At 48.7% G+C, this 104,096-nt stretch overlaps 4 protein-coding genes and 1 long non-coding RNA gene across 9 annotated transcripts in view; 1 reads left to right on the top strand and 4 right to left on the bottom strand.

Moving 5' to 3' along the window:
* DPF2 (double PHD fingers 2) overlaps positions 1 to 7,675 on the bottom strand; it is a 13,429-nt gene extending 5,754 nt beyond the window's left edge. Inside the window, exons 1-6 of one of the 2 annotated variants that reach the window (XM_069566422.1) lie at positions 6,992 to 7,675; positions 2,492 to 2,652; positions 2,000 to 2,107; positions 1,512 to 1,675; positions 600 to 692; positions 365 to 443 (exon numbers count right to left, since the gene is read on the bottom strand). In XM_069566422.1, coding sequence (XP_069422523.1) covers positions 365 to 443; positions 600 to 692; positions 1,512 to 1,675; positions 2,000 to 2,107; positions 2,492 to 2,652; positions 6,992 to 7,023 — 637 coding nt within the window. In that variant the 5' untranslated portion in view covers positions 7,024 to 7,675. The remainder of the gene's footprint in view (positions 1 to 364; positions 444 to 599; positions 693 to 1,511; positions 1,676 to 1,999; positions 2,108 to 2,491; positions 2,653 to 6,991) is intronic. The other variant, XM_069566420.1, reaches the window with a different exon arrangement.
* An 8,770-nt stretch (positions 7,676 to 16,445) lies between these two features.
* CDC42EP2 (CDC42 effector protein 2) lies at positions 16,446 to 22,820 on the bottom strand. The gene is made up of 2 exons (XM_069566449.1): positions 22,225 to 22,820; positions 16,446 to 17,851 (listed from the first exon to the last, which is right to left on the bottom strand). The coding sequence occupies exon 2, from the start codon at positions 17,582 to 17,584 to the stop codon at positions 16,952 to 16,954; it is 633 nt and encodes a 210-aa protein (XP_069422550.1). The 5' UTR covers positions 17,585 to 17,851; positions 22,225 to 22,820; the 3' UTR covers positions 16,446 to 16,951.
* On the top strand, positions 21,930 to 51,873 carry LOC138427146 (uncharacterized). Its single transcript, XR_011251924.1, has 4 exons — positions 21,930 to 22,049; positions 37,784 to 37,918; positions 49,639 to 49,788; positions 51,663 to 51,873. It is a non-coding gene; the product is annotated as an uncharacterized lncRNA (long non-coding RNA).
* Positions 39,080 to 67,108, bottom strand: POLA2 (DNA polymerase alpha 2, accessory subunit). 4 transcript variants are annotated; one of them, XM_069566448.1, is made up of 19 exons: positions 66,357 to 67,108; positions 65,568 to 65,878; positions 62,264 to 62,388; positions 61,671 to 61,768; positions 61,229 to 61,286; positions 57,778 to 57,884; positions 55,014 to 55,207; positions 54,303 to 54,391; positions 52,712 to 52,867; positions 52,136 to 52,198; positions 51,140 to 51,182; positions 47,782 to 47,906; positions 46,938 to 46,976; positions 45,844 to 45,917; positions 42,249 to 42,357; positions 41,889 to 41,995; positions 41,005 to 41,064; positions 40,255 to 40,381; positions 39,080 to 39,536 (listed from the first exon to the last, which is right to left on the bottom strand). In XM_069566448.1, the coding sequence occupies exons 2-19, from the start codon at positions 65,644 to 65,646 to the stop codon at positions 39,387 to 39,389; spliced, it is 1,803 nt and encodes a 600-aa protein (XP_069422549.1). In that variant the 5' UTR covers positions 65,647 to 65,878; positions 66,357 to 67,108; the 3' UTR covers positions 39,080 to 39,386. The 4 variants fall into 4 exon arrangements, with proteins under 4 accessions (XP_069422549.1, XP_069422548.1, XP_069422547.1 ...); XM_069566447.1 differs by lacking the exon at positions 66,357 to 67,108 and adding an exon at positions 66,173 to 66,340; XM_069566446.1 differs by lacking the exon at positions 66,357 to 67,108 and having other exon boundaries at positions 65,568 to 66,069.
* Positions 67,109 to 93,688: 26,580 nt separating this feature from the next.
* LOC138427030 (solute carrier family 22 member 20-like) overlaps positions 93,689 to 104,096 on the bottom strand; it is a 20,962-nt gene continuing 10,554 nt past the window's right edge. The window contains exons 7-10 of the mRNA XM_069566211.1: positions 102,049 to 102,263; positions 99,908 to 100,016; positions 99,500 to 99,703; positions 93,689 to 93,785 (exon numbers count right to left, since the gene is read on the bottom strand). Of these exons, the coding sequence (XP_069422312.1) occupies positions 93,689 to 93,785; positions 99,500 to 99,703; positions 99,908 to 100,016; positions 102,049 to 102,263 (625 nt within the window). The remainder of the gene's footprint in view (positions 93,786 to 99,499; positions 99,704 to 99,907; positions 100,017 to 102,048; positions 102,264 to 104,096) is intronic.

Genomic DNA, 104,096 nt, shown 5'->3' with positions numbered 1-104,096 from the left:
AGAGAAAAGGGGAAGAGGGAACAGACATCGGAAAAGTCAGCGCTGGACTCCTGGGGCCTGACTTGATTGGGGCCAGCAGGCCCAGATGTCATCTACTGAGAGGCCAACTTTGCCTGCTGTGTGTCCCTCATGGGCACCCCCACCCCAGAGGACAGCAGAAATCTCCCCCAGAGCATGCAAGGCTCACCCATCGTGCAGCAGAGGCCGGGGCCTCTCAGGGATCTCAGAGGGAACCAGTCAGCAGGCAGGACAAGAGTCCAAGCTTGTTTTACCACTTTGAGCAAGAATACAACCTTCCCTCCTTTCATATCCCGAGGAGCTGGGTCGAAGGCAAGGACTACCCACCCACCCGTGAGGCACTCACTGTCACAGGCATAGGGTTTGTCCCGATCCTCCAGGATGGAAGCGTCCAGCTTCTTACGGGCACTGCCCACACCTTTACTCTGCAAAGAAGAAGAGCCCTTAACTACGGTGTCTGGGCCTGAAGAGTTATTCTCTTGGTAGCGGCTGCTAATCTCATTCAGGAAGGATGATGGCAACAAGCAGCAGTAAGACAGTGGGACTCTGCAGGCTCCCCAATCCCCTGGGCTGCCCCTCACCTTGGACTTCCCCTTGCCCCGACGCTTGGGAGTGTCTTCTTCATAGTCCTCATCATCAAGGTCATCCAGGAAGTCATCTGGTTCTAGGATCCGCTGAGTAGACAGGAGGATTAGGATGGGCAGAAATGAGAACATCCAACAGCTCCCCCACGTTGGGACTGGCCAAGGTTGCCAGAACCGCCTCCGTGACCCAGCGGCTCCACTCCAGCCTCACTCCTCACTGCTGTTCTTTCAAGGCTTTGGGCTCTCCTTCCTCTGGGCCTTTCTTCATGTTGTTCCCCTAGTCTGGAATGCCTTTTCCACCATCTCCAAGTAGCTAAATCAAACACCACGTTTTCATAAAACTTTCCCTGATACCCCAAGTGGCATGCCCTCTCCTGCCTCTGATCTGCCACCTGGGTGGGAGCATGTCAGCAGTGGTTCCCTTCCAACACCTAACATCCCAGAGTTAAACTGGAGCAATGCTGCTTACTTGAGGCAGGTTTTCCTTTTTCCTAATGTGCTGTAGCGCGCCACCCCTCCTTGTGAAATGGGCAATGGTACCTATTTCCTAAAATTGTAGAGACTGTAGAAAATGATGGAAAAGCGCTTAGCAGTGCCTGACATATTTTTACATACAGTTTTCGCTTCCTTGTTGGCAGAGACATCACCTAGGTAACCCTAGGCACTAAAAAAACTCGGGTGGCAGCAGAAGATGAGAGTCTATAGTTACTAGAAAAGGAGCAGGCAAGACGGGATGGTGACAGTGCAGCCCGTCAGTACGCAGTGCTCACTAAGGAATGGAGCAGGCAGAACAGCAGGGGCCCTTCCTGGCCCATAGCTCTTGCTTCTATCCTGATTACTGGGTGGCCTCGGATGAAGAGGAGACTGGTTTCCACCACAGTTTCCTTAACCATAGTGTTAATCGTGTACCTTCCGTGCTCGACTGTTCGTCACAGGAAACTCGCCCAGGCTGTCATCATCAACTCGGGGATCGGGGGCGCCTCGCTTCTCCAGGGGGTCGGTGCGTAACAGAGCCTCTAAACTACTGCCGTCCTGAGAGATCAGCCCCTCCTTCTTCAGGGTCTGGTCTGTGTCTGCGGGCAAGGTCAGGAGGAGGTGAGGCTCACAAGGGCTGAACGCAGATCTGCCTGACCTACAGTGTCAGACCAATCACAAGCCAGTCACTGTCTTCTGGTCTCTGGCTGCCCAGGAACCAAGATGCTTTCATTTACTTGGCACCATAACTTATCTGTTTACTTGTCTCTTAACTATTAGACTGAATTCTTCACAGAAAGACTCACATGTCATTCATTTTAGTATCTTCAGAATCTAGCACTGGGCCTGGTATGTAACAAGTGATTAGCAGGCCTCTGACTATGCAGCAGGGTATATCCCGCTCAGGGAGGACTGTGCTTCACCTGGTTTAATAGATGGGAAAGAAAGCCTTGGATCCTCAGGAGGGTGGGCTCGCCGCTTTTTCCGCCAGCGCCGGGCAGGGTAAGAGTACAGCTGCCCAGAGGCCAATCCTAAGGAAGGAAGGAAAAGAGAGAAATCAAACCCTAACACAGCTCTAGAAAATAGTATCAAACACTTTCTACATGAGTAGCGTTCTAGAGCAAGGGAGGAATATGGATGGTAAGCACCTGGGGCTGGAGGAGGCATGGCTTATGGACAAGAAAACAGATTAAGCTCAGGAGCCTTGGCTAACACATAGCTCTCCAGAGCCCAGCAAGACCCTGAGCAGTGTAGCCCTGTGGACAACAAAAGGTGTTTCAACCTCTCCAGGCTTCTAATCACGGGAAGACTGTATGCATCCCTGGGTGGAAAGCAACAGGGAAAACCTATTCAGCTGGCTCATCACCTAAGATGAGGAAGCTGGTTCCTCCTTGGGCTCCTGAGTGGATTCTCACCTGGACCCCGATGTCGCTTTTCCATCCAGATATAACAGTTGCTCTGGGCTACTCCCGTCTGTGAGTCCAAGAAAGGCAGGCGTACGCTGCGCTCAGCACAGAGGCGGGCGTTGTAATTGTGGCACTGCTCCATGGCATCTTTGTAATACTGCTCCCCAAGGCTTCAGGAAAGACAAAACTCAGGTGTGACTGCGCACGTGTGTGTTTACGTGCTGGGCTATCCCTTTCCCTTGCCATCTGCTTCTCTAGAAGGCTCAAGGGACTGGGAGAATGTCACTCTGCTTTTATTTGCTTCCATTTCTGCCTCATGGGACACCAAACCCCTTCACTAGGCCATTATGAGGAAAAGTACCTTACAAATAAATTACCGTCAGAGCGCATGATTGCACCCTGTGTCTAATCAGTCCTTAGTCTAACCCACAAAGAGGGGAAGAAAATAATGTTTGTTCTGTGCCTCTCATGAATCCAACACTTTGGTAACCAAAGAGCTACTTATCTTAACCCTCAGGATTCTGAGAAGCTGAAGTTACTCCTGTTTACAAATGAGAAGAGTTCAAAAGATCTGGGGGGACTTACTAAAGTTTATCAAACTCCATCTATACAAAGAAATTCAACTTAGCTATAAGAAAAAAAGGAAGCTCTTCATGTACAAACATTAAACAATCTCCAAGATAACTACAAAAAAAGGGGAGGGGGTACAGGGCTGAGCAGTGCTATGGGATGTCCCTAAGTGGTGGAAAAGAAACTGTAGGAGTCCAAGGAGAAAAACCAGGTGGCTAGGGGACTTTCTCCTTTGTGCCATTTTATATCTTTTGAGTTTTAAACTAGGTATTTGCAAAGTAGCTAATTCTATATACTAACTTTACAATCAATATAAATCATTTGGAAATATGTGAACACCCTTGAAGCCTACTTTCTACTGAGTACCATTACACTGATACAAAACCTGTTTGCAGAAAGGCCTATTCTAGACCCTTCTCCATTCTCACACCAACAAATTTTTTAAGAACCTTTTTGAACTCAAAAGACCTCCTTTGAAATGTGAATTTTTTAAGAGTGATTTCACTTTGACTTTTCACTTTTATGCATTGGAAAAGGAAATGGCAACTCACTCCAGTATTCTTGCCTAGAGAATCCCAGGGACGGGGGAGCCTGGTGGGCTGCCCTCTATGGGGTCGCATAGAGGACTGAAGCAACTTAGCAGCAGCAGCAGCAGCAGCAGCAAGAGCTTTAAAAAGCTGCAAAACTGCAGTGCCAGGAGTAATCTGGTTCTAAGAAGCATGTATACAGAACCAACCTTGTTCTCATCCTTCAGGGTTTAACAAGCACAGTAATACTAGAGCTTAAACTAACACAATTCACATTTCTATATTCGAGCAAACTTTTTCTTTCTTCGCACTACGTGGCTTGAAGGATCTTAAAGTTTGCCAACCAGGGATTGAACCTATGCCCTTAGCAGTTAAAGCGCCAAGTCCTAACCACTGGACCACCAGGGAATTTCCCTTGATTGATCAAAGTAAACAAACTGAGGGCAGATGATTTCTTTCCCACAATATCCTCAGCACCCATGAAGGTGTCTGGAATATCCTGACTCAGAAGTAAAAAGATCAGGCTTGGCTGCAAGTCACCACATATATGGACATTTAGTCAACCCACGTGGATCTCAGGTATGCTATTGACTAGGGAGGCTGAACTAGATAAGCTCTGACATATTCTACAAGAGGGAGACTCCAAGCATGAGAAGTTGAACACAGTAAATCTCTGTCGCTTATGTTCGTAACTCAAGCTGCAGCAACAAACCCTGCTCTGGAATCGAAGAGGGGCTTTCATGGGGCAGCCACTGAGGCACAGCTTAGAACATTCCCAGCAACCAACAAAGACATACACTGCACGCAGGCAGTGACATCACAAGATAGTCTGGCTTGATTCAATGTGCTGTAATGACTGTAATTTGAGGTAGGCATGAAGCCTGTGCTGGAGAATAAAGAGAAGGAATAGGCTCATATTTGCTCGCCTTTAGGAGGCAGCCATGTCCTCACTAAACAGAGGAAAAGTGGATAAACAAGGCTGAGTGCGGCAGCGCCTTTGTTTCTGCTGATGGAAATTGATACTGACACTGTAAGCCAGATGGAAAGAAGGGCTAGACAGGCTGAGAACTGCAAAGTCAGAGCAAGGAGGCTGGAAACTGTCGGGGGTGGGGTTGAGATATGACGAGAGATGTTCTATCAAAGCTCTGGTGAGTTAAATGGGATTTCAGAAGGTGGGGCAAACTGCATTGTGAGTGAGAGCTGATAACGAAATACAAGTTGGAGGAAGAGAGGATCTGATGAGGATAGAGCAAAAAAGAATGAGAGAGCTCTCTTAAGAATCTAAGGCTCCTACAAGAAATTTTAAGCTAACATTCTCCAGATCTTGTTACCTAACTCAGAGGATTTCAGCAACCACAGCTCTTTTATACTATTATTTTGCCCTGTAAGACCTCTTAAAGATTGTTTCAATTCTGACACCACCTTTGGGAGGGATGGAGAATTTACAAATAGGAAAATTCTTCTCCCAGAACAAGATGCAAGTCAGAAAAGATGAGCTAGTAGTCCTGACCTCAATGTAAAACCTCAGCAGTCAGAAGACTAGGCACACCATGGTCAAGAAAAGCGTCTCTTTACAGGATGAGAATGGTACAGGAAGACTGGAAGTCTCTTTTTAAAGAGCAGGTTCTGTACGAAAATGTATTAACTGTGGTCCACAGCTCTTTACAGCTAGAACTGAGGAGCAGAAAGTTGGTTATTTATTACTGGTACTCAGGAATCAGCAGTTGGTGACCTTCACTATCTCTACAGATCTTTAAAGAGAAATAAGAAGTCAAGCTCTATTTAAACGGGCAACCCCTCACTTCCAATACTGCATGAAAGGGTTGGTGACCTTATTTCTCAGATGAAAGTCTTCCAACATAAACAATCTCACTACATAAAACTCTTAAACCTAGGCAAGTTTTGACATTCCCCCATTACAGTAAGCTTTCCAAGGTAGAAGCTTTGATTCTTTTTTGAGAGGCATGAAACCTGTGTAAAACCTCCCTTTACAATGGGACAGGGGCAGTCAACAAAGAGAAAGACGGAAACAAAGAAAGAACATCTGAGTCAGTATGGATAACATATAAATGGTAGATCAGCAGCGTCATTTCTAAATTGAGGGAAATGTCAGCTTGGAGAGAGTGCTGGGGAAACTGAAGTGGGTAGATCAGAGAGGAAGATAATAAATAGTGCTGGGAGTAGGGGTGGCTGAAATAGGCAGCAGGATGGAGCTGAAAGCACGCTAAAAAAAAAAAAAAAAAACCCACAAGGAGAAGGCACTTAGCTTAATGGAAGTGGGAAAGCATTCTCAAAGAAAAGGCTCCAGGCAGGGGGAGGGAGAGAAGCAATGTACTCTTAGAAAAAAGGCTCTTGGGAAGAGTGGGGCTCAGCCTACTACAAAGACAGTTGAGAAGCTATGTGCCCCTTAGAAGAGTTCCCAAACCTTTACCTTCTCACCCAGTCAAAATCCAAAAGCCAAGCTGCACAACTGGTCACCTCATTTTTCCTACCCCTGCACCAAGCCAAATGTGTCCATTAAAGAGCTTGCTGTATTGGCCGACGGGGGTGGGGGTGCAAGAACCCATTGGAAAACTCATTGAGATTCTTCTTCGGGGAGGAGGCTGGATTAAATCAAGTCCCAAAGCATCTTTAACTCACAGCTAACAGGCCATTCTCAGTCTGCCAAACAACCATGAACTTTAACTTTGCTTGAAATCTGCCCAGTCCAAGAGTATTGCAGAGCGAAGACGGTCGACCCAGATGCCCCTCGGGGCGGCCAGGGCGTCCTGGACTGCGTCCGTCCAGTGCCCACTTTCCGATGGCTGGGACTGGCCGGCGCCAAGCCCCTCTTCCCTGAAGTTCTTTCCCTCTGGATCTTGCTCTTCCACAAATTCTCCCCAGGAATATTTTTGGTCTCGGGTACCTGATACTCAAGGACCACCCCACCCCCGCCCCCGCCCGCCCAGGAACGTCACGGGGCTGTTCAGAACAAAACAGCCCTGAGCGCTTAACGGCGCCAGGGCGGCCGAGCCTGCTCCTCCGGGGCCCGCTGCGGGCAGCCGACGGGGAGGGGCCGGCGGCCAGGCTTCGCGGGGGTCGGCCCCGCTCTCCCGGACGGAGGCGAAGCCGGGACCGTGTGCCGTACGCAACAAGGGCGCCATACTCTGGAAACCTTCCGCCTGAAGGAGCGCCCAGCCCCACAGGGAGGCTGCCCGTCAGGGGCTCCCGTGTGCCCCCCTCAGGGCCTCCACAAGTTTCCAAAGAAGCGCAACGTCTTTCCCGAGTCTCCTGTTGCCCTCCCCTCTAGGAGTCGCAACACGGCCTCTCTGGGCACGTCCCTCTCTCCGCCTCGTCCGTTCCCACACCGCCCCCTGCTTCCAGGTCCCCTACAAGACCTCCCAGGCTAGAAGAGAAAGAAACGGCCACTCACAGCTTCACTACATTTTCCACCACGGCCGCCATCTTCCCGGCTTCTCTCCCTCAGGCCGGGAGGCCCGGAGCCCGCAGCGCGCAGGCGCTGGGACCGCAAAGGGAACCAATTTCCTTGTCCTTCTGCGCAGGCGCCACCGGGGCGCGTGCGCCCGAGAGCGAGCGACGGAGAATGAGCTTCTGGCCGGTTCTCCCCGGCCTGGAAATCCAGGGACGAGTGCGCAGGCGCAATGGAGGCGGGCGCGCGCCCCGAGGCTTCTGCTCCAGTTTTGCCTCATCCGTTTAGTGAGAAGGTAGAAGGGAGAGGATCTGACCAGGTCCATAAATGAGAAGGTGAGAGGTTGGTGAGAACTGGCAAGCCCAGAGGTGGTCTAGATGGAGGTCATGCGTCCTGTTACCTCGCTGACCTTTAACCTCGTGGTTAATAACCCTTTGCCCTCACGTACAGACTCAGGGTTGGTGGGTAGCCGAAGGTAAGAGCAGTGCACACTCCTCTTGGGCTGGCCACTTTAGTGAGAGAAATATTAACTCCAAGAACCTGGCAGATCTTTGGCCTGAATATTTGGGTCTGACAAAAGTTCCCCCACCTTCCTGCCACCAACTTAATTGATCTCCACCTCTTCTCCCCTGCTTCCTACCCCTAAGCTCTTGTCCTCCTCTGAAGAACTTCTCTCCTGCAACTTCCTCTCCTGTACCATTCACTTCTCCTTCACTATTGAATCATGCAAATTCATCTGCAAACATGGCTTAATATCCTCTTTAAAAAATATCAGAGCCCTTCCTTAAGCCCTTTCTGCCTTTATCACCCTCTTTCTTTTCACCCTTTCAGAGCACGTATTCTTGTTTATACTTACTATCCCTGCTGATTTATTTCCAAGTGTCTCTCTGCCCAGTTTAATGGGGATTTTGTTCTCATCAGTTCATTGAAACATCTAACAAAGACACCACGATCTCCATTTCAACAGATTTCGAGATCTCCCTGTCTTTATCAGCCTATCAGCCCTCATGACAACACTGGCCAGTCACTTCTTTTTCAAACTCATCTCTGAGACACACACTGTCCTGGCTGGCTGCCTATCACACTGCCAGCTCCTTCAGCTTCTTTTACTGGCTCTCTGTCCTCACATCTACCTAGACCCGTCAGAGTCCCCAGGGCTTGGTCTTTGATCCTGGTAATATGCCGTATTTCATCAATTCTAAGATGCACATATTCTCTGCCCTCCCCCCATTTTAGTATTTCGGAATCAGGACACATCTTACCATCATTGTGCCTTAAAATCAGGTTTGGCAGATGAGAGTTGAGTGGTATTTGTCATTGTTTACCCTGCACCAAATTTGCAGAATAGATGTCAGCAGCTTGGAAGGAAAACCTAGGGACAATACTGTTGCACTCTTGTTCCCCAAATGATTGTGGGAATCAAAGGTGATACCAAAAGAATTCAAAAGTATGTGTTTCAGCATGAATGTGAAAAGTAGAAGTGTTAGTTGGTCAGTTGTGTTCGACTCTGCGACCCCATGGACTGTAGCCCATCTGGCTCCTCTGCCCATGGAATTCTCCAGACAAGGACACTGGAGTGGGTAGCCATTCCCTCCTAAAGGGATCTTCCCAACTCAGGGATCAAACCCCAGTCTCGTGCATTGCAGGCAGATTCTTTACTGTCTGAACCACCAGGGAAGCTCCCAGCCCCACATTCATATGTTTAAGTCCTACCCACTAAGTCTGATAATATTTGGAGGTGGGATCTTTCAGAGGTAATTAAGTTTAGATGCAATCTGAGGGTGGAGTTCTCATGGTGGAATTAGTGCCCTCATTAGAAGAAGCAGCTGGAGATCTATCTGTGAGGAAAGGCCATGTGAGGACCCAGCAAGAAAGCAGATGTCCACAAGCTAGGAAGTGGACTTCCACCAGGAACCAAATTTGCTGGCACCTTGATCTTGGATTTCCCAGCCTCCAGAATTGTGAGAAATAAATATCTGTTGTCTATGGTACTTTGTTACAACATCCTGAGCTAAGACAGTGTGTGAGCACTGAAGCTGAACACACACATACCCTCTGACCCAGCAATTCTATTCATGCATGCATATATGGAAAACCATGTGTAAGAATGATCACAATAGCATTAATTGTATTAGGCCCAAACTAGAACATTCCAAATGCCCATAGCACTAGAGTGGATTAAGCAACATGGTAAAGAACAAACTTGCTACACAACAACGTGAGTGAATCTCAAAAACGTAATATTTGAAAAAAAAGAAGCCAATTTCCAAAGAGGACATATTGTGTGATTCCATTTATATCAAATTAAATAATCATACATGCTAAACTATGGAGGCAGAAGTCAGGAAAGTGGTTCACTTTGGAAGATAATAATGAGGGGGCATAAGGTGGCTACAAAGGTGCTAGTAATATTCCTTGTCTGGGTTACACAAGTTTGTTCACTTTGTAAAAATTCATCGACCCACCCAAGATTTGTGCACTTCTCTGTAGGTATGTCTCATTAAAGTTTTTAAATAAAAGCTATTGATAAGGTAATGATAAGTAGCCTAGTTCTCTGTTATTGGAAAGGCAGTTTATGAGCCCAGTACCAATGGCTTTTGATTCTTTTAGGATTTTTTCTTTCTTTTATTAATTTATTTGGTTGTGCTAGGTCTGAATTGCCACACGTAGGATCTCCGATCTTTGTTGCAGCATGTGGGATCTTTAGTTGTGACATGTGAACACTTTGTTGAGGCATGTGGGGTCTAGTTCCTTGAGCAGGGATTAAACCTGGGCCCCTCTGCGTTGGGAGTGTAGTCTTAGCCACTGGACTATCAGGGAGTCTTTCTGTTAGGATTCTTTTAAGAAATGCTGCATCATTGAACAGTAGATCCTCTATATCCTCTGAACCAGTGACTGATACATATAGTGTTTTTCTTACAGACAGGAACCAAGAAGTGGAAGTGGGGGTGCAGCCTCTTGCAATCTCAGCTGATGGTTATTTTGCAAAATGTTTGTTTTCTGTTCTCGCCACTCTGGGCTCTGGCTGATCCAGAGTCTCTAGGACACAAGGGAGGAAGGCTTCCACCAGGGGGCGCAATAATGATTTCTCTGAATTATTAATAGGATCTGAGATTGCCAATGGGCTGTTTTGAGTTCTGCCTGTCACTGGGCAAGAAAGTAAAAAGGAAGTATCATTGATGGCTGGGGTGATTGATTCTAATGGTTTAAGGTAAGCAGGATTGCTGTTACCCGTTGAGGACAAAGAGAAATGTAAACAAAACCCGGGAGATCTTTCTAATATTGCATTCAGGTAGTTAATGGGAGACAGGCCTCCTGGTTGGGTATTTAATTCCAACCTTTCTACTGAATAGAAAATAAAAAAGGGAGAAATAGAAAATTAAAAAGATTTTTCCTCTTTTTAAGAGGAAAAAATCTTAAAAAAGAAAAAATCTTAAAAGCATTGACAAGCTAATAATATAGTGAAGAATTACTGATCCGACATTTAGAAAGTTGAAACCCAGAGCTGTAAGCCCAGAATTAAGACAGTTTTTGTCTTGGGGACATTTACTGATCTTGAAGATATAACTGAAACTGAGCTCTTATTTGGTGGTCTTTGGTGGGGAGGGTCAAAATCAAAACTCAGAGCCTGCGCAAGGTCAGATACCCCAAGTCAGATACCCGACTACTAATACATATATACTTTAAGATGTGCTCCCAACATCAATGGACTGGTGGTCCTGGGAACTCAAGCCTTGAATTTGGATTAAAGTGAATCCATCCTTATAAAGCTCAACATTCAGAAAATGAAGATCATGGCGTCTGGTCCCATCACTTCATGGGAAATAGATGGGGAAACAGTGGAAACAGTATCAGACTTTATTTTTGGGGGGCTCCAAAATCATTGCAGATGGTGATTGCAGCCATGAAATTAAAAGACGCTTACTCCTTGGAAGGAAAGTTATGACCAACCTAGATAGCATATTGAAAAGCAGAGACATTACTTTGCCAACTAAGGTCCATCTAGTCAAGGCTATGGTTTTTCCTGTGGTCATGTATGGATGTGAGAGTTAGACTGTGAAGAAAGCTGAGCGCCGAAGAACTGATGCTTTTGAACTATGGTGTTGGAGAAGACTCTTGAGAGTCCCTTGGACTGCAAAGAGATCCAACCAGTCCATTCTAAAGGAGATCAACCCTGGGATTTCTTTGGAAGGAATGATGCTAAAGCTGAAACTCCAATATTTTGGCCACCTCATGCGAAGAGTTGACCCATTGGAAAAGACTCTGATGCTGGGAGGGATTGGGGGCAGGAGGAGAAGGGGACGACAGAGGATGAGATGGCTGGATGGCATCACCAACTCGATGGACATGAGTTTGAGTGAACTCCGAGAGTTGGTGATGGACAGGGAGGCCTGGCATGCTGCAGTTCACGGGGTCGCAAGGAGTTGGACACGACTGAGCAACTGATCCTTATAATGCCTCTGTTCACCTAGTATAGTGAGCGTGTTTGGGATGAAGCAATATCCTTTTTGAAAGAACATGCTGTCATCCAAGGCCTTAAATTATGTCTTAAAAGTACTTTTTCATATACAATATCCAGCACTTAGTCAAAGACAACCAGGCACAGAAAAAAATGAGAAACCTTGCATAAGAACTGACTGCACCCAATAGAAAGCACAAATTGACCTAGAGATTACAGATGCTGGAATTATCTGATACCAAACATAAAAGAACACTGCTTACTGAGTTTAAAGAAGATAAAGACAAGCGTAAAAATATCTGCAGGTAACAAGTTTCTGTTAAGTGTCACAACAGAATTTTTAAAGAATCACATTGAACTCCTCCAACTGAAAAATACGATAACCAAAATTAAGAACACAATAGATTGGTTAAAAAGAAAATCAGACACAGCTGAAGACAGAACGAGTGTGCTACCAGAGTGGTCCCCAACCATTTTGTTACCAGGGACCCATTTCATGGAAGACAAGTTTTCCATGGACTGGAGGAGGGTGGGATGGTTTCAGGATGATTCAAGGGCATTACATTTATTGTGCACTTCATTATTCTTACATCAGCTCCACCTCAGATCATTAGGCATTAGATCTCAGAGGTTGGGGACCACTGAACTGTATGATACGCAGGAAGATATTATCTTGTCCTTAATACAGCATGGAAGACATATGGACAGGAAATACAGAATTAGAGTAGAAACAGAGGATAAATATAGAGATCTAAGATATATTTAATTGGAGTCCCAGAGGGTGAAGAGAAAGAAAAGGTGTAAAGGCAATATTTAAAGAGAAAATGATCAATAATTTTCCAAAAGTGATGAAACACACCAATTCACACATTGAAGATGCCAAATAAAGCCCAAGAAAGCTAAAGAAAGACTTAACAGAAAAGATACTGACAAGTTGTGATGTCTGTAACTTACTTTCAAAAGGTCAGGAAGAAAGTTTTTATATTCAAGAGAGAAAGCAAATTAGGAAAAATGGTAATAATTGGCAGATCTAGATGCAGATATGTGGGTGTACATTCTTACTGTTGTCCAGTGGCTACACCATGTCCAGCTCTTTGCGACCCCATGGACTGCAGCATGCCAGGCTTCCCTGTCCTTTCCTATCTCCCAGAATTTGCTCAAACTCATATCCATTGATTGGGTGATGCCATCCAACCATCTCATCCTCTGTTGCCCCCTTCTACTAGCCTTTCAGTATTTCTGTAGGTTTGAAATGGAAATATTAGTTCTCTACAGGGAGATCCACCAGGTGCTCAGATTCTTGAAAACAGTAGGTCTGGGATGTGTCAACCTGGTGAAGAACCCTGAACAGGCAAAATGCAGGCTGGAGACAGGGAACAGGAGCTGGGTAGCAAAGAAGGGAGGTTATTCATACCAGCTACAGCTTTGTTGTAGAAAAGTCTATAGCTTCTACATATATTACTTTTCTTGTTGTGTCAAGTATATATTTTAATTCTCCCATTCTCTGTTTTTCTCCACTGTTGTACACAGTGGTGATTAACTTTACAGTGTAGTTTATAGTTTGCAAACTATTGAGATGAGCTGGTAAAGAACTGCAGGGGTAATGGACATCATCTCAACATCCTGGACTCGAAAGTAGATGTGATCCTTTACAAGATTTTGAGTTGTCTCCCTTTGGGAAATGAGTGAATGTCTTTTTAAAATTGTTATTATAATAATTAATGAGTTAATATTTATTTGGCTGTCCCAGGTCTTAGTTGCAGCATGTGGGATCTTTAGTTGGAGCATGCAGACTCTTAGTTGTGGTACATGGGCTCTGATTCTCCACCAGGGATCGAACCCGAGCTCCCTGCATTGGAAGCACGGAGTCTTAGTCACTGGACCGCTAGAGAAGTCCCGAGTGAATGTATTTTTGACAGGGATAGACATATTATACCAGAGATGATATATATAGACTATATAAAATAATACATGTAATATTTTTAAGAGTAAATACTCCAATGAGGACATGCATGAATGTCAGCTATTTAAAACAGTGGACTGTGGGGATATTTGCTTTTTTTTGGCCATACCATGTGGCTTGGAGGATCTTAGTTCCTCAACCAGGGATTGAACCCAGGCCCACAGCAGTGAAATCACTAGTCCTAACCATCGGGAAACCAGGAAATTCCTGTGGGATATTTTTTTTGGCCATCCAACAACTTCACTTCCTATATAGGGGTATTCCTTTGTGGGAGTGGTATCTGTAGGGAGTTTGTACAGCTCTATACAAGCTGAAGGGGGAAGACGCTTCACTCCACCTCTGCCCACCTTAGTCCCAAGTTTAGATAGTCCGATGCTTCAGTTTCCCCATCCAGTTCCCTTTCTCCGCCCGGGCATGGTAGTCCTTTGAATGTGCCTGCTAGGTCGGGAGCACTTCCGGGGACCCAGGACAAGAAGGTCCGCCTTCCATGGCCACTTTATCCTCATCGCAGGTCCAAGGTGATGTGCTGTTTTCTGGCTGGGTGAAGCTATAAGGAAGGCGTTGTGTTTCCTGTCTTCCCCTCCGGGGCAGGTGGGGCCAAATCACCCAAAAACTGACAAGGAGCCTGCAGGCAAAACGGTGCTGGCCTTCAGCTCCCCACCCTTTGCCTTCATACCTTACCAGGGTCTGAAGCTGAACACCAGTGGGAGTAGAGGGTTGCAATCAAGTACGGGCTTTGGGGCCTCACAGACCTGGGTTCAAAATCCCACTACAGATACTGCAACTCCTATTCTCTAAATGATGGCCAAAATTTCAGATTAAAAACAAAAAGCTTGGTGGTGGGAATGTAAAATGGTACAGCTCCACTGGAAAATGGCTCTTCCTTAAGAAATTAAATATAGAGTAATGATAGGGTTCAGCAATCTCACTTCCATACACATAAAGAAGTGAAGGCAGAGACTCAGATATATGTACACCCACGCTCATAGAAGCATTATTCACAATTGCCAAAGGGTAGAAGCAACCCAGGTGTCCATTGATTGGATGAATGGATAAACAAAACGTGGAATACACAGACAATGGAATATTGGGTGCTAAGTCGCTAAGTGGTGTCTGACTGTTTATGACCCATGGACTGTAGCCCACCAGGTTCCTCTGTCCATGAGATTTCCCAGGCAAGAATACTGGAGTGGGTTGCCATTTCCCTCTCCAGGAGATCTTCCTGACCTAGGGGTTGAATCTGTGTCTCTTAATTCTCTTGCGTTAGCATGTGGGTTCTTTACCACTAGTGCCATGTGGAAAGCCCAATGGAATATTATTCAGCCTTTTAAAAGAATGAAATTTCAGTGCCTGGTACAGCATGGATAAACCTTGAAGTTGTCATGCTAAGTGAAATAAGGCAATCACAAAAAAGACAAATAACATGTGACTCCTTTTGTGTCAGGTCCCTGGAGAAGTCAAGGTCACGAAGAGAAAGTAGAAAGGTGGTTGCCAGTGGCTGGGGTTAGGGGATGGAAGTTGGTGTTTAATGGGTATGGAGTTTCACTTTGGGAAGATGAAAAAAATTCTGGAAATGGATAGAGGTGATGGTTGCAGAATAATCTGAAAGTATTTAATGCCACTCAACCATATGCTTAAAAATGGTTGAAATGGTAAATTGCATGTTATATATGTTTTACCACAGTTTTTTAAAAAATCACTGAAAAATAAAAAGGTAGCATGGCCAAGAAAAATGTCCCCTGCTCCAATTCTGCCTCTGCCTCTAGTATGAAATCTTGGCCTAGAAGCAGGAAAGCCTGGAGGTGAGGTGGGAGTCAGATTTGTAGGGTCAAAAGGATGGAAGACAACCAGCAGAGTGGAAGAGGGGGGGTCACTGAGGCCAGCACGTGCCTCCAGACACCAAGCCCCACCCTCTCAGTCCCCACTTGGGGCCAATTCTCTTCCTGCAACAGCTTTTTCCTCTCTAATCTGTGATCCATCTCAGCCCCTGTAGTGACCCTTCTAAAACCTGGGTCTGACCAGGTATCTCTCCTTAAAACTCTTTCAGCGGCTCCCACGGCCTCAGCTCAGTCTTGCAAGTAGAACTGTTCTAAACTGACTCTGAAACTATTTTTCCAGCTTCACAGTCCTCTTTCCTGAACCCTGGGTTCCTTTAAGTCACACATCATAACCATGTTTGAATACCTGCTATCTGCAAATAAATGTTATCCCTGATTTTCTCAGCAACCCTGCAAGGCAGGTGTCACTGACTCCCATTTTAGAGATGGGAAAACTGACTCTCAACAAGGCTAGGTTGGACTCAGAGACCTAGGCCCTTTTGGCCAAGCTTTGGATCCTCATTCACTCAGGTGCCTCAGTGCCTTTGTTCAAGAAGGTGCATAATCCCGTCCGCCCTCAGGTTTGGCTCAGAATCCTGACACCACCTCACCCTGCCCCAGGCATTCATGATCTTGGTGTCTTCTTCACAGTGTTCAACACGATTGAAAATGCACTCGATTACAGATTTGCTATCCCTCCCCCCACTAGACTGCGAGCTCCAGGAGGGCACGGGGTCATGTCCCAGCCCCTGGAGCACATGGGATGCACTGTAGACCAACAAGCAGCACTGATGAGATGGGTCCACTGAGGAACACAGTCGGATCCCTCCCAGCGCCAGGTCTAGCCTGTCCTTCTGCATGCTCCCTCAGGCCTCTGACGCCAGAGAAGCTGTTGGTCCCTTGCACTAGGCCTGTGTTTAATCCTTGGCTCTTGGGCCTCTCTTGCTAGACCTCAGTCTCCCAGGCCCAGTGCCTGGCCTACTCCAGCTAGCTCTCAGACACCCCAATCAATGTCGGAATATCCCCAATTGGCACTTGGTTCCTTCCGGCTTCTCACTAGGGGTTCAGAATGCCATACAGTTTCTTCCAGAAGGCAGGCCTTTCCCCCACCCCATCCCACCATATAAAGCCCTCTGGGCCTGGAGTGAGTGAGCCCACAGCTCCCAGAGCCTGGCCTGTCTTGAGGAGGGGCCCAGAACAGAGTACCGGGAGCACAGGTCCCAGCAGCAGCAAGTTTTATTGCAACTAGAATCCCCTGGTCATGTGGGAGGGCTGGGGCGGAGGGACAGCGGTCACTGACGGCACGTTCCCAATCCACAGCATGGAGCCAAAGGTCCAGCTGGCTGTGCCCCGCCTCTTCCCTGGCCCCCCTCCCATCAGGGTGTCATCGAGGCTGAGTTAGAGGTGGGTGAAATGTGGAGTCCATTTCAGCAGAGCCTTCGTCCGAGGGATCTGAGGAGCATTTGGCAGTGGGGGTCCAGGTGGCCCGTGACGCCCGGGGTGCTTCCGGCTGACATCAGCATGTGTCCTTGTGGGGCTTAGGGGGAAGCAAAGAGCCACTCTGTCCACGCGGAGAGGGTGGGAGAGAGGGAGACAAAGGCTCAAAGTGAGAAGTCGCTGGCCAGCAACCACACAGGAGGGACCCGGGGACCCCAAGTCCTAGACCAGGGTTGGTGTCTACCCCCTGCCTCTGTGGCATTCACCCCACTAGCTGCTCTCGGGTCCTATGTGGGGATCTGCAGGTGGCCCAGGTCTTGGTCCATGATCTGGAGGACGTCGTCCAGGATAGAAGGCCCCAGGTCCACGTGCAGGGACAGCAGGGAGCTGGCGTGGGACAGGAAGGGCTCCTCCACCCCGGACTCGGGGGTCAGCCCGCTGTGGGCGGTGCCAGCCTCTGGGATCCTCCACACGTCCACAGTCCCCGCCTCCTGCGGGGAGGGCTGCGGGGTCTCCAGGTGCAGGCGAGGGGGCTTGGGGGGGGCCTGGGCAGCGGGCAGGGTGAGGGCCTGAGGCCCGCCGATGACCGGCAGGGAGATGGCATTCTTGAGCAGAGGGGACGGCCCGTCCGGGAGCTCCCGCCCGCACAGCGTGGCCGTGCGCTTGAACTGGAAGGGCATTTCGAAGCCGCCATCCTCCTGGGTCTCGTCCACCGCCGTCCCCGGCAGGAGGTGGAACTTGCCCTGCAGGAAGGAGATGTCACCGAACGTGTCGTTGCCGCCTCCGCTGCCAATGTGGATAGTGTGGCGAAAGTCTCCCAGCGGCGGGCTGATCATGTCCGAGGACAGCAGGTCTCGCAGCTTCTCCTTCTTGCCCTTGCGGCTGCCGCGCTTCAGATAGATGGGCACCTTGGTGGACATCGCGACCTCACCCCCGGGGACCGGGACCGGCCACTCGCAGGACCGCGCCCTCCGCTGTCTCCTTTCACCCCTGTCCACCACAAACAGCCAGAGCGAGGTGTCCAGACAGCAAACACTTGCCAAAGGGCTAAGAAACGATCAGCGAAGTCAGAGGGTCGAGATAGCCAAAATCACTTTCTCCCGAGAAGGCTGGAGACGCTTCTGAAAACCGGAAGCAGGCAGGCAGCAATGCTCTCTGGGCTTGTCCTCGATTCTTTCCGGTCCGGGCTGAGGAGATGAAACACGAAGGATATGAGTAAGAGATGGAAGGACAAAAGCAGAGGCGCCTGTCTCGTTTCCAGGTGCCCTTCAGGAGCCCCAGGAGCCTACCCAGGGCCTACTCTTGTGGGGAGCCCTCCTGGAGAGCTCCTGTGTTCCTCCACAGACTTACTGCGGCCCCAAGGGCTGGATCCCAGCGCCAAGCCCCTCCCTCCATGAGTGGGGACCCTGAGTGGCAGGCCTGAAGTCACATACACAGCCCTGGTTCTGGTCTCCTGCTGAGTCCGCAGCTCTGCTCATCTTCATCATCTGCACTCAACTGTGCCCCAGACGGGACCAGTGCCAAGTCATCAGGGTTGGGGGCGTGGGGGGCAGACGGGGGCACTTGTCTCAGATTTGTCTCAGCTCCTGACTTGACCGAGGATGGAGGTCTTGTGACCTCTGTCTCACCCACCTAGGCTGGGCCCAGGACTGGATGCACAGCAGGTGTTCAGCCCACCAAGCCAAAAGAACACCGGTTTGGCCCAATCACATCCCACCTGGAAGGGAGATGCCTGCTCAGAGCTTCCCTTTTCTCCTCCTCCCAGTTAGGAGTTCCTTATGGGCAGGAACTGAGTCTGCTGTAGTTTCTGCCCCTCCTTTCTGTCCCAGCAGCTAAGGGGAGGAGGGAGTGGGGGATATAAATACTTGGGGAGTGAAGGCCCTGCTCCGTGCCTGGGATTTTGTTGGGTTCTTTGCAAACCCATCTCATTCAGTCATCACAAAGGCTCTCCTTTCATTCCCATTTAAAATTAGAGCACTCGGAACTTCATAGTGGTCCAGTGGTTAGGACTTGCAGTCACTGCTGTGGGTCCAGGTTCAGTCCCTGGTTGGGGAACTAAGATCCTGCAAGCCACATGACATGGCCAAATAAATAAATAAAATTAGAGCTATCAGACATTTTGGAGAGATTCCCATAAGGCATTGCAAAATGAGAGAAGCAAAATGCAAAAATGTAGTCTAGAAGATTCCATTTGCTGAAAGCAGTTCCGCTCCCCACTCCCCATACATGCATGTATGTGTACCTACACATACAGGTCTGCATAGGATTATATCTTATGTTGGAGCAGGCAATAATATAGAAGGCTGGCACTAGGTTGGCATAAGGGCTACCTAGATGCAGGGAGAAGCAGGGATGGAGTGTGGGGTCTGTGACATGGGAGGAAAAGTTGCCCTCAATAAAAATTATATTTAATATCTGGTCTCTTTACTAAAAAATGATATACATAAGCTAACTATGAAAGGATGGTTGCCAAATGTTGATGGTAGTTCTCTCAACATGGTAGAATTTCAGATGACTTCCCCTTTGTTGCTCATACTTCTATAAGCTCAAATGCTTAATAAGAAGCATGTATTATTTATGAGCACATATTATTCATGTAGTCAGAATAAACACAGATATTTTGAAGGTGGAAAAAATAAATACACTCTGGAGGGATGTCATACAGGTTTAACAGAAAAAGGAAGTGGAACAAGCACTGCCTCTAGTTCCCGCAGCAGGGGACTGGCCTGATGTGTAGAATCAGCACGAAAGGCAAAGAAACTTGTCCAAAGTCGCCCAATGGGTGACCACGTGAGCCCACCCTCCTGGGGCCAGGAGGGGCTGAGCAGGTGGGAAATCGCTGGGGAAGGGTCAAGAAGCCTCTGCCAGTTCCTCTGCTCCATTCTTCTTCTTTTTTTTTTTTAAATTTATCTGACTGTGTCGGGTCTTAATTGTTGCACTAGGGTCTTTAGTTACAGTAAGCAAACTCTTACTTGTGGCACATGGGATCTTCTAGTTCCCTGACCAGGGATTGAACCCAGGATGCTTGTATTGGGAGCACGGAGTCTTAGCCACTGGACCACCAGGGAAGTCCCCTCTGCAGCATTCAGCCTCAGGAGCAGGGTGAAAGAAGAAGGAGGGGGCTGGCAGGAGGGAGCAGGAAGGAGGAAGGAGGATGCAGGAGAGGCAGAATCCCAACTACAGCCCTCCCCCCAGCCAGGCCCTTACTCAGGAAACCCCACCCCAGGACCGGACAGCTCGGGTCAGTGGTGCTGAGCCAGAGACCGGACATCTTGCCCCTCCCAGAGCACCTGCAGCTTAACAGGAAACAAAGGAATGACTCTCCAGTGGCAGAATTCCAGCTAAGCTTGGAAGGAGCTGGGGGGGCAGGGGAGGGAGGCAGGACGTGCTCTGAGGTCCTGGACTCCCATCACTCATTTACCTAAAAGACATTTATCTGTGCCCACCATGCCAGGTCTGGAGGCATGCTGACATATATCCTATCTGTCCCCTTGGCAGGCGAGAAATCCTGGGATAGTTTTCCTTCCTTTTCACTCATGGAGAAGGAGGCCAACTGGTGGGATCTGCCCAGAACTTGGGCCAGACCTCCCCTCTCCTCCCACCCTCCATCATACAGGGCCGCCAAGACAGCCTGAGTGTTTCCACAACAGATCCGGCGTCCCTGACAGCTCTCGAGCTCTGAGCCAGATGTATCCACCCAATTCCAGATGTGAGGAGAACTGAGGCTGCGGGGGGAGGGTTGGGCCAGTGTCAACCACCAGGGGAGAGCTGGGAACTGCAACCATCAAGCCCCAAATATTCAGATTTGGCAACTCCAAGACCCCACGCTCCAGCTAGGCTTGCATGGTTTCCAATTTAACCTCCGAGGCACAACACAGTGTCATCACTGGCCTTTACAGAGGCAGAAGCTGAATCTCAGAGACATCAAGCAACTCTGCCCAGATAACCCAGCTAGTAAGAGGAAGAGTGGGCACGGCTACCCAGCTGAGTCCAGTGGCTCTGATACAATGGGCCATGCCAAAATATGTGCACTGCCTGGGGAGCAAGAGGGAAATGGATCCACCTGGGCTAGGGTTGCCAGGTCCCCCAAGCCTCCTCCATTTAAGTCCTACCTCTTGGCTGCTTCCATCTCTCAATGTGCAAGTGTCCAGATATATGAGAATGAGCTGTCCATCAGGACAAGGCTCTAGGGGCTGGGCTGGGCTGTGCTGCACCCTGCCGCTTTGGAAGGAGTAGATAGGAGCCATCCCAGCTCTGTGGGCCTGCTCTGGAAAGAGCCCGGGGCCTCCTTCAGAGAAAATGACTTCTTGGAGGCAGAGGCCCCTCCTCACAAGGAATACTAGGCCACTCCCCACCAGGGATGATCCAAAGGTAGGCCCCCAACCTTGAACCCATTTCTACCTGGAAAACATCTTTTCTCTCTGGTCCTCACCTTCCTCATCCATGAAATGGGATGACAACAAGGCCATTACCAGGGAGTTACTGGAAGTCAGAGAGAGTGTGGATGTAGGAGGGGGTTAGCGGGTCACTGTCAGCCTTGACATTTATTCAACAAATAGCTATAGGGACTTCCTCAAGCATTCTGGTTCTCCGGGGACAGTGCTCCAGACAAGACCGAAAAAGAGCAGCCCCTGGGCGGAGGGGTCCTCCAGTACAGGCGCCCTCGCTGGCCGCGGGGTCTCCCAACTTCCCTGTGCAGAGCAGCGCTCGGTTCCGTGGCCACCAGGTGGCGCGCGCTCTCCCTCTACCGCTCCTTGTCCCGGAGGGGTCCTGCACGCACCGGGGTCTCGAGCGAATCTACAGTTCTAGGCGGGCGCCTCCCAAGGAGACGCACGCACGTTCGCGTACCGGGTGCGGACTGTCTGCAGGATTTTCTTCCCTTGGAGGATTCTGGGCTCACAACCAGACAATAGGGGGAAGAGGGAGCGATCGGGGACCCTGCCCGGTTATCCAAGCTCAGGGAGGAGCCTCCCCTGTGCTTTCCGGCCTAGGCGATGTCCGAGTGTCCGCTCGGCGCAGGGCCAGAGTTCGGGCGTGCGGCCCCCGCCCCGTGGCTCCGGCGGGTCCTGCTACTCAGCCCCAGCTCCGGTTCCGGGGCCGACCCCCTCCCCGCCCTCTATTCGAGCGCAGCCCAGCCCAGTCCGGATCCGTTTCAGGACACTCGCGGCCACGGCTAAAGATAGGAGGACACCTCACCGTCTACTAAAAATACGACCCCGGGTCCAGGCGAGAGCGCTGAAAGGCAGGAGGGCACTCCCGGGTCCCGGGGGTGGGGCGGGGGGCCCGGCGCAGCATGGAGGACTGGACCAGGAATTTGGGTTCGGGATGCGCGGCGCCCAGCAGGCCGAGGGGAACGCGGGCGTGGCCGCCGGGACCGAGGCGCGGGTGAGAAATGCCGTGCATCTCACGGCAGAAAGGACCTACGTAGAGATGAGTTGGGGCCCGAGGCGCGATCAAGGATGAGGCGCCTTAAGGATGGGCCTCTAAAGGGACACCCCCCGCCTCACCCCGCCCCGCCCCAGGAGCCGCGGTCTGGCTGCAGAGTCGGGCCTGAACTCACCTTGACACGCCTTTAGGCGGCTGACCCGAGAGAGGCGAAAGCGCAGGAGCTGGACCGCGCGGCGGTGGGATAGACCTGAGCTGCGAACTTACAGGGAAGACCGTGGCCCCTGAGGCCCCGCCCCCTGCCCGTAGAGCCAATGCCGGGGCCGCCCCATCTAGGCCACACCCACAGCCTCGCCCCACTCGCGGGCCCGCTTCGGCTCCCTCTTCCCAGGCGCAGCGTAGAGGTCCGGCAGCCGCGGGGACCCGGGGGTCCAGTCCGAGCTCGGGAGGCTGCGGGCCGGGCCGCGTCGGGTAATGGAGCTGGACTCCGCGGACTCCGGCTATGTCCGTCAGAGCCAAAACTCTCGGTTCTACGAGGGCCGAGGGGGGAGGTAGCCGGAAGACCGAATTCTTTAGAATTCAGAAGAGAAGCGTCCCCGGAGGGTTCCCTCCCTGGAGGGCACTGGCATAAAAGTATTTAGTGACTGCTGAGGAAATGAATGAGGCCTCGGAGGCGCTTACGTCAATACATTACAGACTTCCGAGAGCTTTCAAAAGTTTGCCGTCTCCTAGAAAGGAAGGCTTTGGGGGTGTGCGCGGGATGAGTGACCCGGCCACGCCCGTATTTACCGTATTTATCTTCAGGCTAGGTGGCTTCCGGGGCGGGGGTGGCACTGGTACTCAGACTCTTTACAAGATTGGGTGGGGCTTGAGCGGCTGCAGGGTGAGGTCCTGGGGCTCACCAATGATGGTGACCACGAGGATTATTGATTGGTTGGTTGGTGGGTGCATTCATTCATTCAGTAGAAGAAACATTTACTGAAAGGCATACCCTGCAAAGGGTGGATGGTAATGAGGTAAGGGGACCTGAGAGCTGTGACAGTACAATATGACCAAGATGATAAAATCTTCCATTCTGTAAATGTGGGAGGGACTCGAGGAGAGGGGGGTCAGGAAGGCATCCTGAAGGAGGGAAGGATGCTGAGGGTGGAGGTGAAGGTCCGCTAAGCCGGGAGGGAGGGAAGGATGGGGAGAAGCAGAATCCAGTAGGCAGAGTAATGGCTCCCCCTAAAGAGGGGCAACCTGTGAATGTATTTTGTTACATGGCAAAGAACAATTAAGTTTGCCAGTGGAATTAGAGTTGCTAATCAACTGACTTTAAAACAGAGAGATTGGGACTTCCCTGGTAGTCCAGTGGTTAAGAAGCCACCCTGCAATGCAAGGGGCATGGGTTCTACCCCTGGGTAGGGAACTAAGATCCCATGTGCAGCAGAGAAACTAAACCGGTGCACCCCCAACTAGAGAGCCCTTGTGCTGCAACAAAAGAGCCCACATGAGGCAAGAAAGACCCAACACAGACAAATAAATGAGTTTTTAAAAATTGTGTTGTGCTTTTAAAAAACAAAACAAAAAACCAGAGAGATTATCGGAATTATCTGGGTGGGTCCAGCACAATAATGATTGATGGTTCTTAAAGTGGAAGAGGGAGACTGGAGCGTCAGAAAAAGAGATGTGATGATGCAGAAACTCTGTGTTGCTGCTTAGGAAGATGGAGGAAGGGGCCACAAGCAGGCCAGCCTCTAGAAGCTGGAAAAAAACAAGGAAGCGGGTCGTCCCCTCGAGCATCCAGAAGAAACACAGCCCACTGAGCTTGATTTTAGACCCATGTTGGAACTTCTCATCAATGGGACTGGAAGTTTATAAATTTGTGTTGTTTTAAGCCTCCAGCTTATGGATGTGAGAGCTGGACAATAAAAAAAGGCTGAGCACCGAAGAATTGGTACCTTTGAACTGTGGTGCTGGACAAGACTCTTGAGAGTCCCTTGGACTGCAAGGAGATCAAACCAGTCAATCCTAAAGGAAATTGGTACTGAATATTCATTGGAAGGACTGATGCTGAAGCTGAAGCTCCAGTACTTTGGCCACCCGATGTGAAGAGCCGATTCATTGAAAAAGACCCTGATGCTGGGAAAGATTGAAGGCAGGAGGAGAAGGGGATGACAGAGAGTGAGATGGTTGGATGGCATCAGCAGTTCAATGGATATGAGTTTGAGCAAGCTCTGGAAGTTGGTGAAGGATAGGGAGGCCGGCATGCTGCAGTCCATGGAGTCCCAAAGAGTTGGACAGGACTGAGCGACTGAACAACAAAGCCCCCATGTTGGTGGTGATTTGCTACAGTAGCAATAGAAAACAAATGCAGGGAAGTTTCAACTTTTAATCTAGAGCCTTCCTGGCCGCTCCTTCAACTCCCCAAGGAGCATCAGTTAGGTGGATTCTGCCAGGACTGGCCTAGTGGCTCAGAGGAAAGCTGAGACCTGGACAGTGGAGGAAGGGGGCCCTAGGCCAAGTTGTGGTGTGGGTGGGTAAGTATTGTACCTTCCCCATTCCTACCACCCAGGCTTTGTCAGCCACCAACTCACCTAGGCCGGCCTATGCTCCTTGCCCAGTGCCTTTTGCCCTTGAGCTCCTCAAATCCTCTGACAGCCAGTGAGATGGACAGAGCTAGCATCACTATCCCCCTTTATAAAAGTGAAAACGGAAACTCGGGGCACTGACAGTGATCTACTTAGCCTGAAAGGGCAAGACCTGCTGGCTCTGGGTCCTCCTCCCTGCTCAAGCTTCCCTCCCAGCCGTTGTCACCCCTGCCATCCCCTCATTCCTACAAAGCAACCAGGTTGGGGGGACAGCTCGATGCCCAGCCCTGAGCACTGTCTCTGAGCCACAGACCCAGGTTCTGAGCTGGCTGTGCTGCCGGCTTGCTCTGTGGCCACAAGAAAGGGCAATCCCTTTCTGAGCCTCCTTGCCTGTAAAAGTGGAGTTCCATAAGTCCCAAACAAGATAAGGGATTTGCGCTTGTTTTGTTGATGGAACACACAGTCCCTGCAGGCAGGAGTTTCGTAGAAACATTATAACTGGAGCTTTGGGGGATGGTGGATGGCCTTGCCACCTGACTTGGAATAAGTCTAATGATGAATAGCTGACTCTGTTAATGACTCCTCTGAGCCTGTGGGAATAAGGCTGAGACGCGGCCCCCACTCTGCCCATCAGTGAGCATCCTCCGTTGGGGGAAGGGACTTGGGAAAGGTCAGGAGCTCCATTCAGGGCTGGTGACAAAACAAAATTACAGGGACTAAAGCTTGGAGAGGCAAAGACCCTTATCCAAGGCCACTCAAAGCCAGGAAGCAACTCCGGGGCTCTTTGGAGAAGTTCTGGTGTATGGGGGAGGGCAACTGGAAAGCACTGGGGATGGCAGAGCACTTGGGCGATGATTTGTCCCCCAAGCCTGACCCAATCCTGGGCCCTTCCCTCTGCAGTCAGTCATCTGCCCAGCCTGGCTGTGCGGTCAGGGCTTCCAAGCAGGGCCCAAAGCCACAGGAAGTGCCACCTGCGCTCTGGGGCTGTTCTAAGCCCACCTGGATGTGACACTGTTCCACCCAGAGCTGGCTCCCTGGACGGTTCCTACTTCCCTTGTTATCAAATGGAGTTCCGGCCCCTGCAAAGCCCACATCCAAGGCCCACTCTGTGCCTGGCACTGGGTTCTGCGCTTTGCAAGCACTCAGGTAGGCGGTCCATTCTCCCCATTCACAGAAGCAGCTGTGTTGCTTGGCCGGGGCTTGCAGAGTCCCTGGGGAGCCTGCTGCTGGCTGCTCTCAGCTCTGCTGAATGGACAGGATCCTTGCAGACACGCCCCGTGTTGCCATGGTAGCCCTGCAGTTAATGAGCATTTATAATACAGGATTTCATTGACTAGAATTGTTTTTTTTTATGCAACGTCTCAGGCCATGTGTAAAGGCCTGAGTACGGGTGACGAGGCTGGGACCCTGGGCCAACGGAGCATCGAGGTGTTCTGCGTTTCTGACCCAGTGGACACTCAGGCCAAGTGCCTCCTGTTCAGGGCCTGGACTGGTCTTGCCGGAAGGGGTCCCGGACAGCCTAGGGCCTGAGGGGTAGGACCCTGAGGGACGTTCAGGGGAGGCGTGAGGTGAGGAAGCCTGGAGGGAGAAATGCCCCAATGGGTCATTCAAGTCCCTTCCCCTCAGCTTGGAGCCTCGCCTTGATCCTGAGCTAGGCCCGGGCGCCATAACCCTGCCCCTCAACCCCACAGCTGCTTCCCCCACCCAAGGACCTGTAATCGCCACACAGGGACTGACTCAGCCCTTCCTTCCCCTCCCGGCATCTTCTTCCTGGAAATCGCCAGTGTCAGCAGCCCCAGCCCCTGAGGGCCCTGGGGGATAGAGTTGGAGGCCCCCTTCTCCAAGGTCATCTGGGGAGAATGATGGAGGAACCGAGCCGGAGGGTAAGACTCCCAGGCTGGAGCCAGCTCTCCTCGGCCCCTCCCACTGGGGACCTAGGGAGGCAGGTGGAACGAGGGGGACCAGGAGTCTGAGGACAGGTCTGGGGACAGGGCATCACAGGGGAAGGGACATCAAGGGGGCAGAGAGAGGAGACAAGGTCCCTGAAAGGGCCTCAGCTCCCCCCACCCCCATCTCCTGCTACTGGAGGCAGGGAGTGGGACAGGCTGCATCCGCCCCTAGGAAGCCTCCTCCGTGGCGGCCTGAGGTCAGCCTGCAGGGCCCTATGGCCTGAGCCAACCCCCGGACTGGGATGGATTTTTCCTTGATTGTTTCTTGTTTCCTTCCTCCCCTGGGCTCCTGCCAACTCCAGCCCTGCCCTCCTCGATTCTCACCCGCCTTTAGGGAACTCTGACCCGACGGAGGCTGGGACTCCAGATGAGAGCTCCCCCAGAGTGCCCCCAGCGTGCCTCCAGCTCCTGCCTCTGCCTTGGTCCCCTCCGTGGGAACTGGGTGGTAGGGCACGACTCGGGGACTTCTCTGTGGGTCTGGATTTTTGGTCCCAGGCCCAGGGCCAAGGGGGTTTCCAGAGTCGTGACAGCCCTGTCCTAGAAGGGACCAGTCCAGGCACTTCCTTGGGAACCTCTGAGCCACATGGCCGTCTTTTGGTCTGGGCAACACAGAGTTAGCAGAGGTTGTGTTCAACACTTCCCACCCTTTCGAGACACTTTGTCATTATTCATTTTGAAAACTCAGTGATATCTACCTTGTGCCTAGGGCTGTGCCAACTGGAGAAGACACAGATGGCCAAGGCTGGTTCCAGCCCTCAGAAAACAGATACCCCGGGTAAAACAAATGACCAATTCTGTGCCATAATGGAGATCCTTGAAAGAAGAGGCCAGCTCTGATTTATCTCTTTTCTTCCAGGCGGCATGGATGAGGCCCAGTCAGCGACAATGGATTGCATGCATAATATTAATAAGTCGCTTCAGTTGTGTCTGACTCTTTGCGACCTTATGGACTCTAGCCCTCCCGTCTCCTCTGTTCATGGGGTTTTCCAGGCAAGAATACTGGGGTGGGTTGCCATGCCCTCCTCCAGGGGATCTTCCTGTCCCAGGGGTTGAACTCACATCCCTTAAGTCTCCTGCATTGGCAGCCAGTCTGTTTACCACTAATGCCACCTAGGAAATGGGTTGAAAGAAGAACTGAAAAGAACAGCAGTAAGACGGGTTTGTTCTGCTAGTGGCGGGGAAGCGGGTGGAAGAGCCAGGAAGGCTTCAAGGAAGAGGTGATATTCGAGCAGGATATTAATGGATAAGTAGGAATTTGCCAGTTGGAGAATGGAAAAGGTATTTCAGGGGGAGCAGGCAAGGGCAAAAGCAGAGGCCAGAAGGAGTGCCTGCAGACGCATGGTGTGATCAGGAAACAAGAGATGTCTAGCAGACCGTGGCATAGAAGAGGGGGAAAGACCAAGAGGGTAGAGGGCACCATTTGCCTTGCCCACCTCCCATCCTTCTTATTCTGGGGACCACCCATCAATTTTCCAGAGCCTCTAGTATGATTGACCCCACTGCCAAGCTCTAAAAGTGGGTCTGAGACCCTGGTCTACCCAATCTGAGTGATGGGGATGGTTTAGGGATAGGCATATATCAGCAAGGGCTTCCCTGGTGGCTCAGATGGTGAAGAATCTGCAGGCAATTCGGGAGACCTGGGTTTGATCCCTGGGTTGGGAAGATCCCTTGGAAGAGGGCATGGCAATCCACTCCAGTATTCTGGCCTGGAGAATTCCATGAACTATATAGTCCATGGGGTCCAAAGAGTCGGACACGACTGAGCGACTTTCACCACCATATATGAGCAATGAGCTTCAGCCTGTGATTGATAGGGCGACAAATGGCAAGACGTCAACTCAGGGCCCCCAGCAGCCAGCTCTGCCACTCTGAGGGAAGAGCCTATCTGAGAATAAAGCCAGCACAGAGAAAAACAGAGCCAAGAGAATGACTTTTGATGACATGGCTTGTGCTCCTGGATCCAGTCTTGCCTGAAGCAGGCATCCATTATATGAACCAACAACTTAATGACTTTTGTTTAGTCCAGTTGGAATTGGGTTTCTGTCACTTCCCACCAAGAATCTTGCCTATTAAAGAATAGTTAAAAGCAGGACTTCTTCGGTTGTGCAGCGGATAAGAATCTGCCTGCCAATGCAGTAGACATGGGTTTGATCCCTGGTCTGGGAAGATTCCACATGCTGCCGAGCAGCTCAGCCCGTGTGCCGCAACGGCTGAACCCTGGAGCCCCGGAGCCGCTCTGCAACAAGAGAAGCCGCCGTAGTGAGAAGCCCTCGCACTGCAGTGAAGAGTCGCCCACGCTTACTGCAACTAGAGGAAACCCCCTCATAGCAACGAAGACCCAGCACAGCCAAAAAGAAGAATAATTAAAAACAGACAATAGCTCGTGCTAGCTGCTGAATGAGAATCAAGGATCTGTGTGAGTGCAATTATGACCAGAATTGCATTTTTTCGTTGAAATTACTTTTTTTTTTACATGGTGGCGCTTTCATTCGGTTCACAATTTAGAAATCACAAGGGGCAAAACGTCTCCCTCTCACTCTTGTTTTCCAGGCACCAGTTCTCCTCCCCACGGACAACCAGTGCTCTTTCTCGTAAACACTTCTAGAGACACTCTGCACAAGCAAGGCCTCTCTCATCTGTTTTTTTACGCAAGTGAAAGTCGCTCAGTTGTGTCTGACTCTTTGCAACCCCGTGGACTCTACAGTCCATGGAATTCTCCAGGCCAGAATAGTGGAGTGGGTAGCCCTTCCCTTCTCCAGGGGATCTTCCCAACCCAGGGATCAAAGCAGGGTCTCCTGCATTGCAGGCGAGTTCTTTACCAGCTGAGCCACAAGGGAAGCCCTTTTTTTTTTTTTTACACAAATGGCAGTATTTAGACAAGGAGAGCCCCAAATTACAGCAGGCCATGGTGGGAGCAGGGAGAGGAGAGGCCCCATTGCCGGGGGTGGTGGGGGAGAATTTGCAGGGGCTGTGGGAAGCTGCATTTTTTTTAAACCCCTACTATTCACATTGTCCTGCACCTTCCTTTTTTCAGTTAACACTATACTCATGACCACTTCATATCTGCTCATAGAATATGTCCTCAGTGTAATTTTCTCACAGCTGCATAGTATTCCACATGGGGTGCCCCATAATTTACCTAAACTATGGCCTCTCCAGTCTCAAGCTACTTCTCTGCTCCCTCTGCTCCAGACATGGGCTTTCAGCTCATAATGGTCTCAGCTGATAGGCGTTTAGCTTGTCCCCAGGACTTTCTGTGACAAGCGGCGCTGCAGTGTATCATCTTGTATAGACGCTGTTTTATACACATGTGAGCACAGCTGCAGAGTAAGTTCATAAGAACTCAAGAGTCATATGCTTCCCAGGTGGTGCTAGTGGTAAAGAGTTCACCTGCTAATGCAGGAGACGTAAGAGACGTGGGTTTGATCCTTGGGTCTGGAAGATCCCCTGGAGGAGGAAATGGCAACCCATTCCAGTATTCTTGACAGAGGATCCTGGTGGGCTACAGCCTATGGGGTCACAAAGAGTTGGCATGACTGAAGCAACTTGGCACGCAGGCACACGAGTGTCACAGGACACTCGCAGTTGTCATTTGGTCAGCTGTGTCCACTTGTCCTTCTCAGGGGATCTACCAGGTCCAGGGTCCCCACATGGACCACAGGGCCTGTTTCTCCTCAAGCTTCATTGGTACCAGGTTCTCAGCTTTTTTTATTATTTTTAAAATTTGTATTTGTTTATTTGCCTGTGCCAGGTCTTAGATGAAGCATTCGGGATCTTTAGTTGTGGCCTGTGAGATCTAATTCCCTGACCAGGAATTGAATCTGGGCCCCCTGCTTTGGGAGTGCCGACTCTTAGCCACGGGACCACCAGGGAAGTCCCAATCTTTTTTATTGTTGTCACCGTGATTGGCAAACACTAACTAAAGACAAGGGAAGTTTGAAAAGCGAAAGCAGAAGTGTTTGTCGCTCAGTCGTGTCCAACTCTTTGCGACCCCATGGACTGCAGCATGCCAGGCTCCTCTGTTTATGGAATTCTCCAGGGAGAATACTGGAATGGGTTGCCATTTCCTTTTACAGGGGAATCTTCCCAACCCAGGAATCGAACCTGGATCTCATAGCAGGCAGATTCTTTACCATTTGAGACACCAGGGAAGCCTTGGTATGGTTTTAACCTACATTTCTCTTATGATAAATGAGGTTGGCCATTTTTCACAGTCTTCTTTCCTTTTCCATGAACTGACTGAGAAGTATGCTTCGGAGGGTCGATTCAGAGACGAGCGTAGGGCAAGAGGCCTGTTTGGAGGCAGGAGCCATTTTGGGGACAGCTGGTTCAGAGGAGAAACAGAACTTGTCTCTAAGCTATGGTGTAAAAGCTGGCGCTGGAGATAATGAGGTCGAAAGATTGGAATTTGGTGATAGATGGGCTACGGGGGCCAGGTAGGAAGAAGAAGGAGGGGTCAGGCCAGTCCAGGGTGATGACTTGGTTGATACGAGGGGGCAGGGTAGGAAGGGAGGACAGGTGAGTCATCAAAGGCAGTGGAGGATCCCAGCGGCTCCCTGCCCACTCTCCATCCCACGTCATGACTGATGCAAAACACCTAGCTGATGGCCACACACCCCTGCTCACATGCTTTGGTGGCCACAGACCCTGGGCAGTGCCCCTGCTCGCCTCTAACCCCAAGCCACTTCTTGGCTCCCTCTGCTCTGGACCCGTCCTGCACACACCCAGGCTCCAGGCGCAGGCGCCTTGCATGACTTCTCCTTTCTCTGGGCCATCTCCTTTATTCTGCAGCTCTCAGCCATGGGGTCAAGCCCAGTTGATGTCACATTGCCTCGGAGAAACTCTGGACCATTGTTCTCTTTGTGCCTTCGTCATCGATTCATGTCCACCACCCCCGCCCCCACACTGCACTGTAACCACGGTTGTCTCCCCAGAGTGGATGCCCGTGAATGTGAATGAATGAATGAATGAATGAATGAAGGGCAGGGCACTGGAGGCAGCAGACAGGGGGCAAACAGGAGACGCGGGTCTAGGAGGCCAAAGGGCCTGGCGCCGGCCACCTCTGCGTGAGGCACAGCTGCTCAGCCCGTCCCCGGTGCCTCCTCCCATGTGGCTTGCTTGGGTTTTCTGCTTAGGATTTGTGCTAGTGCTTGCTGGCTTGCAGTGTCTACCTTGGAGTGGAAACTCCAGGTGGAGCAAGGGTTCTTTTTGGTTGAGGTCTGCAGCTCGATGGTGAGACGAGATCCCAACAGGAGCTGGCGGCATGGCAGGCGTCTGAACAGGAGCGGGTGTGGAAATTGACGGGCTGAGGCCCAGAGTGGCACAATGCTGCGTCCTTCTCTCTAGGAATCTGTTTCTGTGGATGGAAGTGAGGACGTGTTATGACCCTGCATTCCTTCGGTGGGTATCTCTTGTGGGTCGACCGTGTCCCAGGCACTCTACAGGGACAGGACAAAGTCTTTGCCCTCAGGGGACAGGTTTACAGAGCTGAAGGGCGAGAGAGTTGTATGTATATCTATATGGGGCTTCCCATGTGGTGCTAGTGGTAAAGAACCCACCTGCCAGTGCAGGAGACATGAGACTCGGATTCGATCCCTGGGTCGGGAAGATCCCCTGGAGGAGGGCATGGCAATCCACTCTAGTGTTCTTGCCTGGAGAATCCCATGGGCTGAGAAGCCTGGCAGGCCTACGGATCATAGGGTCACACAGTCAGACACTACTGAAGCGACTTAGCATGCACACACATATATATACATACACATTATTTTCTTTCTTTTAAAAAAAATTCATGCACATGGCAAAAGATTTTAAACAGGATGTGAGAATGGACATGACTAATTCCCTGAGACCTCCTGCTCCTGATCCTGCTTCTTCAATCCCCAGCCCCAGAGGAAAACCACTGTGATTGGAAATATTCTTTTCTTGTTGTTTTTAAAGACCTTTTTTTTTTTTTTTGATGTGGATCATTTGAAAAATCTTCACTGAACTTGTTACAGGATGTTTCTGTTTTATGTTTTGTTTTTTTTGGGTGTGCACCATGTGGGATCTTAGCTCCCCTACCAGGGATTGAACCCGCACCCCTTTGCAGTGGAAGCCAAAGTCTTAACCACCAGACCACCAGGGAAGTCCCCGGAGCAGAACATTTGAGATTTTTTTGTTTTGCTTTTAATTTGATTTATTGAAGTATAGTTGATTTACAATGTTGTGTTAGTTTCTGGTGTAACAGAAACTATTTCTGTGTATAACAGCCCAGTGGTTCAGATATATTATATGTATAATATATACATATATAATAATCTGCATCTGCTAATCTCAAACTCCCAATCCATTCCTCCTCCACCCACCCCTACTCGGCAAGTCTGTTCTCTATGTCTGTGAGTATATTTCTAATTTGTAGATGAGTTCATTTGCGTCATATTTCATTTTACTATTATATTTTTTGGCATGCCACAGCATGCAGGATCTTAGTTTCTGGACTAAGGGATTGAACATGTGCCCCCCCGCCCCCGCCCCCGCAGTGGAAGCCCAGAATCCTAACCGCAGGATCTCTGGGGAATTTCCCATTTGTGTCATATTTTAGATTCCAAGTATAAGTGATATCATATGGTATTTGTCTTTCTCTTTCTTACTTCTCTTAGTATGATAATCTTTAAGTTGTTGCAAATGGTATATATGTATATATATATATATTACATTAAAAAAAAATATTTGGCAGCATGTGAGATCTTAGTTCCCTGACCAGGGATTGGACTCTTGCCCCCTGCTTCAGAAGTTGGGAGTCTTAACCACTGGACCACCAGGGAAATCCCTACCATATTTTTTTATCCATTCATCTATTGATGGATATTTAGATTGCTTTCATGTCTTGGGTATTATAAATAGTGCTGCTATGAACCCAGGGGTGCCTGTATATTTTTTTGTGTGCGGTTTTTTTAATTTGCATGCATCCTTTTGAATTATAGTTTTGTCCATATATATGCCCTGTAGTCAGATTGCTGGATCATATGGCAATTCTGTTTTTAGTTTTTTGAGCACTCTCTATACTGTTCTCCATAGTGGGCGCGCCGATTTACATTCCCACCAATGATGTAGCAGCACACCCTCTCCAGCATTTGTTACTTGTAGACTTTTTTTTGGTAAACTATTTAATGATGACCAGTGACTTTTTAATGATGACCACCACTGACTTTTAAATTTCTGACCACTTCCGAGAGGTGGTACCTCATCGCAGTTTTGATTTGCATTTCTCTAATAGAGTCTGGCGGGCATGATCAAGGGGTCGCAAAGAGTTGGACACGACTTAGAGACTAAACAACAGCATATAATTAGTGATGTTGAGCATCTTTTCATGTGCCTATTGGCTGTCTGTATGTCTTCTGTGGAGAAATGGCTATTTAGGTCTTCTGCCCATTTCTTTTTTTTTTTTTTTTTTGCCCATTTCTTGATTAGGTTTTGTTGTTGTTGTTGTTTTTGTTATTGAGTGTATGAGGTGTTTATATATGTGTGAAAGTGTATGTCTGACTCTTTGTGACCCCATGGACTGTAGCCCAGCAGGCTCCTCTGTTCATGGAATTCTCCAGGCAAGAATACTGGAGTGGGTTACCATGTCCTCCTCCAGGGGATCTTCCCGACCCAGGGATTGAACCCGAGTCTGTTAAGTCTCCTGCATTGACAGGCAGGTTTCTTTACCACCAGTGCCACCTGGGAAGCCTGTGTGTGTGTGTGTGTGTGTGTGTGTATTTTAGAAGTTAAGTTGGGGGCAGAACATTTGAGGAGGATTTCAGATCTCAGGGGAAGGTGGGCCCCAGGGCTCAGTCAAGGCGAGCCTTCCAGATTCTGGTTGAGGGCTCCTCCAGCTCCTCGGAGCAAAGAAGCCGGAGGGGCTGCTGCGGGGCTGCCTCTGCTGGCCTGGCTCTCCTGCGTCTCACTCCTTGGGGTGGGGCCCACTGACTTAGCCCTCCAGGCCTCCAGTTCTGTTTCTCAGCGAGAAATGCTTCAGACCCTGGGAAGATCTGGGAGCAGTGGAGCTGGCAGGAGAGATGGGGCTCTTCAGGGCCCCACCAGGCTTGGGGCGGACTCCTGGGATCTCAAGGAGCAGTGTACAGGGGCAGGGGTCAGCAGGGTCACAGCCGGCAGCTGTCCAGAGACTCCTGAGGGGCCCTGGGCAGCTGCACGATGCTCAGCTGTCAGGAGGGCTCTGGGCTGACAGGAGGAGGAGGGTGGGTCTGGGCGGGGGAGTCTGGAGCTGGCCATGGGCCTGGTGGGCCCAAGAGCAGGCCAGCCCTGAGGCCCCTAGGGCCTTGGCATTTCCAGGAAGACCCAGAGGGAGCAGAGATAGGCCTGGCTGCTCAGGGATAGAAGATCTAGAATGGTGATGTCAAGGAGCCAGAGGCATCCAAATGCCTGAGTGCAGGTGATTAAGGCCCATCCTTTTGACCTCTGGACTTTATGGACAGACAACGTGGCCTGGTGCTGACCTCTCTCTCCCCCAGCTTCTGGTTCTCTGTCCTTTGGTTTGATCCATACTCAGGAGGCGTTTCCCCTCATGGAAGCAAGATGGCTGCAGCAGCTCCACCCTCGTGGCTGTGTCTTTTCTCCTACCTCCAGCAGAAGCCTTGGAGCCATCGTGTTTACCGTGTCTTAGGTTGTGTCTATCCCTGGCCAACCACTGAAGCCAGGGAAATGCAGCGTGCAAGGGAGGAGGGGGAAGTCCCCCCCACGGAAACTGGGGTACTGTTTCTGTAGGAACAGAGGGTGCTGGTGAGGCTCTGTCCTCTGGGTTTTTTTTTTTTTCTTTCTTTTTTGGGCATGTTTGCTGCTGTGTGGGCTTCATTAGCTGCAGCATGCTGGCTCAGTAGTTACGGCGCACGGTCTCAGTGTCCTCTCTACAGCTGGAATCCTGGATCGGGGATCGAATCCATGCCCTCGGCATTGGCAGATGGAGTCATAACCACTGGCCCACCAAGGAAGTCCTGTCCTCTGACAGCTATTACAGTGTCTCCCATCTCTCTCAGCTTCACTTTGCCCTGTGTGGCCCTGCCAGCCCTTTCCTAAGTTACAGGCTGGATGTTGTCTGTCTACTGTAGAAAAGCCTTCAAAGATCCCCTGGGACACACAGAATCTGTCCAAACTCCTTCACAAGTCTAGACTGTTTGAGTCATCTGGCTCTAAAACACGGCTCCAGGTCAATCACTCAGTTCTTCTTTCTTTTCCTTTTTTCCCTTCTCCCTCCCTTCCCTTGTATTCCCTTCCTTCATAAATTTAGAGCCCGGGTGTATACACAAGAGCATTGAGAACACGTTCACACAAAAACTTGTACATGAGTGTTTATAGCAGGACTACTCATAATAGCCCCAAAGTGGAAACAACTCTAATGTCCCTCAGTTGATGAATGGATAAACAAAATACAGCCCACCTGTACAATGGGATGGGGCTTCCCAGCTGGCGCTAGTGGTGAAGAACCCACCTGCCCGTGCAGGAGACCTGAGAGACTTGGGTTTGACCTCTGGGTCGGGAAGATCCATCGGAGGAGGGGATGGCAACCTACTCCAGGATTCTTGCCTGGAGAATCCCATGGACAGAGGAGCCTGGTGGGCTACAGCCCACAGGGTTGCAAAGAGTTGGGCACAACTGAGATGACTTAGCACGCATGCACATACAACGGAATAGTATTCAGCCATAAAAAGAAATGAAGCGCTGACGATGCTACAACTTGGGTGAACATCGAGAACATTATGTTACGTGAAAGAAATCAGACACCATAGTGCACACTGGTATGATGCCATTTATTCGATATGCCTGGAAGAGGCAAACCCATGGAGACAGAAAGCAGATTGGCGTTTGCCAGGGGATGGGAGTGGGCTGGAGGTGGTGAGTAACTGCTAGTGGGTACGGGGTTTATTTTGGGTGATGAAAATATTCTAGAAGTAGTGGTGATGTTTGTACAACTTTGTGAATGTACTAAAACCCACTAAATTATATGCACTGAAGTGGTGAAGTTTGGGAATTCCCTGGCTGTCCAATGGTTAGGACTTGGTGCATCCACTTCCGTGCTGGGGCCCCTGGTTCCATCCCTGATTGATTAGAGCTAAGATTCTACAAGCCCCATGACAAAAAAAAAAAAAAGATCTGTTACAATTATAAATTATTTGAGTTTTCTGTACTGACAATCTGAACGAACTTTTTGGCCAACCAATATCTCAGTAATTTAAAAAAAAAAAGTCTTCCTCTACCCCCCACCAGTCAAGGTTTTTCTCATCTACTTACAGGGTTCTTTGGGGGAGAGGCCACGTGTGTCCCGCCAGGACTGGCTCTCAGGTGGCTCAGCCAGGAGCCCCAGGGTCAGGGGAAAGGAAGTATGTATCAAACAGAGAAGTGAAAAATCAGCCCAAATGGCTATTCCCAGCACCAGGGGAAGCAGCAAGGCTGGGCTGAGCTGGCCTGGATGGGTGACCCTGAGCCAAGGGAAAGGAAACACTGAGGTTGAAATGGCCGCAGGAGGCAGGAAGGGTGGATGGCAGAGGAGAAGTCACGGCCCTGCCCAGGTCCTCACCCCCCAGGACCTCCAACCCCCAGAACCCCCAGCTTCCTGGTTGGTATACACTTGGGGTCCCAGACACAGAGCGATGAGGGGCTTTTGTTCCCTTGGCAGCTCTCCCTTGACCTTCCTTGATACAGAGCCTGAGCCTAAAGGGTGGCTGAGCAGGGGCTAAAGGAGGCTGGGCAGGCCCCTGGGCCGGCGGGTGAGAGGGCTGGGGACCCTGCCAAGGGCAAGGCTGGGGCATCAAGGCGTGGAAGGCAAACGTGGTCCGAGTGCAGTACTTCGCTTCTTCAGAACCACCTGCTTCACCCTTGGGCTTATGTCTCAAGGGCCTGGGGCATGACCTGGACCAGGGAAGATGCCACCAAAGCAGGTTCTGGAGCAGGTAGGTCCCAGGAGTCCAGGCCCAGCTGGACTCCTCTGCTTCTCCCACCCCCGTCACCAAGGGCCCGCCACCCCTCAGAGCCTTAGAGTCATGAGTGAGAGGAATGAGGCTTAAGGAAACTGCTGAGCCAGCTAGAGGGGGCCGAGCAGTCGGCTGGCAGTCGCTGGGCACTGACTTCCTGCCGAGAGCAAGGGAAGTTTCTGGCGTGGGGGGCGCGTGTCTGCCAGACCTGTCTGAATCTGGGGTTCTCATCCTGCTTTTTCTGTTTGTTTTCAATGCCTGCCTAGGTCCTCCCAGAATGCTGCCCAGTCACACGACTTGTATCCAGGCAACGGGCTCTTGTTCCAGTTCATGCCAGCTCCAGCTTTCTCCCCCCACCTGCCCTGCACGTGCTTCCCTCCTCCACCCCCACCAGGATACAGGTATTGTCTCCCCTCTGTTAACCACCCCCATCCCACTGGGATCTCTGGACCGTCCTTGCTAAATGGGCACATTACCATTCCCCACATGGCTTCTCCAGCAGCAATGTGGAAACCATTGCCAGGGTTATGGCACCCTGGGAGCCACACGTAGCTCATATGATCAGGGTCGTTTTGTTTATTGTGGCCAAAGGCTTGTCATCTTCCCAGGGAAGGGTTTTCCAAGGTGGGGGCGGGATGGGTTTTTAGCTGACGTTTGGCTCGGTAAAATGCAAATAACATTCTTGAGCTGCAGCAATTCTATGGGGTTGTGGAAGAGGGGCCTGGGCTCCAAGAATGCCAGGTCTGGAGGCTGATAAGTCACGGTGGCCTTCTGGACCATGGTTGGGTACTTCACGTGTGGGGAACCCCGGGGAGGAGTGAAAACCAGCCTCCCCAACCCCCACAGGTGGGGCTGGTCTCTGATTGGGGTCCTCAGAGGAGGCGCCTGTAAAACGAATGCAATGGAACAGCCGCTGCTTGTTTGCAAAAGGAGACCGGTTCTGCCCAAGCCTGGTCAGATCTGTTGATTCCACTTCACCGGGGAGGCAAAAGTTGGACACAGTTAGGTTACCTATTTATCTCTGACTCAAGGCATTGGCCCTTGGCCTGGCAGCTGGGGGTTTCCAGCCGTGGCTCTGGAGTCTGAGGCAGGACGGCCACCAGCTGAGAACAGAAACCCACTCCTCACTTAGCAGCAACAGCCTCTTGCCAGGTGCTGGGACCCCCAGGGGTGGGGACGTGGCGGGGGCCCTGGAGGGCCTGGCCTTGTCCGAGCATTCTGGGCTGGAGGCGAGACCTGGGCAGCGGTGCAACTCGGCCGAGCCTGCGCAAGGGGATCTGACTCTGACGCAGCTCTGGGAGGCACCCCTCCAGATGCAGCGGTCGGGCTGGGACCACGTTGGGCCTGAGAGGACCGCGCCTGGCAGGCCCAGCATACAGCCAGCTGCACACTCCTTGGCCGAGCCCAGCGCCTCCTCAGCACAGAGGCCATGGGGGCCTCAGAGGGTCAGAGCTGGGGCTGGGCGGAAACCCAGCGTGACAGACGCTCTGCTTCTCTGGACAGAGGTCAAGGAGGCAACATTCTTTGTTCACTACCAGGAAAAAGAAGGAGCAGAAGACAGATTCAATGCAGAAGTTACAGAATTTATTCTATTTCTCCCAAAGTTGTTTTTGTGTGACTCATACACGAAATCGTAAAGCCTTGACCTTCCTGAGCATGGTGCACGCACAGCCAGTTCTCTCTGGACTCTTGAGTGTCCAGGAAGAAACAACAGTTTTCTTCCAGAGAAGCTGGACTCAGGGATGGGGACCAGCTGCCTGAGGCCTTCCTACAGGGCCCCTGCTCCTTCCACGGGTGGGATCTCATCAGAGGGCTACTCCCAGGCCCGCCTGTGAGGCCTGCGCAACAGGGCTGACGAAGGACGGCGGCTCAGATCCTGACCACCTGGGCGGCAGCACACGGACTCTGCCGCCCCCCGCTGCCCGCGGTCTGCCTCCTGAGGTAGAGTCGGCCAAAGGTGCCCCCAACCTGCCCTTTGGTGAGGCGCCCCGGGTTCACACAGACGCAGCCGAGGATGTCCTGGAGGGGAGGAAAGAGTGACTATGGGTCTGGAAAGGCTGAAACCATGGGCACGGATGTGAAGAAGCTGGACTCATCTAAGGGTTCAGCCCCAGAGGATGTTACAGAAACTGGAAACGAAGGCAAAGGAAAACCATCTTCGGTCCAATATGTTAATTTATTACTAGAAAACTCTGAGTTCCTCTTGTGTCTCCAAAACAAAATGAAGAAGGTGACTCAGCCAATTCCCAAACGTGGAGACAGACTTGCTCTATTGGTTTCACAGCGTGAAAGAAGGTTTACCCCCGGAGGTCGGACTGGCTCTGGTTTGGCAAGAGGAGGTTGATGGGGTAGATTCCCCCCCAAGGGCCCGAACCTGAATGTGCCCCAGAGCTGCTGGGAGCTCACCTCAGAATTCGGGGAGGGGACAGGCAAACCCAGGTCACCCGAGGTGGCTGTGGGTGAGAGCCATGGTTAGAGGGCCTTCCTAGCTGCCTCCGGGCCTCCCAGGCTGGGCTGCCTGAGCGCCATGCTGCAGGTGGGATGGGGTGGTTGGCGGCAGGCAGCAAGGGAGCGTCACTTACTTAAGCACTATACGAACAGATTTGTTTTCTCCTCCCCGCTCCTGCAAAGGAACGAGGCCACTGTCCCCACCAGCAGACCCGAGAGGAGTAGGTGCCGGGGGTCCAGAAAGGAACTGGTTCTGGCATTGCTGGGAAATGGCTGAGTTCAAACCCACCTTCACGAAGTATCTCAGCTCTGACGGGGCTATGAAGACGTCAGGGGTGACGGGCAGCTGAGCGTAGAGGTAGAAGTTCTCGTAGTCGATGGCCACGTCCTCCTGGGGCGGGTAGAGCGGGTAGTAGCTGCAGAGAGGAGAGAGTGTCAGCAGCAGCGGCCTCGGGAGACGTCCCCAGACGGCCTCCTTCTCTGCCGCTGGCTTCCAGGCTGTCACACCCTGCCTCTCCCTTCCCTCTGTATTTAGGGGACAGAACAGGCCTGTCATGCCAGGAGGGAGCTCTCTGGTGGGGCCTGGGGAAGGCTGCTGTTGTTGTTCAGTTGCTGAGTCGTGTCTGACTCTTTGCGACTCCATGGACTGCAGCCAGCCAGGCTTCCCTGTCCTTCACCATCTCCAGGACTTTGCTCAAACTCATGTCAACTGAGTCAGTGATGCCATCCAACCCTCTTACTCTCTGTTGCCCCTTTTCCTTCTGCCCTCAATCTCTCCCAGCATCAGGGTCTTTCCATCAGGTGGCCTGGCCAAAGGATTGGAACTTCAGCTTCAGCATTAGTCCTTCCAATGAATATTCAGGGTTGATTTCCTCTAGGATTGACTGGTTTGATCTTGCTGTCCATGGGGTTGCAAAGAGTTGGACACGACTGAGCCACTTTCACTTCCATGGGGAAGGTTCTTGAGGTCAAATCTGTCCGAGCTCTGTGACTCCAAAGCATTCCGGGCACGGGCAGATGCCCCACAGGGCGGGCTCACCTCCGCTGGGTCAGGATGTGTTTAAGAATTCGGCTGAACCGGTCTGAAGTTCCAGAAGAACTGAAGAAGGAAGAAAAGCAAGAAACGGAAAGTGGAAACTTGTTTCTCGGCACCTGCTTCTCTTCGGGGAGGATTTCTTAAACTAGAGAGAAGCGATGTGGCCAAGGTGTGTGACAGGAAGTTGCCTCTGAGGAAGTTTAAAGACGTGTCTGTAAACAGCTCAGTCTGTTGAGCAGGACACTGGGTCGAGACGGGGAAGAGCGGGAACGCCTTGTGATCAGGGCCCAGGCAGGCCGTCGCCAGCCCCACACCGTGCGAGAGCACGTGGGGTCTGCCCCTCGAGGACCCAGCTGTAGCTGGGTGACCCTTGCACCTCCAACCAGAGCCAACCTGCACACACCCATCTCGCCTAACACATGAATGGCTCCACACTCCTTCCCATCACAGGTGATGGAAGAACTGAACCGCTGAGTTTCGGCTCAACAGACCCGGTAGCGTCTGATTCCCTGCAGAGTAATACCTTGTTCTGGGAGGGGGAATACCCTCCAGGGTAAATACAGTCACCCCACGTGCACGGACAGCTTGTTTAGGTCACACAGGTGGCAAAGGAAGCAAAGTCGATGAATGTCTATGACTAGAAATTAAGGGCAAAGATAGGATGGAAGGGGCCCTGCAGGGCCTCAAACACTGTAGACAAATGGTGATAGACACGTGTGTCCCGCCGCCCCCTTTGGGTGCAGAGAAACTCAGCGGCCAAAGGGTTTAGCAGAAAGTGCTGCTCTAGGGACCGCCCATTCGAGACTGCCCAGCAGGCCTTTGGCCAAGGACAGGACCAGGGTCCAGAGGGCCAGCAACTGCCCGCGGAACTGGAACCCCCTTCTCACCTACTGATCTCCTCGGCCCCCATGTGGAACAGCAGGTCGGTGGACGTCAAACCAAAGGTCACTCCGTTTATGGAGAGGGTGCAGGGCTCGGACACGAGCCGCACTCGCTGCAACGAGACAGGCAGGGCAGGTGTTAGTGCGCCGAAGTTAGAAACTTCTCCTCTGGGCAAGTGGGGGGTCCACAGGGCTGGGGAGACCACAGGAAGTCCACCACGCAGTACATAACACATGTGCTTGTGATAAAGAGAAGCTGAGAGTCAGGTGCTCCACCTCCCCACCCTCCACTTCCAGATGGAGCTGGGTGGTCGCCGCCGGCACGCTGCATTCGGCTGCCTGCTGTTAAGGAGAGGAAGCGTGTACCTTTTTGTCCTCTCGAAGCAGGTCGGAGCAGCTGAAGGGAGGCTGTGGGTACACGGGCTCGTGGTGCACATCTCTCAGCGATGGAACGAAGATGAGGTGGGAGCCAGAGCTGGTTTGCAAAAAACAAAACAAGACAAAACAGGTCAGGAGAAGGAAAATGACACAGCTTATAGCCGGGTGACAGATTCCAAGTGTCAGGGCCTCAGACAAGGGCCTGCTTCCGAGGGGGATGCTCGGAATGGAGCTCTTCCACGAGAAGGGGGTGCTGTTCCCCATGGGGTACTGGGTGTGAGACACGGTCTGTTCTATCACACGACCATCTCGACGAGCTCAGGACATGCTTTCTCACAGCTCCGTGTCATATTCTACTGAGAGAGGAAGAGGACGACCAGTAGAAAAAGGGAAGACGAGACAGAGACCTAGAGAATCAGGAAAGACAAGGACGTGACTAGAAATCCTCAGAGCCCAGATGGCGCAGTGGTAAAGAATCTGCCTGCGATGTAGGAGACCCGGGTTCGATTCCTGGGTTGGGAAGATCCCCTGGAGAAGGGAATGGCAACCCACTCTAGTATTCTTGTCTGGAGAATTCCATGGACAGAGGAGCCTGGGGGGCTGAAGTCCATGGGTTTGGAGGGTCGGACACAGCTGACTGATACATCTTCACTTTCCTCAGACCAAGAGCTGAAGCCAAAGTTCTGACTCTTCACGCTGGGTGAACGGATGTGGCTTTTAGGTGTCCCGTTGCCTCCCTGACTGGGGGCTCTTCCCTTGGGAGGGACCAGGCAGGCAGACTGGATCCAGGAGCGGGAGAAACAGGGCATTCTCCCAGAGCCCATGCCCCCTCCCTGCCCCTCCGCCTCACACAGGGAATCAGTGCTGGTTTTCACTCCTCAGCTGAGTGTCTGACAAACATGAAAGATATATCTAACAGCAACAGTAAAAGCAGAGATGACAGATCTCCCCTCTGGCGGAGGTTATAACACAGAAGTGAAGAAAAGCCCTGTAACTCTAGGGGCCGACGCTTTATCCTCTCCAGCCACACCAGAGAAGAAAAGGGAAAGAACCCGCCTCCTTGACTCCCTCGCTGTCCTTGGCAGGGGGGCCTGTGGCGGAAGGTGTTATTTTGGAGGCATGTCTAACATCCGCTGGGCTTCTCTGGTGGCTCAGTGGTGAAGAATCCACTTGCCAAGCAGGAGATTCGGGCTCGATCCCTGTGCATGCTCAGCTGCTCAGTCGTGTCGGACTCTTTGTGACCCCACGGACTGTAGCCCGCCAGTTTCCTCTGTCTATGGGATTTCCCAGGCAAGAATACTAGAGCGGGTTGCCATTTCCTATTCCAGGGGATCTACCCTACCAGGGATTGAACCTGCCTCTCTTGCGTCTCCAGTATTCTTGCCTGGGGAATCCCATGGACACAGGAGCCCGGCAGGCTACAGTCCATGGGATCACAAGAGTCGTTAACAACTTAGCCACTAAACAACAAACAACACCCACCACTAGCTTTCACTTCTAGCGCCCTCTCTTGCTTAAGACGAGATGGCTTCCCAAAGGTGGGTATAGGCAGGTACCCACCTGTGCAGGTATACAGACACAGCTGCCTCTCACATGGGATAAAGGTGCTGGTGATGTTCATACATGTGCCACTTGTTTATTGTACCTGCTCAAAGCGTGAGCCGATACTTCTGCAGCGGAAAATCTGAACCTCGAGACCAAAGGTACTCAGCAAATTAGTTACTGTTCCTTTGCCACTGAAAAGTTCCCTGTGATTATCCAAGACTACCAATTTGGGCGCTGAAGCCTGGCAAACGAGCGGGGGGGTGGTCTGGAGGGGACAGTGTGTGTTCCAGACCCCCGGGGCTCAGTCTGTGATGGACACAAAGAACCAAGAAATGCAGCCGGCCGCTGTTATGACGCGGACTTGCTCTGTTTCCTCGCAGGAGCTGGCAGAGCAACAGTTAAGGAGGAAACGGGCCTCCTGCTCTGGGTTATACACGCGTTGTAGGGGGAGGGATCCGAGAGAAAATTCCAACTATGCTGAGCATTGCGCAACTTCACACATCGTGGTGGGCCGGGCCTCGCAGCCGCTCCCTCAAGCTCCGGGGCTCTGCTGGGCTCCCGGGAGGGAGGCAGCGCTTCCTCACAGGCTCTGGTTTTCACTGATAAATGGGCTCAATGCTCTGCGCTGCTGACCTCTCAGAGTAAAAATAAATCCCCCCAAAGAGGGCCACTTTTATACTGTTTGGGGAGGGTGGCAGCCCCTCTCCCTGAGGCGCACTCTGGCTGCAGATGAAAGTGCCTGGTGGTGCTGGGAGCTCACCCCCAGGGCAACAATGCCCGGTCTGTTCTTTGTGTGGCACTGCTGTCAATACCACATGGGGTGAGGAACCAAAAACAGAACCCCATCTCAAATGGAAAGCACCCGGCTGGCGTGCGGGGCGGTCCCCTCCTATCCCGGAGGGGACCCGAGGGCTGACAAAACAGGGACACCAGGCCTGCCCCTGTTTTTCAGGGATTTATCTCCTGAGGAGCCTCCAGGTCTGACAAACTCATTCAGGGTCCCAAACAACCCTGGGGGTGCAGAGGGAAGACACCTGCCGTGTCACTTGCAGTGGGGGAGGGAGAAGGGAGCGGCAGGCCCAGCTGTAGGCTGTCACACCGCACGATCCGAGCCCCTCGACTCTGGGGTCGGTTGGGGTTTTCCCCCAGTCTGAGAGGCCTACCCTGCTGGGACGAGAAGGTAGAATGACAGCTAATCATTGCTGGGATCAGTTCTCACCGCCAAGGGCAGAAGACTATACATCTAGTTTCAAAAACCACCCTTGTTCCAGACGCATTTTACACTTAGCCTCAGGAATGTTTGTTTTCGATGAGCTCAGCTCCTGGCAGGCAGATCCCCAGAGGAGATCCACCACCAAGAGCAGCTTCTCTCGAACCCGGGCACTGGAGGGGAGCGACAGGAAATGGGGGTGTCAGCTTCCAGAAAAACTTTCTACTTCTGGCTTAGGCTCTTCCTGGAATAGCGGCTTTTCTCTCAAATTAGAACTGCCCAGCCCTCATCACCGCTATGACCTTTCCCAGTCCCGTCACTCCAGTCCGTGGCAAGGGTTCAAAATCCCCACCCTCATGCGTCCCCACCCACGTACGAGCTGTCGCGGGGTGCCGTGCACCAGGGAAGCACTGACTCGGGAAAGGACTTGGGCTCACCCTCCAACTCTCACTCACAGGAGATGTTAGGCCCCCTGGGACTCTGCGCTGTAAGCCATCAGTCTCTGGCCCCACCCTGGGAAGATTCCCAGGGAACATGAATTTCTACAAAAGGGAGTGAGAAAAGGAAGGAAATACAGAAAGAGCCAGGGAAGAGCGAAAGTCTGGGCAGCCTTGTCCTTTCAAATGTGTTTATCTTTGTGTTTTACAAAGATGCCTCTTCACTCAGGGTCAGCGCACTTGAAGTTCAAGGGTTCTAGCTGATCTCTGCAGTTCAAAAGGATATAAGGATGGGAATTACCAGGACTTTTGAATGGTTTCAGTTTCTTAACGGGAAGCCCTGGAGAAACTCAGGAAATGTAAGGTTCTGCCCAGTATTTTGAATGCTGACCTTCGTGTTCCTTCAATAATTGTTCGGAGACATTGCTTGAAAACATCTTCAAACGAGCTTGTCAGCAGACAGCTCTGCAAGAAAAGAAAGATTTACAGGGTGAACTTTTGGTGTCTATTCACTTGTTGAGTGCTGGTTAGACAGCCCTCGGGGCAGATGCTGGGTGAGGAGCTGAAGGAGATGCAAAGATACACAAGACAAAGGTCTCTGTCCTTTCAAGAACTGAGTCTAGTTGGGAGCAGGCAAGGAGGTCAGGAAGAATCAGTCCTGATGGTGAGCCGAGGGGAGGAGTAGGAAGAAGAGAGCTTTGAAGCCTTTGCTGTGGCTGGTAAACCTCCTGAGAGGGCTTCCCTGCTGGCCCAGCAGTAAAGAATTCATCTGTCAATGCAGGAGATCCCTAGTCTGGGAAGATCCCACATGCCGAGGAGCAGCTGAGCCTGTGTGCCACAACTACTGAGCCTGTGCTTTTAGAGTCCAGGAACTGCAACGGCTGAGCCCATCTGCCACAACCACTAAAGCCTGCATGCCCGAGCGTCCGTGCTCCGCAACGAGAAGCCACTGCAATGAGACGCCTGCACACTGAAAGTGAAGAGTAGCCCCTGCTTGCCCCAACTAGAGAAAAGCTCGCACTGCAGTGAAGACCCAGCAGTTGAAAATTAAAAAAACAAAACAAAGAAACCCCTCCAGAAGGGCCATTTGTGTTTTAAGTTCAAAGGACAGTGACACTCAGGGCCCAGAGCCGTCGCAGCCAGGAGAGGGGTTTCACAGGCACAGCTCCGGGCGACCATGGGCACCTCCCCCACCTTCCTGCCCCAGAGCCACACGGGTACACGAAGGGGACCAGGACTCAGACATCTGCATCCCCTCCTCCACCCGCCCCCGCTTCCAGATGGCTCTGTATTCTGGTGAAATGAAGCCCTCACATTCAGTACCTTTATTAAACTTGCCCTGCAATAATGTTTTTCTGATCAGCCACAGGGATTCATTTAGGCTTTTACAGAAGCAGGATAAACTCCAAGAAATGAAAGTAACAGTGAGGCCTTGACTGAATGCGAGTACCCAGTTTCTCCCTGACTCCAGCCCCAGCCACTTACCTCAACCTGTTCATGCTTAGCATCCAGGAAAGGTCCAAACTGCAGATCAGCCCGAAGTGGAGAAACGAAGGTACCAAAAGAACACATCAGAACTGCACGTGCCTCTGAGTACCCTCACATACCCGATCCTAGCAGTTCTCTGCCCAGGGTCCACCTCTCCCTCCAAGGCTGCCTGTACAGCCTGGGACACTGGCAGATGGGTGGGGGTGGTGCCCAGCCAATATCACAGGCAGAAGGACACAGCCTCCTGGATGGACAGGCACACTGGGCCATCACTGGCTGCTTTGCCTCCTATAATACTGGGCTTTTGTTCCCCCTTCAACCCAGCAAGGGCAATCTACCTCCAAGGAGCAGTACTCTGAGCTTTCAAAAGAGATGAGTTCACAAATGGGAGTAATTAGACAAGAGGTGAAATACTGAAAAATCAGTGCAGGTGGCAAAACACCCTGGGCTTTTGGATTAAGACCATGCACACAGAGGGACTTCCCTGGTGGGCCAGTGGCTAAGACTCTGCTCCCAACGCAGGGGGCCCGAGTTCCATCCCTGGTCAGGGAACTAGATCTCACAGGCAGCAGCTAAAGATCCTGCATGCTGCGATGAAGATCAAAGACCCCACGCACCACAACTAAGACCTGGTGCAGCCAGATAAATAAACATTAAAACAAACAAAAACCCGCACACCTCGCCAAAGAGGGAGACCAAGAACTCAGAAATACTTTTGAGGAGGAGAGTTTGACACTCTTCCTAAAAATTTAGAACCTCATCAGACCTTTTTCTAAGATTACCCCCACCCCATTCTTCCTTCAGTGCCTCCCTAGGTGACCTGTCCCCGGAGGGGCCCTACCAGGATGCAGACGTCCGGTCGATCGCGGTTGATGATGGTGATCAGGTCGAGCAGGGGGTCAAAGGTGATGCTGTCAGATGTGGTGTATGGCCCACAGGCCACCAGGACCATGAACTGCTCAGAATCTAAGCCAGAAAGGATTGTTAAGGTGTTGATGACAAGACGCTGGGATGGTGGGAGAAAGGACAATGAGGGCAAGATGCCTTGGGACTCAATTAAGAGTCTCACACGTGCAACTCTGGGAATTGAAAGGAATAAGCCCTCACTCTACCCTCAAAGAGCCCTCCATGAGCTGCACACAGCCAAGTGCGCCAGCAAACAGGACTCCAGAGATGATGGGAGGAAAGTGGGGGTCATAAGAGAATTGATCAAAGTGACATTTGCTTACGTGCTTTTTCTCTTAACTTCTTTTTTGGTGGTAAAATTCATACAACACAAAACTCAACTTTTTTGGGGGGCGGGGGAGACGTGCTGCGTGGCTTTCAGGACCTTAGTTTCCTGACCAGGGATCGAACCTGTGCCCTCAGCAGTGAAAACTCGGAGTGTAACTGCTGGACCACCAGGGAAATTCCTCCTGATCATAGCCATGTTTAAGTCAACATTTCAGTGGTATTAGATAAATCCATAATGTGGCATAATTGTCACCACCTTCCATCTCCACAACTCTATCTTGTAAAAACGAAACTCCGTACCCGTTAAACGCTAACTCCCTGCTCCCCCTCCCCCAGTCCCTGGCAACCACCTCTATGATTCTGACGGTTCTAGGAACCTCATCTAAGGGGAATCATATGGTATTTGTCTTTTTGTGACTTTGTTTACCCTTGAAAGTAGAGTTTTTCAGGAGCCAGGGCAAGGCGGGTCCCCAGCAGCACTGAGGTTTGCAAGCTCAGTGGGAGGGACCATCAGTGGTGACAGCAGCTGGAGAATTTGGTACATCGAGGGGTCCAGGAAGACAAGCTAGGGGGCAAGGCTTGGGACGGAAGACTCTCGTGTTATGGGGTGCAGTGCCTTGTTTCAGGGTGCCCTTTTCCTCAAAGCATCTGCTTTCCTTTTAGAGAATCGCCTTGGCATCCATAAGGTCCCCTCCCCCGCACCCTCTGTCCTATGGAGATGTAAGTTAGGTGCACCGTCCTCCCCAGCCAAAGAGCAGGCATGCACCGGCTTAAGCCATTCACTCTCTCCTCTGGATTCCAGAATCTCAAGGTGAACTATCCAAGGACAGAAAAAAGACTGGCACTGACCCACCCAGCTGAGGTGCTTGGTCAGCACAGCCCAGGACTCCCTGCTACCTGGACACCTGGCGTTACTGAGCCGTGATCCGGGCTGTAAGCCTGTTCCAGCCATTTGTCTGGTCTGTGTGCTACCTGAATTTCCCCTAACAAATTCTCTTAAGTTAGTCTGAACCAAGTTCTGTAGCTTACAACAACAAATCCAATGATCCTGGACTTCTTAACAGGCAGCTTTATTAGCTTCCTATGGTTTTAGTAACAAACTACCACAAACTTGGTGGCTTAAAACAATACGCATTTGTTATCTTACAGTCCAAGAGGTCGCAGGTCCTAAAATCAAGGTGTGGGCAGGGCAGCATTCCTTCTGGAGGCTCTGGGGAGAATCCTTTCCCAGCCCTTTCTAGCTTCCAGAGGCTGCCTGCATCCTTGGCCCACAGCCCCTCCTCCATCTTCAAAGAGAGAACCTGACATGTCCGTCTCTCCCGCCTTCTCCCGCCCTTCCTTATAAGGACTCTTGTGATTACACTGAGCCCACCTAGACAATCCCCATCTCGAGAGCCTTAACTTAAGTCACACCTGCGAAGTCCCTTCTGCCATATAAAGTAATATGTTCAGGAATATATTCCAGGAATGAGGGCCACTGTTCCTCGAGCGTGGCAGTAACTGAACTGAGACGGAGAATTCAAGGAGGAGAGCAATACTGGTGCTGTGAAGAGGGGAGGAGACAAAGCTACATTCAGTTCCGAGGAGCCCAGGGGACGCCAGCCCCAGGTAGACGGTGAGTGCCCGACGGACAGGTCCATGTTGTATTCCGTGTCTCCACACCCAGGTGTTGAGCCCAACACCTCGCTCACAAAATGTCTATTAACAACTTTTTCAGGGACTTCCAGCAGTTAAGATTTTGCCCTCCCAATGCAGGAAGTCCAGGTTCGATCCCTGGTCAGGGAACTAGAGTCTGCATCCCACACTGCAGACCCAATGCAGCCGAATAAATAAATAAAAATAAATGACTATTAACAAAACCAAACCAACTTATTCAACTGCTTCCAAAGATTTCCCTGGCACAGCTCTGGCTCCGGGCAGTTCAGCCCTGTCTATTCCCTTTGTTACCTGAACTTGATTCAATACCAGCGCTCTAGCTTCCATAAACACTTACTTCCTGAGAGAATGTGCAATGTCATAAACTCCTAAATCTTGCTCCCAATTCCAGGCCGCCTCTAAGAATGACCTCACACAATATTAACGTGGAGGGGGTGTTCACAATACAGCTAGCATCAGCTATCTCCCTGCTAATCCTCAACAGCCTACTGCTCTGCTTACAAAAATGCTTGGAATTGTTATGAAGCCAAGTTTACTGAAATGTTCATCTTTTCTCATCTAGGTTAGCTAGGCTTCCTGAGAAATGTGTCTAATTTTTAAATACAGTTTTCTTTTTGGAATAACTTTAGAATTGTAGAAATGCCCCAAACAGAGTCCAGAGTTCCTGTATGTACACCTTTTACCCAGCAACCACAAATGCTAACATCTTACATAACTAGGGTACATTCATCAAAACGAAGGCATTAATACTGGTATGTTACTGTTAGCTTGTGACTTTATAAATGTCACTGGTTTTTCCACTAATGTCCCCTTTCCTTGTCCAGGATATCACATGGCATTTAAAGGAATTCTTTCTCAAATCGGTGCTCTTTACCCTGTTCTTGTTTTCTCCTTTTCTTCTCCCTCCCCTTTCATTTTTTGGCCGCACGGCACGCAAGATCTTTCCCAACCAGGAATAGAACCTGTGCCCCTGCACTGGGAGCTTGGGGTCCTAACCACTGGATGGCCAGGGAATTCCACTGTTTTCTTTTTCAAAGCAACCTTCAAACACCTGTTAAACATTAGTCTTGAAATGACAGCTCTTGTGGAATCAGAGCACAGGAGGTACGGCGACCAAGCCACAGAGGCTCAGAGCCCTGGCCGTCCACAAAGGGCCTGTGAACCCATGAATCTGCGGTCGCCCTTGGAGCTCCAGAATGGTTCTCTCAGCTTCTGAAGCTTTCCCAGGGCCAGAGGAACTGTGCTCCAGACCCTGGCCCACCCCTCTCCACCCGCACTGTTGGCAAAATACCCTTGGAAGTCTAGCTCACCTCCATCCTCTTCATTGGGCTGATGGAACGGGAGCGGCACACCCTTCAAACAGGAGAGAAAACTGTGGTGAGGTTTTGCCCCAGGCTCCGCTTCTGGTCAGGAACAGGGTGGGCACTGAACGGGGGCTTGTTTGTGGGTGTCTTGCTCCTTGGAGCTAAAAGCCCACAGAGTTGATGAAAGTGAAAGGCGCTCAGTCGTGTCTGACTCTTTGAGACCCCATGGACTACAGAGTCCGTGGAATTCTCCAGGCCTGAATACTGGAGTGGGTAACTTTCCCTTCTCTAGATCTTCCCAACCCAGGGATCGAACCCAGGTCTCCAGCATTGCAGGTGGATTCTTCACCAGCAGAGCCACCAGGCAAGTCCAAGAATACTGTGTGGGTAGCTTATCCCTTCTCCAGCTGAGCTTCCCAACCCAGGAATTGAACCGGGGTCTCCTGCATTGCAAGTGGACTCTTTAGCAGCTGAGCTACCAGGGAAGACCACAGAGTTGATGACCCTTCCCTTTTTCTTTACTGCTCAGAGTGGCCAAGACACCTGGTAGCATGAGGTCACGGCTAAACTCAAAAAACACCCAGGAAAGAGCAGGAGCAAAACGGGCGACTGCAGGATGGGTATCCTGCCTGGGAGGACACGTGCTGCTACTTCTTCCATGTCCCCTGGAAGTTGGCAGAGGATTACTGCAGGAGCAGGGGCTGCTAAGCTACGGGCGAATCTAGCTACCGCCTGTTGCTGTAAGTAAACCTTCACTGGCACACAGCCACGCTCTTTGGATAATGGGTTGTTCGTGCCTGCTTTTGTGCTATGATGGCAGAGTTGACATCGTATGAAGACCAGGTCTGTGGAGTCTGAAATATGTATTGTCTGGCCCTTTGGGGAGCAGTTTGCTAAGCCCTGACCTAGAGGTAGGTCGTACTCTACAGAGAATTGAGAAGCGAATCAACAGGCCTTTATAGAGGACGGGCTCCAAGATGGAGAAGAGCCCACACACTGTACCTCGTAGAGTCTGGTGGCAACGAGTTTTCTACCCGTGGTGTTGATTCCTTCCATGACCACCACCTGAAAGGCAGGCAGCAGACAGACATGATCAACAGGAGGTCTGGGATAAGCTATTGTCATAGAGTTACAAGTACTGTCCAGCCACTCTCATTCTGTAATTGTAAACTTGGGGGTGTTTGTCTAGAAAACAAATGAAGGGGGTTATATTAGTGTAATAATCATTATGCTTTACATGGTGATCTCATTTTTACAACATTCCTATAAGGTGAGAATTATCATTTCCATTTCACAGATCAGGACACTCTGGGTTTGGGAGGTTAAGTAACATCGCCATAGTCATCCGCCCTGCGGGGTGGAGCTGGGGTTGAAATCTGGCAGCAGATCCCAGAGCCAAGGTCGCAGCACACAGGGGATCGGAACCCCCACACTGGCGTCCACTCCGGCGCCTGAGCTCCAGTTACACCTCTTGGCATCAGAGGTCAAAAGTGTGGGGCACCTGGCCACAGTCCACTACACACACCAGGAGCACATAGCATAGCCGCACCCAGAGGGGAGACACGCCCCTGATCTCACCTGTCCAGGAAATAGAGAATATTCTTTGAGCTCAGATAGATCCACTGGAATCTGAGTGCCTGAGGAATGTTCCAGATCTCCCTCCAGAATCACCGACTTGTGGTTCAGCTTCCCGTTGCTGTCACAGCCGATCTGGCCTAGCAGGGTAACGGGCTCCTACCGAGACACACAGGAGAACAACAGTCTTTGGGACACAGGAGCTTAAAATCTGGTCTGCACGATGGAGAGCAAAACAGACATCGAACAACAGCACTCATGTTCTGGGCGGCGGATCACTTTGAGCCCGAGATGACCACAAGTATCATCACTGGCTCCCGGGGTGAAAGGACCCTTAAAGGGCATCTAGCCTGCCCACCATCTAATGCCTCAGTCCCTCTAAGTGGCTGTCTGACACAGCATCTCCAGTGAAGGGGAACTTGCCCCCAAGCCCACTGTCCCCACCAGCAGCCCACTCACCACATCTCTCTCTCTCTTTTTTTAAGTTCCAGCAGCTTATCGCTACCAACCCATCCATCTCCCTCCACCTTCCTCAGGCATGCGTGCTCAGTCATGTAAACCCATGGACTGCAGCCCGCCAGGCTCCTCCGTCCATGGACTTTTCCAGGCAAGAATACTGGAGTGGGTTGCCATTTCTTTCTTCACACATCTCCTGAATAACTGTTAATGACAGCTCTGGTTTACTGGGCTCACTAAACACCAGGCACCGTTCTAAAGGCTTACATGTATCAACTCACTTAACTCTCACAATAACCGTGAGGTGGATATTATTATTGCATCCATACTAGAGATGAGAAAAACCAGCAGCAGAAAGGTTAGATAATTTAATCAAGGTCAAACAGTGGGCAAAGTGTGGGTTTGAAGCCCAGATGTTTGGCTCCAGGGCCATATCCTTTAACCACACACCATACCGCCTTGTAACAGGAAGTTCTTCATTAAACTGAGCTGAAATTCCTCTCTCGGTGGCTTCCTCTATCCTGTTCTCACTCCCGGGGGCAAACCGAGGAAGTCTAATCTTTCCCCAAGAGATCGTACAACCCAGCCTCCCCTCCACTATTTCCTCCCAACTCCCCCAAATCTTCCTTATATGACATGGTTTTGCATATCTTCCCCAGCTGGCCATTCTCCTCTGAATGCAAATATGTGACAGAGGCCCCGTAAAGAAACTCTGAGAACACATCTCCCCTTAAAGTACACGCTAGAGAGAAAGCACTGTGCACGAGCCAGATTAAACTATGACGCAGACGCTGTTCATAGTACTTGATCCCTGATGACAGAGACCAAAGAAGGGGAAAGACCATGAGTCACTGTTTCTGGAAATCCTCACTTTGCTGCTGTTCTCATATCCTGACACTTGAATGCTTAAGGCCCTCAATCTTGTTTACATGCAAGACTCTAACTCAAGCGCAAAGAAAACGACTTAATCTGGTCACAAAACCAGGCAGCACTTACAACCCATTTTACCAAATTCATCCAAGGTAGATGTTCTAACTAGAAGGTAGACAGTTAGTGAAAAGGAAGCCAGAGGCTGACTTTTCATCATTGATTTAATAAAACAATATCCATCAGAAAAGACTATTAGAACAACTCTTACCTGTGCTGGGACTAGAATGGGAGCAAAAGCCTCAATCTTGTAATGTTCCTTGAGTTCACTGCCAAGTTCTTCTATCTTACAGGTCAGAACTGAAATCCCAGAGGGAAAAAGCATGTTTAAGACATTTTACTTGCCAAGCAGAGAAAACATAGCACCTTGTAAAACATTAAAGTCAGTCATTTTACAGAAGCAGGCAGGCAGCCGAGGACACCAGCCGGTCTGTAAGTTTCTCAAGCCCGAGCCAATTGCCCGATATTTGGTTGCTGAACCCGGCCTTCCATTTGGCCATGGTGGGGGGAGGGAGGGGGTCACGGATGAGGTCACAGTCCCAAGGTCAGCCTGGCTCCCTCCCCACCCTCCCTCTTACTCAGGTGGTCAGGGGGGTTTCAGGGAAGCCAAGAACAACCCGAAGAGCCTTCCAGTCTTTCCAAGGAAGAAGCCATAAATGTCTCCGCTTCCTTTAACACTGTAATTGGCTTCCTTTACACAGTTCAAGCGGCTGTTACTGGGAAATGGTTATGTGCTTTTTCTTAGCAAAGTGATTGTGATTCGGGAGAATTATTGAGAGTGGTCATCTTATATCTGTTTCCTAATAGGGGTGCCCAGAGGACATCTATCAATCAAAGGCAACCTTGAACTTGTTCTACCAGCCTAGCTGATACTTTGTTACTGATTCAAGCCCTTCCAGGTGTCAAAGGGAAAAACAAATACCTTCTCGAATGTCTGGGAGCTTCTGAAACATGTATTTGTAGCTCCGGGTGAGCGGCTCTGGATGTCCCAAGACCTTCAGGCTGAGGTGACTAGTTCCTCCACTCCCGGACCAAGACACGCCCTGTGCCGAGCCAAAGGAGGTAACCACTTCTCCCCGGTTACTTCTTGAGCTGTATTTCTGAGGGGGAGTAGCACTGATTGGAAGCAAAAGACATCAACGTTACCGCGTTCATATCTAAAAGGAGAGAGGAGTCTAAGATGAGGCTACCTCTTGGAAATTTGGGATTGGAGGCATGCCAGCCTGGCCTCACATTTTATAAATCTAATCAGCTTAATGGGGTTGGACATTCTGGACCTTTAAGGAATTTCAGGAATGAGGGGGGTTGAGGAATACCAAACGTGTTTAGAAAAGCTTAGACACAGAGACGCAGTTTAAAAGGTCTTCCCCTGGCTTAAAACTAACAAAGTAAAAGAAAACCCAAACTCTGAATTGATTAAAGAGCCAGTTTCGAGTACTATTTTCTTTCTTATGAATTTTTAGCACTTGTTAGAATATCATCGGAGCCTGGAACTGTGGATAAGTCAAAAGCTGCTCTGTGTACACATAACCCCTCATGATATAGTTCAAGGCAGAAACAGTAACAAAATGAAGTTAAATGAAAGGGAATCAGCTTTCCCCAGGATCTCTGGAGGTGGACAGGTAATGAATTCTGTCAGCTAGTGAACAAACACTCCCATTCTCCAAGTCTCAATCGGCAAGTTCTCGTATTTCTCCTCATTCGCTGATAAATTCCACCTCCGAGGACACACAGTGTTGCTGATCTGCTTAGAGGACAGCGAGGTCTTCTAACCCTTTGGTTGTGAACAGTGCACCAAGAGGCCTGCTTACAACAGGCTTCATTTAATGCCCTGAAACCCTGCGGGAACCAGTTCTACATAGGCACTGTTACAGTGGGTGCTGCCAGTTCCTCCTTTCCACAGAGGCTGCAGCAAACGAGCTTGACTAATGACCTCTGTCTCCAGTGCTGCCTCCACCTGAATAATTTAGAAGTTACTTTCATAAATTACGAAGCCAGTTTCTGATGTCAGCTTTACTGGCATGCGTTACAGAATGACGAGGCAGGGCATCTCAGCTGCGCCAAGCTCCTCCCTGCGAAGCTCTGTGCGGCACACATTACAGCCGGCCCTTTAACCCAGGGAGATGCTCACGCGGGGTTTGTTGCAAACAGATCTGCAAGTTTCAAAGTCTTGCTGTTGAGAGAACAGAACTGCTGCCATGGTGCTGGCACCTACGAGAACCACTCTGTAACCAGCCATCTCTGTGCATCCAAAGATGCCCTTCTAAGTCTACACAGTTCTATTCGGAAGCCAGGGTGAAAACTCCTGAAAGCAGGAGTGGGCCACACTAAAGTCAAATCCGCCCTCAGGATCCAACTACCTTTCAGGGGACTTCCCCGGTGGTCCAGGGCCTAAGACTCTGTGCTCCCAATGCAGGGGGCCCGGGGTTCAACCGCTGGTTGGGGAACTAGATCCTGTAGGCTGCAACCAAGAGTCCACATGCCACAACTAAAGATTCCATGTGCCACAGCTACGACTGCTGCTGCTGTTGCTAAGTTGCTTCAGTTGTATCCGACTCTTAGCGACCCCATGGACTGCAGCCTACCAGGCTCCTCCATCCATTGGGGTTTTCCAGGCAAGAGTACTGGAGTGGGTTGCCACTGCCTTCTCTAACAAAGACTAGGCCGAGCCAAATAAATAAATTAAAAAATTGAAGAAAAAAAGAAGAATCTGACCCCGTTCTGATCTTGAACAATGCTAGCACTCCCTTTCTTTCTTTCGTGTGTTTTGGCCCTACCAAGTGGCTTGTGGGATCTTAGTTCCCTGACAGGGATCAAACCTGGGACTACGGCAGTGAAAGTGCCGAGTTCTAACCACTGGACTCCCAGGGAGGTCCCTACCACCTCCTTTCTGATGTGACAGAAAGTCTTAGGTTGGCAAGTCTTAAGCTCTGCTTGGTCTAGAAGTGACTCCTGGCAGCCAGTCTCGCCCTAACTGGCTCACGCCACCGTTCCTTTGCCCCATCCCGATGCGGCAGCACCTAAAGCCCTTTCTTCTCCTCAGCAGAGCTCCCACTACGGAATTCTCTCATGGAACACGTGTCATTTATGGATTTCCAAAAGTCACACGTGAACCCTGTGGATTTATGTGCAGAAGTGGCAGCAGGGATAAAATACCAATGAAGTTGGGGTAGGTTCAGGGACAAGAAAACTCTCAGCAACTAGCTGTAACCTGAGTGAGGAACAAAGGACAGGTTACGCAACATTATGAACAAAGATATGTGCTTTTCTTTTTAAAAAATAAATACCTAAAAAAAAAGAAGAAAGAAAGAAACCCAACAACACATGAACTAACAGAAGCAGGTGGAAACCTATTAGCCTCCTCCTGGCAAGAGACTCGCAGGCTCCCCAACTTCTGAATAGACAGGTTGTTTTTGGTAGGAGGTATCAGGTTCTGAGCTAGGAAATGAGCCCTAGAAAAGAGGGTGGAAAGTGAGTTTCCTTAACTACCAGTAAGAAACAGTAACTTTCCACACAGGATGAGGGCGGGGAGGGGAGGGAGCAGTCGGTCTTCCAGCCAGTCGACTGCAGAGGGAAACGTCCACCTCTCTTCCTTAAGTCAGGTTGTAGTGTCAGCCTCTACCAGGTAACCAGAGAGAGGGGAGGGCGGGCCTGTTGCCTGACAGCTTAATTATCAGAATCCATACCTTGGAGAGAAACTCGATGGTGAGAGGAGCTGATGGGGGCTCCGAGCAGACACACTTCTTTTTGTGAGGGGGGTTTCTGGGGTGGTGATAGTTCGCTTCTGAGAACCCTAGAAGCAAAGCAGGAGAAGGGCGCAGTTACTCTAGACTCGGGTTGCTAAGTGAAGCACGCATATCCTTAGGAAGAAAGGGGGGACGTGCCAGGATAAAGGGCACAGACCACACAGGGCTGGGTTTCTTCTGAAGGCCCCATCTTTCAAGCAGAATCTCAGACTTTAGCAACTGTAATACAGTCCTCGGCAGTACGCTGTCTCCATTCGGGAGGCAACTGAGAAACAAATGCCAACAACATCCCCCGACAGGACTGCCAAGCAGGCGATCTGTCCTGTCAAATCGCTCGCGTGTTCATTTTCCTTCCCCACCTCTCTGCTTTAGCACAGCTGGGAGTTTGGCTACACACATAGTTTTAACCTGCACGGACACATTTTCCTGTCAAGGGATGGGACCATGTTACTATTTATCCTGGCAAAGTCTACCACACATTTTCAGAATTAAAGAAGGGAGTGACTCCAGGCAGATAACACGGGTGAGCTCATACTTGGAGAGTATTTAGCACACGCCTCACTGATGGTCAGTTTTGTTTTCTGGGTGGTTTTGCTCATCAAGAAGAATCCAAAGAGATGCCTGGAGTGGAGAGTGAAACCGGCAAATCCCGAGATCCCTTGCTCCCCAGAGTCTGGGACAACGGACTGTGGCTGAGCAAAGACAAAATCCTCAGCTGGAGGGAAACCAGGCAGCCGGCTAGTTGGCTGGCGTTCCCCTGCCCTTGGGCTCCTCCTGGCTGCGGGTTTAGGTTATGCCACCAAAGCTGCCTACGGGGTGACTAGGGACAGGCAAGGAGAGAGAAAGCAGGATTCGAAACCACCCTTAAGTGGCTGGAATGGAAACTAGATTTTAAAAGGACCCTTCCTTATGTACCACACTTATACAACAGCCATTTAAAAATACTCCTTTCTAGTATTTCAATATTTTTCCAATTGAAAAAATTCTAATAGTTATAATCTTAGTTTGAATATGATCCTTCATTGAAGTATTGTATATTCTGAGTTTTTTGCTCTATATTAATTCTGAGCATTTCTCCCAAATTGTCAGTCTTCATCCTTTCTGGTAGCTGTGTTGATGGAATTGATATATAATAGTTTACATAACTACTTCTCTGTTGTTGGGTGTATCTGTTTCTGGAGACAACAAATACTGATGTGCTCACTATCACACACGTAGCTTTTCCTGGAATTTGGATAATTTCTTACGAGAGATTCTTACTAGGAGCGATTACTGGGCCAAACGATGGCAAAGATTTTATGGTTTCAATAGGTTTTTCTCAAACTATTTTTCCCGAAGACCCTTCTAATACATAGGGGGCTACAGAGCTCCAGGTCCATCTCCCAGGATGAAGCAAGAGGACAGGACTCTGGGAAAGAGCAGAGCCTTGGGGCTCAGCCCTCAGCCACGTGGTGAAGCCTGATTGTGTCAGCAAACCAGCTCGAGACGTTCCTGGGGTGTGCTCACTTGCAGCAAGCTCAGGAGACTCACTGCTAATACTACGGGCTGGTTTACCCACCCATAATGAGACATACAGAGGGACTGCAGTCTCATACCCTGGGGGGAACTCATCCTCAGAGCACACAGGAACCCAAATTATGGCCAGATTATTCATTTATTAGAAAAAAGATGCCAACAGCATGGGAACTTCAAATCCCCAGGCTGACACATCTTTCTCTGTCAGGCAGCACATGTGGAAAGCCGGACTACAACCAGAAGATTTATGGTGAGCACAGGGGCAAAAGAGCAGCTGGTGGGACTTCCCTGGTGATCCAGTGGCTCGGACTCTGCACTCCCAATGGAGGGGAGCCTGGGTTCAGTCCCTGGTCAGGGAACTAGATCCTACATGCTGCAACTAAGACCCGGCACAGTCAAAGAAATAAATAAATATTAAAAAATTTAAAAAGAGTAGCTGTCATTGCACAAGGTAAATATTTAATGGTGACAAGCTAAGACCACTGACATATTCACCTCTGCAACATGGGCCCTCCTGCCCCTGGCACCAGTCTGGGTGGGAAAGGCCAGCCCTGGGCTCTGACCCTGTCATCGTGCTGCGTTGATGCCCGAGTTCCCACATGCTGGGCACTGTTCAAGTCTTTTTCCTGTTTCTACCCCAGATCCAGTCTGCCTCTCCTCTGAGCTCCAGATGCATATTTCAAATTGTTCACCCATTTCAGCTCATCTCTTAGCTATGTTTCCATGGCCAAACTTTGATCTGTGATTGAGCCTCCTGAGTACTTTTGTAGCAGGAATGGGGTGTCCTCAATATGGTATTTCAGCCATCAGAAAGCTGTGTACTTCAACAGTAAATTAAGTAAATTTGTATCTGATTTACGTGTCAGTCTACTGAGAGTTGAGTTACCACAAGTCAGTCCTCCCAAATATGAACAACCCTGATGCTGTGAACATTTTAGCTTTCTTGCTTTCCACAGGCACATGTAAATGACTCACCTTTCCTTCCTTCTGTTTTTTGGGTGGGGGGCTGTGCAGCGTGGCTTGTGGGATCTTAGTTCCCAGATCAGAGACTGAACCCAGGGCCCTGGCAGTGAGAGCACCAAGTTCTTGCCAGGGAATTCCCCTATCGTCTTCTTTCTTACAGTATGATTTACTTTGATAGATTAAGGCTTGCTCCTTGTTTAAGGATTGCCACAAATTCATTTTCTGTAGAGACTAACTATGATTACTGAATACATTGCTTTGGGTTTGGCACTTTACATGTTCATTTACATGTTTTCAAGCCCTTCAAGATATTTAAGATAATATCACAGGGTATTATCTGCTGGCTACTGGCTTCTTGAGGGCAGAGCACAACCTTGCCTGCTCCATCCACCAGTTCATCCAGTGTCTGGCACATAGTAGTTGCTCAGTAAGCGAATGAATGAACCCTGATTATGCAGCAAAGGACATGGCAGCTCAGAGAGATAAAAGCAGCTCACTCAAGGTCACTGAGGTCTTTGACTCAGGCTTTGAGGACAGTGCCTTTCCACTGCTCTATTCCACCTCTTAGCGTGGGGTCCAACACCTAAACTGGATAAGCAATAGTTATAGAGCCTCCACTTGAGACAAAACTAGACACCCACTAAAAAAGAGCAATTATGGAGAAACTACATTGATAAAAATTTTATGATATGCTAACTGAAGAAAGGATAACTATGTGTCCACAAAAGCGGCCATCATGTAAAATCATCTACGCACATGATCAGAAAGGAAGATGCATACGTGGAAATAGAGTAGGAACTGTATGAGTGGCTAATTTTCTCCTTCAGAACTTCAAATGCTGTGCTGATATTTTTAGAATAAAGAAAAAAACATGCTACATGTAGAATGCAATTTCCAAACAGGGTACACGTACCTTAGAGGGTGTGGTGTAAGAGTTCAAGAGGGTCTCCTCTTCTTCCTCCACCTCAATTCTAAAAACATTGGTTAAGAGAAACAATAAACTTCCACCCAAAATCTAAGGCAAGGATGGATCAAATAAGAAATCCAAATACTAGGCATATTACTTGTTTTTTTAACTTTGAGTTTGTTCTCATGTTTTTTATGGTTTTCAAAAAATTATTTATTTATTAAAAACAATTTTTTTTTTTTTTAGGCCATGTCATGTGGCATGCCAGATTTTAGTTTCCTGACCAGAGATGGAATCATGTCACCTGCATTGGGAACTCAAGAGTCTTAACCGCTGGACCACCAGGAAAATCCCTTATTACTGGTTCTTAACTTACACATGCAACTATAGACAAAGGATAAAATACAATATGTAGTTTGATACAAGGGCCTTGAGCAGAAAAGGATACAGCTCTTGTATGGAGACAATGTCTCTGGGTCCTGCGTGCCTGTGCCCTCTGTCCTTGGAGGCGCCATGCCAGGTTCTGGATAATCTTTTGCTCAGAAACTAAGGAATAAAAGATAATGAATATATTATTCCATAGTCAAAGTAATAGAGGAAGCATTTCCCATAGTCATGAGGTAATAACGGGCATTTGAAATATAATCGAAAATATAAAATTCCTCAAAGGAAGAATGAAGATATACATGATAGACTAAAGATTAAAGACTTAACCTGTCACTGTTTCTCTCCAACACATAACAATTCTAATATGAACACCAATTATTTGCTGATGAACTACCACCTGCTGAGCATAGTTTTAGGAGGGATTTACAACCATTCTCAATTCATTCAATAACCATAAAAAATATACATCATGGGGACCACTGACTGAAGAGGAAACTGAGGTTAGGAGTCAATAAGGAGGTGGTCCACGCTCACGTTGGGACTGGAATCCAGGTCTGATTCTAAGGTACACACTCTTCTCAATACAGTACTCCACCTTTCGACAGAGCAGACACAGAAATTTACATTATTAGTCTGTCTACAGTTTCTTCTTACCTCGTGCTCAAAAGAATTCAGGGTCTCTAAGGTGAGGCAGTCTTTACGGGTGCTGGTGCAGAAGGCTATAAGCTCGCTGGCCATTCCCTCTTCATTTTGTCCATACAGAATGCACAATTCTACCACTGTAGGGGGAAATTGGACACATAAGAACTTAGTTCATTTCTTGTGGCTTTCACCTTGAAAAGTGAAAATAATCCTTAATTTATTCAATAGTCATTTATTCAGCACCTACTAGGGACAGGCACTGTTCTAGACACAAGAATACATTAATAGCAGTGAATAACAAAGAGACAAACCCTTGTTCTCATGTAGCTCACTATGGAGGGGAGACAGAAAACAACCAAATAAGTAAAAAATGTATGTTAGCTGGTTAAATGTGTTTTGTAGAAAAAATAAAGCCTGGAGAGGGATCAGGGGGCTGGGGGGAGGGGCTGGCAATTTTAAACACAGTGATTAGGGAAGGCTTCATTGAGGGCATGACATCTGAGTAAAGACTTGGAAGAAGTAAAGGAGTGTGGCAGGCAGTGTTGAGAGGGAAGAGCTTTCAGGCAAGAATCCTAAGGGAGAAGCAAGAGCAGCAAGACCTCCACGGCTGGGATGCAAAGAGGAAGGAGGAGACAGAGACAAGCTGAAAGGGTAAAGGGGGTGCAGACCGTTGGCCCCTGTAATTATTCTGAGCAAACTGAGAAATCACTAGATGGTTTGAACACAACAGTAACACGACCTGACTTCCACTGAACAGGGTCACCCTGCCTGCTGTGTTAAGCAGATGGAAGGGGACGAGGGTAGAATTAGGGGGACCAATTAAGAGAACCATGGCAAAATCCATGGTGAGAGATGACAGTTGCTTGGGTCAAGGCGGTGTCAGTAGAGGGGGGGAGAAGTGGTTGGACTTTAGACTGGAAGCATCCTGAAGGTAGAGCCACTGGGATTTGCTGACCAGATGTGGGTGTGTAGAGAGAGTCTTGAGGATGATGCTGTGGGTTTGGCCTGAGCTTCTAGAAGGGGCCAGTTACTATTAACTGAGGTGGGGAGGCAGCAGGAGGAACTCTGAGGAGAGGGAGCAAGAGCTTAGCTTCAGACACCTGAGGTTGAGATGCCAATCAGACTTCCAGCTGGAGACGTGTGGGAAGCAGACTGGCTTGCAGATCAGGCAAAAGGTCTGGGCTGAGTTATAAATTTGGGGACCACCAGCAAACACATGAGATCAGGTGAGATCATCAAGGAGCTGAGTGTATCTTGGGGCTTAGGATGCAGAGGAATCTGCAAAGGCTAAGAGGTGGTGACATGCACGTTGGAACACCCAGGAGGAGTGTCCAAGCAGCTAAGAGGAAAATGCATTTTAAAGAAGAGGACCGGATGAATGGCATCAAATGCTGCTGCTCATCCAAAGGGGGACTGAAAAATGCCTCTGTGGCTTTGGCCAGGTGAAGGTCGTTGGTGACCTGGGGAGGAGCAGTTTCAGTGAAGTGGTGGGAATGAAAAAGTTGACTGAAATGGGCTTAAGGAGGAAAAATCTGAAGGCCATCATTCTGAGAAGATTTGTTATAACTGGGAGAAGATAACTGGAGTGGGATGGGGCAACAATGGAGTACTTAAAGGTTGGGGTAAGAGTCACATTCCTAGGCTACTAGGAAAAAATATCTTATGGAGAGAAAATAGAAAATAAGAAAGGGAAGAATTACTGAAGTGATATCCTTAAGGAGGAGAGAAGGAATGGGATTCAAGACTGAAGCAGAGCGTGTGGCTTTTGCTGGAAATATGGAGAATTTATTCACTGTAATGGGAGGAGGCAAGGAATATAGCATAGACACAGGTCCTTCTATTTTTCTCAGTGAAACAGAAAGTAAGTTCATCAGCTGAGAGTGAGCATGGGACAGAAGATTGTCAGAGGAGGAGCAGGTGATGAATGTCTCCCACAGGAGACTCAGAGTGAACAGATCAGGGGAATATGTTATGATATGTCAGGCAATATTAAGGTCCAGGTGAGGTTAGCAATTATGAAGTACAAGTCTAGAATTCCAACATCACTGCCAATGTAGTCCTACATGAAATGGAACCAGCAGGCATCTTGGATTGAAGCCTTTACAAACTTAGTTCACACAACTAATTTCTCTTGGTTTGACTCTAGGCTCACCAAATAAACTTCTGACTATGATTGATTTTCTCATTCAAGTCTCCTGTTGAGAAGAGAAAACCCTGGAGATAAAAATTTAGAGTATTGCAGTCTTTCATAAATTAACGTTTGCATTCAAGTTCAATGTGCTGACGAAGGGTAAAGGCAGATGCATGATCATCCTGATTCTAAAACCGGTAACTCCACACCTCCCAAGAGTTTGCTTCCTGACACTGCCCTAGAGCCTCATCAATACAATGGGGTACTGGACGCAGGCGTAGGAGACCTGGTTCACAGACCAGCTCAGGCAACTAACTCTCCCTATCTGTTTCTCTGTGGCTCAGTGGTAAAGAATCTGCCTGCAGTGCAGCAGACATAGGTTCGATCTCTGGGTCGGGAAGATCCCCTGGAAAAGTAAATGGCAACCCACTCCAGTATCTTGCCTGGAAAATCTCATGGACACAGGAGCCTTGCAGGCTACAGTCCATGGGGTCGTAAAACAGTTGGACACGTCTAGCCTGCAGAGGTCGCTGACAGCTGGATGCGACTGAGTGACTTCACTTTCATGCATTGGAGAAGGAAATGGCAATCTACTCCGGTGTTCTTGCCTGGAGAATCCCAGGGACGGGAGAGCCTGGTGGGCTGCCGTCTCTGGGGTCGCACAGAGTCAGACACGACTGAAGTGACTTAGCAGCAGCAGCAGCCTCTAAACAACAACAATAGGTTTCTCCACCCGTAAACTTTGTCAGCATCAGCTGACAAGCTCCTTAAAGTTCCTTGCAAAGCTAAAATTTAATTTTAGGAACCCATGTCAGGGACTCTTATTTGCACAGACCACCAACAGTTTTGATGAGAAGTTGATGGATCAGCAGAAGTTTAGGTGTAGGCTGGAAAGGGAGGAGCCAGAAATAAAAAGCTACATTTCAAAATCCCAACATCTCTTGCTTTGCTGTTGAGCTTTAAACATTTTCCAAATTCTGTGCAACTGCGCTGACTGAAAACCACTCTTCACATTCTTATTTTTCAGTTGGGATCCAAGCAGTACCCTGTGAGCATTTCAAAGTCTCAAACTCAGTTTCACTCATCTCACAAACACCGACAAGCACCATCTAGGGGAGGTGAACCTCGGAATCGAGCAGGGGGGGTGGACCTGGGTGGGGTCCAGAGAGGGGGCAAGGAACTCACATTTCTCAGTCACAGCCTCCTCGCATTCTAGGCCGAAGATGTGCAACTCCTCCACCAAGAGCTGGGCGGACACAGCCATGATGACCCAGGACGGGGACCGGGGCCGGGCCCACCCTAGCTCCGACCTTACGCCAAGAAACCCACAAGCGTGGAGATCGATGAGCAGAACGAGGTCCCTCTGAGCCTTTCACCCTCCGAGGGCCTGAGGCGGAGAGTGACCAAATGGCCCAAGACCTCAGGCGGTCAGAAGGCCCCAGTCGTCAGTCACGGAGAAACACTTTTTCTTTCTTTTTTTGGAAGCCCTCAAACGCCTAGAGGAAGAAAACAGAAAGCTTGAGAAGTTCGTTCTCTTGGGGAGAACGTCCTGCTTCCTAAAAGCCACTGCAGAGCTTCTCAGTGATGGGAGCAAAACAGTATAGCCCGGGAAAACCCGCCAAATGCTTTGTACGGCGCACGCATGCGCGAGACCCAGGTTCAGCCCCACCACTTCCCCCTGCTTCCGGCTGTCGGGTCCCTGACTATGCGCGCGCACGCGCGTCCGAGTTTGAGCACAAACGCCTGAGCGCCGGCTCGCGCCCCCGTGCCTGGCTGCCCGCCCGCTCTACCCGCCGCTCCGCAGTTAGCCCTGGTGCTGCGCTAAGTCTTCAGTCATGTCTGACTCTTTGCGAGCCCATGGACCGTAGGCCCACAGACTCTGTTCTTGGGCTTCTCGGCAGAATACTGGAGTGGGTTGCTATTTCCTCCTCCAGGGGATCTTCCCTACCCAGGGATCCAACCTGAATCTCTTACTTGTCCTGGATTGGCAGGCGGATTCTTTACCACTAGCGCCACCTGGGAAGAGATTCCTTCGGTTTAGTTCAGTCGCTCAGTCGCGTCCGACTCTGCGACCCCAGGGATTGCAGCACACCAGGCTTCCCTGTCCATCACCAACTCCCAGAGTTTACTCAAACTCATGTCCGTCGAGTCGGTGATGCCATCCAACCATCTCATCGTCTGTCGTCCCCTTCTCCTCCTGCCTTCAATCTTTCCCAGCATCAGGGTCTTTTCCAAGGAGTCAGTTCTTTGCATCAGGTGGCCAAAGTTTTGGAGCTTCAGCATCAGTCCTTCCAATGAATATTCAGGACTGATTTCCTTTAGGATGGACTGGTTTGATCTCCTTGCAGTCCAAGGGGCTCTACTCCAACACCACAGTTCAAAAGCATCAATTCTTTGGTAGTCAGCTTTCTTTATGGTCCAACTTTCACAACCATACATGAAAAACCGTAGCTGGAAAAACCATAGCTTTGAGTAGACGGACCTTTGTTGGCAAAGTAATGTCTCTGCTTTTTAATATACTGCCTAGGTTGATCATAGCTTTTTGTCCAAGGAGCAAGTATCTTTCAATTTCATGGCTGCAGTCACCATCTGCAGTGATTTTGGAGCCCAAGAAAATAAACTACTATTTCCATTGTTTCCCCATCTATTTGCCATGAAGTGATGGGACCGGATGCCATGATCTTAGTTTTTTGAATGTTGAGTTTTAAGCCAGCTTTTCACTCTCCTCTTTCACTTTCATCGAGAGGCTCTTTAGTTCCTCTTTGCTTTCTGCCATAAGGGTAGTGTCATCTGTGTATCTGAGGTTATTGATATTACTCCCGGAAGTCTTGATTCCAGCTTGTGCTTCATCCAGCCCCACATTTCGCATGATGTACTCTGCATGTAAGTTAAATAAGCAGGGTGACTTACCTGGCACGAAAGCTAGCCTTCTGAATGCAAAAGCTGTAACTGGTTAGTTGCTCAACCATGTCCAACTCTTAGCCCACCAGGGTCCTTCGTCCATGGGATACTCCAGGCAAGAATACAGGAGTGGGTTACCATGCCCTCCTTCAGGGGATCTTCCCAACCCAGGGATCGAAGCCAGGTTGTCCACATTGCAGGAGGATTCTTTACCGTCTGAGCCACCAGGGAAGCCCATGAATACTGGAGTGGGTACCTATCCCATCTCCAGGGGATCTTCCCTATCCAGGAATCGAACTGGGGTTTCCTGCATTGCAGGCAAATTCTTTACCAGCTGAGCTACCAGGAAAGCTCAAAGCTGTAACTGTCAGCACCAAAATCCTGGTTTTGTACCTTGCTTTCCGGGCACCCCTGCTCCATGTTACTCGTTGAGGTGTGCCTGTCACTCTTTCGTCTTGTCCTTTGGTGTGCAGGTGCTTTGAGCACATGCCGCTAAGTGTCCCATTCTGTGCCCAATGCAGGAGAGGAAGGCCTGTAGTCCCACTCGGTCTCCTGGGTCATCTCTGCCCTCAGTGTGATTTCTTTAGGGAATCTGGTTGCCGTGGTTATCATCATGGTTACTACCATGGTCCCAGTCACAGTGATAGATCTGTTTTCTGGATCTGGAGCATTTCAATGGAGAAGAAATGGAAAGGAGACAAGTGATCTAGTTTTGGAGACAACCCAATTGGAATTTTCGGGTAGAGGTTCCCAGTGAGTTCCTGGAAGCTTGGGAGTGAAGATGAGTCAGTAAATGGGAGAGAGTTCAGAGGTAAGATGAGAAGAGGGTCTTCCCCCCAAATATCTCCTAATTCGTTGAGCCAAAAATCTCCATTGGCTCAGCTTAGATCAAATAACCTTAGACGTCATACTTCAGTAATGGGGTGGTAGGTTGGTAGAGTCTCTAGAAAAACTTGGTGTTATATATCAGGAGCCTTAAAAATATTCATCCCTCTTGACTCAGCATTTCTTATCCTAAGAAAATCAGCCAAAATTAAAAGTTTTATAAACAAAGATGCTCTTCATTTTTTTTGTTGTTGTTTGTGGAAAAAAAAATACAATTAAAAAATGGAAATGGAGTGTCCAGAGGTAGGAAAGTACAGAGTATCACTAGAGCAGTGGTTCTCAAGACTGTACTAGAGAGACTTCCCAGGTGGTGCAGTGGTGAAGACACGGCGCTTGCACTGCAGGGGCACGGGGTCTGGGTTTGATCTCTGCTTGGGGAACAAACATCATTATGCCTTGGAGCACAGCCAAAAAATAGAAGCAAAACAACAGCAGCAGACCATTAAAAAGAGACTGCACTAAAGGGGTCAAAGACTTTTAAGGGGCACCTGAGGACATGAGGGAGGAGCTATGTCTTGGCCTAAGTCCAGCCCGGGGAAATAGAGTGTACTCTGCGTATTAACTGCGGTTGGGAGAGGGCTGGAGAGGGCTAACCACCTTACATTCCTCTAAGACTTATTACTGGTGGGTACCAAGGACAGAGGGTGGGATCATTTCACCTGGGTACAAGTAGTAGAGCATATATTTTTCTGTTGCTATGTAATAATTTATCACCAATTTAGTGGCATAAAACAATATTCATCTATTAACCCACAGATCAGTAGGTCAGAAGTCTGGGCACAACATGTCTGGGTTCTCAGTAAGGTAGAAATTAAAGTGTTGGCTAAGTTGCATTCCTTTCTAGAAGTTTCTGCCACCAGCTAGGGACAGTGCTTTTAGTGGGCTCATGTTATTAGGTTAGGACCACCTAGATAATGTCACTTTCATAAGGTCAACTGATTTGGGGACATAATTACATCTGTAAATCCCTTGATAGCAGTGTGAGGAGGGCACTGCTCCAACAGGAAAAGACGGTGACCCAATCAGTTCGGTTCAGTCGCTCAGTCGTGTCCGACTCTTTGCGACCCCATGGACCGCAGCATGCTATGCCCCTCATCCATCACCAGCTCCTGGAGTTTACCCAAGCTCATGTCCACTGAGTCGGTGATGCCATCCAACCATCTCATCCTCTGTTATCCCCTTCTTCTCCCACCTTCAGTCTTTCTCAGCATCAAAGTCTTTTCAAATGAGTCAGCTCTTCACATCAGGTGGCCAAAGTATTGGAGCTTCAGCTTCAACATCAGTCCTCCCAATAAACACTCAGGACTGATCTCCTTTAGGATGGACTGGTGGGATCTCTTTGCAGTCCAAGGGACTCTCAAGAGTCTTCTCCAACACCACAGTTCAAAAGCATCAATTCTTTGACGCTCAGCTTTCTTTATAGTCCAACTCTCACATCCATTCATGACCACTGGAAAAACCATAACCTTGACTAGATGGACCTTTATTGGCAAAGTAATGTCTCTGCTTTTTAATATTAACCCAATAGAGCACAACAACAACAACAACAAAAGCAGAAGAGGAAGTTATTAGAACAATGACATGATCTATTTTGAAATATATAATGCCTTCAATATTGGATATGGTTTCATTACATGGTAATTACCAAAATAGTGTCGTATAATAGTGAGAGAGTTAAAACATCATCTGTTCTGGGTGTTAAACAGGCTAAGAATGACTTTGACCCCTCCTCTCTTTCCTTTTCTGAATTATCATGCTTAGTTGCTCAGTTGTGTCCAGCTCTTTGTGACCCCACGGACTGTAGCCTGCCAGGCTCCTCTGTCCATGGGATTCTCCTGGCAAGAATACTGGTGTGAGTAGCCATTCCCTTCTCCAGGCAATCTTCCTGACCCAGAGATCAAACCAGGGTCTCCTGCATTACAGGCCAGTTCTTCACCATCTGAGCCACTGGGGAAGTCCCTCAGTTTTTCTAAAATTAGCTGTTATTATCTGGAGATGAGTGATGAGGGTCTGGTTCTGGTCTCTTCTAGAAAGCTTTCAAGCTGTCAAGACTTTCTTTTTAGAATGTGGGATCACTTGTCATATATTGTATTCAGATAAAAGGAAAAAAATCTCATTCTACATCCTGTGACAAATGCTTCATGACCGTTTGGATTGTTTTTTTTTCCTGCGGATTTACATCCGTTGTCCTTTGCCTTTCCTTACCAAGCAACAGGAGCTTTTTGTACATCAAAGACAGGGGCCAAAAACTACGGCCCTTAGGCCAAATTTGACCAGTTATTTTTTTTATGAGGCTTGCAAGTCAAGAATGGTTTTTATATTTTAAATTATCTGTTTAATTATTTAATTATTTATTTTTGACCATGCTGCATGACTTGTAGGATCTTAGTTCCCTGACCAGAGATCGAACCTAGGTTCACAGCAATGAAAATGTGGAGTCCTAACCATTGGACTGTCAGGGAATTCCCAGTTTTTGCATTTTAATTTTTTTAAAGGGATATTCCTTTATTTTGCATTATTACCAACAGTGATTATCAATTTTATTCTGATGCCATAATTCAAAAAATAATTTTATTCATTAGCTTTTTGGGCTGCCCTGGGCCTCTGCTGCTGTGCACAGGCTTTCTCTGGTTGTGGCGCATGGGGGCCAGTCTTCGCTGCGGTGAGCAGACTTCTCTTTGCAGTGGCTTCTCATTGTGGAGCACCGTCTCAAGAGTGTGTGGGCTTCAGTTATTGTGCTGTGTGGGCTTAGTTGCTCTGAGGTGTGTTGAATTTTCCAGGACCAGAGGTCAAAACTGTGTCCCTAGCATTGGCAGGTGGGTTCTTGACCACTGGACCACCAAAGAAGTCCCTCAGTTTTTACATTTTAAAATGGTTGAAAAAAAATGATTTGCGGAAATTATATGAAATGCAAACTTCAGTATCCATATAGTTTTTTTAGAACACAGCCGTGTGTATTTGTTTATGAATGGTTTGTGGTTGCATTTGTGCTACAGAGAAAAACTTGAAGGGTTATGATTGAGGCCCTGAAGCCTCAAATATTTACTGTCTGGCTCTTTACAGAAAATGTTTGCAGATGCTTTCCATAGACAATAATCACTGTCCGTTAAATGTGTTGCACGTATATTTTTCCCAGCTTTTTTTTAAAATCAAAGGTATTTTTATCCTATTTTCTTCCAGGTTTATTGAGATATAATTGACATACAGCACTGTATAAGTGTAAGGTGTATGGCATAATGATTTGACTGACTTACATCATGAGAGGATGACCACAACAAGCTTAGGGAACATCCATCATTTCCTAGAGATACAACATTATAGAAATAGAAAAAATTTTTTTTCCTTGTGATGAGAATTCCAAAGGTTTTCTCTTTAACAACTTGCATATATAATGTACAGCAGTGTTAGTTATATTTATCATGATGTACATCAGGATGAGATGGCTGGATGGCATCACAGACTCGATGGACATGAGTCTGAGTGAACTCCGGGAGATGGTGATGAACAGGGACGCCTGGCGTGCTGCGATTCATGGGGTCGCAAAGAGTCGGACATGACTGAGTGACTGAACTGAACTGAACTGAACATCACACCCCTAGCGAAATCATTAGGCCACATTTGGGGGTGGTCCAAGAGGCTCTAGTTCTTTATGTCTCGGTGCAGAAAGAACTCAGTGAGAGGCGAAGTGATAGATAAGAAGTGATTTACTAAAATAGAACCCTTGTGAGGCTTACAAGTGGGTGGGCAAGAGAGTGCCGTGCCCCGAGAACTTATTGGGCTCCAGCTTTATAATCAAAGGAAAAGTGGGGGAGGGGAAAAGACCACTTTCCTCCTCAATCTTTTTTTAAAAACTATTAGTTTAATTTTTGGCTGCGATGGGCCTTTTTGCTGCACCTGGGCTTTCTCTAGGTGTGGGGCTTGGGGCCACTCTGTGTCATGGTGCTCGGGCTTCTCTCGCCCAGAGCATCAACTCGAGAGTGCTGGCTCAGAGGTTGTGCTGCAGGGACTTCGTTGACCCGCAGCATGCAGAAGCTTCCCGGACCAAGGATTGAACCTGTGTCCTCTGCATTGGCAGGCGAATTCTTTACCACTGAGCCAACGGGGAAGCCCCAATCTGTCTTTTAAGGTTTTTAGGTTTCCTGCTTTACTTAACAAGATCTTCCCAACCTAAGCTTATTCAGCTATCCTTCTAATATTTCTTTTGTTAACTGCTTTACAGTTTACTTTTTATACTGATCTGAATCTTTAGAAATTATTTATTTATTATTTAGGCTGTGCCAGGTCTTCGTTGTGGCATGTGAGGTCTAGTTCCCTTACAAAGGGGTGGACCCAGGCCCCCTGCGTTGGGAGTGCAGAGTCTCAGCCACTGGGCTGCCAGGGAGATCCCCACAGCTTGAACTCATTATGGAACACTAGTGCTTGCCCGTGCCTTCTTCCAGGTCTGGTGGCGGTGGCTCCAGGATGGCTCATTTACTTTGATGTTTGCTACTTGTTTGTCTTAAGGATTCATAATCAGAGTTTAGTTTTTTCCTTCTAGTTCTGTTTCACTCAAAGTTTATTAAAATGGCTGCTGAATTGTGCCCAATTCCCCAAGAGAATGATTTCCTCTTTTAGCTTATGAGTATAATAAAATGTCACTTTTATAATGATGAAATAAGATTCACTCTAATTTAACAGATTGTGGATTAAAAACATTTACGAATCAAAGAATACTATCAAGAAAGTGAAAAGATAATCCATAGAACAGGGGAAAATATTTACAAATTATGCATCTGATAAGGGTCTAGTTTCCAGAGTATGTAAAGAACTCTTACAACTAAGCAACAAAAAGACTCAGTTTAGAAATGGGCAGAGGACTTGATTATACTTTTCCCTAAAGAAGATATACAAATAGCCAATAAGACATGAAAATAGGCTTAACCTCATTAGTCATTAGAGAAATGCAAATCATATTACTTCACACCCACTACAATGGTTATGACAAAAAAGGATGAACAATAGCAAATGTTGAATTTGTGAAGAAGCTGAAACCTTCATACATGCTGATGGGAATGCAAAATTTAGAGCAAACAGTCTGATAGTTCCTCAAATAATTAAACGTAGAGTTACCATGTTGCTGTGCTAAGTTGCTTCCGTCGTGTTTGACTCTTTGTGACTCTTTGGACTGTAGCCCACCAGGCACCTCTGCCCATGGGGATTCTCCAGGCAAGAACACTAGAGTGGGTCGCCATCCACTCCTCCAAGGGATCTTCCTGACCCAGGGATCGACCCTGCAGCTCTTACGCCTCCTTCACTGGCAGGCATGTTCTTTACCATTAGTGCCACCTGGGAAGCCCCTGGGAATTACCGTATGATCCAGCAATTCCACTCCTAGGTATATACTCAAGAGAATTGAAGGCATATGTTTATACAAATACTTCTACAAGAATATTCATAATGGCACTATTTATAATACCCAAAGAATGGAAACAACCAAATGTCCATCCACTGATGAGTGGATAATAAAATATGACATACCCATACAATGGGATATTATTCAGTGAATAAAAAGAAATAAAGTTACTGATTCATGCTACAACATGGGTAAATCTTGAAAGCATTATGTTAAGTGAGAGAAGACAGAAGCAAAAAAACCAAAAAAGAAACATAAAATACATACATTGTATAGTTCCATCCATACGAAGTGTTCAGAATAGATACATCTGCAGAGACAAAGAGTCGATTTGTGGTTTCAGGGGCTAGGGAGGAAGAATGGGGAGTGACTGCTAATTGGTAAAGGGTTTCTTTTTGGGGTGATGAAAATGTACTAGCATTTGATAGTGGTGATGGTTACACAATAGTGTGAATATACAACATTGTGAATGTGCCACTCCTGCTGCTGCTGAGTCGCGTCAGTCGTGTCTGACTCTGTGCGACCCCATAGACGGCACCCCACCAGGCTCCCCCATCCCTGGGATTCTCCAGGCAAGAACACTGGAGTGGGCTGCCATTGCCTTCTCCAAGGCACGAAAGTGAAGAGTGAAGTCGCTCAGTTGTGTCCGACTCTTCGCGACCCTATGGACTGCAGCCCACCAGGCTCCTCTGCCCCTGAGATTCTCCAGGCAAGATCACTGGAGTGGGTTGCCATTTCCTTCTCCAATGCATGCATGCATACATGCTAAGTTGCTTCAGTCGTGTGCGATCCTATGGACAGCAGCCCTCCAGGCTCCTCTGTCCGCGGGATTCTCTAGGCAAGAACACTGGAGTGGGCTGCCATTTCCTTCTCTGAACATCAAATTGTACACTTTGAAAGGGTGAAGTATCTCAATAAAGCTTTTAAAAATGGCCATGTGGCTGTGTTTTGTGATAGCATAGACCAATGTAAGTGTTCATTATGTAGTATCTCACATTAAAGAAAAACAATTTCTGTTGAAACCGTCAGGTGGCGTTTTGGGGGGGCTCTGAAGAGCTCTGGTCCTTTAAGTCCTAGTTCAGAAGGAATTCAGCAAGAAACAAAGTGATAAGTGATTTATTAGAATAGGACGCTTGTGAGACTTATATACAGGCAGGCTAGAAGATGCTGCCTGAGAACTTAGTGGGTTACAATTTTACAATCAAAGGAAGAAATCATCAGTTTCTCCTCCAAGTTGGGCTGGGAGTTTTCTTGTCCCTACATGGTCAAGCTAGGTCTACAAATTACTGTGTTTTTTATGTGTGCAGAGAGCGTGTCCTAACTTGCTGAGCTCACTGGGCAGGATATGGGTCTCATGGTGCCCATTGCTGTGTTTTTTTGGTTGTGCTGGGTCTTTCTTCTCTAGTTATGGTGAGCAGGGGCTTCTCTCTTTACCGCGCATGGGCTTCTTTGTTGCCGTGGCTTCTCTCTTGGCAGAGCACAGGCTCTAGGGCACGTGGGCTTCAGTTTTGCAGCTCCTGGGCTCCAGAGCAAGCACTCAGTAGTTGTAGCCCAAGAGCCTAGTGGCTCCACAACATGTGGGATCTTCCTGGATCAGGGATCAAACTGATGTCTCTTGCACTGGCAGGTGAATTCTTAGCCACTGAACCACCAGGGAAGCTCCCACCATTGTTTTATTGTTTGGGGGCATGTCTCACGCTTCTGTTGCTAAGCAAACCTGCTTTCTCGAGTGAATATTAACAGGGGTCCCCCATTTTTTTCTGCTTACAATTCTCTAGTGGGATTAACTATTTAATCACCTATTTTTGTCCCTTTACTCTGTCCCTATCACCGTTAGGCTGTAAAAAACCCATAATATCCTGAAAGGCTGGGGCAGAAAGGGTTTATCATTATTATTACTATTTTTTTTTTTTTTTGGAATGGCTTGTCATCTCAAAGGAACAGTTTGGTCAGGGAATCAAATACATGCAATGTCCCATAGTATGACATGCTGTTCTCTCCATATAAAGTCTGCCTGTGGGTGGAAAGCCAGGCTGTCTATGGCGGAGGGAAGTGGTCCAAGTGGCTGTGGCTGGGAGCCACTCTCTGGGGAGGCTCCCAGACCAGCCTGTATTTTCTAACAGAGCCCTTGGCTACCAGATATTGTGAACCTGCTCTCAGATAGCTCTTTGACCTTCGCTTTGTCATGCAATGATGATGCAATCCCTGAGTTATTGGTATTGTTACTCCTATTTCCCACATGCAAATAAGGAAGCTCAGAGAGGGAAGTGACAGGCCTAGGGAGAGTTCCCTCTGGGCAGAGGCAGATCCAGATCAGCCCAGATCTCAACTTCAAGTTCATGCTTTAAATGCAGCTCTAAACAAACAAAACTCCCAAGATGAAAAAAAAAAAGAAAAGAAAAACAGAGAATCCCATCTTAATACAGGAATACAATTCTTGCATAGTGCTTTCCAGCTTATAATGCATTTACTATACTTTATCATTTGATTTTTGGCACATTGGTTGTTAACCCCATTTTACTGATAGGGATTCTATAAACTTGGAGAGTTTAGATAATTTGCTGGGAGTCACATTGCTGGTAAGGAGCAAGGTAAACAGTTCTTTCATATTGCAGCTCCAAGTAAGTGTAGAGAAACCATTGTGGGGAACTCCCAGGGAACAATGAGGTAAGATTTAAAACCAGCTCCTGTTAGAGATCCTGGACTTTGATTGCAAATTGGGACCTCATGTACCTCACCTTTGTTAGAAATGATTTAAGGAGTTAAGGTCAAGGCCAATGGCACACTGCTGTTGGCTCAGGCAGTGGCTAGGTCACATGTATTCTGTACCTCGAAGGAGCTCACGCAGTGGAAATCAGATGGAACATGATGCTGAGAATTTATGCTTGCAAACTTAATAAAGGGTGGCTTTTGAGCCAAAGAACAGCAGTATATATAAACATACCATATACTGTTGTCATTCAATTGCTAGGTTGCGTCCACCGCTTCCCGACCCCATGGACCGCAGCACGCCAGGCTTCCCTGTCCTTCACTATCTCCTGGAGTTTGCTCAATCTCATAATACATGTTTAACAGTATATAGTTATATACACCCCCAAGGATGCCCAACAGAAATTATAAAGGGCTTGAGGGAAATGTAGAGATAGGACAGAACTGTCATGTAATAATACAGTTTGTAATAATGAGAAGTAAATCTTGAGACTACAGCATAATCCCGATATTAGACAATGCTATATTCTAAATCAAGTGAGAAAGGATTTATTTGACACTTCTAATTTTTATTATTTCATTTATTTTTATTGTGGTAAAAACTTAAACCTAAAATTCACCATCTTAACCACTTTTATTTGTATACTTCATTAATATTACCTTCTATTTCCTTTTCATTATAGGGGACTGGAATGCAAAAGTAGGAAGTCAAGAAACACCTGGAGTAACAGGCAAATTTGGCCTTGGAATACGGAATGAAGCAGGGCAAATGCTAATAGAGTTTTGCCAAGAGAAGGCACTGGTCATAGCAAACACCCTCTTCCAACAACACAAGACTCTATACATGGACATCACCAGATGGTCAACGCCGAAATCAGACTGATTGTATTCTTTGCAGCCAAAGATGGAGAAGCTCTATACAGTCAGCAAAAAAAAGACTGGGAGCTGACTGTGGCTCAGATCATGAGCTCCTTGTTGCCAAATTCAGACTTAAATTGAAGAAAGTAGGGAAAACCACTAGATCATTCAGGTATGACCCAAATCAAATCCCTTATGATTATACAGTGGAAGTGAGAAATACATTTAAGGGACTAGATCTGATAGATAGAGTGCCTGATGAACTATGGACGGAGGTTCATGACATTACACAGGAGACAGGGATCATCTGTCTCCAGACCATCCCCATGGAAAATAAATGCAAAAAAGCAAAATGGCTGTCTGAGGAGGGCTTACAAATAGCTGTGAAAAGAAGAGACGCAAAAAGCAAAGGAGAAAAGGAAAGATATAAGCATCTGAATGCAGAGTTCCAAAGAATAGCAAGGAGAGATAAGAAAGCCTTCCTCAGTGATCAATGCAAAGAAGTAGAGGAAAACAACAGACTGGGAAAGACTAGAGATCTCTTCAAGAAAATTAGAGATACCAAGGAAACATTTCATGCAAAGATGGGCTCGATAAAGGACAGAAATGGTATGGACCTAACAGAAGCAGAAGATATTAAGAAGAAGTGGCAAGAATACACAGAAGAACTGTTCAAAAAAGACCTTCATGACCAAGATAATCATGATGGTGTGATCACTCACCTAGAGCCAGACATCCTGGAATGTGAAGTCAAGTGGGCCTTAGAAAGCATCACTACGAACAAAGCTAGTGGAGGTGATGGAATTCCAGTTGAACTATTTCAAATTCTGGAGGATGATGCTGTGAAAGCGCTGCACTCAATATGCCAGCAAATTTGGAAGACTCAGCAGTGGCCACAGGACTGGAAAAGGTCAGTTTTCATTCCAATCCCAAAGAAAGGCAATGCCAAAGAATGCTCAAACTACCGCACAATTGCACTCATCTCACATGCTAGTAAAGTAATGCTCAAAATTCTCCAAGCCAGGCCTCAGCAATACGTGAACCGTGAACTTCCTGATATTCAAGCTGGTTTTAGAAAAGGCAGAGGAAACAGAGATCAAATTGCCAACATCCGCTGGATCATGGAAAAAGCAAGAGAGTTCCAGAAAAACATCTATTTCTGCTTTACTGACTATGCCAAAGCCTTTGACTATGTGGACCACAATAAACTGTGGAAAATTCTGAAAGAGATGGGAATACCAGACCACCTGACTGACCTCTTGAGAAACCTATATGCAGGTCAGGAAGCAACAGTTAGAACTGGACATGGAACAGCAGACTGGTTCCAAATAGGAAAAGGAGTACGTCAGGACTGTATATTGTCACCCTGCTTATTTAACTTATATGCAGAGTACATCATGAGAAACGCTGGGCTGGAAGAAGCACAGCTGGAATCAAGATTGCTGGGAGAAATATCAATAACCTCAGATATGTGGATTACACCACCCTTATGGCAGGAAGTGAAGAGGGACTAAAAAGCCGCTTGATGAACGTGAAAGTGGAGAGTGAAAAAGTTGGCTTAAAGCTCAACATTCAGAAAACAAAGATCATGGCCTCTGGTCCCATCACTTCATAGGAAATAGATGGGGAAACAGTGGAAACAGTGTCAGATTTTATTTTGGGGGGCTCCAAAATCACTGCAGATGGTGATTGCAGCCATGAAATCAAAAGACGCTTACTCCTTGGAAGAAAATTTATGACCAACCTAGATAGCATATTGAAAAGCAGAGACATTACTTTGCCAACAAAAGTCCGTCTAGTCAAGGCTATTGTTTTTCCAGTAGTCAAGTATGGATGTGAGAATTGGACTGTGAAGAAAGCTGAGCACCAAAGAATTGATGCTTTTGAACTGTGGGGGTTGGAGAAGACTCTTGAGAGTCCCTTGGACTGCAAGGAGATCCAACCAGTCCATTCTGAAGGAGATCAGCCCTGGGATTTCTTTGGAAGGAATGATGCTAAAGCTGAAACTCCAGTACTTTGGCCACCTCATGGGAAGAGTTGTCGCATTGGAAAAGACTCTGAAGCTGGGAGGGATTGGGGGCAGGAGAAGAAGGGGACGACAGAGGATGAGATGGCTGGATGGCATCACCGGCTAGATGGACGTGAGTTTGAGTGAACTCCAGGAGTTGGTGATGGACAGGGAGGCCTGGCATGCCCCCTTCATGGGGTCGCAGAGTCGGACACGACTGAGCGACTAAACTGAACTGAACTGAATTCTGGGACTGGTATTGCCTGGAGGCATTGCCCTGTAGTGTAGACATGTTGCCACCAGGTGGCGGCAGTGCGGCACAGTCCCAGGGATTGAGTTTTTGCAAGATTATTCAACCTTTGTCTTTCCCAGACTCCCCAAGCTGTTGCTATGGGAAACTAAAACATTCTGAATAGAGGGAGGCAAGATTTTAAAAAAGAAAGCTATGAACCTTGAGATAATTACACTTTATTGAGTTCCTATCAAGTCTGAGGTGCAGAGTTGGGGAGGGGGTGGGGAGAGGGAATGTTACAAAGATGGTACTTCCTGGGTGGGCTGAAGGCTGCGGTCATAGTAACCGCAGTGGGTGTCTACCGTGCGTTCACTCTGCTGGGTGCCTGTCCCAAGTTTTCCTTACTCCTAAGGCAACCTTAACCCACTCCAGTGTTCTTGCCTGGAGAATCCCTGGGATGGAGGAGCCTGGTGGGCTGCCGTCCATGGGGTCGCGCAGAGTCGGACACGACTGAAGTGGCTTAGCAGCAAGGCAACCTTGTATGGCATTACTGCAACCAGCCTCTACTCCCGTGTGTGTGTGTGTGTGTGTGTGTGTGTGTGTTTTAGTCGCTCAAATGTGTCTGATTCTTTGTGACTCCACGGACTGTAGCCCGCCAGTCTCCTCTGTCCATGGGCTTCTCCAGGCAAGAACACTGGAGTGGTTTGCCATGCCCTCCTCCAGGGGATCTTCCCAACCCAGAGATGGAAGCCTGGTCTCCTGCACTGCAGGCCGGTTCTTTACCGGCCTGAGCCAGCAGGGAAGCCTACCCTGTCAGTCAGTCGCTTCCTTATTTTGGTCTCTGTGATCTGTTTGAAATGCAAGTGTTGTCACGTCAGTCCCGCCCCTTGGGTAGAACCCTTGCCATGGATTCCTCTTAGCCCTGGATCCCCACCCCCAGGCCCGGCCTTTGTTCTCCTTTCTCAGGCCATGCTGGTCCATCCTCCGCAGAGGTTTTGTTCTCCGCTCTGTTTTGCACCTGGAATGTTCTTGTGTCCCGTCTTCACGGATTGACTCCAACTCCTCTTTCTCAAGGCCTCTTCCTTGACCTCCAGAATCTCTCCTTCATGACCCTCAACACAGCTTTATTTTCACCTTTGTCATTCATTTGTCTTGGATTCATGTCTCTCCAGCTCATTTTCCCGAAGGCTCCCTAAGGCAGATCACATGTCTGTGCTGACATCTCAGTGCTGACCCTTGGCAGGTAGATGCTTTCAGGAGGTGCTTATTGACTAAACAAAGGGAAGAAGCTGGCGGCTGGAGGGCCTTGCTTAGGGTCCTGCAGCCAGTAGAGGTGCCGGCCGAGACTGGGTGCAGGTTTCCACTCTGTGCACTCAAGTCGAGCCCTTTGTGACCTCAGACTGATGAGCTGACCGCCGCACTTCAGTTTCCTTATTGGTCAAATGGGTATAAAACCAGGTGGAAGGACTGCTGGACTCCAGGATGGCTACAGAAACGAAATGAGTTGACACATGTGGAGGAAGGATATAGGCGGAGTGCTGGCTAGAGGCCAACGAAAGAATGTAAAACAGCTCATTAATACGGCTTTATATTGGTCACAGGTTGAAATGATGATATTCTGAATATATTAAGTAAATGTCATATTTTATTATACTGTATATTATAAACTAATTTCTTTTTCCTTTCTTTGGCTGTGCTGGGTCTTTGCTGCTGCATGTGGGCTTTCTCTAGCTGCGGTGCACGTGCCTCTCCTTGCAGTGGCTAGGGCTCAGTAGCTGGGGCACACAGGCTTAGCTGCGCCTCTGTATGTGGAATCTTCCAAGACCAGGAATTGAATCTGTGTCCCCTGCATTGCAAGGTGGATTCTTAACCACTAGACCACCAGGGAAGTCCCTCTTTTTTACTTCTTCAAATGTGGCCACTAGAAAATTTTAAATTACACATGTGACCTGCATTATATTCCTACCAGTCTGTCTCACCAGGATGGCTGGATTGGTCCCCACACCACTCTGGCTCCCTTCCAATCTATTTTCTATTAATACTCTGTAGCCAGAGCAATCTTTTCGAAAAGTAATGTAATCCTGTCATACCTGTCACCTCTTGCGTCTTGCCCCGTCTTACATAAGACCAATCCTTCATTTCCCTTTGTTAATAGGATGAAGAACCACATCCTGCTGAAGCCTTAAGCCTCTGCCCAGACTGGCCCCAGCTACCCCTCTCCAGGCGGCATGTGAATGCTTAATTGTGGGATGTGGGATCAAGTTCCCTGACCAGGGATTGAACCCCGGCCCCATGCCTTGAGAGTTGCAGGGTCTTAGCCATTAGACCATTGGTGAAGTCCCAACAACCTCCTCTTTAAAACACAAAACAAGAACGTTCCCAGTGGCTCAGTGGATCGGAGCTTGCCTGCCAATGCAAAGGACATAGGTTCCATCCCCGACCTGGGAAGATTTCACATAATACCAAGCAACTAAGCCTCTGCACTGAAACTGCAGAGCCCACGCTGTAGCGCCCGAGAGCCGTACGTACTGAGCCCGCGTGCTGTGACTACTGAAGCCTGTGTGCCTGCAGCCTGTGCCCCGAGACAGGAGAAGCCACCACAATGAAGCCTGCTCGCCGCCGCAGCTACAGAAAGCTTGTGCACAGGATCAAAGACCCAGTGCGACAAAAAATAAAGAAATTAATACAATAAAATAAAAATTTAAAAAGAAAGAAAGTAGCTATTGCTGTGAGTTTTTTTTTTAATTTTATTTTTATTCATTTTTGGCTGTGCTGGGTCTTTGTTACTGTGTGGCTTTTCTCCAGCTGCAGGCAGCGGGGGCTACTCTCCACTTGCAGTGTGAGAGCTTCTCATTATGGTGGCTTCTCTTGCTGCAGAGCACAGGCTCTAGGGTACTCAGGCTTCGGTAGCTGTGGTGGGTGGGCTCAGCTGGAGCTCAGGCTCAATAGCTGCGATGTATGGGCTTTGTTGCCCTACAGCATGTGGGATCTTCCTGGGTCAGGGATCGAACCTGTGTCTCCTGCATTCGCAGGCGGAGTCTTTACCATTGAGCCACAGGGAAGCCCTGCTGTGAGGTTCTGAGAATTGTCAGTGAACTGTACGCAAGAGGAATTAGTCCAGGCAAATTGCTCTCCTCCTACAGTAGAACAGCTTAATGTTTAGTGAGTAAGCAGAACCTCTGAGTGCAGTTGTGCAGGCTGTTCACTGAGCAAGGAGGCCTGGCCAAACGGATGGGAACAGGCTGTGGAAATGGAGCTCATGTTTTGCTAGCCAAGCTGTGGATCTCCCTGGGGGTGGAGTGGGCACCACTCACCCATCAAGTTGGGTGCTGAACATGCTGCATCTGCCTGGAGGGGGTATCTTTTCTAAATTCACCCATGGGTGGTGTATGGACTAGGTGGCCCTGCATTTATGGCCAGCCCAATGGTATGTTTTAACTGAGTCAAGCATTCTATTGTAAGAAATTATGAAGAAAAGACAACTTGTTTTTTTGGGGTGCATGCTGCATGCTTCAGCTGTGTCCGGCACTTTGCGATGCTATGGACTGTAGCCTCCCAGGCTCCTCTGTCCTGGGAGTGCTGTGTATAAATGGGAGAATAGAGCGATGACATCAGTCTTTCTTTCCCTCACCTTCCCAGCTGTGCCCTCGAGCTGCGGGATGCTCGGCATCTAGACCTTCTTCCTTAGCACATGATGTGAACTAGAACCGGGTTGGACTGAGCTGGACCCCAGTTTTGGCTGTTTATCTTGTCCTTAAAGGTGACACTGTGGGAGATGAGTTGTGTCCCTGAGGATCACGCCAGCGTACAAGACAAACTGCTTCTCCCTTTAGCAAACACTCCCTGAGGGCCAACCCAGGTGACTCCTTGCCACTGCCGTTGCCCGGCCTCCCCACCCCCATTTATCAAAGAAGGGCTGTTCTGGGACTTCCCTGGCGATCCCGCAGGGAGCATGGATTTGATCCGTGGTGGGAAAACTGAGATCCTGCATGCCATTAGTGACAGAGAGAGCCGCTCAGTTATGTCTGACTCTTTGCGACCCAGTGGGCTACACAGTCCATGAGATTCTCCAGGCCAGAATACTGGAGTGGGTAGCCATTCCCTTCTCCAGGGGATCCTCCCAACACAGGGATCAAACCCAGGTCTCCTGCACTGCAGGCAGATTCTTTACCAGCTAAGCCACAAGGGATGGGGCATGGCAAAAAAAAAAAAAAAAGCCTGTTCCTCCCCAGCCCCTCTCCCCCAAGGCTGGGGATGGTTGGGGACAGCAGCCAAGGAGGGGTGCCGTTTCCCTTCTGAGTGTTTCACCCTGAGGTCCAGTAAGTCTGGAGCTGCTGTCCCGACTGCTCCAGTTTCTTAGGCTGAGGAAGGGCAAGTTTAATGTGTCCAGATGTTTTTCTGACTGGTTGTGGGCGCAGTGTAAGTGTTCAGGAAGACAAGGAGGTGTGTGTGAGGTAGGCTGGGAAGATGGCGCTATCAAGAAGGCAAATTTTTTTTTTTTTAGAATTAGCTAAATTTTTCTTATTATTAATGAACAAAGCAAAACAAATACCTGGAATACATGAGGTAGCTAGCAAGTGGCCACAAAGCTGAAGTGCATTTTAAGCTCCATTTATACAGAATTAAGGCTACAGCTGTTACACATTCTCCTGCTTTAGTAAATAGCAGATTTTCAATTCGTGTTAGTAGGTACAATGAGCTTCTTCCTCAAGATGATCAGGCTGACTCTGACATTCTGTTCTGTTCTTTCTCTTTTTTTGTAGGCATAAAAAAGTTTTATCTTTTTTTAAAAAAATTGAAGTATAGTTGATTTATTTTCTGTTTCTTTATCTTGTTTTCTTTTAACTAACGTATTTTCATAGTTTATTATTTCTTCTTTCCTAATCAGGCCAAAAAACAAATCTAGATCATTATGAGTCTTTTTCAGATACAAGAGGACATTTAGTTATTTCTTCTTCTTTGTGTAATATTTGGGGGTTCCCAAGAGGCACAGTGGTAAAGGATCCACCTGCTAATGTAGTAGATTCAAGAGACGCAGGTTCAATCCCTGGGCTGGGAAGACGTCATGGAGTGAGGAAAGACAAGCTACTCCAGTATTCTCGCCTGGAAAATTCCATGGACAGAGGAGCCTGGCGGGCAGCAGTCCATGGGGTCTCAAACAGACACGACTGAGAGCACTCACACACACACACACACACACACACACACACACTCACACACACCCCTACGTGTAATATTTAAGTAACCTTTTATGTTCTAAAGTCACATTGCTGTTTTTTAAACCTTCAAAACTGTATTGCATGTAGCGTGGCTTTCTGATAAATAACAATGTCTTGTTTGGCATATTGAATGAACTTATGTTTTATTTTTGGCCGAGCTGGTCCACTGCTCTCTAGTTGTGGCCAATGGGCTTAGTTGCCCCATAGCAGGTGGGATCTTAGTTCCCTGGCCAGGGGTCAAAACTGCATGCCCTGCATTGCAAGGTGAATTCTTAACCACTGGACCACCAGGGAAGTCCCTTGAATGAAAAAGTATCATTACAAGTTTGTTGGTTGAATTTACTTTCAAATACTTCTTAGCTTTTACCTGTTAACATGAAATTAGGCAAAAGTTTGGGAAGAGAATAAACTGTGAACATCATGGTAAAACAGATTTATAATATGGAAGTTCTTCCTATATGTAATCAGAATTTCTCTGAATAGTTATGTTTCTGCAGCAAGCAAGCATTTACCCCTCGAGTGTCTGGACACCAGGGGCCCCTGGGGTGGGTCTGTGGCTCGCTGACTCCCGCTTGGTGCTCCATAGCTGCTGTCCAACTATTCACTCCCCCCATCTCCTCTCCAGGCTCCCCACTTGCTCATAGATTAACGCCTTCCATGGAGAAGCTCAGGCAAGACCAGCTACATAATTTGTGAAACCTAGTGCAAAGTGAAAATGCGGGGCTCCTCGTTCAGAAATGACTGAGCATTTCACCATGGTAGCAGCCAAGCATTACGCCCAAACGTGGGACCCTTCTGAGCATGGAGCTCCGAGCATCTGCAAGGTTGCACACCCATTAAGTCGGCCATGTTCACAGTCCTCAATAATGCCAGAGTCTTCCTTTGCTTGAAGCCAGCACTGGACTAGGACCACATGGGCTGGCTGCCCTTCTCCTGATCTGGGCTCTTCAGCTGCTTCTCTTCTGCCTGATGGGTCTATTTTATAATCTGAATTAAGTCCTTCTGAGACCTGAAGCTGCTCTGTGAGAGGGGAGGGGTGTCCTGGGAGCAGACATGGCTGGGGAACCAGGAGGCCTGGCTGGGTTCTGTCTCCAGAAAGGGCTGGGTTGGGGCTAGGCTTATATGACAACTGACCTTGGCTTGCCCTTGGGTGAGTGCTTGCTAAAGAGAGAAGTGGTCTTGGCACCTGGGAGCTGATGAAAAGCTGCCCAAAAGAGACAACAATGGTAGCATTATTTAAATTTGTTTGTTTGTTTGTTTGTTTTTTGGTGTTTTGCACAGTCATCCTGTCTTGCACAGAGCTACTCTGGAAACTTGTCTAGAAATAGTTGGAAATCACCCAGGAAAGTCATGTGTATCCATCACCTTATCATTAAAAGTAATCAGGACTCATTAAAAGAGCTACCTTCTTGTAGATAAAGGAGACTCTATGCCCAGTGTCCCTTCAATATCCCAACAGTGATGATCCTGAGACAGCTGGAGAGGAAGCACCTAGAGAAGGGCCATGGTAGAAAGTTTCTAGATCTGTGCTGCCTGGTACAGTAGCCACTAGCCACATGTGGTTATTGAGCAATTGGAATGTGGCTAGTGAAACCCAGGAATTACATTTAAATTTTATTTAATTTTAATTAATATCAATCTCGGTAGCCACAGGGAGCCATTAGCAACTGCACTGGACAATGCAGACTAAATCTGGAATCTAGATTCAGAACACTGTAACCCTAAACAGTTTTAAAATATTTGTAAAGACCCAAATAATGTCAAAAAGTGGGTCTATTAAATGTTTTAGGCAGACAAAGCACAGCACGGGGAACAACACGGATAGAAGGGCCTTGTATTGACAAGGAGACAGATATGGAACATTGACTAAGATGCAAGAATTGTAGAGTTCGTGAGCTGATGAGACCTAAAGCTTTTTAAAGTCCTCTTCCAATCGTGCTGGTAGACCCTGTTGCAGAAACAACCTTGCAACATGACGATGATGGTAACGTTTTGTCAACATCATCCACCAAGAGTCATCAAGGACAGTGGTCCTTTCAGTGGAGTAAGTAACTCCAAAGTCCTCCCCTATAAAAACATGTGAACACTGGCCAAAGATGTTGAAATCAACTTTTTCAGAATTCTGAAAATTAATTAATCAAAGGCTTGCAACAGATGCAATGAGATACCACTTGACACCTACTAGGATAACTATGATAAAAGATGGAAAATAAGTACTGGCAAGGATGTGAAGAAACTGGAATTCTCTGCTTTGCTGGTATGAATGGAAAATGGCACAGATGCTGTGCATATTCTCAAAAAATTACCTGATAACCCACAAATTCCTCTCCTGGGTATTTAACCAAAAAAATTGAAAACAGGTATTCAAACAAATATTTGCACATGAATATTTGAAGCCACACTGTTCACAGTATTCTCAAAGTGGAAGCAACCCAAAAGACCATTAGTTGATGAATGGCGAAACAAAGTGTGATTTATCAATGCAATGGAATATTATTTGGGGATCAAAAGTAACGATGCACGCATATGTGCTACTACACAGATAACCCTTGAAAGCATTATACTAAGTCAAAGAAATCAGATACAATGACCAGATTTTACATGATTCCCTTGTCCATCTCTCTCTCGAAAGGTAAGTACCATTCATGGTTCTTTATGATTGGTACTTAAGGCAAATTTATAGAGATAGAAAAGTGGATCAGTGCCTAGAGGGGTGGGATGGGAGGGCGGTGGGAGGCATGTTCGAGTGGGAGGGGACGTGGATAAACCAATGGCTGATTCATGTTGGTGTTTGGAAGAAATCAACACAATACTATAAAACAATTATCCTTCAATTAAAAATAAATAAACTTAATAAAAAGAAAAGCCGATTAGTGATTGCCAGGTGTTCGGGGAAGGCAGTCATGGGGCTTGCCCTTATAGAGTTCACAGCCCAGCAGAAAAGGCAGACGCTGAACAAGGAGGACAAATGAGATGATAGAATGTGTAAGGGGCTATGGTTCTATTCTAAGAGTACGTGGTCCAGTCTGGAGGGGATCCTGGCGAGGGGTGGGGGTGCTTCCTGGGGGAGTGATATGCACCCGGACCTGCCCGGGTGAGAAGCCATGAGCCAGGGTAGCGGCGAGGAGAGAGAGGAGGGCCAGCCTTCAGTTCATCCCCTTCTCTTGCTGCCTTTTCTTCCAACCCTGACACATCTGACTCTCCCCACTGCTGCCAGAGAGGCTTTCCTAAAATTCCCATTTGTGCTCATCATGTACTTGAAACCCTTGACTGAAAAAAACCACAAAGAACTATGAATGATACTTACCTTTGGGGAGAGAGATGGACAGGGGAAATTTTTTTTTTTCATTTTGTGCTTTTCTGTGTTTGTATTTCCTACATGTACAACTTCTGCTTTTAAAATGTCAACAGAGGTCATTTCCTTGATATGTTCCCTTGATAGTCCCTTAGGAGATTATATTTCTCTTTACGCTCTTCTCTGACTTTCTGCTGCCACCTGGAGAAAAAGCCATTTGTTCAGCAAATACGACCTTCCCTCACATCTCCCTTTTTTTTTTTTTTCAATCCCAGTTGATGCTCCAGTATTTTAGTCAGGACCTATGAATGAGAAATGACAGAAATGTGACTCAAAATAATGTATGCTCTTGGCTTCGGTTTGTTCTGGTTGGTTTCATTCTCACCCTGGCTTTTTTTGTGTGCAACTGGCATGCGCTGGGAACACTGCTCTACCTGTTCCGTGTCTGTTTTCTATTTGACTGTCCGATCGGGTAGGCAATGCTTATTACTCTCATCTTATAGAGAAGAAAACCAAGACGAGAGAGGCTAGGCAGCTCCCCCAACGTTTCACAGTTAGTAAGGGAGCTGGGACCAGACTGTTTCTGTCATTTCTCATTCATAGGTCCTGACTAAAATACTGGAGCATCAACTGGGATTGAAAAAAAATGGGAGATGTGAGGGAAGGTTGTATTTGCTAAACAAATGGCTTTTTCTCCAGGTGGCAGCAGAAAGTCAGAGAAGAGCGTCTTTGCCTCCAGAGCCTGCCACCCAGGACATGGATCTCTGGCTGAAGACCTCCAGGGTCAGGATCCAGAGGATATCTTCCTCCAGACCCTCATAAAGTGAATCTGATTGGCCCTCCTTGGGTCACATGGCCTCCCTGCACCAAACCTTGGTGCTGAGGAAATGGCGTGTTCTGATTGGTCAGGCTGGCCATGGAATCAACCTCTTTAACCACAAGTACTGGGGTTTCCCACCTGAAAATAGGGGGCTTTGTTACCTTTGCTCTGAGCTCATCTAGCCACAGGATTCCATCTTGCATCTTCTAATATGCATCACACTCTCTTTACTTCTTTGTCCCTGCTTATGCCCTTTCTTCTTCCTGGGACTATTCCCCAGTCCCTTCCACCCCGCACCCCTCCCCGACCCCCCCTTCCCCCTGCCCCGCTCCGCCACTCCCCACCAGGCTAATGGCAACTTCTCCATCAAGATTCAGGTCTCTCATTCATTTTCCGCAGGAAATACTTTGTAACCCAGCAGGCTGTCGGACCCACAGTTCTCCCATGGCTCTGAGCAGGCTATACCCCATCCTGGTTGAGGCTTTCTGATTCATGTGTTCAGGATGCACCAGAACCAAGCAAAGCAAGTCAGATGCTATCCAAGGATTTGAAAATGTAAGTGAGGAATCAGAGGCAGAAGATGCTCAGAGCTGCACCATCACCCATAGGGTCCTGGTTGTCTACTAAGGCTGGGGCACTCTTGCTAAGCAGCCCTGGGGCTGCTCGGATCCTTTCGCTTTTTCTTACAGCTGTCCAGAAAAACCTTCTCTGGGATTCAGTTTGCTAAGTCACTTCACTCGTGTCCGACTATGTGTGAACCCATAGACGGCAGCCCATCAGGCTCCCCCGTCCCTGGGATTCTCCAGGCAAGAACACTGGAGTGGGTTGCCATTTCCTTCTCCAATGCATGAAGGTGAAAAGTGAAAGTGAAGTCGCTCAGTCGTGTCTGACTCTTGGTGACCCCATGGACTGCAGCCTACCAGGCTTCTCTGTCCATGGGATGTTCCAGGCAAGAGTACTGGAGTGGGGTGCCATTGCCTTCTCCGTTTTGTCCTCTAGAGAAGGGATATAAAACTTCTAAAGGAATAAGATGATTTTGTTGTTTAGAGCCAGAAACTAATGAGCCATTAAGTATTTTGTGAAGGAAAAAATTCAGGAGTGTTTTGCAGAGGAAGTAAAAGGAAAGAAATATTCAGTCTTAGCTTAATAGCTCAGAAAGATCATTTCCTTTGACCAGAAAGATCCAGGAAGAAAGAAGAAAGAATACAAGATGAGAGTAGAGGGCAGGGGAGGAGAGGAATTAGATTATCTGCCACTTATCTAATGCAACCTTCCTAAACACTATGAAGTGAAGTTACTCAGTCGTGTCTGACTCTGCGACCCCATGGACTGTAGCCTACTAGGCTCCTCTGTCCATGGGATTTTCCAGGCAATAGAACTGGAGTGGATTGCAATTAGCCAGAGTCAGTTTCTGTTGCTAAAGACTAGAAGAATCTTAGTAGACAAGTGCCTCTTGCTCTGGTCATACCTGTGCACACCTGTCATACATCTGCAGAGCTGAGTTATTTGCTCACTAAACCAGTTTCCCTGCACGCACGGTATTGTCCCCATCTTACAGATGAAGTAAGCTAAGCTTTAAAATGTTAAATGCCTTGCTCAAGTTTACACAATTGGTAACTGATAGCATTGGGACAGATAGGTGCTTGGAATCATGGGAAATGAATGGTTTTATGGAAATGCAGTGGTCGTCATTGTTCCATTGCCTGGTCATGTCTGAATCTTTGCGACCCGTGGACCGCAGTACACCAGGCCTCCCTGTCCCTCATCATCTCCTGACGTTTGCTCAAGTTCATGGCCATTGCATCGGTGATGCCATCCAGCCATCTCAGTCTCTGATGCCCTCTTCTCCTTCTGTCCTCAGTCTTTCCTAGCCTCAGGGACTTTTCCAGCGAGTCGGCTGTTCACATCAGATGAGCAAAATAATGGAAATGCAGACCTGGGTTCAAATTATAGCCCCGCCACCAGCCAGTCGGTCAGTCAAGTTACTGACTACTGAACTTTCAGCCAGGAGAGGTTTTAACTGAACGTTTGATGGTTGCCAGGTAAGGTTATTTGTATATATGTCATTTAATCCTCATGACAACTCTGTTAGGTAGGCCTTATTTCTTCTCAATTTACAGTTGAGGAAACAGAATCAGAGCAGTCAAGTGACTTGCCCAAGATCACAAGAAGAAAAAACATTCTGAAAGAATTTACCTCTAACTGTGAAGAGAGCGTGGGAATCGACAGAGTATGGGGAAGAAAATTTCACGTTTTTTCCAGACACTTTCCTCTCAAGTTTGAATTTTTACCACATGTGAATTGCTCCCAGGTGGCACTAGCAGTAAAGAACCTGACGGGCAAGGCAGGAGACTTGAGAAATGTGGGTCTGATTCCTGGGTTGGGAAGATCCCCTGGAGGAGGGCTCGGCAGCCCATTCCAGGATTCTTGCCTGGAGAATCCCATGGACAGAGGAGCCTGGTGGGCTACAGTCCATAGGGTTGTAAAGAGTTGGACATGACTAAAGCAACTTAGTGCACACACATAGAAAAAAGATTTAAATGTCTGAATAATATTATTATCACTGTCTGAAAGCTTAACGGTGGAAGATGAAGTCTGGGGAGGGAATACCCAGCCATAACCACAGTCAGAGTGTTGGGGGAGAGTGTGGCAGCCAACCTCCAAAACCTCCTCCCCAAAACCTTCACCTCCTGATATCCAAGGCCACAGGTAGATTCATTTGGCATGAGTCAGGGCTAACTTGAGTGATTAGTAGAATGTAGCAGAAGGGTGTGCTTTCTGAAGCTAAGGTCACAAAGGGATTTCATTCTGGACTCTGCCTTGAGCTCTGGATCATGTCTTATGGAGGATGCCAGCTGCCATGTTATGGGAATGCTTCAACAGTCCAGTGGAGGCCTTCGGGGAGAGGAATTGAAGCCTCCCGCCAACAGCCAACTTCAAGTTGCCAGCTATGTGGGTGAATGACCTTGGAAATGGATCCTCCAATGCCAGTCAAGCCTTTAGATGGCTGCAACCTCATGAAATTCCTGAGTTAGAGCTACCCAGCTGAACCCTTCTTGAAGTCCTGACCCACAGAAACCATCAGGAATTATAGACATCTATCATTTGTTTAAGCCACCAGGTTTTGCGATGATTTGTAAAGCAGCAACAGATGACTAATTATGAGGGTGAGTGGAGAGGGGTGGAGTCATGGTTGATTGTTTCACTCTGTTTTTCAAACTTGTCATAGTGTCATATTCCTAAGGACAGAGTAGGGGACAAGGTAGGTGATGAAATAGTTAATCCCACTAGGGGATTGAAATTTTAAAAAAAAGATAAAATAAAACAATGGGAGGCCCCTCTAAGTTAATGATTACACAAGAAAGCAGGTTTGCTTAACCACAAAACCAAGCAGGCTTGCTTAGCAACAAAACGATGTAACAGAAGCAAGAACTATGCTCCAGAACGCTAAAACAATGGCAGCGTGAGGCCCACGTCCTTCCCTGTGAGCTCAGTAAGTTAATGATCCTAGGACATGCTCTCTGTACACATAAAAGTGATAATTTACAGAGAAGTACTCACTGTTACAAGGACCTGAAACAATTTCTACAGTCCTGATTGGACCATGCAGAAACAACAAAAAACTCTCCTGCTCAACCTGGAGGAGGAGCTGATGTTGGAAGCATGACGTCTACACAAGAAAGACGAAGGTCTTGTCCCCTCCCCACTCTTCTTTTGATTATAAAACTGTAGCTTGCTAAGTTCTCAGGGCGGCACCCTCTCCCCCACCTGCTTGTAAGCCTCAACATCATCCTGTTCTAACAAATCACTTCTTATCTATCACTTTGCCTCTCACTGAATTCTTTCTGTGCTGAGACATAAAGGACCAGAGCTCTTCGGAACCCCCCAGAATGCCACCTGTAGTTTGCTATAACTTCAAAACACAGTGGCAAAAATCATTTAAAAGAAGAGAGAGAAACAGGTTATCTCTATACCTCTGTATTTGTTCCAATACTCCATGGAAATACCCCATGAAAATATTACAATGTCTTAGTATTTACTTCTTTTTTTTTTTTACTAAGATAATAAAAATAATGCAATGTATCAGGAAAGGCATTTGAATTTGTGTTGTACTTTTTTCTGCTGCTAAGTCACTTCAGTCATGTTCAACTCTTTCTGACCCTATAGACTGCAGCCTGCCAGGCTCCTCTGTCCATGTGATTCTCCAGGCTAGAACACTGGGGTGGGTTGACATTGCCTTCTCCAACTTGTCTCTAATCTTTCAAAATATATTTAATATGGGATCTGAGCTCCGAGGGGTGCTGTGTCATACCAGTGACTCGATCTTCTGTCTGACTCCTGGGGAACCAAACCACATCCCACTTCTGCAAAATGGAGTTGCTAGGAATGCCAGTGATGGGTGAGGTCTCTCTATTCATTGCCCGAGTCTGGCTGCATCATTTACTCATCAGTTGTGTGTTGAGACAGTACTGTCTCCGAGGCCCATTGCTGGGGAGACATTTGCCAGGGGAAGATACAAGTCACACACCGGGGAAGAGCTTTAATCATATAAGGCAGGAAAGAGTTAATGCCAAATGAGTGAGCACAGTGAGTCCTAAAGTTCCCGGAACCCAGCAGGCAGGGGCTGCTCCAGGGACAACCGGGGGCAGAAATCTCACCTTAACCCTCCAAAGACATGGCATTTCCACTTGGGACAAGGAGGAACAGAGAGGGTTTTAAGGGGCAGAGTCAGGGATTGGAAAGGAAGACGGTGCCTTCTTTGGCCCCTGGGCGCAGTTTCTCTTTTCTAAACCTTCACAAAGCCGCTGGGCTGCTGCTGGCTGGTGTTCTCCAACAGCCCCAGCCTTGCTCTCAGGGTGGCTCTCTCTCACGGCTCTGCAGAGTCTCCCTGGTCCTCAGCCAGTCTTGCCCCATCAGTGCCAGGAGAAACTGGAGGATACTGGACACTGGCTGGGGCGCTGCCAGCAAGTGCCAGGCTGTTGGCAGCTTAGATGGTTTCCTTGAGGGGTGAGACTCCCAGCTGCTGAAGAGAAACTTCTTCACCCTTCTCTTCTGCATCCTTCCTGGACAGGCGTTCTTTGACTCTGTTGAAATGAAAAGACAAATGACATAAAAAGGAGGTGATGAGAGGCAGGGATGGTGAGTGTCGTGGTCAAGGGTGTATTTGCTCCATATACAGGGGGTGTATCTCCGCTGTCCCAAAGTCCCCAAAGAAGGCAACCCGTCCTCTCATCCCTGTGAGGAACCTCAGCGGGTGCCTCCCACCATCCCGTCCACTCCCTCGCTCTCTCCTGAGGTCCACAGCCACCAGGGGCTGGCCTGGCTGCTATCAGCCAGACTTGCAAAGGATGCCAAGTCAAAGAGTCTTCGGATGAGGACCTGAGGCCAGACACACACCCCAGCTCACACAGCTGGTGAACAGGGCACCAGGCTCAGCCCAGTTTCTGCTGTTGGGCCGGGCTTGCCCAGGGACCAGGGGCACCAGTGAGACTCCGGGTCTGGGCCCTGGCCCAGGTAGAGGTCAGTCGCTCAGGAAGCAGGGAGGAGGGAGGAGTCAGGTGAGGATGAGGGCAATAGCCTCCTGGTAGCCCGAGGCTGCCCCCAGGGCTGCCTGTCCCTGACCGTATCTGGTTCCGCTGTTTCCTATTAAAGTCTTTGAAATCATTGTGTTCTGACCTTCTGTTTATTTCGTCCTCCTCTTGCACAGACTAAGAACTACCTGTTTTTCTACTTAGTTTTTCTTATCTTCTTGTCTAAATCACTCACATGAAGTGAAGTGAAGTCGCTCAGTTTGTATCCAACTATTTGCGAACCCCCCGGACTGTAGCCCACCAGGCTTTTCCATCTTTGGGATTCTCCAGGCAGGAATACTGGAGTGGGTTGCCATTTCCTTCTCCAGGGGATCTTCCCGACCCAGGAATCAGACCCAGGTCTCCTGCATTGCAGGCAGACGCTTTTAACCTCTGAGCCACTCCTGTCCAGTTTCAGCTGGTTCCATTTTGAGAAATTTTTCCACGTTCAAAACATTTCATCAGTGTTTTTTTTTTTTAATTTTTAATCCTTACCTATTCTATTTCTGATCTTTTAGTTCAATGGTTTAAGCCTTTGTGTGTGTGTGATCATGTCCTAACATAATCACAGAGAAACATTTTTCTTCTCGTTTTACTGTTCTGCATCTCTTTTCTGCCCATTAAGCCTCATTTTCCTGACTTCTGTCCCTTAGGGTCACTGAGGGACTGAAGCTTGTTGGTTTTGTTTGCTAAGTGCCTGTGGTGGGGAGTGAGAGGTGGTTCTCTCCAGTTCTGTCTAATAGATTCCTCTTCCCTTTCAAAGATGATTCCTAAAAACCCAGAGGCAGACATTCTCCAGATTCAACTGCTGCGACAGGTAGGCTTGCTCGATGTTATTTTTTAAACTCATCAAATGAGCAAAGACGACCAGAGGCAGCCTCTTCATGTAATCCAGTCTTTTTTTTTTTTTTTTGGCCGTGCCTCACAGCTTGCAGAATCTTAGTTCCCTGACCAGGGATTGAACCCAGAGCACAGCAGTGAGTGTGGCATCCTAACCACTGGACCCCCAGGGAATTATCAATGGTCTTTTGATACTTTCTTTAAATACAGTATAAAATATATATATAAGTATCTGAAATATAATATGTATATATATATATATATACACACACACACACACACACACACAGTGATTAGGACTCCACGCTCTCAAGATAAGCATTAAAAACATGCTTGGGTCAGCCATGCAGCTGGTGCTCACTATGGGTGGGAGGGCAGCAGGAGGTCCTAGCTGACCAAGACCCGGCCCTTGGCCTTGGTGGAAACCAGACCTCTGCTGAAAGGCTGAACTTTTCTCTCCACCCTTCACCTCTCCATGCCCCCACCAGTGGGAAGAGCTCCATGGAAGGTCACTGGTTGGACCTTTGGCACTTTCTCAGGCCAGGCTACCTCTCTTCCGGGTTTTCATGACACCTCACAAGCTTAGGGGAGCTTCAGCTTCACCCAGATCCTTCCCTCACTTCTAGGCCTGGGAAATGGGAACTGGCCTAATTGAATTCTTACAATTTTTTTCACTGTGTGACTCATCTCTTTGATTACCAAGGAAAACCTGCTCAATGCAGATAATTTGGAGAAAAAAATTCTAAATATAAAGCAGCCAGGAAAAAAATAAAATATCGCTTATACTTTGAGACAACCACTGTCACCATTTTAATATACTTTTTTTCTCTTTTGAGTCTCTATTTCTTGACATAATTAGGAAAATATCCTAATTATAACACACTGTTTAACAGCATATTGTAAACATTCCCCATGCCTTTAAAAACTCCTCAACATAACATTTAACTAGTGCACAGTGTATCATAGGTTATCTAAATTGCTAGATATTTGGAGAGTTGACATTTTTTTTCTGATACATTAAGCATGATGATGAATATCCTTGTAAATATACTTTGTCCACATTTCAGCTAATTTTTTTAGGGCAGAGTCTTTGAAATGTCATTGCTGCCTAGAAGCTTGTGGAAAATTTTCCAACTCATGGTCAGTAATGCCAAAGAAACTTCCAGAAAGCTTGCAGGAGTTTCCTCCTTGCTACCTGTACATCTCCTGCACTGAAAATGTTTCCTTAGTGAATATTTAAAACAGGACATCATATGGTTTTATTTGCATTTCTCTGATTATGACTGAGGTGGATATTTTTTCTCTGTTTACTTCCTACTGGCATTTCCTTCTTCGTGAATGTTCTATTCTTACATAAAAGGGCCTTTTTTAAAAAAACAGGATTAGTCAACTGCTCTTTTGCTATGTTGCTCCACAAGCTAGGGCATAGACCCAACTGGGGCTGAGCCCTGGACCACATCAGGCATTCAGATACTCTCAGAAACAGTATCTGGTCTCGTGATGAATGAAGGATCTTGAGGATGAGCAACTGGAACTTTAGAAACAGGCATTTTCTTTTCACCTTAATCTTTAACATCCTAGGCCTGTGACCGGCATTCATAAGTATCTGATGAGATTCAAAACAGAAAAATAAGAGGGGCTGAGAAGTTCTGAATTCTTATTGTCTAAATGTCTGAAACTCCACTCGGCTGTCTCATCAGAAAGGCTGTCTCTTGCTTCTCCTTCCCCAACAAACCACAACAAGTCCAGATGTGGCCATCTCATGTTTGGTTGGACAAGAACAGTCAAGAAGAACCCTGGACTGGTCACTGAAGAAGCCCAGGCACTACTTCTATAATTTATAATATGCTGGTCAAGTCTAAATCTCCTCCTGGAGGCAGCCTCTTACCAGCCTGTCTACACTGTTGATTGAAAATTATAGATTTGTGGTCTGCATCTGGCTTACCAGATTACACAGGCTGGTTTGGGCTATGACCAACGGAATGGAAAAGACCCTTCAGCAAGCTTGTGCTTGGCCTCCCTGAGATTGAGACCCACATCCTGATGGCTTGTGATGGGGGAATGAATGGCATCCTGGGGGCTCTGAGGACCCTGGCAGATGCGCTGGGTGCCCTGGCCTTTCCCGATGTTGGCCTATATTTTCTTCCTCCTGCCATATTGTATCCTTTGAATTATGACAACCTTAAATAAGTGTGCTTTGTGGAGTCTTATTAGTGCTTCCAATTATAAAATCCTGTGTAATTGCTGGAGTAGTGGAAGTCAAAGAGCAAAGGATCTACTCCAGCCTGAAAGGGACGCGACAACGGAATGCTGCTTGTGATTCTGAACCCGGCCTTCCTGCTCTGTAGGACGTGGTTGGGGAGGACGTGACTGAGGTCTGAGGGTGAAATGGTAGTCACATAGCAACATTAACTTTCTGCGGTGTGTGGCGGCTGTATTGTGCTCATGCAGAAGAACACCCTTGGGAAAATTACACATGAACATATTTGAAAGAGATTTCAACAACGTTCTCTGTATGGTTCAGGAAAAAAAAGTTCTTTGTCCAACACTAGTACTTCTGTTTGAGATTGTTCCAAATCACACAAGCATGTGTGTATACATATATATACAACTATAAAAATAAACAACAAAAGCAATACAAAATACGGGACTACTTTGTCACGCTTAAGAGAACTTCTCGTACTGTGGCCGTCACAAGCTCTTCCTCACCCCTGGGAGGAGGGGACTCCTGCTAGATCAGACCCAAACAGTAGATCGTTGTGAGAAAGAATTGCTTGTTGTCAATTGCTATAAAAATCAAAATTATCTGGGGCAAACGGTGCCCCAAATTCAGTTGGTTCATAGCCAGTAACAACATACTGTAGTTTCATAATTAATTGTTCCTGGCAAGATCAAAGGAAAGTATATTACCTAAAACCAGAATTTCATTTGGCATTACTCAGATTTTTCTATAGCCAGGGCAAGCAAAATCTGATTTTAAAAATGCCCAGGCCAGACCATTGCAGCAGGTTCTCTCTGCCATATTAGGGAAGGACACTTCCCCAGTTTCTCTTCCAAGTACCTGGGGCCCTCAGGCAACATCTCAGAGCACCTGCGAACAGGACTGGGTTATTGACAAATACTTACCAGCCCCTGGGATACCTGGGCCTACATCTGTTCTGTGGGACGAGTAGGGGCTAAGAGCAAAAGGAAGAACATTCCAGACAGGAACCCCTGGTGGTGGGCAGAGGTCGACCACCGGAGGGTGGGCAGGGACCAGATCCTGAGAGTTTTGCAAGGTTTCAATTTTTATCCTCAGTGCAATAGAAAGCCAAGAAAAGGTTCTGAGGAGAGGAATGCTGTGGTTCTACTCATTGGATAAGTCCTTCACACCAGCACCTGTGTAGAGAGGAAAGAGGAGAGGGGCAGGGAAGGATCTGAAGTTTTTGTGATTGTTCAGACAAAAGATGATGGTGGTCAGGAAAGGGGAGAGAGATGGACAGATTCAAAATATACTTTGGAGGTAGAATTGACAGGACGTGTCAAGGTCTATATCCTTGATCTGTATGAATCCAGACTTTGTCCACAGCTCAGGGTAGAAATGGGATGTTTATGGTTTGCGTTATGGATCCCGCAAGGCTTACAGGATCTTAGTTCCCCAACCAGGGATTGAACCTGTGCCCCCTGCGGTGGAAGCGCAGAGTTCTAACACTGAACCTCCTGAAAATTCCATGGGGGGTTATTTTTAAGGGATTCAAACACAGTCCACGCACACAGGCCTCTGGGCACAGATGGTTCGGCGGTGGAATCAAGCTAGACCCACAGAGGTCACCTGGCACCCTAAAACTGAGGCTCATCACGGAGCCCTTGTTGGTGAGAAATGCCTCAAGAAGCCACACAAGTCCCCTCTGGCTCTTATTTTAGAAACGTTGTCAAGGACATCCTGGTCAGCTCACACAGTGATCTCCCTGAGAAGACATGTTAGAGACACGTCTTCCAGTGCTAGCTGCTGAGAAAAACCTCCCTTTCTGGGAGGAACTGGTGTTCTTCGTCCTCTGTGAAAAGAGTCATCAATGAGGGGTCTCCCTTTCTGCTGCCAGAAAGCTTAGAGCCCAAGTGGAAAGCCGGTGGACAACCTTGTGGGCTGGTCTCTGCTTCAAACTGGGGCACCTCTTCCTCCGGCTAAACATCTGCCGCTGCTCTGCCACAGTTCACTTCAAGTTGTCCTATTTTTCCTGGTCTATAGGTTATTCTTATTTCTGTTTCACCGTTCGCTGTGGAAAGATGGAGGCGGGCAGGATGCTGGTCTCTTGGGCTCTGTTGTTGCCACCAGGCCACGTGTTAGCAGCACGTGGAGGACCCGCGCTTGTCTTCGCTGCCCACCCCGACTGTGCCCAGAGGCCCCTCACCTCCTCTCCATCGCCTCGATGGTCTCCACCAGGGGCACGTTTCGTGTCTCAGCCAGGAAGCAGACGGCCAGCCCGGCCAGGATCGAGGGGGCCCCGAAGCCCACGGGCGGCAGGACGGCGCTGAACTCCCCGAGCATGGTGAGCAGCGGGGCCACGAGGCCCCCGAGCCGGGCGTTGACCGAGGCAAAGCCCATTCCCATCTGCCTGTCAGAGCAGTGGGGCCGGGTTAGCCGCTGTGGCCTGGACGCCCAGAGGGCCCTGCGCGCCGGGTCCTGGGTGTTGGGGGCAGAGCAGAATGGAGAGCAGGTCCTGCATCAGCAAGCCCAGCAGGTGCCAGCCTGGAGTGAGGTCCTCCCAGTTTGGGGCCAGCACCCTTGCCTACCGCCTCACCTGCCCCCAGGCCCCCACCTGATCTCCGTAGGGTACAGCTCTCCCGTGAACAGGTACACACAGATGAAGGAGCTGGCCAGGCAGCCTTTGCCCAGTGCCGCCTGGGCCGTGCGCAGGCTCTGCATATCTGGGGGACAGGGGGACAGAGTTGCAGGGGGAGGCCAGAGCCCAAAAGGGGAGCAGGGAGGCACAGCAGGGTGGGGCTGGAGGGGGAGGGACTCCTGGGGAGGAGGGTGGATGAGGCTCAGAGCCTGCAGAGGGAGAAAGGAGGCAGAGCCCTGGGGGTAGAGGCTCAGGTTGCAGAACATGGAGGGGAGGACGGGGGCTTTCTACCTCCCAGGACCCAGAAGTCTGCACACTGCCCTTCTCTGCCCTCTGCCTCCTTCCTGCCTTATTCCATCTCTCATCATCAGTCCTTCTGGGGAGGCAGGCCGAGCTGCAGGGTTAGGCCTGGGTTCCAACCCCTGCTCTGACTCAGCTGGGTGACCTGGCCACTGTGACTCAACCTCTCTGAGCCTCCCTGTCCTCATCTGCAAAATGAGGAAAAAGCGCTCAGCGTCATTGAAAGTTTGCTGTTACCATGATTATTCACCATGCAGTTGGTTATAAACAGCAAAATTCCAATGACAAGCCCAACATCAGGGTGATGGTCAAAGAAATTATGACACGTCCTCTGGATTTGGGGGCAGCTCCCGCTGCACGCTGGAGTCAGGAGAGATTTTATAGAACACCCACACCTGGGCCCTGCTCCGTCTTCAGTACATCAAAGCCTCTTGGGGCTGGTTCAAGTTTGGGTATTTTTAGAAGACCCCCTCAGGGGAGTCTGATGTGCAGCTAGAGTTGAAAAACACCAATCAGGTTAAATACTAAATAGTATAAAAAATTAGGGTTATGAAACATTTGCATTAATGTGGAAATGCAACTTTGTTTTACAACAAATAGTGAAAAGAGATATATGTTTTATATAGATAACTATGTACAATATATACACATATTGTCCTATTTATAGTATTATATATATATTTATCTCAATTGTGTCAAGTACAAAATCTATGAATAGGAAAAAAAGATTGGAAGAAAATAAGTCAAAATTTCAATAGTAATAATCTATCTATTCTACCATTCCCTTGCGGCTCAAACAATAAAGAATCTGCCTGCAATGCAGGAGACCTGGGTTCAGTCCCTGGAATGGAAGATGCCCTGGACTAGGGATGGCAACCCACTGCAGTATTCTTGCCTAGAGAATCCCATGGACAGAGGAGCCTGGTGGCTATAGTTCATGGTGGTCGCAAAGAGTCAGACACAACTGGGCAACTAACGCACACACACATCTATTCTCAGGGAAGGAACTGAAGGACAGAGAAAGCAAACAACCTGCCCAAGGCCGTAGTGGCAGAACTGGGGGTCACAGCTGGGCCCTTGGCTTTGCTTGGGTCTTTGATATGCAAGCCTGGCTTCTTGCTGTGATCACTGGACTAAATACTGAGGTTTGGGTCCCTCTCTTTGAGAATGGTTGCCTTGGCCTGGAGCCCATGGGCTTTGGGAGTTTTCAAAGGTCTCCAGATTGGTGATGATTGCAGCCACCTTTGCAAACTACTGTTTCAGATCCACCTGGTGGAAGTTCAGACCCTCAAGTGCCTAGCCAGGCTCCAGAGGGACATGCCACCCCTCCCTCTGCCTCTCCAGCTCATCTTAGTGAAGTGAAAAGTGACAGTATTAGTTGCTCAGTTGTGTCCAACTCTTTGTGACACCATGGACTATAGCCACCAAGCTCCTCTCTCCATGGAATTCTCCAGGCAAGAATACTGGAGTGGATAGCTATTCCACTCTGGAGTGGATCTTTCCAACCCAGGGATCAAACCCAGGTCTTGTACATAGCAGGCAGATTCTTCACTATCTGAGTCACCGGGGAAGCCCTGGTGTTCTTATCCATCGTTCTAATCTCTCTGGCAAGACAGCAAAGGCTCTGAGGGCGAAGACTCACGTCCTTTGTAGATTCTCCACTGCGATACTATCAGTAGGTCCTAGTGCTTATTAAAAACTCCAGTAGTCTGTAGTCACTTTCTTTCCAGATCCAGAATATCCCTCAGCCTTGTTCCCGCACAGTGTCTGTTTGCCCCTGAAACCCTCAACCCCAAAGGGAGAAGCAGGCAGCTCACCTTCTGGCACAAACATGTTCGAGATCACCATGAGGCCGGCCAGGATGAGGAAGGAGGCCACTGTGGCCCGGCGGCCCACGTAAATCATGGTGGTGGTGGCCACCAGCATGGCCGGGATGTCTATGACGCCAAACAGGACCTGTACCAGATACACGCTGAGCCCAAACTTCTGCAGGTCCATGGCCAGGCCGTAGTAAGCCAGGGAGTTGGAGAACCTGGCAGAGGAGGCAGACGGCCCTGCTTCAGCCCAGAGCTCACTGTCCTGGATCTGAGAAGGGCACCCAAGGGTGAACGGCATAGGACTCCTATGCTGCTCTCCCACCAAAATATTCCCAGAACCTGACTACATAAGTGGGGAGCGAAAATGCCCCGGCTTGGCAGGACACTTCCTCCTGATCTCCTAAGCCTCTGGTTTTGGCCTTGGAGCCCGTGCCCCTCCATCCACATCCCTTCCCAGCCACCCTGAGTCCAGCCAGCATCATTCCAGCCCCTCCATCTCCAGGCTTCAGCGGCTGACCTGATCTGGACAGGACATCAAGAATTAGAGGGGGGTTCAAGAAAAAGCTTGTGACCGTTTAATATGGCTTGTCTCGAAACTTCTGTAAATCCTATGTTTTGTTAAAATATTTTCGTTATTCTTAAAAAAAAAAAAAAGGAATTGGAGGGAGGGACATCCCTGGTGGTCCAGTGATTAGGACTCAATCCCTGGCTGGGGAGCTAAGATCTCGGGGTTCACAGCCAAACTGACTGCACTGGCCTGGAGTTCCAACACTTGGGGTCTCCACAGAAGCTTACAAGGTCCCTGAGACAGTGTCTCAAAGAGTTACTTGTACATCCGTGTTTATAGCAGTGTCATTCACAATAGCCAAAAGGCGGAAGCAAGCCAGGTGTCCATCAACAGCAAGTGGTCTACACATGCAAAGACTCAGCCCGAAAAAGGCAGAAATTCTGACCATGCTACAGCACAAATGGACCTTGAGGACATTATACTAAGTGAGATAAGCCACTCACAAAAAGATAAGTATCGTATGATTCCACTTATGGGAGGCCCCTAGAGTGGTCGAGTTCACAGACATGGAGGGCAGAATGCTGGTTGCCAGAGGTTGGGGGGGAGCAGGAATGGAGGAGATATTGTTTAATAAGTACAGAGTTTCAGTGTCGAAAGATGAAAAGAGTTCTGCTGATAGTGGTACAACAATGTGGTAGGTACGCAACACGGCTGAACTGCACAGTTACAAATGGTTAGGAAGCTGTGACTTCCCTGGTGCTCCAGTGGTATAGATTCCACACTTCCACTGCAGGGGGCACAGATTTGATCCTTGGAAACTAAGATCCCATTTGCCACGTGACATGGCCAAAAAAAATGCTTAAGATGCTAAAGTTTCTGTTATGTGTATTTTATGACACTTTCTGGATGTGAAACAAAAGAAAATATCCCTGAGGAAGGGGCTTGAGATGGGCCCTCATGACCCACCTGCATAGGTCTTGTTTCTCTGTAGGACATGCTGGCACAGACCCAGGAGTGTAGGGAGACGGGAAGTGGAAAAACAGAAAGTGGCAGTGGGCTCTCTCCTACCAGGGCCCAGCATCAGCCCCCAAACCTCTTACTGAGAAACTCCTGCCATCCCTCCCAGTTATCCCCAGCCGTGTGAGTCAGTGAAGATGGAGAAAAGGAGAACAGACCTCAGGAAAAGGTGACAGTCATTCTTGCGGGCACTACTGACAGTAGCCAAGACATGGAAGCAACCTAAATGTCCATGGACAGATGAATGGATAAAGAAGTGGTAGGACTTCCCTGGTGGTGCAGGGGTTAAGAATCCACCTGCCAATGCAGGGGTCACGGGTTCGATCCCTGGTCCAGGAAGATTCCACATGCTGTGGAGCAACTGAGCCTGAGCGTCATATACTAAACCTGCGTGCCCTAGAGCCCGCGCTCCACAAGAGAAGCCACAGCAGAGAGAAGCCGTGCGCTGCAAATAGAGGGGAGCCCCAGCTCTCCGAAACTGGAGAAAGCCTCTGCAGCAGTGAAGACTCAGTGCAGCCAAAAA

This window comes from Ovis canadensis, chromosome 21, assembly GCF_042477335.2.
Source record: "Ovis canadensis isolate MfBH-ARS-UI-01 breed Bighorn chromosome 21, ARS-UI_OviCan_v2, whole genome shotgun sequence".
Lineage (NCBI taxonomy): Eukaryota > Metazoa > Chordata > Mammalia > Artiodactyla > Bovidae > Ovis > Ovis canadensis.
The sequence above is the reverse complement of the archived record's forward strand: the minus strand, read 5'-3'. Positions and strand labels throughout refer to the sequence as shown.

Excerpts from the sequence above, each read along its gene's own strand:
- CDC42EP2 (XM_069566449.1), bottom strand. The coding sequence starts at position 17,584 with ATGTCCACCAAGGTGCCCATCTATCTGAAGCGCGGCAGCCGCAAGGGC.
- POLA2 (XM_069566445.1), bottom strand. The coding sequence starts at position 65,646 with ATGGCTGTGTCCGCCCAGCTCTTGGTGGAGGAGTTGCACATCTTCGGC. Across the intron at positions 61,769-62,263 it reads TGAATTCTTTTGAGCACGAG|TTTCTGAGCAAAAGATTATC; the intron begins GTAAGAAGAAAC and ends TTTATTCCTTAG. Across the intron at positions 42,358-45,843 it reads ATTATTGAAGGAACACGAAG|CTCTGGCTCCCACCTCATCT; the intron begins GTCAGCATTCAA and ends TTTGCAAACCAG.